The 125,958-nt window shown below is 41.0% G+C and overlaps 2 protein-coding genes across 2 annotated transcripts; both read right to left on the bottom strand.

Moving 5' to 3' along the window:
- Positions 1 to 16,018: 16,018 nt before the first annotated feature.
- On the bottom strand, positions 16,019 to 18,278 carry LOC130492901 (cerberus-like). The gene is made up of 2 exons (XM_056866668.1): positions 17,775 to 18,278; positions 16,019 to 16,373 (listed from the first exon to the last, which is right to left on the bottom strand). The coding sequence occupies exons 1-2, from the start codon at positions 18,261 to 18,263 to the stop codon at positions 16,080 to 16,082; spliced, it is 783 nt and encodes a 260-aa protein (XP_056722646.1). The 5' UTR covers positions 18,264 to 18,278; the 3' UTR covers positions 16,019 to 16,079.
- Positions 18,279 to 23,694: 5,416 nt separating this feature from the next.
- Positions 23,695 to 113,882, bottom strand: LOC130492895 (FRAS1-related extracellular matrix protein 1-like). Its single transcript, XM_056866660.1, has 36 exons — positions 113,652 to 113,882; positions 106,650 to 106,744; positions 104,381 to 104,682; positions 102,105 to 102,289; positions 99,726 to 100,049; positions 97,339 to 97,447; positions 95,407 to 95,538; positions 94,180 to 94,524; positions 93,339 to 93,481; positions 89,174 to 89,370; positions 87,588 to 87,678; positions 83,470 to 83,637; positions 81,622 to 81,830; positions 76,633 to 76,726; positions 76,046 to 76,298; positions 74,485 to 74,670; positions 69,977 to 70,162; positions 66,048 to 66,244; positions 65,287 to 65,512; positions 63,608 to 63,752; positions 61,565 to 61,706; positions 60,820 to 61,015; positions 59,985 to 60,249; positions 55,598 to 56,012; positions 54,873 to 55,074; positions 53,575 to 53,719; positions 48,902 to 49,031; positions 46,890 to 46,962; positions 43,855 to 44,004; positions 40,901 to 41,130; positions 38,300 to 38,347; positions 31,457 to 31,612; positions 30,937 to 31,065; positions 29,880 to 29,995; positions 25,994 to 26,079; positions 23,695 to 23,926 (listed from the first exon to the last, which is right to left on the bottom strand). The coding sequence occupies exons 1-36, from the start codon at positions 113,880 to 113,882 to the stop codon at positions 23,727 to 23,729; spliced, it is 6,501 nt and encodes a 2,166-aa protein (XP_056722638.1). The 3' UTR covers positions 23,695 to 23,726.
- Positions 113,883 to 125,958: the final 12,076 nt, after the last annotated feature.

The following is a 125,958-nucleotide window of genomic DNA, read 5'->3' as shown; positions in this document are numbered from 1 at the left end:
CTCTGAGAGGGGAATGACAGTCCCCAGAGTGGAATTACAGTCTTTGAGACTAGCAGTTCTGTTCTGGGACTGGAATGAAACCGCCCAGGGTAGAATGACAGCCCCTGGGGCTGGCAGTTCTGGAACTGGAATGACAGTCCCCAGAGTGGAAAGATGGGACCCTGGGATTAGGAAAAGTGTTTGGGGACTGGAATGACAGCCCCCAGGGAGGCATGACAGCCAATGGGACTAGCAGAAGTGTTCTGGGATTGGAATGAAAGTCCCCAGAGTGGAATGACAGACCCTGGAACTAGCAGAAATGTTCAGGAACTGGAATAACAGCCCCAAGGTGGAATGACAGGCCCTGGGACTAGCAGAAGTATTCTGGGACTGGAATAAAAGCCCCCAGAGTGGAATGACCAACCCTGGGACTAGCAAAAGTGTTCTCTGACTGGAATGACAGCCCCTGGAGCTAGCAGAGATGTTCGGGGACTTGAATGACAGCCCCTGATATGGACAGAAGTGTTCTGGGACTGGAATGACAACCCCCTGAGTGGCATGACCAACCCTGGGACTAGCAGAAGTGTACTCTGACTGGAATAACAGCCCCAGGTGCGGAATGACAGCCCCTGGGACTAGCAGAGATGTTCTGGGACTGGAATGACAGGCCCTGATACTGACAGAAGCTTTCTGGGACTGGAATGACAGCCCCCAGCGTGGAATGACGGCCCCTGGGACTAGCAGAAGTGTCCTAAGATTGGAAATACAACCCCCAGAGTGGAATGACAGCCCATGGGACTAGCAGACATGTTCTGGGACTGGAAAGACAATCCTCAGACTGGAATGACAGCCCCTGGGACTAGCAGACGTGTTCTGGGACTGGAAAGACACTCCCAAGAGATGAATAACGACCCCTGGGACTGGCAGTTGTGTTCTGGGACTGGAATGACACCCCAAGGTGATAGTTTATTTGCGGCCCTTGGCCAGATAAAACAAGATACATGGACTAAAATGGTCTTACCGACAAAGGTTTACAGTCCGAGTCTTAAGTCACTTAAAAAAATAAAATAAATAACATCCAAGTTACATCTGCCATTTGGACTAAGAGACTACTCTGTGGCAATGAATTTTCATTGCAGCCATACAAAATTTTGCTACCTGAGAGGTGATTGAGGGATTATCTCCTTGTAGGAGCTTTTCTATCTTTTCTCTTTCCCTGTTGGGTCCCATTCTCAGTATGAGGGGCTCAATAAACTTAGAATGGGGTATAGTGTAAAAGTTACAGTTCAGGAGAACATGTTCAGTGGTTTCTAAATCCCCGGATTTGCAGGGGCATAGTCTCTCTGCCCTGGGTATCTTCTTGAATTTCCCCTCTAACATAGCAGAGGGTAAGGCTGCGCATCTAGCCAAGGTAAAAGCCCTCCTATATTTGTTTATCTCAGTATCGGAGATAGGCTGCCGGTGCAAGGATCAATTTGGAGTGGGGGGGAGCCATAAATAGGGGCACTCTTGCTAGATCTACTTGTCGCTCGATATCTTTAACCCTTTGGTTTATAGTTGACTTAGCTTGATCCCACCCTAAGTGAAGTAGTGCTAGGGGGGTAAAACCCAGGTTATTTAGTTTGTCTTCAATGGCTATTATCCACTTTGACCTAAAGGTATCACAAAGAATCAGTGGAAGAAGACCCTTGGAGTTGAAATTAATTTTCAGACACCCCAAGGTGGAATGACAAACCCTGGGACTAGCAGAAGTGGTCTGAGTCTGGATTGACAGCCCCAGAGGTGGAATGTCAGCCCCTGGTACTAGCAGAAGTATTCTGGGACTGGAATGACAGCCCCCGGAGTGGAATGACGGCCTCTGAGACTGGCAATTGTGTTCTGGGATTGGAATGACACCCCCAAGGTGGAATGACAACCCCTAGGACTCTCAGTTTTGTTCTGGGACTGGAATGACAGCCCTTGGGTCTAGCAGAAGTGTTCTGAGACTGGGAAGACAACCGCCAGTGTGGAATGTCAGCCCCTGGGACTGACACTTCTTTTCTGGGACTGGAATGACAGCATCCAGAGTGGAATGACGGCCTCTGAGACTGGCAGTTGTGTTCTGGGACTGGTGGAACAGTTTTGTTTTGCAGGCCCTGCAGAACTCATTTAGGTCCCGCAGGGACCTGATGTTACTTGGTAGACTGTTCCACCAGGCCGGGGCCAGGGCCGAGAGAGCCCTGGCCCTTGTTGAGGGCAGCTGCATACTCCACGGGCTGGGAACCACCCGTAAATTGTTATTTATTGAGTGTAAAGCTCTCTGGGGGATATACCAGGAGAGGCGGTCCCATAGGTACGATGGTCCCAGATCTTGTAAGGCTTTAAAGATCAAAAACAGCACCTTGAATAATGTTGAATAATCTGACAAAATTTTCTCCTAATGGGCTATTAGACCAAACGCATAGTCTTGTATTCTCTGTTCACTAGTCTGGTCTTATTGATATGTCCCCTTATTGTATACTTGCAGACACCATAGTTGTGATCCTCACTGCATCTATTTAAAAAAAAAAAAGGATGAAGGAAACTCCATACTTCAACCACCTCACTTGTGGGCTCAACAGAGTATATGGAGGTATTGGCAGGCTACACTTATGGATCATATTGTAAAATAATGGGGAAAATCTCCCCTTGGTCTGTTGATTTCACAGAGCACTTAAATTGTTTTAAAGGATAACTATTTTGTCATAAGTAATGTTGAATATGTTCTGGTAGGTGACTGACAGTGCAATCCTATGCAGAGTTCCTCCAGTCTAAGCCCATTGATTTCAATAGGCTTACTGAACTATGCATAAAAGCAGTTCAAGAAAGTGAGTTTCAGAGTATTAGGAGTGACATACCCCAAATCAACCAATGTTTGTATCAATCAGTTCACTTTTACAAAGTTTTTCTGACAAAAATACGGGACAGAAGGTCAAGCAAGCACAATTTACTATCACATTGTCCAAGCCCAGTGAATTCCCTTATATGACATATTTTATAGTGAGAATGTTTTAAGTGAATTTCTAGTGAAAGACCATCAGTGATGGCTAATTGCCAAAGGCAGCACAGAATGGACAGCAGCTTCAGTTCTCCCAGCTGGGAATTATGCCTTGAGCACCCATAACTGATGCACATACACAATCTCTTGGCTACCAAAATTCATTCCCCATCTGTCTGAATGGCATGATGCCCACCCTAAATTAGTCTGACTTCTGCCCTACAGCACAGACCCCAAACACTATGAGATGAAATGGACAGTTTAAAGATTAATTATCACATGATTTTATAAGATGTATTTAGTGAAAATTGTATTTACCGAAAAGTTAAGATGGAAATACATGTTTTTATGGAATCAAATCTAGCTCAGTAATAAGCAAGAATGATTTAAAGAGTCATCATGATTGGTGTAGGATGAAAAGTGAATGAGAAACAGGAAACAAAAAACTGGGAATGAACAATTATTTAAACTTGCTTGTATGTTATTGCTTTGGTAATAGCCATTATATGATTCTGAGGTAAATGTTGTACAATGGAATTCATAAGTATATTTACTCAGAAATAAAACTGAGTTTATTTATTTAATTAATTCATTTGTACCCCACCTTTCTCCCCCATGGGACCCAAAGCAGCTTAAATCATTCTCCTCTCCTCCATTTTATCCTCACAACAACCCTGTGAGGTAGTTTAGACTGAGAGAGTGTGACGGGCTCAAAGTTACCTATCAAGCTTCCATGGCATAAATAGGGATTCGAACTCAGGTCTCCCAGATACTAGTCCAACACTCTTAACCACTACATCACACTGGCTCTTCAAGTAAGTTTAGTGGGACTTATTTTCAAGTAGACAACAATGCTAGAAGGACACGTTTTAATGGATGGGTAATTGACTTCAGTGGAGTTAAAAAAGGTGTAACTGCTTAGAATTGCACTGGTTGTTTACTAAAAATTCACAAGTAAAAGTAAGCCAGTTCAGCGTTCTGGTAAGAAAGTGTCTTCTGCTTCATGTCCCCAGAAAGAAGCCATGCCATTTAAGTTAGTTCTACCCATTCTGTGGGAGTATCAGAGAGGGTTTGAAACTGTTCCTAAAATCTTGGGTTTATTGGAAACTTACTAGAAATTTCTTCCCTGAAAGGCACAGAGATGTAAATGTATTCAAGGATCATTCCCAGTCCATATGGAATGAGACACTGGCAAAGCCCAAGAGATCTGGCCAAGGTACAACCTAATTTCAGGATATACTCAAGACTCTTGTGCAAAACCTAAGGCAAACGCATTGATATTCTTCAACAGAAACAACCATGTTAAAAGGGTTCCCTGAAGCTAGAAAGTTTGAGGTTTATTCAGGAAATGTCCAATGCAGTCATAAAAGCAGTCATCTGTACTTCTGTGTGTATAAGTTGGATTTGGAGTCATGCATGTAGCATTTCCCAATAATAGCATAAGAAGACATGAGGTGCAAGGACAGCAAAAATGTCATTGACATGTTGATGTGTAACTGGCTAATATGGATATTATTCCTGGGTGGGCAAACTAAAGCATCCTCAATAGGAAAGAAAAAGTCTCTTAAACTGCAGGAATCCAAAGCAGTGAAGAAAGGGAAACATAAAAAGTCTGTAGCCTTAACTTATGACCATTTATGCAGGGCTGTTTCCCCACGGTCACTCCCACCGACTGCTTTGGGGCTTCCTTTTGATTATGCACGCCTTTCCCGACAGTCAGAGGTCACCTTGCGCTCCTGCATGTTGCCGCGTTTTTTGCCCGCGTTTTCCAGATTTTCACTAAAACAGCATCTGGAAAACGGGCAAAATGTGCGGAAACGCATAGAGTGAGCAAGGCGACCTCTGAAGGTCAGGAAAGGTAAGCATAATCAAAAGGAAGCCCCAAAGCAATTGGCAGGGTGATAGCAAGGGAAACAGCCCGTGTAAATGGCCTATGATAGCCAAGGTGTTGACTGTCTTTAGGATGAACTTCCAAGCACTAGGACAGTGCAGCAAAATCATGTCTTATTGTTGCACACTGCACAGAGTGCCTCTGGATTGGACTACACAAAATAACATGTGCATACTTGTGTAAATGTTTTATGAATGCAGGCTATTCCACTTGTGATAGAGCTCTTGTACATGAATGAAAATTGGTGCACACATGATACCAAAGGATGCTCTTGAAAACTACTTCCAGCAGCAACTGCTTTATTAGGGGAACTAGAACAGAACTGTAGAACTGTGCAACAACCCCTGCTTATATGCCCGCTGGCCCCACGGAGCCCCACCCCCAAGTCCGTGATTGGGTGGCTGCAGCCCCTCGAGCCAATTAGAACACACAAGCGCAGGAACCTGGAAAGGCTCCAAGTTCAACATGATTCCAGCTTCCCGCTGCATACATAATGCATTACAATATTCTTAGCCTTGATGTTACCATGGCATGAATCCAGGTGGCCAGATCAGCTGTATCAAGGTAAGGGGGCATTTTTCAAGCTTGGCTGAGTTGGAAGAACACCTTTTTTGCAACTGCATTAACTTGCTTACCAGGATATACAGGCAGGCAGCACGGCAAACCAGGGCAGGGGGATTAGGGCATGTCATGCTTCCCCCCCCCCCCCATGCAAAAGGCAGCATCTGCTATGTCATCTTCCTTCAATGTGCACTGCAATTACTAACAGAAAGAGTTAAAACCAAATCAGCATACAAAATATTAGAATCTGGTCTTCAATTTTACTGAAAAACATCCAAGTGTGGGGCTGATTTGGACCAGAATTATGACATTAGGGCAGGGGTGGTTGTGTCAGTTCTCTTTCCACCACACCATTTCCCTGGAGAGAAATCACACATCCCTAACCCTGAGAAACCAAAAAAGATGGGTAACCTACTGTTAATATGTAAAGAAAGGGTATTCAAAATGGAATTTTTAATTATATATCTAAAAATTAAAAACAGAATTAAATTAAATGGTTTAGGTAATATATGTATAATGTATAATAAACAATAAGTGTGTTCAGATATGTAAAAATCTTTTGAGAATAAAGAGTAATGTAATTCAAAAAGGCTGAGAATTGATTTGTTATTTTGAATAGTATGCTCCATGTATATTGTTATATTATGTCTGTTTGTGCGCTAAATTAAAATTTAAAACAAAAAATGGTATTCAGAATTTATATTTTTTTAATAAAATCTGCTGCATTTGAATTATGAATTATTCCTTGACTACTTTAACCGTTTGAGTATGAAAGAACAGGAGGTAGAGGCTAGTGAAGAAGAATACTTAGATTTGCTTGATTAAGTACCAGTACAGATTTTTAAATGTGAGAAGAAGATCTCAGGTGTTCTCCCAGGAAGTGGAGGAGATGACAGTTTAGGTAGTTTTGCAAGTATGATGTACCTAGAGGGTGATTTAGATATGCAGAACAGGCTAGTTGGTATTAAAAGATTAGGTTCTGATTGCAGACATGATTAAGTTGCTGGCTATCGGAGTGCTAAGTGTCTGCTCCAGAGCGCTTCATTACCTATGTGAGGAAGGCTGGGTTCTTCTCATTGTCTTTGTAATCAGTTTTACCTTGTAGGCCAGGGGAAATGTAAATTGCCCCTTCTGTCTGACAGCTTCCAGATCTTTACCACAGGTCCCAAAATGGTCTCCCAGAGCCCTGGAAACTTTGGTTCATTTTGAGAAAGCAGTGTCTTGCTCTTTCCGGTTAGCTTTGGTCCCATATCCACTTATGACATACCTGGGTACTGAGACAGATAGGGGGCCTAACAGTAGTGACCTTGACAGACCAACAATTTGACTCAGTATAAGGCAGGCAGTGTCATGTGAGTGTCTTGTGATATGGCTCATAGCGGTGTCACAGGCAGCACCCCATAGATGTCCATGATATTAGCACCATGAGAATCCCTCCCTATCATAGAAGATATATGGCAGTGATGTTGCTGGGGCAACAGTCATAGTTTGCTGGCAGCTGGGTTTAGCAATCTGAGTAAGGAGCAAGTACAATTGCCCCATGAAGGAACCAGCAGCTCAAATGAAATCATCTTGAAATTTAGATGGTTCCTCATCGTGCATAAATACACTTAAGAAGAATTAATATGGGAAAAAGCAATTTTTCCTCTCCAGAACTGGTTTTAGAAAAGAAATAACATTTTTTTCTTAAATTAACTATCTGTAGAGATCTATAGGGAATCACCATTATTTGGGTTTATGCAAAACTCCATGTGAATTGTGTGCAAGGTGTAGCTGCAATGACCATACCAGCAACATTTGCTGCTCTGATCCTTAAATTCAATTATCTCAATGCATCTAAAAAAAAAAATAAACACAAGCCCACCCAAAACCTAATTTCTCTCTGTCTCAGAAAAAACAAACAAACAACCTGGTATCTGAGATTTTTAAATATTGTACAACCATGCAGAATCTTACTTGGAGTTCCCCGATGTCTCTGTTATGTTGTTGTTTATAAATTACCACAGGAACCACCAGCTGTCATCATAAAAATTTTATTGGCACTCTGTAAATATTAAATCAGCATGCTAAAATCATGCCATGTGCAGTAGCAGCTGATGCTCTCTTATGGAGGCAGCCTGCAAAGGAAGGGATTTTGCAATGTAATCTACAAGCACTCTCCTTCCCAAATTTATTTGATTATGCTAATGCAAGTTTCAACCATCCCAATGTACGCATCATCAATAAACCACAACCTCCACTTTACATTGACACACACATGTTTTAATATGCATGCCAATATCACATTGCAAGTGTTGGCATATCTGCATTTCATTGTGAGGATGTGCATTCAGTAAAAATCCTGAACCAGGTCAAGTGACAGCACACACACATATACCCTGCGCAAATGACATGTGATGCAGGCACACCTCAAGGCACTGTAGTGCACACCTGTCTCTTTGAAAAATAGCACTGGCTACAATCTTTAGAGAATATATTTGGAATAAGGACCACTGAAAACAGAGGCCCTTATTTCCAGATCAGATTTCTAGATAAGGAAATTCTGTGGGGGGTTGTCTTCTTTATGTGGAAATCCGTTTATAGTTTAGATCCAAGAGATGGTCACGGTGCGGGGAAACGATATCAGAGCCAGCTGAAGTCATGACAAAGGCAGCTCATGTTAAGGAGATTGCTCATCCGTGTGGGTGACGGAGTCTTCTTCAGAAGGCCCATGAACAGCTGATGGAATCTAACATTCTCTAGACTGGGTGAGCCCCATCTTTTAAAGTGCAGATCAGCACACCAGCTGGTTGGTCAGACCAAGTTGGCTCCAATTACATGACCCCAACCTCAAAAGGGCCCCATCTATGGTGCCCTAACAAAGCCAGTCAAAAAAAAAAAAAAAGTAAGAAAAAGGGGAGAAAGCACAGAGCAAAAGCGAATAGCCGAACCCAAAAATCTGAATACCCATTCAGCATTTTTCTGGAATCGTCTATTCAGCTTCGGCTTTATCCCCAGATTTTGGTATCGGGTAAACCCGAAACCTGAAAATTACCAAAACGGCTAATTTCGGGTTTATTTTCAGTTCGGGTTTATCAATATGCACAACCCTACTGTAAACATACTAAAGACAAGGTCAGCAATCTGTGTCTGGCCTATACCATTTCAGGCTGTGAGGGGGGCATATATGTTGAAAGCTTTTTCATACAAAAGAAATCCATCCTATTAAAAGAGGGGTGGAAGATAGCTAGATTTCATGGAGAAGGGTTTGAAGGGTCTTCTTTACATACTAATGTTTTATGTATTTATTTTTTTAACTTATAACCTGCCCTCCCCAGCCAAGACCAGGCTCAGGGATTTTACAGGGATTTTAAAAAATCTGTTATGGAAGCCTCATACCAACCACTTGCACTCAAATTGGCACACTGTAGACACTGTTTTACCATTTTTGTGAGAACTAGGTCATACAACATGGAGTGACATATGTGAGCGTTTTTGTAATTTTTGTACTCCACCTTGAATCTCAGTGAGAAAGGTGAGTTATAAATAAAGGAAATAAAATTTCTTAACTCTGTGGTCTAGCAGGCATCTATAGGTAAAGGTAGTTCCCTGTGCAAGCACCGGGTCATTACTTTTTTAAAAAATAATTTTTTTATTGTTTTTCCAAAAGTATTAAACACAAAGTTTAACAATTAATATAAACAAACAGTAAAACGTAAAATCCAATAAAAACATTGTTGAAGATATTTATATATAATCAAAAATATGTTGACTTCCTCTACACCTCCCTCCATCTTGTGATAAATTAGTAGTCTCTTTTGCATAAAATTCTAATCCTGATATTGTTACTAATACTTATTAATCTCTTTGGCATTTACATTCTTCAGAGAGAAAAAGATTAATAATTAATACTATCATGAAGGGGGGGAAAGAAAGAAAAGGAAGAAAGTTAGTAAATCTCACTAATAATAAATGGATTAGAACAGTAGGAAACATTTAATTACTTCCATTAAAAATTAATTATTTTGTAAATCCTCCATTTCTCCCAAACACTCACTTAATACAAATTATATTTCTAGTACATTGATATCATATATAATTCTATTTCCATTAAAGCCAAGCCTTTTAACCGGTTCCTTTTTAACCCCTTCCAAAAGAAAAACTAGACTCTTTTAAATCAGTCCCTTTGTCCGGAATTTCCAGCATTTTCTTCTTTTCCTTATTAACACTAAACGTCGAAGAGCATCCTTGGAAGTTGTTGGTAAAGTTTCTTCTGCAGGTGAATGATCTTCATAGTAGATCTGCATTGCAATTTCTTCCATCCCAAAATCAAAGAAAGAGATCTCAGTAGCTCCAGTTTTTCTACCCTTTAAGTCCTCGAAGCTGGTGTTAAAAAGTTCATCAGGCAGATTATAGAGACAGAAGTCAAAGTCACTCACATTCAGATCCGTTGTTGCCAGCTGGACTGTTGCAGTTTGTTTATTGTAGTTCTCCGTTTCCTTTGCAAGATTCTTCTGTTCTTCGTCTCTCTTGTCAACTAGAGAGCGCTCTAGTGTCACCTCTGACTTCATTGTGATGATTTGGGTTTTTATATCTTTAAGACTGTCTAAGATGATATCCAGTTTTTGGTTGATAAATTAATAGTGTTCATCAAAGCAGAAAATTGATCCAGCTGTTTAGTCAGACGTTCCATGGTTGCTGCTTCTGAAAATTCTGTTAAGACTTAGTTGGTAAAGTCCAGACAAATACACCGGTGTTGTAAATAACAAAGAGGTGCTGCAGGAATCAGGGTCGTAAACCTTCCATCTTCCTTTTGTTCAGGGACTTGGGAAGTATTTGCTAGTTACACGATAATGCCACACATCCGATTCAAAGTTCTCTAATACTCTCTCAATGATAGATTGTTTCCGGGAAGGAAGTGGCAGGAAGACTTAATTTAGTTAGAAAGATGACACCTTGGGGTGGAGGTGGGGTTACTCCTCCTCCCTCCTCTTTATACGTCGTAGTTTCTGATTGATAGCTGAAGCGTCTTTCAAAAATCCTAGTTGTTATGTCTTCCCACCGATCAAATTGATAGGATTCCTGCCGGTTTATCTGATCTTTTCTTGTTTTCAAAGAGTCATTTAAACATTGGGTGTGGAGATACGGATTTGAAAGATGTATTTCGCAAAAGATGTATTTAGCAATCTCTCGGAGCTTCCAGATCCAGGTAAAACAAAATTCTTTTCACTTACTCAGATTTTAGGAGATTAGGTATTCTTGCTTCGGTATAATAGTTGCTTAGATGGTAATAGGTAGAGGAGATCCGAGCCTGATTCCAAAGAGACGTTCACAGCTGTGTTATTTCCCTCTATGCCGGCGGGACCACACCCAAAATTCCGAGAGTCTCCCAGAGGCTCTCTCAGAAAAAATGGGGGTCTAACGCTCTTGAAGGCTGCAGGGAAGTTCCTGCTACCCAACTCACTGATTAGAGCCGGGCAGGAGTGCAGTTTGGCACCCCCAGTTCGAACATTTCTTGGTTCCCTCAGGAGCCCCCGAGGGACGTAGTGCTCAGATCAGTGTCTCTAGCGGAAGTCCACAACACCGGGTCATTACTGACCCATGGGGTGATGTCACATCCCAACGTTTACTAGGCAGACTATGTTTACGGGGTGGTTTGCCTTTGCCTTCCCCAGTCTCTACACTTTACCCCCAGCAAGTTGGGTACTAATTTTACCGACCTCGGAAGGATGGCAGGCTGAGTCAACCTTGAGCTGGCTATCTGAAACCAACTTCCATTGGGATCGAACTCAGGTCGTGAGCAGAGCTTTGGACTGCAATACTGCAGCTTCACTCTTCCCCACAGGGCTCTAAGCAGACATCTATACCCTTGGGTTTTCCAGTTCAGTTCAAACACTAGTCATAGAACCTATTAATACAGTGGTTCCCCATCATTTTGGTAAAGTGACCCACAAGTGTAAATTTACTTGTTATGGTGACCCACTTGAGCATGCATAAATCAATCAAATGGCAAGAACCTGGGACCCACTTTCTGGTCAAGACCCACCAGTTGGGAAACACTAGCCTACTATACAAATAAAGGTAAAGGTAATCTACTATGCATGCACTGGGTGATTACTGACCGATGGGGTGATGTCACATTACAGCGTTTACTAAACAGATTATGTTTATAGGGTGGTTTGCCATTGCCTTCTCTAGTCATCTATACTTTACCTCCAGCAAGCTGGGTACTCATTTTACCGACCTCAGAAGGATGGAAGGGTGAGTAAACCTTGAGTTGGCTACCTGAAAACGACTTCCATCGGGATCGAACTCAGGTCGTGAGCAGAGCTTGGACTGCAGTACTTCAACTTACCACTCTGTGACCACTGTGTAAATTCACAGTTGTAACCAAGTTTCATACGTCCAATCATACGACGCAGAAGAAACAGAAGCAAACTAGTTAAACAATCTGTCATAAAAGCCAAAGCCTTCATGCAACAAAACCCCTATAGATTAATCCAAATCATTTAGATAATGGATAAGACCATTTAGATAATAACATATCCTATTACTGTTAGGTGGATCTGCAACTGGTTGTAACTGGTTGACAGATCGCACCCAAAGAGTGCTTGTTAATGGTTCCTCATCCACTTGGAGAGAAGTGACTTGTGGAGTGCCTCAGGGATCTGTCCTGGGTCCTGTGTTGTTCAACATCTTTATAAATAATTTGGATGAAGGAATAGAGGGGATGCTTATTAAATTTGCAGATGATACTAAATTGGGAAGGTTAGCAAATATGGTAGAAGACAGAGCCAGGATACAGGCTGGAGAATTGGGCTAAAACTAATAAAATGCACTTCAACAAAGATAAATGTAAAGTTCTGCATTTAGGTAGTAGAAATCAAATGCATAATTATAGAATGAGGGAGCAGAGGTGTGTGCAAAAAGATCTTGGGGTCTTACTAGACCAAACGCTGAACAGGAGTCAACAGTGTGATGTGATAGCTAAAAAGGCAAATGCAATCTTGGGCTGTATCAACAGAAGTATAGTGTCCAGATCACGTGAAGTGATGGTATCACTTTGCTCTGGTTAGACCTCACCTAGAGTACTGTGTTCAGTTTTGGGCACCACAATTTAAGAAAGATGTAGACAAGCTGGAATGTGTCCAGAGGAGGGCAACAAAGATGGTGAGGGGTCTGGAGACCAAGTCCTATGAAGAAAGGTTGAAGGAGCTGAGTATGTTTAGCCTGAAGATGGGAAGACTGAGAGGGGATATGAGAACCATCTTCAAGTACTTGAAGGGCTGTCATTATAGAGGATGGTGCCGAGTTGTTTTCTGTTGCCCCAGAAGGTCAGATCAGAACCAATGGGTTGAAATTAAATCAAAAGATTGTCGAAGGCTTTCACGGTCAGAGTTCATTGGTTCTCGTAGGTTATCCGGGCTGTGTAACTGTGGTCTTGGTATTTTCTTTCCTGACGTTTCGCCAGCAGCTGTGGCTGGCATCTTCAGAGGAGTAACACTGCAGGACAGTGTCTCTCCAATGTCTGTCCTGCAGTGTTACTCCTCTGAAGATGCCAGCCACAGCTGCTGGCGAAACGTCAGGAAAGAAAATACCAAGACCACGGTTACACAGCCCAGATAACCTACGAGAACCAATAAATTAAAAGAGTTTCCGTCTAGAGGTTGGGAAGAATTTTCTAATAGAGCGGTTCCTCTGTGGAACAGGCTTCCTTGGGAGGTGGTAAGCTCTCCTTCCCTGGAGGTTTTGAAGCAGACGCTAGATGGCCATCTGTCAGCAATGCTGATTCTATGACCTTAGGCAGACCATGAGAGGGTCATCTTCTGGGCATGGTGTAGGGGTCACTAGGGGTGTGTGGGGGAGGTAGTTGTGAATTTCCTGCATTGTGCAGGGGGTTGGTCTAGATGACTCTGGTGGTCCCTTCCAACTCTATGATTCTAAGTGGCCATATTTTAATCAGAATTGAGATTGGGAAGGGCAGCCATGAAGGAGCTAGAAAAGATTTTGAAGTGTAAGGATGTGTCACTGGCCACCAAGACTAGATTAATTCATGCCATCGTATTCCCTATTACTATGCATGGGTGTGAAAGCTGGACAGTGAAGAAAGCTGATAGGAAGAAAATAGATTCCTTTGAAATGTGGTGTTGGAGGAGAGTGTTACGGATACCGTGGACTGCCAAAAAAAACAACAAATCAGTGGGTTATAGATCAAATCAAGCCTGAACTGACCCTAAAAGCTAAAATGACTAAACTGAGGCTATCGTATTTTGGTCACGTCATGAGATGACAAGAGTCACTGGAAAAGACAGTCATGCTAGGAAAAGTTGAGGGCAGCAGGAAAAGAGGAAGACCCAACAAGAGATGGTTTGACTCAATAAAGGAAGCCACAGCCTTCAATTTGCAAGATCTGAGGAAGGCTGTCAAAGACAGGACATTTTGGAGGACTTTCATTCATAGGGTCGCCATGAGTCGGAAGCGACTTGACAGCACTTCACACACACACACATATTTTAATAGGCTAAGAGCCTGATATACTCACTGGAAGTTAAGCTTCCATTTGATCAGAAACTTTGTAAATCTTGCTGACAGATGATGTAATATTATTAGCAGCCTGCTACAGTTAAACTGGCAGGGACTGGATTTTTTCAGCATTAATTGTTTAAAAATCCAGATGTTGAATGTCATTCAAAGAAGGTTGTGCTTACAGGAAAGGGCTGTAGGCGTCCAATCTGTTATTTCAGCTGGTTCCCACCCGTGTCCCCTGGAATCTGGACTAACAACAAGGTGACAGCACTTGGCATATTGTTAGCATACTTTTACTGGTATCTCTGTGAATCTGGTCAGGTATTTAAGGAGTAATCTGATTGTGCATGTGAAAGAAAAAATGCACCCCAGGAGTTGACAATTAACAGCAGTTAAAATAGCTTTAAAGGTAACAGTCTTTACATAAGATACAGTGCAGCAATAACTGAACACTTGTTATTCCCCCCCTCAATTAGGGACATCCCTGAGAAGCCTTGTAAATTAAACTAAAATGAAATAAAAACAAATCAAAATAAATAGGGAACTTTTCAGAAACAACCCCCATTTGGCATTTCCAGTGTTACTGCATTTAAGTCTCTGGGGTCTATATAAGACCCCTATCCTCTGGCTCTACCCCCCTCCCCAGCAATATTCTGTTAGCACCTGGTCACAACTTGCTCTGAATGTGGAAGTTCACTCTAAAAATCAGATCAAATTAACACATCCTTGATATAACAGAATACAGTGTTAATTACATGCAGCTGATCATTGCTGGGTTAATTAAACACTCAGCCCCAAAAGCTAGTGCACTAATCTAATTAACAATTACAGCTGTTGTTTTCTCTTAACACCTCCATTCTAAACAGAGAAAATTCACACATAGGGCCCAATCCAACCAGCTATCCACACAGAGACTATTCCCTTTGATCTGGATGTTTTTTTTTCTATAGGAGGCTAGCAAAATGGCCTGAAGCTGCATTTCTCAGGGATCCAAAGATATAAGGAGAAATAACTTAAGTATTTTTCCTTATTGTAGGTAGTGACAATAAGAGGGTGTCTGTTTGGAAGGGATAGCTATCTTTCCTCTTTCTAAATAGTTGATAGGATGCAATTTGAAAAGGAAAATGCCTTCAAGGACTTTATCATTGAAGAGACATTTCCTTGGATCTGCGGTTTACACAAATGGAGGGGTTTCTGTTGATTCCCCTTCCCACTACAGATCTCATGTGGTGCCCATATAATCATGTGGTGTCCACAAAAACAAGTGGCATGGGGAGGGGGAAATGCTGCTTTAGGTCCTTTGGAGCTGCTTTTGGTCCATCAACTGCTAGCCCTCCAAAATGTACTAGGGAGTAGCTCTAATCGCACCCATCAGGATTTAAGAAAACATGACTGGGATTGGGCTGAATGGCTACATTTCTGTGCCTAGAGTCCTGTTGAACAAAATAGATTTATGTGTACATTTGAGTTGACTTGCAATGATGAAGCACAATTAAGTCATATTAAAATTAAATCCCAATTTAAAGGGAAATTAATAAAAATGGCTAAACAACATGCTTGCCTCACTCCTTTCAATATGACAAAGTCATGTTAACATTTGTTTTATTATAATTAAGGCTGGTCCACCATCAACAGGTCACAATTCTGATTTTCCCCATTATTTAGTAATGTTTTCCTTTAAGATCCAATATTTTGGTAGCACCGTATCACAAAAAGTGAGTGATCAGCTGCTCGTTTGTAAAAAGAAATGTCCAAATACAGGTAAACTGGTGAATGGTTCCTACATCCAGTTGAATTAGCTATGAGTGAAAGTAATGAGTATAAGGCAAAGGATATGTTGCCAATGAACAAATAAACAAAAAGTCCTTGGAATCAAGATGCCTAATTGTTTTTAGTCCAAGGATCATATCTGAGATATATGAAGTGAAGTGTAACAATGAAGACCCACCCAACTTTCTTGGTATAGAAGAGCACATTCAGCAATAGCTATTTTGGGCACTGTCCATTTTGTACAAGAGAAACACACACATCAAGCATCAGACTTTATAAAAACAGAACAAGTAGAACGTGTAATGGATATCTTGTCTCTTCTTGCCAATGTGAAGGATAAAGGTAGCTTTGAAAGGATCAGTTGTGTTTGTATACATTTGCATGCACATCTGAGTGCAGAAATCCTATCTCAGGGTCTTTAATCTTCTGAACCTCACACTTGCATTCTTCTACAATCATAATCACCTTGAACAGAGGAGCAACCCTGGTACAGTTCATCTCCAAATGTCTCATGGAAAACTTGGTTGGCAAGCAGTGGGAACAGAAGGTATAAAGGCGATCTTCAGGACCAGGAACATGAAAGGAACTGCATTTCCCAAAGCATAAGTTGTTCTGCACCACCACCGTCTCACAGTTCTCATACACAATGCTCTAAAAGAAAGCACACTCCTGTTAAAGCACTTACGTAGACATTTTCTTAGAGAACAAATACATACACTCATATATACATAGCTGTAGGTAATAACTTTTCAGGATTAACCAAAATGTTGCTAAGTAGTGGGCAATCTTTCAAGTTCAAAATTAAAGGAGTGAGTGGGGAGAGAAGATGATGTGGGGGCATGACATTGGGGCTCAAGCCTTCAAATCTTATGGTAATTCTTAAGATGGAGTGAAGTTTTGTAGATTTAATTAGGTTAGGCAATGCTAGTGCAAAAGAAGTCTCAGGTTGCACCAAAGGCTACTGGGACAAAGGAGCAAAGGGTGCTTTGCCCTTGAAAACAGAAGAACAGTAGTAATTAATAATTCTGTCTCAATAAAGATGTTAATTTACTTTGGGGGGTTTTAATTGATCAAATGTTTGCTTACCTATAATTTCTCTATAAATGTAAGATTCCCTTTGAAACATGACCATGCTGCTAATCATATGGAACTACTGTACAGAATGATTAACAGCTGAGGTTTTTTTTTTTAAGTATCAGTAATCCTTTAGACCTACCTTATAAGAAAGGCCAGTATTATTACCCCCTTATATAGATGGGGGGGGGATAGTGGTCAGCTTCAGTCTGTCCAGTGACTTTGCAAGTCACACTTCATGTACTTAACCGACTCCTTATTAATCTGTTGTCCTCTTTATATAATATACAATACAGTTTTGGGGGGAAAAGAAAATCCTTTATCTGTTGTATGTTTAGATGTTGTGATTTACTTTTTCTTTTTCAAAAGATTCTAAGCATCTTAGTCATGCTTAGAATCTGATAATATCAACATAATGTATATACTTTATGACAGATAGCTAGGCACATGTTCATATTGTTACCTCAATGTAGGAAACTCTTAACATGTACACAACTTTAGTTGGGTTTTCGCTGTGCAGTGTTTACTCCAGATTCTTGAGCAGAAATTTTTAATGAAACGCTTACCTCTTAAAGCAGCTTCCATCTATGTAAAGGGCAGCATCCATTTTAAGTATTTACATGCCCTCAAGTAATCTTTACCTCAGCAGCAGAAATATAAAAGTTATTGTGATAGAACATTGTTGCCAAAGGCTGCAGGCTCTCTGGCTCCAAGACTTGCAGCACTCCCAAATACATTTTAATTTCGAGCATGGATTTTTAAGCAAGCTGTCAGCAATGCCGTATTCTGACTTCAATGTCCAATCAGTAAAATTGGGGAAATGGAGACTTACCTCACAAGGTTGCTGTTAGGGAGAAATATTTTGAAAATTAAAAGTGCAATTTGAACTTATGAATATCAGCAGTACTTCACAAACATTCCTGATTGTTTAAAAGAAGGTTAGACAAGGGATATAAGTTTAGGTTTAATTTCCTTTACCTGAGAAAATGGCAGAGTGCTGCAAGTCTCCTCGTACATCTCATTGGTCTTGATGGGAAGGACAACTTCTTCAGACCTTGACTTGGTTTTCAACATAAAAAGGTCCCAGAACCTTTTGGCATCTTTCCTGAAGGGTGATTCTGCTTCCCTTTTGCAGTGTGGATGGGAAGATGTTTTTTTTGCATCCTCTGAATGCGGAGACCCACATGTGGGGGCCCAGTTCCCAACATCTTGAGTTGCATCTCTATATGGGGAAACAAATTTGGCCCTTTGGGATTCATCTTGCTCCTTGCTCGTCATCTCTGCCAATGGGTTTGCCCCAAACCAACCACGTTCCGGAACGCCCTCATTATCGGCTAGATCTTCCCTTAGCAAATCTTGAGTCAAAAAGTGTGGAATTGTTTCTCCCCTTTTCTTCTGTAGCTCTTCTGTTTGCTCCCTTGTTCCATGGCATGAAATCAGCAGCATTTGAATCAATAGCAAAAACATTATGCTGGCCTTCTGGGTGGGTACTCCTTTCCCCCTTAATTTCTTGCAGCTTCAGAAATGGTTTGAAAGCAGGCTACTGTATTTATATGAAGTCTACAGTTTTAGAGTCTGAATGGTACTCTCTTAGAGGAAGGTGGTGGGGGACAAAACAGGTGGTGTTCATTAACTGCAGGCTGTGATTATGATAAGAGTATCCTGAGTATCTTAATCTTCCTAACTTGGAGAATGTGTATTCAGAATGCATTATCTAAAGTGGGATCTGTTTTCCCAGGCAGGAGTGATTGTCAGTGTTTGGATAAATTGTTTAGAGGCTGTCTAGGAACTGTGGACATTTCCTAAATGTGTATTAGCGTTCCAATACATTCTCAAGTGGGGCAGCTGTGTTAGTCTATTGCAACCAAAACAGAAAGGTCTCCTGTGACACCTTAAAGGTGAATAGCTTTGTTGAAGTATAATCTTTTGTGGACTAGAGCCCACTTCCTCAGATGATGTGGTGGCTTAATGGAGTAGGCCCTAGCCCAAGAAACCTCATCCTTCAATAAATCCGTTCAAGTCCCACAAGTCTCCCTTTGGCTTCCAGTACAGTCTGTCATATTTAATTCCCCACCTACAGGTAGATGAAGAAGGGAAGCTGGAAGGTCAGCCTAACAAAAGGGAGAGGGGACCGCTTTAAACAAGAATAAACAAAGAGTGTAGGTAGTTTGAGGGAGGAATCTTGTTTTTTTGACAGGTGTTGATCTATTTGTAAAATCTCAATGAGACTGTAGCATATTTAGCTGTTTAGACAGTACTTTATTTCAGATGCATACAATAAGGTAAATACCATAATATTATTTTGTATTTATATAGCTCTGTCAATGTGCCTGGCCCTTCATACTGTACAGCAAGAAAGGTCCCTGTCTTTAAATTTAAGATCTGACAGAAATGAGACAGCCGAGGCAAAGGAAGGAGGTGGATGCAGAGATCAATGTAGGAAGGATATGTATTTAATTGGCAGGTGTGAATGCTCTTAGTCTATTAGAAACAATGAAGAAACCCATGTTTTATTACAGTATAAGCTTTCATGGACATAAAGTATGATTCTCAGTTGTGGACTTGGACGTTTATACAGAGAAAAAATCTTATAAATGAAAAAGCCATAATTAAGAATAGGTGCAACATACAGAAATGACTACAATTTTTAAAAGCCACCCCCCACAACACGCTGTGACAGATTGCAACTTGGTTTCTGTATGTTGCCCAGTGTGGGGCTGTCCAAAAGCATTCTTTCAATAGGACAAGGCTGTGGATTGGAGTGAGTAAACAGGATTCTGGTCAGGAGACAAATTGAAGGGGCAAAACGAAAAACAAACAGAATCCCTGGGAACAGCAAATGGCATCATGAATACACAAACAGCTGTTTACACAGGGAATGCGTAAGTGAATCAAAAAGCAGACTTACTGAAAAGATAATCTTGATTCAGAAGCATGTTCAGAATTTGGTGCCCAGCATGTTATTGGTAATAACATTACATTTTTAGATTGAATTTAAAGTATATTATTTCAGACCAGTAAAATCCTTTCAATTTTCTTTCATTTCAGAATTCTGATCTTTCAGACTGATTGCCCCAAATGGCCTTGGAATGTAAAATAAACTAGTAAAATCTTCCAGAATGTAAAATAAACTAGTAAAATCTTCCAGAGTAACATTCATTTGTTACTGCAAAAACAAAAAAAGAACTCTTGTGGAATCTTAAACGGATTTATTTGTCGGATAAACGTTTGTTGATTAGAGCCCAGTTCGTTAAAAGCAAGCAACTGAGGACATCTCTGTTAACCAGCGCGTCTTTGGCAATGTGAAATGTCAGCTTCCTATGAAGTCTTTAAGTATCCTCTTGCTTCTAAGGAGGAACGAACTGGGAACCAACTTCAGCCTCCTCTTCTAAGGAGACATTTACAGTGAATCCCTTTCAGACCATCTTAGTTAATGTGTCAAATTTCAGCTTTTGAGGTGCCTGGAAATACCTAAACTGCTTCAAGGTACTCTTTAAATCTCATGTTGAGAGACAGTAGTCAATTGACATGTTTTCAGATTCCTCTAGTAATTGGAAATTGCATGAGTATACATTTAAGGGTCATACACTATTAGCAATATCCTTGTGTGTCAGGCTTTCAGGATGAAATCTCCATTAAAAAATAAAATAGTGGATTGTATCCTACCACTCTGCTCAGCTAACTTTCCACAAGCTAGAGTCACCTTCTTCTGGAGGAAGAGTATCTTCTAGTAGATGAAAAGCCTCTTTCACTGGAGGAAGGTTGTTAAGTATGGAGGAAAACTCTGCATGTACCTAAGCAGAGTAGTATGATATAACTTGCCAGGCTTTTTACTCCTTCTTCTATTTACAGCCCCTGTGCCACATTACTTTTTAATCCATGGGAATACCCTAACCCTCAGCAATACTTTTGTGTGGGGGGGGGGGCAAAGAAGGTTGGGAAGAGGTAGGCATCAAGAAGCATTTGTGTTTTGTAGGATCTAGCGCAGTGAATATGTGTGTGGGGTGGGGAGCTTACTTCATTAGCAGATTCCTCTAAGGAGTTTCTGGGACTGTGATCTAGGAGTAGGCAGCATACAGGTATATGGGCAGCAAGCATAGACCTCATAGATCTGAGAACCTGCACTGTTGTTTCTTTTGTAGATGCCCCCAAGTTAAAAATGGGGAGAAACAATTCTTTCTATTCACATTCTCCACCTCATGCATAATTTTATAAATTTCTATCATCCCCCACCCCACCCCTGGTCCCCTTTTCTGTAAACTGAAAAGCATCAGCCGGTTTAATCTTTCCTTATGGCCCCTTTCCCAGCTCTGGAATATTTTTTCTGAGATAGGGTGACCAGAACTGTAAAACAGTGTTCCAGATGTGGCCATGCCATGGATATTTACATTACAGCATGGCCATTTTATTTTCAGTCATTTTCCTAATAATCCCTTATCACAGAATTTGACTTTTTCACCACTGCTATTCACTGAGTTGACATTTTCATCAAACGATCCACTACAAGCCAAGATCTCTTTCCTACTCATTCACTACCAGAACCCTGCTTACCTCTACTTCACTTTCCAGCAAGGAAGCAGCCAATGCCATTGTCATTGTCAATGATATAAGACATATTTCCATGGGTTTCAACATTTTTTGTCTCAAAGAAACATTGACGGGGACTATTAAAGGACAACAAAGATACAGCCTCAATATTTTTTATCATTTGTAATATGCTTTTATTAACAGTACATATTTAGACATTACAGTAGATACAGTACATATAGAATGGTATTTGGAGTACAAATGTTGATTAGCACCAGGTTAATTTAAATAAAGCAAAACCTCGCTATGATAAACATACTATTGTATCTAGAATTCAGTAAAGAATGTATATATAATTTGTAAAAACCCATGCACTTCAAATGCCCCTAAAAGGAAAACATGTGTATAATAGAAGCCTGATTTATTTGTATAATTCTCATCACATATTTATCAATGCCAATGTTAAAAATTAGTTTTCTTCTGAGAAATCATATTTTGTTTCTAATGGACTACTGGAAGTCTTTTGGAGTTGCAGACTAGTGACTATTAAAATGTTGCTGACTTGTTAAGACATTTATAGTGTTTTTCCAATTTTTTAAAACTCCATTGCCCTCCCTTTTCTCCATTTCATCAGGAATTACTATCCTATTTGTGGAAAAGAACAGAATAGTTATGCTTTTCCAAGGTTTCACAATGAGCCCACACAAATTAAGATTTCTCTACTTATTTTACAACACGGGCAGCCCATCCTGAGCTCTGGGGCCAAAAGAGCTCAGGAGGTGCACAAGTGGCTGTGCCGGAGTCTGGCCCGCTTGCTCCAGCACCCAGCTTACTTGCGCCACTGGCCTCCCTGCACTGGCAAGACAGCGCAGACCTGGGACGGCAGCTGAGCCTCCCACTGGCATCACGCCGGTACAGGTCCCCATGCCGTCATCCTGGGGGGCGTTCCCAGGGCATTCTGGGGGTCAGAGCTGCCGGTAGGCAGCTTCCTGACCCCTTTCAGGCTGGGAACATCCCCTTCAGCAACAGTGTTGCTGTGCCAGGTTTTTCCTGGAGCAGCCTTGCTGTTTTCAATGGGGAAAAATGCCCATTTTCGAAATGTAAGCTTCAAAAAGGCTTTTTTAAGCCTTTCGGAGGCCGGGGAATCTCTTTAGAGGTGCCGCAGTTATGCCTCGGCCATGCCATCCCCAGCCACCAAAGGCTCAGGAATGAGCTGTTAGAGAGTTATATTACCTGACCATTTCAAAGGATGATACATATGACCACGAGAAAGCTAACCCTGTGATATTCTGGGTCATCTTTACATGGCTGTACAATTTTTCATCTTTTTAGGCCAAGTATCTGTCCAATATCCATGGGATATGGGATTTGTCATGGGATTTGTATTCAATTCCCACCCACACAGAGATGGTAATTCCCATTGGCTAGATTCGGCTTATTCCTTTCTATGCTGTTGACACTGGCATAGCGAGGAGAAGAAAAATGCAATATGTAAGCTTCAGGAATCAGATTCTCCCGTCACTGTAAAAAAAAAAAATGTATATGCCCAGTTTTACCAGGGAAAAGAAAATTATGGAGAAGGAAAGAGGTACTACCCATGAACAATCCCTGAGGTATAAATGCACAAAACAAGACTTTGGCAAAACGGTGAAAAATAGCACATTTGAATAATTCTGCCAAGATTCTTTAAGACTGAAATCTACTGAAGTTGGTGGACAGGTCAGATAAAAAATGATGTTCAGTGCTTACCATTTGAGCCCTGTCCACATTAATACACTGAACTTTCACTTATTATCAGAATTTAATGTCTAAAAATCCACTATAGTATTATATCACCAGGGCTAACTTTACCACAAGGCTACAAGCACAGCCATTCTAAGTGGCAGTTTCAAAAGAAGGCACAATTTTCCTGCTTTCATCCTCCAGCATTCTAAGCCATTGCAAAGATGTGTGTGTGTGGGGTATCATTTTTACTTTTCACTTCAAGTTCAGAAATGTCTGAGACCGGCACTGTGCATTTTTGTATATACAGGAGGATAACCTGATATAACCTTTTCAAAATTAAGATTCAAACCACTGTCACATTGTAGGAGTAAGATGCCCTGTTCAGGAAAATATGTCCATGCCCACACGGCAGTTCCCCTCAAGGAGTGAATGAGAAAACCCAATGCACTGAATGAGAAAAGAGAGATGAAAGGGTAGCACAAAATCTCATTTCTTCCATCTTTTATGAAACAAAAAAGGTGTCTTGTGACATCTTAAAGACTAACAGATTTTTATAAACCTACTACAATTAGGTTACCTGTCACCTCATTTTGAGCTCTTCTGGCACTCTCAAATAAATATGTTTAAAAATTACTATTCACAAGAAAGGCCAGGTATGTGTTTGAATGTCAGCTTTCTTTACAGTTTTCTGGAGCATATATAGTTGTGTCCTTTGCCCTTTCTGCATTCCTTTCTTTGCCATTTCCCCTGCTGCTGTACTAAAACACAATTCTTTTTTTTCTTTGAAAGATGAGGCAGAACTTTTCTCCAGTTGGTGAAACCGACACTTTCTCCATCATTCCATTCTAACTGGCCTGGATTTCTTCGATCATTCAAGCCTATAATGAATAAAATTATACACATCAGTGGCCATCAAACAGCTGGTCAGTCCAAAACACTGTCTCTCCTAAATATTCTTACCTGTTTCTTCCTACCTTGGTTCTCTACCATGTATTGTTTTTGAGTGATAGTTTTCTTGGATAAATATGTTCTATTCATGGAAGCTTTAATCTGGGAGGTTTCATTGTGAAAACATAAACTCTGTTTTAAAATTAACATCACAGTTACTAAACTGTCTTCAGTACCTGTACCTGTGAATTGTGGCAAATGGCTACAGCATTGACCCTTGGCTGGTGCCATGATCCCACCTGGTTAAGGACTGCTCTTCACAAGATCCAGTATGAAGCTGAGCCATGAGCTCTTTAGGTGGGAGGGGAAAGTTCCTGAATAATAGAATTGGCTGGGAGAGAGGCCAAATCAGAGAAGCGCTTCAAGGGCACAACTGCTAGGCTTGCTGGATCAGGGGAATACTGTAGACATAGTTTATCTTGATTTCAGTAAGGTTTTCGATAAGGCTCCACATAGTATTCTCGTTGACAAATTGGGAAAATGTGGTTTAGATCCTATTACTGTTACGTGGATCTGTAACTAATTGACAGATCTCACCCAAAGAGTGCTTGTTAATGGTTCCTCATCCACTTGAAGAGGAGTGACTAGTGGAGTGCCTCAGAGATCTGTCCTGGGCCCTGTATTATTCATCGTCTTTATAAATGATTTGGATGAAGGAATAGAGGGGATGCTTATTAAATCTGCAGAGGATACTAAATTGGGAGGGGTAGCAAATATGGTAGAAGACAGAGCCAGGATACAGGATGATCTTGACAGGCTGGACAATTGGGCTAAAACTAATAAAATGCACTTCAATAAAGATAACTGTAAAGTTCTGCATTTAGGTAGGAAAAATCAAATGCCTAATTATAGGATGGGGGAGATTTGTCTTAGCAACAGTGTGTGTGAAAAGGATCTTGGGGTTTTAGTAGCCCAAACACTGAACATGAGTCAGCAGTGTGATGCAGTAGCTAAAAAGGCAAATGCAATCTTAGGCTGCATCAACAGACGTATAGTGACTAGATCACGCAAAGTGATGGTATCACTTTACTCTGCTCTGGTTAGACCTCTCCTAGAGTACTGTGTTCAGTTTAGGGCACCACAGTTTAAGAAAGATGTAGACAAGCTGGAACGTGTCCAGAGGAGGGCAACAAAGATGGTGAGGGGTCTGGAGACCAAGTCCTGTGAGGGAAGGTTGAAGGAGCTGGGTATGTTTAGCCTGAAGAGGAGAAGACGGAGAGGTGACATGATAACCATCTTCAAGTACTTGAAGGGCTGTCATATAGAGGAGGGTGCCGAGTTATTTTCTGTTACCCCAGAAGGTCGGACCAGAACAACGGGTTGAAATTAAATCAAAAGAGTTTACATCTAGATGTTAAGAAGAATTATCTAGCAGTTAGAGCGTTTTCTCTGTGGAACAGGCTTCCTCAGGAGGTGGTAAGCTCTCCTTCCCTGGAGGTTTTTAAGAAGAGGTTAGATGGCCATCTGTCAGCAGTGCTGATTCTATTACCTTAAGCGGATGATAAGAGGGAGGGCATCTTGGCCATCTTCTTGGCATGGAGTAAAGGTTCCTGTGTGTGTGTAAGGGAGGTAGTTGTGAATTTTCTGCATTGTGCAGGGGGTTGGACTAGATGACCCTGGTGGTCCCTTCCAGCTCTATGATTCTTCCTGCCAAGGACCTGTGAAACCGGGAATTTTCTTGGAATATGAGCATGGAATATGATCTAAAAGGTTTAGTTATGAACCTCTATAGATAAATATATTTTAAGAAAATAGTACTTGAATATTATCCTTCCTTTTTCTACATCATTTGGTAGAAAATCTTAGGTGCTGTGGAACACAGGCAGGATGGTGCTGCTGCAGTCATCTTGTTTGGGGGCTTCCTAGAGGCACCTGGTTGGCCACTGTGTGAACAGACTGCTGGACTTGATGGGCCTTGGTCTGATCCAGCAGGGATTTTCTTATGTTCTTATGAAATGTAAGAGATAGGCTACGGTGACTCTCTGCTTCATACATACCTATCCAAAAGGGTCTCCTTTCACTGAAGTCCCACAGCCACTGCATATGTAATTTGGAAGCCACACTTGCTAAACTGCCATGGTACCTGGGCTCAATAAATGAAGATTGTAGAGTCAGAAGTAGCATCTATCCCACTGATTAAAGTGCCATATGCACATCATCACCTGGCATGCATGGCTCATGAACAACACATTTTCAAAACTTGGGATCATCAAATCCTCTTTAAAGAAGCTATTTGAAATGCAGCTCTTCATGCCAAAAAGAGACAAGCTGTGATACACAAATTTTGTCTGATGAATATTATACACCAGTATTTATTTATTTATTGGATTTATATCCTGCCCTTTCCCAGCTGAGACCAGGCACAGGGTGTCTTAGAACAATTCAATAAACAACATAATAATATACAAAATAGATAGAGTAAAATATTGTTGAAGGCTTTCACGGTCAGAGTTCATTGGTTCTTGTAGGTTATCCGGGCTGTGTGACCGTGGTCTTGGTATTTTCTTTCCTGACGTTTCGCCAGCAGCTGTGGCAGGCATCTTCAGAGGAGTAACACTGAAGGACAGTGTCTCTCAGTGTCAAGTGTGTAGGAAGAGTAATATATAGTCAGAAAGGGGTTGGGTTTGAGCTGAATCATTGTCCTGCAAAAAGTATCAAAGGTAATGTGCTAATCATTGTCCTGTAAGTATCAAGATAATGTGCTAATGAGGGTGTGGTATGTTAATATGGAACCATTGTATCCTGAAGTGATCTGTTAATGTGTGAAATCCAAAGCTAATCTGCATGGCTATTGTTGACTGTAGTCTTTGTTAGTCTGGCGGTTTTCAGGACAGGAAGCCAAGCCTTATTCATTCTTAAACACTCTTCTTTTCTGTTAAAGTTGTGCTGATGTTTATGAATTTCAATGGCTTCTCTGTGCAATCTGACAAAACAGAGAAGCCATTGAAATTCATAAACATCAGCACAACTTTAACAGAAAAGAAGAGAGTTTAAGAATGAATAAGGCTTGGCTTCCTGTCCTGAAAACCTCCAGACTAACAAAGACTACAGTCAACAATAGCCATGCAGATTAGCTTTGGATTTCACACATTAACAGATCACTTCAGGATACAATGGTTCCATATTAACATACCACACCCTCATTAACACATTATCTTGATACTTACAGGACAATGATTAGCACATTACCTTTGATACTTTTTGCAGGACAATGATTCAGCTCAAACCCAACCCCTTTCTGACTATATATTACTCTTCCTACACACTTGACACTGAGAGACACTGTCCTTCAGTGTTACTCCTCTGAAGATGCCTGCCACAGCTGCTGGCGAAACGTCAGGAAAGAAAATACCAAGATCACGGTCACACAGCCCTGATAACCTACAAGAACTAGATAGAGTAAAAGCACAGAAAATATAAATTGTTGTCAGTATTTAAAATCCCCAAAAGACTAACTAAAAAGATGGCGTCCTAACTATGTTTTACCCCAAATATGATGTTTAAAGCCAATATTAATACAAAAGGGAATCAACTACCCTCTCATGTGTAGTGATGAAATAATGAAGTGGAGACCAAAAGAACAGTGGGTGGGGGGAGTCTGAAGGAAAGCCCAACAAGAGAAAGCCAGCCATTGTATAAACATTGCTGCCCTCAACTGTAAACCTGGAGGAACATCTCTGTCTTGCAGGCTCTGCAGAACTGAGCCATGTCCCACAGGGCTTGAGTCTCACTGGACAGAAAGTTCCACCAGGGAGGGGCCAGTGCTGAAAAGGCCCTGGCCCTGGTTGAAGTCAGCTGGATAGTATGGCTTAGTTCCGTCTAATCCACTTATGCTCAAATATTTACTTGGAAATAAATATTGGTGATTTCAACAAAACCTATAGCCAAGTAATGTATAATTCCAGGCAAATGATACAGAGTAAACTGGGAGAAAGCCAAATTGTTTAATAGCTGAATCAAATGACAACCTAGATATACTAGTTGAGAGAATATGTTAGTTTAGGATGAAATTAACAATAGCCCGTGTCAGTCATAAAGAAAGTGAAAAGACAAACTGGACGAGATGAGATATGTAAATATAAACACTGTCCTTATTTTCTCTAATTAAGCCCCTGCTTCAAAAAATGCCACCTACTCTGTGCAAACTCTGCTAAAGCACAGCACACTGATGTTACAAGGCTGACATCCAATCCTTGTTTCTCAAATTGATTTGACTCAGTGTCAGCATTTACATTAATTTATTAATTGGAATTATGTCTGCTTTTAAGATGTTAATGGGCCATATTCCAAGTTGGAAGTTATTCTCGAATCACCCCAGTGGAGCATAGATCAATGACTGTTAGGATGAATTAGCTAAACAGTACCCTCCTTACTAGCCAACATAGATCAGCAAAGTATCTTCATAATCTGTGTCTATGATTCTTAATTATAATTTGCCTTTGTTTACACTTGTCAACTGCACACAAAGCCAGACGGTCAGCTAAACCTATGCTGGAAGCCCTGAGCACAAGTTACAGTGAACACACATACAATCCATGGACAATGGATACTTGATAGTTCTTTGTATATGCAGTGAGTAATTCTCACGTTACAGTTAATGCATGTACAGCTGAACATGTGATACAAAACCCACATTTATCCAGGTATTGGTCCCTGGTTTCATTCATAAAGTTAATGCGCATTGGCTCTTTTGTACAAACAGATGTACACACGTGCAGACGCGGCATGCATTCACTGTAACATGTGAACCGGGCTTAAGTCATTGCACATTTGGCATTTTATTATATTTTTACTCTGTCCTTGTTCCAAGGAGTTCAAGGCTGTACATATGCCATCCTTCCCCTTATGCCACCCGCCCCCATTTAATTCTCATATCTTTTGCTGGTCAGTGACCATATTAATAAATTATGTTTTGTAATTCTCATTCAGCCTTCTGAGGTAGGTGAGATAGTGAGGTAATAACTGGCCCTAAGTCAATTAGTGAATTTCATGGTTGACGGGGACCCAAACATCAGAAACATTATACATTGTGATACTGCTGGACACTAGCGGAAAGGGAAATAAATGAACTCTAGGACAGCATTGTAGAATGCTGACCTCTAGGACAGAACTCTAGGACAGCATTGGTTGTCCTGCAGTACTTGGGTAAGAAAAAAGAAATGTGAGGAAACAAGAGATTGCTGATTTACAATATGGAAAATGGCTTATCAGAGTCACTAATGTTTATGTGAATTTAACTCTTATCAGTTATTCCCACAGTATAGTTAAAATCACTTTTGCCAAAAAACAGACCACTGATAAAGTGGGCCTGTATTTTTGAAGGAATTACTATTGTTTGGGTTGGTTTTCTTCCATCTACACAAAATCTTAGTCTTCCTTCTCTTTCTCCTCCTTATCCCCACAATCTCCCCTCAATATTTAGAAGAATTCCTGACATTTTCTGTGAACACAGATTATTGCATTTCCATGTTTCAAAAGGATTGTACAGTGCTTACACAAGGGAAAAATTGTGATGATGCAACTGCCCAAACTTGTATACATCAACTTGTATGCATACAATCTAAAATTGTATACATTTTTCACATAGTTCCATATTAATGGAAGCCTGTATAAATTTCTTTATCTGAAATTCTGCTTTTTAAAATGTTTAGCATGCTCCTCAAAGCAACTGGATAAATTAAATGATGGCTGTAGATGGACTATTAATTCAAAAGATACATTTGTGGAGGAATTCCAATTGTGCTAGTGACTTAGGATATCAAGCATATTTGAAAATCTCACATCTCATACCTCACATCCAATTTTAGTTTTATCTTAAATGCAAGGGTTTCATTTCCACACTTATCCACTGGAACGGGTATGTACAAATAGATGACTTCTTACCGTACTTTGCAAGTCCGTGCAGCTTCATTCCATTGGACTTTCTGATCAGTGATTAGGATATAGCACCTTCCATCATGATGGCTCCATCCAGGAGGACAAGTTTTCAAGTTACCATTCTGGAATGAAATAATTTTTGCTCAGAAACATTTCTTCCACTGCATTCACCTTTTGAAAGTGCAGCTTCAGTTTTTATAACGTTTCTCAAGAACTGAAATGGTTAATGGCTTCCACAGGGAAATTGTATACTGTATACTCCTAAAATGTATTTTTGACTGACATTTTAATTTCAGCCACTGAATGTTACTCGACCAAATAGTAACGTATTACATTGTTTATTTGAAATACAGATCTCTCTGTGTGTAAAGTGCTGTCAAGTTGCAGCTGACTTATGGTGACCCCTGGTGGGGGTTTTCAAGGCAAGAAACTAACAGAGGTGGTTTACCACTGCCTTCCTATGCATAACAACCCTGGTGTTGCTTGGTGGTCTCCCATCCAAATACTAACCAGGGCTGACGCTGCTTAGTTTCTGAGATCTGATAACATCAGGCTAGCCTGAGCCATCTGTAGTCTTCAACTATTTCAGACCTTGGACCTAACCTTTAATCCCAACCTGCAAAATGGCTCATACTTCCACTTTTCTATCACATATTGCCATCTTTCTCCTTCTCTTAAAATAAACCCTTGAACCAAAAAGAGAAAATTCTGATTCTGCTGGCATGGCCTGCTTAGATGACAGTGTGTCCCAGCTGTAGGGCATGACCCACTATTTGAAAATCAATGTTATAGATTAGGATATCCAAATGGAGACCTTTGGATTGTATCTGGACCCTACACTGTATCTGAACCCTACCCTATACCTCCATGGTAGAATGAGAAAATGAGGTCTGGGACAATTTCTCATTTTCCAGTAGACATGAAGGGAACTTTGACTCTTGAAAGTTTACACCGTGAAAATCTTGTTGTTCTTTAAGGTGCTACTGGACTCGATTCTAGCTGTTCTACTGCAGACCGACACAGCTATTCTCCAAAACTGTAACCAAGATGAGCAGATTGCTACCTTGCTTGTGGAATTCCAGAAAGTCCAAGAAATACCATCACACTGAAACAACCTCTGAATGTTTTCTTCAAAATGCAAGAGACCCTTTAAATCTGGTGTACAACTCTTTGGAAAGGCGAGTTTTGGGATCTGGAAAGAAAGGAACATTTGTAAACATTAGACAAAAAAAATTCATATTTTTAGTCTCTATATTTAATGTTTATGAACCCCTTTTAGAAAGGATTTACATTGAATTTGTAATAGCAGTGTACTATGTACATAAATAGTTGAGAGGAAATTATGCAGATGGATACCAGCTTAATCTGGAAAATGACATAATCAAATACAGATTTATTTGTCCAAGTGCTGTAGGTTCTCAGGAGTTAAATTGGAAGTAATTTTTAAAAAAACTTTTTGATATTAAGCTAAGCGATTTTTTTAAACAAAAAACATTGTGAGGAAATTGAAGATTGGTATTAAACTTGGCCATAGTATAGCACAAGTGAGAGCACAAGCAAACTGCAATAAAAGAGGTTTATACCTGAATGTTAGAGTCTGCTTGTGGAATTTCTGTTTTTCTTGGGGAAGCCACATTTTTGTTTGGCTCATCTTGGCTTATCAATGATCCAGTTGCCATCTTGTTTTTGTTAGGCGATGGGCTGTCATCTTCTACTCTTAGTACTGCCATCCCATGGTACTTAATGACAAAGAGTAACAAAAAGATAGATGAAGATGAAGGATAACCTTTATCAGTAAATTCAGAAAATCCATTGAAGTCAAGGGTGCAATTTAGAAGGGTGCAATTTAGGGTTGCCAACTCCAGGATGGGAAATTCCTAGGTTCTAAGCTTCCCAAGGAGCATGGTGGACAACAAACTTACTGTACAATAATTTGTCGGGTCCATCGGATCCCCCTTTTTATAAATCAGGACAATTATTACACTACGCCATGCTTCAGGCATGCTTCCTGTCTTATTTATATCTGTAAAGATTGGGGGCAGAAACTGTGCCCACCAATCTGGGTCAGTTTTTAACAATTCTGCTGATATTAGGTCAGGACCAGGTGCTTTCCCCTTTTTTTGTTACTTAATCAAGGTCTTAATTTAACTAACCGTTACCAGGATCCATTCCTTCGTATCTGGAGGTAATTTTGGTGTGCTATCCAGTATATCACAACTTTTTTTTTGTGAAAGTGGTAGCAAAGAAGGCTTCCCAGACAACTGCTGGAATGTGGCAAGGTACAGGAAACCTTATGTCTAATCCTTTTGCTATTAAGGTCCAGAAAAGTTTGTCTTTTTTTGTTTTGTTTTTACAGCCCAGAATAAACATTCCCATTCTTTCTGGGCCTCAAGCTTCTTAATTTTCACTAATTTTTTATGTTCTCTTTTCAGTTTCAAAATTCTTGGCAATACCTCTGTTCTATTTGAGTTTTTAAACTGTGAGGGCTTCTAATTGCCCTTTTAATCAGCATCGTACCAGTTATTTCTACTAGGTATGCCATTTCCTTTGAACTTTTCTCCACCTGCTACCAGCACAGGCTGAAGGAAATCAATTTGTTCAATAAAAAGTTCCATCGGTTCTTGTAGGTTGTCTGGGCTGTGTGACCGTGGTCTTGGTATTTTCTTTCCTGACGTTTCACCAGCAGCTGTGGCAGGCATCTTCAGAGGAGTAACACTGAAGGACAGTGTCTCTCAGTGTCAAGTGTGTAGGAAGAGTAATATATAGTCAGAAGGGGGTTCCTACACACTTGACACTGAGAGACACTGTCCTTCAAGGTTACTCCTCTGAAGATGCCTGTCACAGCTGCTAGCGAAACGTCAGGAAAGAAAATACCAAGACCATGGTCACACAGCCCGGATAACCTACAAGAATCGATGAACTCTGACCGTGAAAGCCTTCGACAAAAAGTTCCATACTTCCCATGTTTTTAATTACTTAGGAGCCTATATGACTAGTTTTTATTGTTCATTTTTGCCTCCACTTCCATAGCTTCACACCACCTTGATGGTCTTAAATTATTATGTGTCTGGGCTAAGGCTGTTTTTGTTACAGAGGGTGCAGTGCAGCAAACATGTAGATGTAGTAATAAATATACTGGATAGTGATCACCACCCAAATATCTCATTACTTCCAAGGTTTCAGCTCTTTTAAAAGATCAACAGAAGCAACAAAACAATCTACTATACTTGCCCCTTTATGATTTATACATGTATAGTCACCTTTTTCATCAAACTAGATACATTCATTGAGTATCACTAGATTGTTCTTTGATAATAAGGATGCAAAATATCTGCCAGCACCATAAATTTTCCTATCTTTAGACCATCTATAATTCACAATTGGGATGTTCTTTATCTGTATTTTGAAACATTTCAAAAAAAGATCCTCATTTGTCTCCCCAACCCTAGCGTTGAAGTCACCAGCCAATAATACTGGGGTCACAGAATGAAGCCTAACCAGGTTCGCTAAATAAGAATCAAACTGGTTGTAGTACCAAGATATCTTAAACTTACAAGCATATGGTGGGAAATAAGTATACACCAAAACTGAAGAAAGTTCCTCAAACTCCATGAGCAATGCCATTGTATACGAAGAGTTATTCGGCAACTCGGTAACCTTTGCTTTGAAGTTGTTAGAAATGAGGCTCATGGATCGTTTGATTATGGGTATGCAAGGAGTCAGAAAATAGGACACAATAAACAGAGTCTTTCCTGTTTCAAATCAAAAAAATTTACTCATCTAAAGGAAAGGTAACTGGGATGAAAAACAATAAATCCTCTCTACATATCTAGTTTCCTATAACTTGCTAGAAATCCTAGCAGGCATCTAAAGCTTAATCCTATTGTTCCATCTCTGCTCCTTAGAGCATGTTGTCAGTGTAAAATCCAAACAGCAAGTGAGTAGAACAACTTTTCCTACACTTTTCCTCTCTTAACACAGGAAGAGGACAATAAAACACAATTGTCCTACGCGACCTGAGACATGTTATCAATGGTGATTAGCTGACCAATTAAATAAAGACACATTGCTGTTACATCATCTTACTGTGTCTGTATAAACAGTCAATCCAAACAATTTAACTCTTTACTGTCTGACAGAAACGAAACTCGCTATCTAATTCCCAACAGAAGTACATTGAGATTAAACAAGTCATCTCTCCAGAGCATCTTCCATTCCTCCCAGTATCAACTGCAGGTAGTGAATATGAAGTAAAGCCAGAAGCATACACTTTAGCCTTTGCTCAAGTTTCCTGGAGCAACACTAGGTGAAATTTGACATCATTCCAGTCATGTTCCAAGACAGTTTACTCAGAGTCAATAATTTTTTTCTTTAAAAGCTATGTCCCAGGCTGCATTATCTAAAAACCTGTAACCGAAAGGGTTTAGGGGCAAAGATGATTTCTCATTACAGGATAGCGTGTTTGGAGACATCTCTACTGGACAGGGTTGTTCATCTAGTTTATGATCAGATTGCATTTTAATATCATATAAGGCAGAAACCAACCGTTTGCAGTTGCTGTAACAAATTATCCTGCTCTTTTACTGGCAGAGCACTAAACGATGCTAATAGGGCCTCTTCTGCACTCTCAAGGCCTCCTGTATGCAATCCTTTATGTACTGGGGTATCCTTTTTTGTCTGTGGGAAAGGAGGAATTAATGGAGCCTCATTTTGGGGTAACACCTCTTTAGAATCCCCAAAACACACTTGTTTATTGTTTATATGTCATTTTCCCTCTTGGGTGCTGGTTCCAGAGATGTAAGATCAATAAGCAATTCTCATTCTTCAATTTTTTGGTTGGGCTTAGGGACATATGTGTCAGGGGATGTGAATATGGATCCAAATTTGATACAAATTTCCTTTTGCTTTTCCATGTTGGATACCCCTCCCTTCCCATCTCTTTGCCCTTAACATCCCATCTCCCTTGATATAACTTCCCATCTCTTTGATCGCATACCATTTGCGTTTTCATTGGCAAAGTAGATAGTACCGCGCTGACTTCGCTTCTATACTGTTAGTTTCCTTATTTTCCTTGTTTCTCTTTGCTAAAAAGTCATCTATATGTTTTGTCAATATATCTAATTTTTCAAAAGTTTTCCATAGAGTATCAGAAATTAGAAGTCTCTGAGTTGCCAGCATCTCCAAATATATTTGTTGTTTTTTCATTCTTTATTTCCCCCCCCCAAAAAAAAGAAGATTGTCTAAAATGGCTATATGAAAAGGAGAACTCAGAAAGGGTTCTGGAAAAATATTCAAAGGGCTTGGGGGAGGGGTCAAATCTCTACTGAAAGACCGGCAAATCTGTTAGAAGTCTCTATAGTGAAAAATTTCTACATTTTACTCTGCTTAGAGGGTGGTAAGTTAACTAGCTAGATAACTGAAATCAATTTAAAAGAGGTATTAACTTCCTCATCTAAAAATTAAATTATAAATTAGTTAATTAATAAATTATTTCCTAATTTTAATTCATTATATTGAAACTCAAATCAATTTACAAAAAGCTGAAATGGTTAAGGCTATCATAAAACAGAATTTATATAAAATAACAGATGTAAGAAAACTCTTTTTCACCTTTGCCCTTAGACACATTTTCAAAATCTTAAGAGTAAAGCCTCAAAAGTCTTAAAAGCCTCAGCCCAAAAAGTCTTGAAAGGGTTATAAGAGTTAAAAGCCTTGTAGACCTTGAAAGAGGCAGATAAGAACAAAACAAAACAAAGAAAACAATAACAGAGCAAAGCAAAACCCCACCTTCTCAAATTAAATATTAAGCAGAACTGACAACAAAATTCTCTCTAGCTCATTTCCTCTGCTCAACCTACTCACCACTCTGCCACACCCTACCAAGAAAGGGAGGAGGGAGATTTCTGCAGTGAATTCTCAGTTAAACATTTAGCTTAGAAGTAAGGAGTACAAGGCAGCACACACTAGGGTTGCCAACCCCCAGGTGGTAAAGGAGTTAAAAGAAACAGCAATGTAGACCACTCTATCTAAATGCTTATATTCAAAAAACACATTTAAAGATTGCATGCAAACCACAAAACGTAAATGTGCACTAATGCAACTCTATACAAATCAATATGAACACTTGAAATAAATCTGCTAGATATTAAAAAGATGGAAAAATGCAGAAAAAGATAAATAACCAGATATGCAAGCAGGATGCAGGCAAGCAGAATGTCTCTCGGAAGGAAAGAATCAGTTCTTGCTGGAGGCAGAGATGGTGTTTAGCTAAGCAGCAAAAGCCGCTAATGAAAGTCCCGTTCCAGAGGATCGCTGCAAGCTGAGGTGCCCAATTCTAGCAAAGATGAATGTTGCTGTGGGAGCTTCAAATCCAAAGACTCAAAGTAACAACAAAATAATTCTTTCAGTCCACTTCACCACTGTAGGTGTCTGAAAATACAGGGAACTAAAGATTCCTGGCGCATGAATTGCAGCCAGAGATCCCAATCCATATGGTTGAAATTGAAAGGACTGAAGGAAGGGATTCCTGGCACATGTGTTGCAGCCAGAGGCCCCAATCCATACAGTTGAAATTGACAAGATTCCGGTATATTTTGTTTCGGTCAGTCTTCTTCTGATAGACATAATTAAAATGATAAATCTATAATAAAAATACAATATAAACTGACAACTATTTTTGTATAGTTATATTTATTAGAAAGGATGTTGTCAGTTTATACTGTATTTTTATTATAGATTTATCATTTAAATTATGTCTATTGGAAGAAGACTGACCGAAAAAAGATATACCGGAATCTTGTCAATTTCAACCAAATGGAATGGGATCTCCGGTTACAATTCATGCGCCAGGAATCCCTTCCTTTAGTCCCCTGAATTTTCAGACACACACAGTGGTGAAGTGGACTGAAAGAATTATTTTATTGTTACTTTGAGTCTTTGGATTTGAAGCTCCCACTGCAACATTAATCTTTGTTAGAATTGGGTACCTTGGCTTACAGTGATCCTCTGGAACGGGACTTTCATTAGCAGCTTTTGCCACTTAGCTAAACACCATCTCTGCCTCCAGCAAGAACTGATTCTTTCCTTCCGAGAGACATTCTGCTTGCCTGCATCCTGCTTGCATATCTGGTTATTTATCTTTTTCTGCATTTTTCCATCTTTTTAATATCTAGCAGATTTATTTTGAGTGTTCATATTGATTTGTAAAGAGTTGCATTAGTGCACATTTACGTTTTGTGGTTTGCATGTAATCTTTAAATGTGTTTTTTGAATATAAGCATTTAGATAGAGTGGTCTACATTGCTGTTTCTTTTTGCTCCTTTTAACCCCCAGGTGATGGCTGGAGTTCTCCTGCTATTACAACTGATCTCCAGCCGATTGGTTTACCTGGAGAAAATGCCACTTTGGAACTTGGACTCTATGGTGTTGGTCCCTCCTCTCTCCAAACCCTGCCCTCCTCTGCCCCCAAAATACGCCTCCCAAAATCTCCAGGTATTTCCCAACCTGGAGCTGGCAACCCTACCCTTCACCCCCGTACACACCAGCTGTGTAGCCGTCACTCAAAAGCAGAAGCCTATCGGCATTTGCCTCAGCATCAAGCTTACTCAAACTTGCTCTGAAAGAATTTTAGGGAGTCATAACAGCAAACTCTCTTAGTAATATGAACACCAGCCAGCTAAATGCTAACAAGCAAAGATAATAGAACTAAAAGTTAATAAAGCTAGAGATAAAGTAAAATAAAACACTATGCAAAGTGCAGCATAGCCACAAAACTGTTCTTAGCTCAACCGGAAGCTCCTCCGATCCAGTTTAATATATGTATCTGCTTTATGTATGCGTCTGTTACATTGTATGTGGTAGGACCCTGTAAAATAATTGGGAGCAGGATGTAAGTGTTTTTGAAGGTATTAAGCGCAATCATAATTATTAATCAGATTGTGTATGTAGTATACATGCATACAGATATGACGCTGCCTTATACTGAATCAACATTGGTCCACAAAGGTTAGTACTGTCTACTTAGATTGGCAGACGCTCTCTGGGATCTCAGAGGGAGGTCTTTCACATCACCTGCTACCTCTTTCCATGAAAGAGGCTGTGGATTGAATCCGGGACCTTCTGCATGCCAAGCAGATGCATGCCAAGCACTGAGCCACCTCCCCTCCTCTATGTAGAGTAAGCAACATGAAGCGATCACATGTTTAATCCTGCCCTTCCAAGGATCTCAGAGCAGCATACGTATTTCTCTCTTCCATTTGTATTCAAAACAACCCTGTGAAGTAGGATAGGCTAAGAGATAATGACTAGTCCAAGGTCACCCATCATGGCTGAGCCAGGATATCTCCCCAGTCCTCATCTGACTCTTATAATTACACTCTTTTCATATACTGGTATATAAATAGAAGATGTATAAATAATGTTCTTACTTTAAAAAAAACACCAGTGCCATTTGTAAATATGGAAGAAGGGTGAACCTGAAAGCCAAAGAAATGAAAGGTTCAATAATGAAAGATACAAATACTGGAAACAAAATACAATTTTATTCTATTTTATTGTATATTTGTGTACTGGGGCAGCAGAGGTAGAAAGCCAATGCTACACCAAGTATTTTTCTATACACATGTGGTTTTTGTTCTTAGGAAACAGAACCCTAGAGTTAGGAAATCTCAACATGTCATACAAGGCAGGCCCATTCTCTCCCCATCTCCTCACAGATCTTTCATATAAACTAGACCAAAAACTGTGTCACAAATAGCACGCACATCTGGAATTATTATCCAGAACAAACATTGCTTATAAGATATACATATATCCAGAGACCTCAAGCAAGTGAGCCAGAACAAACAATAGTACAATGCGGGCAGCAGCCAACCCTATATCAACTCTGTGTGTGTGTGATTTTCCTGACTCCATTAAGTATGAGACAGAAATAACAAAAGAAACTTCATCAATTTATCTGTAATATCCGAAATCACACAAAGGCGTTATTTTCTTATTAATCTAAGTTATCTGAAGACAGATAATAGGTTCTTAAGATGGTTGTATAATAAAGCCCTCATTGCTCATATTGTGCATTTTCATGTCATTCTTGTCTTTGGTAGCCAGGTTTTATAGGGTTTTGTACTACTTCTAAAATCTGTAGTGCTAGGGGAGAGGATGTCACCACTAGGGTTGCCAGCTCTGGGTTGGGAAATACCTGGAGATTTTGGGGGGTGGAGACTGAGTGGGGTGGGGTTTGGGGAGAAGAGGGACTTCAATGCCATACAGTTCAATTGCCAAAGTGCCCATTTTCTCCATGGGAACTGGTTTATATTGTGTGGTGATCAGTTGTAATAGCGGGAGATCTCCAGCCACCTAGTCACCATGTTAACCCTTGGTATGTGGAGTCCCCCAGGGGGTGATGCTCTCCCCAATGTTATTTGACATTTATATGTGCCCCCTTGCCCAGCTAGTCCAGAGTTTCACGTTGGGTTGTCATCAGTATGCGGATTACACCCAGCTGTATCTATTGATGGGTGGGTGGCCAGATGCCACTCCAGATATATTGAATAAGAATTATGACACCTCTGTGCAATATGTTAGATATAACAAAAGCTGACACAGAATGGCAAAATCAGCTATAGTCTCTATATTGTCACCTCTTGTACAACCATACACACATTAAAGAATCTTAACCAAACCTATAGTGTGCTGTCCAAATTCTATACATATCTATAGCAGTAGAATTTAGAGGTGCCCCCCACCAGAACCCCCCCAGGGAGGGCAGTTTGGGCAAGAGCCATGCACAGCCCCTTCAGAGAGGGGAATTTGAGCGAGAGCCATGCACAACCCCCGCAGAGAGCAGAGTTCGAGTGAGAGCCATGCACAGGCCCCCCCAGAGAGGGGAGTTTGAGTGAGAGCCATGCACGGCCCCTCCAGATAGGGGAGTTGGAGGGAGAACCATGCATAGTCCCCACAGAGAGGGGAGTTTGAGTGCAAAAACCACAAAGTCCCAACCCTTGGCACAGACCAGCAGCATGCCGGCCCATGCGAGGCTTACCTGTCAAGTGCGCGCCGGCTGCAAAGTGCGGCTTTTGAAGGGAGTTTGCCGCTTCAAGGCCCCTCCTCCATTGGTGTGCCACCACTTCCTGCCCTGGCCCCATTGGCCGGCCTCTAGTCGGCTTCCAGAGGCACCAGGCGGAGAGGGGCGGTGCTTGGCCGTGGCGGCGAGATGAGGGTCTGGAGCGTTTGCATGGCGGTCTATGGGCTGCACCAGGTTGAGACCTGGTGTAACTTTTCAGCAGCAAAAGGGGGCGTTCCCAGGCCGAATGGCCCTTAGGAGGCCTACTAGCTGCGGGAGTGCCCCTGGAAATGCCCCCGTGGCCACCACTGCCTGCCTTTGCGCCGCTCGGGCACTGGTGCGGCCGTTGCATGGGCACAGACGCACTGCTCCCCTCAGCCATTTACTGCCACCGCCGTAACTGGCTGCACACTGGTGCCCAGGCCATTTGTGCCCGCGTAAGCTCCATTTACGTTGGCGCGAGGCCCCTCGGGCCACCTAAGCAGGATTCTCCGGAAAGGGCTGTTAGTTTATTAATGTTTGGCTGGCACCCACCACTATAATGAAATGATTAAAGGGTGCCACCAGAACTTTTAAATGATGAAAATTTTAACTATGGTTTTGGTTTTAATTGTTATAACATGCTGCGAGCTGCCCCAAGCCTGACTTTGTCAGGGAGTGATGGGATAGAAGTTGAAAAATAAAGAAAAGAGATAAAAGTAAAATCTGCTTAACCAGAGATGAGAGCTAAAGCTTTTCTGCGTTCTCAGTTTCCTTGCTTCTAAGTTTCTGTTTCTAAACCAAGAGCAACAATAACCCTATAATAGCAACTTCAACATTCATAGTCTTGCCTGAATTATTACCTTCTTTCAGAATGCACCTTCATTAAATTATTAAGTCATTTGCATTTCATGCACCATTACGGAGCACCATTACAAAATCATTGGAACAATTTCTTTCTTTCCATTGCTCAGGACACAATCCTTACTGTTTTGCCATTTCCAATGGCCTTTAGCCTGCTCCTTGAAAGATTCTCTGATCTGAATTCTGGTAGCCTGTCCCTTCTCTGCAATACCATCTCTTTGGAAGAGGACAGTGGGATTCCTTCCAAGTGAACAGTGCCATGACTGGAAGATGAAGAGTAGCCTGAGGAGGCTGGAAGCAATGTGCCTTTCATCCGTAAGTTTTGGCTGGAGGAATGGAATGAACTGCATTGCCCTGAAAAGCAAACAAGATGGCAGATGGTCAGTCCTTTTTATATAAAGAGATCACTGGACACATTGATGTGGCTAATGAAACAGCTTGTTGTTAGAAGTAGGGTCAATTTTTTATGAAGCTGATCTGTTCTTTTTCCTTTTCAACTAGGTTTTTACTTAGCTCGCCAAATGTGGCACATGGAAAGTGTAACTTCACAAGTTTTAAAAAGCCTGCTTCCTAAAAATCAAACATACTGATGGGCCATCACACACACTCACCTGGCTAATGACTGTTCATGGTTGAGGGGATGGTTTCCCATTTTACCACCATGCCCTGCATAGCACATAAGGCACTGTATGAGACAAGCATGTGTGCCCAGCTTGGACGTTAATCTCTCCCTTAAATTAAGAGGGGAAGATCACAGGAATGAAGCATGTGCACATGAGGTACACCCAGCACATCTAATGCCTTCTATTCATGATGGGGAGGAGAGCAGTGTGACATGCTTGCTTCCCCATACATGATGATCTTCAGCTGGCTGAAAGTATGAACTGGCCCCCAAATACAGCTGGTAACAGATCGCTGTGGTTTTGTCATGTAATAAGACAGTGCTTATGTATTGTGTAGATTTATGCCTTAACTGCTTTTCTTCTTTTATTACAATGTTCTTCAAACTTTGATTTAAAAAAAAACGCACACAACCACTCCATACTTACTGAGTTTCCTTCCTTCCTTCCTTAATTTTATTGTGATCATAAATCAGCAATAACATAATCAACAGTCAGCAACACGTGACTTTCTTATGTCTGCTTAACAGTCAGCAGGAATGTTTGCCTGCCTCCTACATCCTAAAGGCTGTTATGATCTTAATATAAGAAATAACTTTTTAAAAAATCCAAAGACTGTACAAAATTTTAAAATACAAGAACCAAGGAGACCCCATGTGAGGGCAATCTGGCTGCCACATCTGTTACCCCAATTGAATGCCAGGATTGATTTGGCTGATACTGGCTAGGTGGGTGTCTCCTTCATCCCTCACCACTGCTCTATGAGTGTCCCTCCTGAAGTTGTGCACTGGTGGAAGAGTATTCCATCCTTCGGCCAAAGGTAGAGATCCTCTTATACCCTTCACCCAACCTTTCTTGCTGATTGGGTTTTATACTCCTCTGTATGTCTTCAGCCACATAGGAACATAGGAATACCCAAGCTGTATCCAGTAGAGACTTTTTGAGTTTATGTCTATGTATCAGACCAGAATTCTCAATAATTATATTTCTTGAAGGTAACAAAATTCTCATTGTCATAGAAAGCCACAACAACGGATCATAAATTGACATGATATTCTAATTCAGATTAAAATGTGTTGTTGTGGGATGTGTATGTAAAATGCTGTTAAGTTGCAGCCATCTTATGGCAACCCTGTAGTGTTTGTAAGGCAAGAGACCAACAGAGGTGGTTTGCCATTTCCCTCCTCTGCACAACAATCCTGGCATTCCTTGATGGTCTCCCATCAATTACTAATCAGGGCTGACCCTGCTTAGTTTCTGAGATCTGGCAAGATCAGGCTAGCCTGAGCCACCAGGTCAGGGCTTGTTGTGGGATTGTGTAGATTAATCCATAGCCTTAGATGTGATATCAATTTTTACAAATAATATAATAAGAACCAGACTTTATCTCGGGCTATCTGTCTCTGAAAAGAAGGCCTATACCAATGGAACTCTAGCAAAGGCATGATCTAAAATCCTGCATGCATTGGGGGGTTATCTGTTGTTTTCAATAAAGGGAACTGTTCCAGAAGGAGAATGATATGCAGAACATTCGTTTGTTCATGGAAGAGAACAGGGAAAACTTTGTGGACAAAGTTATATATATGTTTCACAGTTCTTGAATTGTACCGTTATAGTCTTGTGTTAGCAAGAGAGCCGGATTGCCCAAAGTAGTCATCTTAGTGGTGTAATGGTTAAGAACGGTGGACTCTAATCTGGAGAACCAGGTTCAGTTCCTCACTCCTCCACATTAAGCTTGCTGGGTGACCTTGGGCCAGTCACAGTTCTCTCAGAACTCTCTCAGCCCACATGAAGGCAGGCAATGGCAAACCACCTCCAAATGTCTCTTGCCTTGAAAACCCTATTGGGTCACCATAAATCAACTGAGACTTGATGGCACTTTCCACCACCACCACACATGGATCTCCCTTACTAGGTTACAGTGCAAGTGTTCCAAGATGAATTTGTTTGACAAATCAATTGACTGAGCCCCAGAACCTTTTTATAAAACAACTTAAATAAGAAATATTAATGTTATTAGTATTAGTATTATTATTACTCATAATGGTATTGCAGTAATTAATTTTTTCTTCTGAAAACTCTATCTGGGAGCATAGAAGTAGTTATACAGTCAACAGGAAGGCGGGGGGAAGCAATACTAATCCATCAACGGGTCCTTTTTTTGAAAGCAACACTGTGAGCCAAAAATCAAAATAATCAAATAGGAAAAAAGCCTTTGGGGAGTTTTTGTTTGCTTGTGTACTCATTGCTTCCTTCAAGCTGTGTTTCGTAAGCAAAAGAAAAATATAGAATGCCAGAGGAGAAAAGGTCTGAAACCATCAAGACTATTTTATTTAAAAATGAAATTAAGCATTTTGATTTGAAGGTAAGTGTTAGCAACAACATTTGTGTGTTGAAAAATAAGAGCTTCTCAGCCAAGACTGCTCCAGAGTTTATTATGAAGATCAAAAGAGAATACCTCCTTTTGAGTCCAAAATTTTCACTCGAGCTTTTGTCCTGGTGCCAAGAACAGCATTCACAGGGGAGATCAGAACCACTTCAAAGACTTCATCGTCTTCCTCTAATCCATCATAGGTAATTGCTATATTCCACATCTTGGTTGACATTCCTACCAGAAGTAAACATTTTAATTACACTTTAATTGCTTTTTCAATCAACCTAGGTGTCGAAAAAATATATTAATTAACATGTCTACAGCTACAACAGAGTGGCTTGTATATACCATTGTGCTCCTACCCGCTGATTGGCCTCCTGTGGTTTTCCCAGATAACACTAACTAGAGACTAAATTTGTTCCTGAGCAATGATGATTCCATTCACACAGCAACAAAGACCAGTTTTCTAGAAGGGAAAATAATAGTGTGCAAAGCAGAGGAAGGGTAGGGGTAACTCTTCATGGAAATTTAGAAAATAAATGGTGCATTATTTATTCTAAAATCTTAATGCCATGATTTTTGAAATATTGCTGTTGCCAATCATAAATGACATCTTAGTTCTATTTGCAAAATCCAGCTGTCAAGTACCTTGATGTAAAACCAATATGTTTCCACCACAAGCATAGTATAATCTATTAGTATCTTATTAGTATCTTATTTATTAGTAACTGCTGCGCAAGTCCATACCTAAAAAAAATTATATTGAGGAACACTGAGATGAGGAAGAGTTGCCATAGAAATTAAAATGAATGTGGAGGTTATTTTTGGGCAAAACATCCAAGGCATTTTAAGAGAGGCAAAAATAACTCAGGGGGTGGGATGAGGAAGCATCTTCTGAATAACCCCCAAGTTTATTTGTTAAATTTACAATATTTTTATACTGTTTTTTTGTTGTTGCTGCTGAAAGGCTCTCAACATGGTTTATAAATTAAAAGCAAAACCGTTTACTTTTATTGCGTTGACTCAAAATCACAGCAAACAGACAAGCAAAACCAATAACATTTAAACACTGACGCCAAATCAATAAAGCACTACAACTAATTGAATCAACATCTAAAACATCTCATAAGTCAGCAGCAGCATAAAACAATCAGGCTCTAAAAGATTAAATTCCAGCTCCAAAAGCCTGGCAGTATAATCAAAGTATTCACCCGCCTCTTAAAGAATGGAGAAAGATGGGCCTCTGGGGGAAACAAAGGAAGTTGCCTGCGAGTTTCACCTAAAGCAAAATTTCATGTTCCTGTTTGAGTGGAAGATCAAAGGCATTTTAGCAGAAGTCAAGGCAGCGTACACAGGCTTCCCAGACACCCATCCATGCACTGATCTGACCAAGGCTTGCGTAGCTTCAACAAGGTGGCTGTATCATGTGCCTTCAGACCAAGGTAATTTAAATGCTGGTTTCATATAATAATACTTCAGAACTGCATCTGGACCTTGATAATGAAATGAGATGTCATTTCGATTGGCAATGGTAGTAACACCATGATGGAGTCTCTAGAATTAATATTTCAAGACATTTTCCCCACTCTAGGAACAAAAGTCCTGCTTTTGGTATTATGTAAGCCATAACTTGCTGCTGAAAACCAGTTGGGCTCACCATGTGGATTGGCTATACCATATGGAACATCTTCTTGCCAGTTCCAGCACTACAGGAAGGTGCTAAACTGGCACAGATTTTCCATGTCAGAGAGCAGTGGTGTATCGCTTATGTATGTTAATGCAGTCATGCCTCTCTCCAGCAACAGAAAAGTGAATTTTGGCAGCAACCATGATTCCTGCATAAGGGTGGTCTGTAGCTCAGTGACAAAGAACAAGGTTTTGCACACAGAAGGTTCCTGGTTCAATTACTGGGATTTCCAATTAAAGGATCTTAGGCAGCAGAAAGGATCTTTATGCTCCTGAGATTCTGGAAAGCTGCTATCAATCAAAGAAAGAACAACCAATGGTGTGCCTTTGTGTAAGGCAACTTCATATCCTCAATTAGGGTTGCAATGTGCCCTTGGGGGCAGGATATCTCCTTTTCCCAGTGGGCATTTCCTGCTGGCACTCCAGTGGCTGGCAAGAGAGGTTTTCTTTTAATGCTGTCAATCCTCTCCAGGAATTTCTGGAAACTCTGTGGTTGTACCACAGGATTCCTGGCAATTTCTTGACAGGCATGATGGAGTTTTCCCCAGAAGTGCACAATGCAGCCTTGTTATCACATTCACAGGCAATCACAGAAAGGGAAAGGGGTAGATATAGGGATGTTTTTCCACTTATGTATTGTTATGTATGCAGCGGGAAGCTGAAACTCTGTTGAGCTTGGAGCCTCTCCAGGCTCCTGAGCTTGTGTGTTTGTATTGGCTGTAAGGGTTGAAGCCGCCCAATCATGGACTTGGGGTGGTGGTGGTGGCCCTGAGCGGCCGAGTGGGCATATAAGCAGGAGTTCGTTACACAGTTCTCCAGTTCAAGTTCTGTTCTCTTCCTGTACTCTAATAAAGCAGTTGCTGTTGGAACTCCATCTCCGGTCTCGTGCCTCGCCCACACATAATATGTATCTTCCATGAAAAGTTTTTAGCCTATTATCTAGGCAGAATGGGACAGGCTGAAGTAAACCTGTGCTGTAACTACATATGCTACCACTTTCTACTTCCTTCAAGCAAATGATTCATTTTCAAAGGTTAGCACAATGGTTAGCACATGTGCTGACAGCAGCACACCAGATCACCTTGCTTGGCAACTAGGGCCAGATCTCTACTCAAGTAACCAAGGCACTGGCAGCCCTGCTAGTGTCAGCAGCATGGAAGAAGGCAGCAGTCATGGCTTTATGCCCATCATGCTCTCCCAGACTTGCACAGTCACCAGCCAAATCCAAGGCAAATCCTGGAGACGCTGGCAGCACCACTGTGGCTTGGCTTGCTCCAAGCCCATTTGGACAAGTACAACCCTTCTCTCACCCCTGCAGTCAATTTTGTTTACTGGCATGCCATCATCTTCACAGGTAGAGGTTGGTTTTTCCTTGGCACTTGAACCAAAAATGTTTCCTGCCCTTGGGTTGGAAGCTTTGAGCCACATCTTACCTGGATCAAACTGAATAAGTTTGGAAGGTGCTATTGTAAAATCCTTTCCTGATAAAGCCGTCACTTCAGTGACCTAAAAGAAAATATGGTGAGAAAAATCTTTGAAGGCAAGCAGGAATCCAAGTTTGTGCAGAATGAGGGGGAGGCTAAGGTCTGGATGGGTCTCATGGATCCTAGGACACCCTGTTTTTTTTGAGCTTGCAATCTTCCAAGTGGAGATAAGGATCAGAGAGTGTCCTAGCCTTAGAAATATGCATAAGAAGAACTGGCATAAATGTGCAAAAGCACCACAGAAGGCCATTGAGAATGTAATAAAAATTTCTAGCAAATCTGATTTACTATTGACAAAATCTACAGACATATTCATAGCAAATGCCAGAGCTGCTCCATCAGAGAAGGAGGTAGAGTGATCTCAGGTATGGTTTCCCCAGTAGAAATCACCTCCAAATGGGAATAGGAAAAAAGGCTTCCCCCCACCCTTTCTCAACTGTAGCTAACAGCAGCTGGATGGAGGACTGGGAGAAGACTTTAATCAGAAAAAAACAGGCAGGCAGGGCAGAGAGAGTTGAATCCCTTCTCCAGTACCACAGCCCAGCACCAGATTATTCACTGTCTCTCTCCACACAGCTGCTTCTTAAATGTCAATGAAAACATGGAACATGGAGTCATGTATCTTCCATATACTGTGTAGTTTGGCTGTAAGAAACTACAGTTTGTTTTTATTAATACACCACGTAGCCGGAGTGTAAAACTCTTAGCAATTTTCAAACAGTAGGCCACAAAAGACATTCTACTGGGTCACCAGAATACTGCCAGAAATAGGCATATAATTTGTGACACAAGGATTATAAATTATAAATCATCAGCATCAGTATTCATTTCCTCATGGACCACATGTATATACATCTAATCAGGTCACAGAGTAGTTTTGCAAATCAGTGATGGGTGTGGACACAAGTGACACATCATCTGTGAGATCTGGATGTGTCAATGATCCTATTTAATTAACTGCAATGACATAATTCTCCAATGCAAACCAGGGGTGGGGTTTCTTGTGTACATTTCTGACAGGTATCAACAATGCCTGTGGAATGCTATTGCCATCATTGTGTGTGTGTGTGTGTGTTGTGCTGTCAATTTGCTTCTGACTCATGGCAACTCTATGAATCAATGTCCTCCAAAACGTCCTACATGTAGAAAATGTATGTGAATATGAGGTGGGGAAGGAAAAGAAATCCCATTTTGTAAATATTAAGAACCATTTTTTTAAATCTTGGGTCTAAAGTTACTGCTGGATGTCAGGAAAGAAAAAATGCATCAGTTGGGTTATGGAATGAAACCACATTTTTAAAAAGCCAGGGAACAAATCTTTTAAAACTCATAAAGTAATTTGCTCTTGTAGTTGTGGGCTGAGGCCCGCAGTAAGATTGCATCCTAGCCTATAGTAGGTAACAGCAACACCATCACCACCATTTTAAAAGAAACTGACAGGGGCAAGATGTCATGGAGCAGAGGCCTCCTGTACTTAGGGCTGCCAGACAACAACTGGCACCTGGCAGGAGATGAGGGATGCCAGCGGGGGGCGCTATGTGACATTATTTCCAGGGAAAACAAGTAATGTCATGTCACTCTAGGAATTTCTGGAAATTCCATGTTTTTACCACAGAGTTTCTAGCAATTCCTAGAGCAATGTGATGTCACTTCCAGGTCTACCCTAGAAGTGATGTCACATTGCATGTGACACCAGCGATTTTTAAATTATTCTTCATCTGCTGTCCAAAGAAGTGGCAGCAGGATGAGCAGGTGCTGGCAGGAGGTCTCCACCATAGTGATCTGGCAACCCTGACTTTTAATAGTCTGCAGAATTGGGAATTTTCTCTCCCTTGTGCGGAAAGTCTTACCTACCAAAATTCCCTCTTCTGTGCTGCTATTAAAAGTACAGAAGCCCTATCTTTCCTTTTATCTGATCTCTCTGGAGATAAACCAAGTATTATTCCTTAAGAAATGATTACCTTCACTGCAACAAAGGCAGAATCTGTGATGTGCCCCAAACGGGTGACTTTCAAAGGCAGAGTCCCCACATTTTCACATACTTCATAACAATCTTGTTGCATTTCAATTTTAGACCACTTTAGCTCCAGACTGTGAGGGAGGAGAAAGAAGAAGAAACGAAATCACATTGGGGGTGGGGGAAATCTCCATAGCAATTTTAGAAACCCTAGCTGACTGAGGATTTGAGGCAAGTGTAATTTCTTTCCTCTGTATTATCTTCCTACCAATGTGTAATTGTGTTAAGTTGCCTACCAATAAGAAGAGAGACATAAGTACGGCTTAATTTGAGCTAAGCCTTACTGGAACTAAAAATTGAATGTTTCCCCCAAAAGTTTAGTCTGACAGCCTGCTCCCTGGCATCTGAGATTAGAGGTTATTCAAGGAATATACATATGTGGAACTAGATTACTCCATGTGTTTTGGGGCATAAACATGAGATGGCACATTATATCTGTACTCCAATTAATTATTACTGACTACCTATACATTTCTGTGCAAAATTCAAGACCTTGGTTTTGATGTTTGAAGTTCTAAATTGCTTGTGTCCAATACATCTGAGGGAATACCTTTTCCTCTATGAATCTGCCCATTCTTTAAGATCTGCTAGAAGGACACTGCACAAAATGCCATCTTTGGTGGTTGGAAGACTGGCATCCACGAGGAGCAGGACCTTTCCCGAGTTTGTGAAACTCCGCCCCCTTCAGGGTATCCATGTCCCACTCACTTAAGATATTTCTGAGACAAGGGGCGAAAACGCATTGTCGCTTTAGCCTCCTTTATTCCATTTCAGCCAGGATTCAGCCAGGATCGAACGCATACGTTTCACCAAACGTGTGTTAGATCCTGGCTAAATCCTGGCTGAAACAGGGAATAAAAGAGGCTAAAGCAACCATGTGTTTTTGCCCATTGACAAATTGTTTCTTTTCCTCCCCAAGAGACCAGTGTGTTTTGACTCAGCCTATGCCAATTAGCCTCCCCCCGCCTCAAGTATTTAACATCTGCTTTAAAAAAAAGATCTGATTTGCCCTAGGTTTTAATATTTTCACTGTGCTGTTCTTATTAAGACTTGGTTTTTTTTATTTGGAAGGCTTTTCTCATCTCAGGCAGCCTATGTGAAACTTAGCAGAAATGAGGGAGACCTTTGCCATAGACCTATGTGGCCCAATGACTACCTGTGCTTCCCTCAGCATCTGGCTGCTCAGCAGATAAGGGAGATTAAGGTCATTAATGCATGGCAAGCTTTGCAATTTTTTGTCCCTCCCCTCTCGCGCACCTCTCGATTACACATTTAAAAAATTGAACGCATGGTCGAGAAGGCGCAGCTCCACCTGACTGGGGTTGCTGAACAGAGAGGGGGGAGGAGGAGGAGGGAGAGAGAGGCACGGGCTCCGGCACTCTTCCCTGTCGATGGAGGTGGTGGCAGTGAGTTGCCGAGTGGAGGGGGGAAGAGGAGTGCGAGGGGGAGGTGGGTGGAGAGAGAGGTGCGGGCTCCGCACTCTTCCTCTGCTGCCGCCTCTCTCCCTCTAGGCCCCTTCACCCTCTTGCCTTCTCCTCCTCCCGCAGTGCTGGGTGCTTCAGTGGAGGAAGGAAGGAAGGTGAGTCGAATCCAAGCATGCACATGCAGCAGAGTTGTAAACTGCTTTCTGTTCCCTTTGGGGAGAAAAATCAGAGTATAAACCAAGAATAAACTTTATCTTTATTTACCCAAATGTTATACCATATTCAAAGCAGTATACTATATAAAGCAAGATGCTAAAAACATTTTAAACATCATAAACATTTTTATTATTCATTACATTTGTATTCTGGTTTTGTTTTCCATTAGTGAAAAGAAGGTATATGGAAGGGACTTTTAGGCCATTAATGCATGGCTGTTTTGTCGTGCAAGTCTTTCACAATTGTAGCTAATCGCGGGAGTCTCCACACGTGGCCGCCTCCCTCCCGTGGGATCAACCCACCTTCCACCGAAACTTAACAGGGTTTTCCTAACCCTGCCTTTTCACAATTAACTGTGATTGGCCCAAGGTTACCCATCAGGCTTCATGTGGAGGAGCAGGGAATCAAACCCAGTTCTCCAGATTAGAGTCCACCGCTCTTAACCACCACACCACATTGACTCTCTTATACTGTGCCATCTGAATATTAAATGTGTCCATATATTTCATATTGTGTGTGTGTGTAAAGTGCCGTCAAGTCGCAGCCGACTTATGGCGACCTCTTTTGGGGTTTTCATGGCAAGAGACTAACAGAGGTGGTTTGCCAGTGCCTTCCTCTGCACAGCAACCCTGGTATTCCTTGGTGGTCTCCCATCCAAATACTAACCAGGGCTGACCCTGCTTAGCTTCTGAGATCTGATGAGATCAGGCTAGCCTGGGCCATTCAGGTCAGGGCATATTTCATATTAGTATATTATAAAACAGACACTTCTGGGAAAGTTTTTTTTGGGGGGGAAATAGTTGGCATATATTTTTTCTCACAATAATGTCAATTTTGGCCAAATGTTAATAGACAAGCTATACTACTGAAAGCCTTCCTTACAGAACAAGGTGTTGGGCCCTGAATGCATAGATTTCCCATTAAATGATGTTTCCTAAGCTCACCAAAACCACTTTCCACTATACAGTACTTGGACTTGCAGTTTGTGATCACCTAAATAAAGAGAAAGCTTATAGATGGCTCTTGCTAAAATACTGGTTGCATAGTGTTGTGGTGGGGGGGGGGAAAGAGGTCTTGGCTTTGATGGCACCTTTTATTGCTGATGTTAAAAAACGTCCCTGAAAATTAACTCTTATATCTACTGAACAGACAACGATGCCAATCCAGAGCTAGAGTGACCTCTAGCTGCAGATATGTGCATGTAAAGGTACCTTCTCCATTCACAATTCAGCTGCAGAATACCTTAGCATTTAATTTACAGTACCACTTTTCCTATATAGACCCATGCTGTGCCCATGCTATTAATCATAATCACTTCTCACGTTATTTCTACAGTGTTCCATAGTGGGTAAAATACTTGACATGGCTTATCCTGTTCTATACAGCCTGTCTGAGTCACCCATAGCACTGTGGAGAGGGTGCATCTAGGAAAAGAATATAAATCTTCTGGTTTTTGAAGGAACACATCTTATGCAAAAGGGGACTCATCTGTTTCACAATCAGCCAGCGCAAAGCTATGCAACCTGCAGGCATATGCACATAACAGTGGGAAGTACTAGGGCTAAAGTCTGCCTGGAAGCCAAATCCTCTGATTTAGAAATCCTCCTTCTGAATCTCAGTAGTTTGGGTGATGAGAGAAAACCAACTAGAGCATGCTCAAGAACATTATTTTCATGACTACTTCAACAGTTCTTGAACTGATTTCCAGTAATGAAAGTAGGTTTTGAGGTTCAAACATGTTAATGGATACAATCATTATTTCTTGAAAGCTTTTGTAGTTTTAAAAGAAACAAAACAGTTAAATCTGATTGCCTTTCTCAGACCAAGTCCTTTTGTTTTGTATGAGAATGTAAATTTTCAGAACTAAAGAGCTGTGTAATTCAAAAGTTTGCATGTTCTTGTAAAATAGAACTTGCTCTAATCAAACATAACCCATTATCTTATCCTCTGTTTTATAGGACATAACTAAAAGTGATGCTAAGAGTCAGGCTACATGGGATGCACAGTCATGTAAAAGTTTTCCACAATCTTTTTTTTAAAACACAAAGTAGCTACAGGAAGTTGCATTTTGGAGCAGATGGTTATGGAGGATAGGGGAAGAGCCTGTGGAGTAATTTTCCTATCAAAACTGTCCTCCAAACGGTCCCCCCAACTATTCGTCTTCTAGGGGGGAAGACAGAGCTGGCATATTATAGTCTCACAATGACATATTACCTCTGGCCTGATCTCACAAAGCCAGGTTCTCTCTGCCTCAGCACTTCCACTGCAATATGGGGAAAATAACATTGCCCTTCCATAAAGATTATAGCAAGATCATATAGTGCTGTTGCTGGCTACAGAGAATAAAGAATTTTTAAAAAATAAGTTATAGCAACAGTGAAGACAAGTTGTCCAGGCCTCTTTCCTTCAGTCCTGCTTAAGGTTGCCAACCTCCAGGTACTAGCTGGAGATCTCCTGCTATTACAACTGATCTCCAGTCAATAGAGATCAGTTCACCTGGAGAAAATGGCCCCTTTGGCAATTTGGCTCTAAGGCATTTGAGTCACTCCCCTCCCCAAACCCCACCCTCCTCAGGCTGTACCCCAAAAACCTCCCACCAGTTGCGAAGAGGGACCTGGCAACCCTAGTCCTGCCACAACTTCTTTTTAAAACTCTCTAGGCAGCAACAGCATCATATCTGTCCAGTACATTCACTGAATTGGATCCAGCAAAGGATTTCCATAGGTGTGTGTGGAAAGGTGATTTCTCCCCACCTGCTGCAGACCATTGATTTGCCCCAGGCTGTTTTTAGGGGTCCCCCCCTACCCTCCAGCAGCAGTATTTCGGGCTGCAGCAGGAAGGGGTAGGGAAGAAGCTCACACCACACTAATGGAAATCCCACATTCCAGTGGAAATTTCCAGAGGATCCAAGCCAGTGAGTGGGATGACTTAAGACAGAAAGCAAAACTGAAAATGTTTAGGGAAAGAAGGCATTTACATTTGAGGTGCTGCAAGCATTCCATCAGGATTAGTAACTTGAATCTCCAGGTCATCAGAGTTCCCCTTCCTGTATGGGTCAATGATATAAAGTATGGCTTTGCTTCTTAAATCCTTTTGACTGAATTCTTCCTGAATAAATCCACCTGAAAAAACAAGGGAAATATGAAAACAACAAAACATCATACAGTTGGCTGCATGCAGATGTAACAAGCAGCAAGGGTTTGTTTTTTTACAGCAACGAGTCAAGGAAATCCTTTGGCTCATGCATTCTCTTTCGCTCACTCTTGTGGGCTTGGAAATCGAGAACATCCACATTTCCAACAGAGCAGAATTTGTCATGATATCTGAACCAGATGAAATGACAGACTGGGGTTTGCTGTCTAACATACAAACCAGCATTCCAGAACAGGGTTAAACATAATTTTCAAATCCTAATTATAGGCAAGAAAACAAACTGCAGTTAGTTGTTGCATCTATTTTGGACTTCACAAGAATTTGTGGCTTGTTTTGGAACCAGGAAATCTTCATGCAAGGAGATAACCACAAGCTTGACGATTTTCAAGGCTCACTCTCATGATGATAAACCATGGTTTGTCTTTACATTGGAACAGAGCCAGTTAGTAGCAATATTAGCTTTCTTCAAGTTCTTTGTAAGAAAACTCATAAGAAATGTTGAGGGATGTGCTGTTCCCAAGAAACCAATAAAACCAAACACCCTGGGCTGAAATTCGAGGACTAAAGTTTGAACAGGCTTTCACCCAGGCTGAGTTTGGGTGTTGTTTTATGCCCTGTACCAGTATATAGATCACTCAGATACGGCCCAGAGAAACAATTCCACACACCTTTCCTACTAGCGTTTTATCCCTAAGTAATATACCACTAAAATCTATTAGTACTGTTTTGAAAAAAGAAAGAAAGGCATTTTAAGGTGCGTACACTGAAAATAAGTTTTGTTCTTCAGGAAATGTTTGTTCAGGGTATAAGCTTTTGAGATTCAAAGCTCTCTTCGTCAGATACACTTATATCTTGTCTCTAAGGTGCTACAGGACTTGAATCTTACTGTTAAGAAAGCTTTCTCTGAGATCATGGAAGAGAATGAGATGTTTTATTCTTTCAATCACTGGTTTGTACTTGGAATCTACACATCTCTGCAGAATTCTAACTGTATATTTCCTGACAAAGCTTTGAAGAAAACTTTTCTTGCTCTGTTACAAGTCTACTTTAAAAGGAAACTGTAATGTTATTCAATAGGATATGTCTTGAACTATATTAAAAGGAGATGAACTGACACAATACCTGCTGTTATATTTTGCAAGTAGCCATATTGAGGTCCTCGTAAAATTTTAAAAATAATCTGGTCATCATCGACACCACAATTCGATACCTTTAGTGACCTGGTTGTAATATAAATGCCGTAGTTGCCATTCTTCAGAAGTTCCACATCTGAAGCACTATGAAGGTGGACAATTCCTGGTGATGCTTTTACTGCACCATCCACCTGAAACAAAATTAAACATAACTGTTAGTGGTCCAGTCCTAAACTTTGATCAATATGAGAGGACAAATTCAGCATATCCCTCTTTCTTTGGCCTAAATAGCACAAGCTCTATTTGTGGAAACAAACAGTTGTAATTTTTCAGTCAAAACAAGGGATCTGAAGGGCACTGATATGATTAACCTAATCCTACACTTCCTGGAAAATTGAAACTTGGCACACATACAATCTAAGGTGACCTGATTACTAGAAAAGTTTGAAAGAGGGATGTCTCCCCCTCAAATGAAGATAAAAAATGTACCCCAAAATGAGTGAGGTACTTCCAACCAAAAGATATTTGGTATAAAAATAGTCCCAGAGATTCTGATCGCTAGGAAAAAAATATGACAGTTGGCCCTTTAACAGACAAAACTCAAAATATAAAGATTTATATTGTGAGGAAGTTTTTCACAAGCAGTCAGGTATTTATGTTTATAGAATGCAAGATGAATACATTAACTTGTGTATGTGTGTGTGTGGAACTTGCCTGAATGATGAACGCCAAAGGCTCTGCTTGCACCTTGCCATTTACAATGAAGCCTTCGTTCACTCCATCTGTTGCCACAAATGTAAATCTGTCGATTTGAGAATCCCCTCCTCCATGTCTATAAGCAATGTTCAGATTGTCCACATCTTGCTGGCTGAAGCTTTGCTGCCACAGCCCAGACTCTCTGTTGTACAGTTGTCCGTATTGTGGGAGTTGTGCTAGGAGAAAGGAAAGGTTTTGTGGCGCTGTATCTGGGTCTGAAAGCTGTAGAACATCTGGAGAAAGGAATGCCATACCACCTTCAAGCAATCGTAACCCCTCGTTCTTGATCACTGTGGGAAACGCCTGGTCTACTGTTTCCAGAATAATGTCAAACTTTCCATGTTTAATTCTTAGCCCGTTGCTGATGACAAATCTGGCAAAAAGAGGCAAGGCAGCCTTCAGCATGTGTTCCTGTTTCACCATCTACTGAAATGAAATATAACAAACACCTTTACTAAGGGGCTTGCTTCTCAGTAACTTCGAGATACACCTCAAGACCATGATAAAATGGTTCTTGTGAAGCACAAACTCAGACACAACATTCCAAAGATTTATGAACCAAACTAACTCTGTAAGTTAATTGCAAGTTGTCGGAATGACTATTAGGATGTGTAGAGACTATACCACGGTTTTTAGTATTCTGGGTTGTTTCTTTTTAGCAGTCCAAATTAAATTGTTACAGAAATATTAGAAATTTGACATAGGCCATGGATTGCACATGAAATTACATACCATGCTGCTGCTTTCACAGAACTGGTAGTAATTTTCCACAAATAAACTTAAATACTAAGAACTGGTTCACACAGCAGCAGCCTCTATGTTATCATTTGGGGCATGCATGCACATCATTGAATGGAAGGCATATGATATGAATCACAAGTACACACATACTGATGCATACAATTGCTATGATTATTGTGACTGGGGGGGATATATTTTGGCCCCTAAATGATTCTCCAGCTGAGGTTCTCTAGCTGAGGTCTTTCTCTCTCTTGCTACCTGAGTTTCTTTTAATTGGGTGTGTTCTACTGAGCTTTGACCCTATTTCATTAAAAATAAAATAGTCAATGTCTGGATCATGTGCTTTGCCATAGTTCACAGGATTAATGATACAACTAAGACTCTGGAAGTCATCGAAGCTTTGGTATGACTGAGTCTCAGTACCGTCTTTTAATTAATGACATTCAGAAGTACAATCTGTGCCCTTCAGGTCAAAGAAACTACTGCGATCCAGGCTAGAGCCCTGAAAATTCTCTCTTCCACTGATGATTAGGAGTTGACCAACTTGCATGCAGGCGTTATGCCATCAGACAGATGGGAATGTGAGTAGGCAGGCCAACACACTTTATAAAAAGAAGGAATACATTTACTGAAAGGCACTGTCCCCCGCTGGGAACACTGCAGCAGCTGTCTGCACTGACCGAACACTTGTGCCAATGGAGTCATAGATGTCCTGTCATTCGTTTAGTTATATCAGATCTTTAGCTAGAATAACAGAAAATTTAGAAATATATACCGCCAAAGGAACATTTATATATCCTCCTGAAGGGTTTCCTAGTTGCAGCCGCTTTTCTTTGTTCCACACAAGCAAATAAAAGAGACTTTTGTTCCACTCACTTGTATGGAGTGAAGGGAAAGGGCTGATTTTGGGGGGAAGTGGGGGCAAATTATCATGTGTAATTTGGACCATGCTTTCTCAAAGAGTCTGTGGGTGAGTCTTCCCCCCCGAACATTTTTTCTAGTTAGTATAGTGCTACTGGAATTCTGGTACCCCTGACAGTACCTTAAGACTCATAAGAGACTTAAGGCTGGCCATAGTGAACAGTATAAATATATTAGCATTGCTAACAACAGACTTCTGCTTTGCAAAGGTCCAAAGAGATCATAGACCAAAACTGTAATAAGTAAAGAGATTTAGCAAACAGTAACACTGATGAGGATAGATGCTTGTGCCATAAATTTCAAAGGAAGGCTAATAATTGCCATGCAAATGGTGTGCATAGCTAGGCTCTCCCAGACAACAGAGTTGTTTGTTTCAAGGAAATACCATCATCCTCTCCTCCAGCATTCTGTTTATTTCACACTGAGTCCTGCTCCATGTTTCCCCCAGGAATAGGAAGCAGCCAAAATTCTCATCACTCTGATAAAATGTGTGTGTGTGTGTGGGGGGGGGGATAACTCCGAAGCTTAGTTCGGAGGTCAAGTCACATGGTTTGATTTCACCATTACCAAGGTTTTCTTGCTTTCTGCAGTTCCATGGCGATAGAGCTGGCTGCAGGACCTACCATCTGTCATGGCATTTAAAAAATAAAAATGGAATCCAAGATAGAGCCAGCTCATTACAAAACTGAGCCAGCGTGTCAAAATGGAGGACATTAGCATGTTCTTTTAGCATCCTGCTGCCAGCATCTGATGTCAGATTGCTAATCACTTGAAGTCGTCTGTCCAAAACAAGCACTGCCAAATCCTTCATCCAGGCCGGCAGCAACAAACAATGCCGAGAGGTTTATGAGGGAATAAAGTGCCTTAACGGACGGTAAAAATCTGATCATTTAAAAAAAAAAACCCATTTAATTAAATGTCAACAGACATTGGTGTTTTATTTTTAATAATCTGCCAAAGTATTTATATCTCAGTATATAACCAAATTCTTTGCCAAATCCTAACAGCCAGGAACATCATTTACTGTGATTAAAACAGACATGCATATCTTCCTTTCATCTGTCAAAATGTGCCTGGCCTAGGTTTATACCCTGGGCATTTTCATTTGCAGGATTGTACCAGTTTAACTACAGTTGTCTGTGTGACATGTACAAGTTCTTCTACTAGGTTAGTTAAACTGGAACAAAAGCCCTGGTATCTATTCTGAAAGTGGCTTTAACTGTTTTCCCTTTAATTCTTCCACTTCCTCAAAGCTTCAAATGGTTTACTTAACTGAAAAACAATAAATTACAGATAAAGAGTGTAAACTGATAAATCACCGTCAATAGACAATATTTTGTTTTAGTAATTTCTCAACATGCTTTTAAACCAAATAATGATTGAACTAAGCCAAATGTAAAAGTATTACATGTCATTAGAATATATGAATTGAAAACTGATTTCATGCCATGGAAGGTTGCTGGGTGACCTTGGGCCCAGTCGTACACTCTACTTAACATGGCTGTTGCAAGAATAAAATGAAGATGGGGAGACACTTTGGGTCCCCCACTGAGGAGAAAAGTAGGGCATAAATGAAGTAAGAAAGTAAATGAACAAACAAATGCAGACTTCACAAAAGCAAACTGCTGTCTCATAGAAGGGGCAAAGACTCCAGAGGACAAAACTAAACCTAATGGGTAGAGTAGGGAGTATTTAGTTGAAGAGTGGTTGGAATGGAAATCTCTGGCTCCTTCCAATTTTATGATTCTGAGCCTAATTCAAAATATGGTGTTGACTTTTAAAGTTCCATATGGTTTGGGAAAGGGGTATTTCAGGGCCCATCTCCACCTGCATTGCACATTGATATCTTCAGTGTGCCCTGCTTCATGTGCTGCTTCATGTGCTGCTGCCACCTGAGGTGCAGCAAGTAGCAAATGAGACAGATCCTTTTAAAAAGTGGCACTCCAACTTTAGACCTCAGTACCCCGGGAGCTACAGCTAAATTCTTCTTTATTTTCAGATACCTGTCAAAAATGCAGTATTTTAGAATGTGTTTTGTGTGGATAATTGACTATTATCTCATTTTGGTATGCCTCAAAACAGCTTTACTTTTGTTATTCCAATTTTTGTTGCTATGTGATTTTTGTTGCCATCTTCTGAACATGGAGTAGGGGTTGCTGGAGGTGTGTGTGGGGAAGGTAGTTGTGAATTTCCTGCATTGTGCAGGGGGTTGGTCTAGATAACCGTAGTGGTCCCTTCCAATTCGATGATTCTATGATTTGGTGTTTTACTGAATATTGATATTTATTGCTTATTTTACACTGCTGTTAACTGCATTGCAATGACGTTATCTCTCTTCCCTTTTAACATATAAATCTAATGCCTCTGTGTCTGACATAATGCCTTTTTTATTAAGTGACAGGGATCCCAAGGCTACATTGTCAGTGGCAAGATTTATTTCAGTCCTTATAGCCCTCAAACAGATTTACGCTGCTCAAGATCAATGGATCAAGGAGCTTCTAAGGGATAAATGTTAACTGCATTGAAAAGCAGAGTATAACAAATTTAAATAAATGGCAGGGAACCAGCATTTCTATCTTACATCAAACAATGATATCATTGTACTTACTGATGGTTGCCCCTGTTATCCAGCCAGTTTTGCTAATAAATACATCCGATATGTAATAGATTCTTCAGAACTTACCTGAAGGTATCACTTGGAGCAACTGCCTTGCTATTATGGACATAGCAGACTGCATGGCTTGCGACCTCCATTTGGCTGAAACTTGTAATAGGAACTCCAGGATAGCGGACATACTCAATCTGTCCATACTGTGGTGGAGATGTTATCACATACAGCAGCTCCTCTGGTTTCTCAGTACCATCAACTGCATGGAGGACATCAGTGTTCAAGAGGCCTCTGTCACCTTTCAACACAGTCAGGGGTCTTATAAAAACTGCAGTGTTTTCTACAGGATCCATGAAACATGAAGAAAAGATTAATTTGTTTAGGAAAAGGGCATAACAACAAAGGCAGGAAATGTTCCATATATGTGGTAAAAATAGGGTTGCCAACCTCCTGGTACTAGCTGGAGATCTCCTGCTATTACAACTGATTCCCAGCCGATAGAGATCAGTTCACCTGGAGAAAGTGGCTGCTTTGACAATTGGACTCTATGGCATCTCCCCAAACCCTGCCCTCCTCAGGCTCCACAACTAAAACCTCCTGCCAGTGGCAAAGAGGGACCTGGCAACCCTAGATAAATACCAATATGACACAAGCAAGCCTTTAATCATTTATACTGAATAGAAAGTTGTCCCCACCACAACCAATTCAATCCCTGTGCATGTGTGAAGCTAGTAAAATCCTACTTAAACTTGATTTATACTACTAGTGGTCATGTACACAACCACATTGAGGCAGGTTAGGAGGAGCTGGACAGTACTTGTGGTGAACCATGCATAAATGGCCAACGTGAACTAATGTTTAGAAACAATAAAAGAAGTGTAGTCTATGTGAGAATCAGAAATAGAATTACCTTTTTCCATGTTTTTAGTAGTAATAAAGAAAACTATGGCTGGGGATCTGTTGTCTCCATCCCACAAATGAAACACAAAACTGTCATGCTGTTTTGAGCCAATTACTCCAGTGTGCACATATCTCACAGAGTTCACGTCAATGTCCTCCTGGGTACACTGCATTCCATTTTGGAGGGTCACCCAGTCATGACCTACCTAGAAAGAAAAACTGATGCTAAAATAAATAACATCTAGTTTATTAACTAGATTTTCTACAAATTATTCCTCTGGCAGGTGATCAAACTTTTATCTTTCTATTCATTTTTATTTTGCCCTTCTTCCAAGCAGTTTAGGGTGGATGTCAAAAATTTTGTTGCATCTGCTGTTAGGGATGGGGCTTGAGAAGCTCTGGTTATTAGCCACTGTAGCTTAGGATAACCATTTTTTTGGGGGGGTGGGGGGAGTAAGTATGATGCATATTACACACATTGAATAAAAGGAAAATACAGTAGGATACCTCCAGGATCATGCACACTTTCTGTGAACAACTTCCCCTGAAGGAACCCTCCTGGCAGCAGTTTCTCTAATGAGAATGGGGCATCAACGCTTGATTATTCTGAGGACCAAGATGAAAATTATCTTTGTCTTAGCAGTGCATTTCAAGCTACACATATATATTTAGGAAAGAGCAGGATTAAAGTCACTCTCATTCTAACACGAGAGCAATTTGGGTTTTGCCATTGTTGTTGAAATATAAAGACTAACCTTGAGCTGAAGATGTCCATTTTCTGGGATTCTTTCAAATAAATAGTAAATTTGGTCCCTAGGGGTGTCTTTATCTACAGCTGACAGAACAGCATTAGAAATAATTTGGGCTTCTCCCATATTCACCTCTATTTCACCCTTCCTGAAACAAACAAACAAAAGACTCCTCATGTATTGCTTTGTTTTAAAAGAGGGGGGGGGGAATTCTGGCAGGAATAAGAATTGCTCAAAGAAAACACCCCCCTTCACCTACAAGCTTCAAATGCAAGACTTGGTTATGGTAATGGTGTTGAACAGTGACGTTTGCAACAAGATGAACTCAGATTTCCACACTATCAAGTGTAGTGTAATTACAATTGTTTCTACGTGCAGTTATAATAGGGGTTCCAGATTATATCAGCACTGTTCTGCCATTTTTTGTTGGAATAGATGGCCTTTGCTGTGTCACTTAACATCAGATCCAAAAGGGGGTCTGACCAGAGTTAGATGGGTAGAGAGGACAGGGGGCAAAAGGGCCATCTTAGGTCTATCTCTCCCTCTTTCTTCTGCTTTGATGTTGTAGACTGATATTCTCAGGGAAACTTTCACTTTCCCCTCTCTCTCTCCTTTGCTTTCTTCCAAGCAAGACGCTAGAAGCCGTCCCCCCCCCCCCAACAACAACAATGGGAGGGAAAGAATTGCCCTTTTATGAAAGTTAGAATAGCTTAGTGGACTTGTTTGTCCTTTCCTATCAGTGATGTATTTCACCAATTAATGAGTTATTAGTTTGATTAGAACAAAAGCCTGATGTTTCTTTTGTTGCCGAGAGCACACACACGTGTGATCATTTTTAAAGGAGTAATTTCTGCTGCGCACATTTGCCTTTGTGCACTCTGCTACTTAATAGGAATATCAGGATCAAGATATTCCAACATTTTTTTCATGTTATGGTTCCATTAATGCTGTTCCCTGTTTTTTTAAACAAAAAAAAAGCCGTTTCGCAGCTTTTTTTTGTTTAATGGGGCCTTTCGCCCCATTGAAAACAGTGAGGCCGCGCCTGCTAAAAAGCAGGCGCAGCAACACTGTTCCTGGCGCCGGCGTAAAGGGGCGAACAGGGACAGGAAGCCACCGAACAACGGCTCCTCCCTTCGCCCCGCCCCAGGAATGCCCTGGGAATGCCCCCCACGCCAGCACAGCAATTCTATGCCATGGCCTGCGCCACGGAGAGGCTGCACCAGCAGAGGGGCAAGGGGTGGCTCCACACCGCTTGGGCACCGGCGGAACTGCCCTCGCCGCCAGCATAAGTGTGTCGTGATGCGTGATTACATGCACTTACCCTGGCAGCGAGGTCACGCCTCCTCCTAAAAGGACTCCCCCCCCCTCAGGAATGCACGGTAAGACAGGTGTGCTTGCACTAAATTTATTTCATTCTTTAATGCCCCTAGTAGTTGTTGACAGTCTCACGAACTACAGTTGAAGTTTCACATTGGATAGGACAGACCAAATTCCTAGGAAAGCTCAGTCTAGTGTCTGCTTGTTTCTTATCCCTACTTTCTCTTTCTGTCACTACCTCTTTTTTCATTCTATCAGAGACTTCTTTTCCATACCCTCTCCATACCATGTTCTGCAAAGACTGTTTGGTGCAAAGTACAGGATTCTGAGATTCTTCCTTACAGCTAATGGCACTATATTGTGAGGTTTAGACCCAAAAGGCAGAATGACCACCAAAGGGTGTGCAAAGATTATGACTGCTTTGAAATAATCTTTCAACAGAAATCCAGAAAGAACTTGTTGCATTTAAATATAATATTTATGCATGTAGACCATACTTATCACACATTACTGTTCATATTTATCTCCATTTCAGATTTGGCTGCTTTCTCCCTTGTTCTACATAGTGGAATGTCCTTCACTGAGGACTGCTTCTGTGGAACACTGTTGGCATTAGCCTGGGGTTATTTACAGGAGATGAGCTCTATTAATTACTAATTTGCTGTTTTGATCACTGCTGAATCATTTTATCAGGACACATTGACCAATTTGGAATAGGAACATGTGGCTTACTTGCTCAGCATTGGTTTCTCGTCATTAACTGGAATGACCTCTACTGAAATGGTTTTTGACACTTTATGTTTCCCATCTGATAGCTGTATTGCAAAGCCATCAGCTAGGCTGTCAGAGTCATCATGCATATACATCAGCTTCATTCCTAGGAGGTAGAGAGAAGAGATGATAGGAAAAAAGAAAGAGAGAGAAAAAAATAAATGAGCTTTCCTCAAAAGCTCTTTCACATCATTCCCCTGTTTCCATCCACCACCCCACATTCCCTGCTCCAGCATGTCTATTGGTCACAGCCAGCTTGTTTCAGATTACATGGGACAAGTTTTGAACACAACAGCTGTTCATTAATCTATCAGAACACCATGGACTCTCAAACACTGGCAAGGCCGATTTTCTAGGTATTCTGCCTTACTTCAAGAAGAGAAATAATTTGACTCACTCTGTGTAATCCACCTTGGGTCCAAGTGAGAAAGGAAGACTATAAATAATATAAATAAATAAATAAATAAAATACATTTTCTCAGCCCACTAAAACTGAACCCATGAAGCTGCCTAATACCAAGTCAGACCATTTGTCTATCAAGCTCAATAATGTCTGTTTTGACTGGCAGCAGCTCTCCAGGGTCTCAGCCAGAGGTCTTCCATATCACCTACAACTTGATCATTCTTTTTTAACTGGGAATGCCCAGCAAGTTGGGATACTTGCAAGTTGAGTTCCAAAAACAATCGCTCTGGTAGCTCTAGCCAATGAAGGCTAAAGTACTGGATTTAGACTGAAACTCCAAAACCCAAAGAACACTGCAAAATAGAATTAATAAGGTTTATTAAAAAGAAATGTGCAGGAATATACAAATATAAGAGCAGTGCACAGCAAGGAGAAAATGATAAAATCTAAATAGCTAATCTACAAGTTTTGGTTCTCTAATTCAGATGATACCTGCTCTTCTGGCCTTGAAATTACTATGCCCCAATGATCTTATTTGCACATGTGTCTGACTCCCATCTCTTATATCTCTCTCTCTGAAGTCTGCAAAATTATTAAGTACGGTACCCAGAGAGAGGTTGTCTATGATTTTAGCCCCAATGCTTGAACCAACATTTCTGAAAAGCAAAAATACTGCTAGGCAAAGTCTGTTTCTTGACACCTTCCCCACTACTGTCCCCCCACCTCTGTACATGCCCTGTACATGCTCTGTACAACTCAGTTACATTTCTGGGAATCTGAAAATGGATCTTCAGCATCACATGAACACATGAAGTTGCCTTATACTGAATCAGACCCTTGGTCCATCGAAATAAGTATTATCTACTCAGAACAACAGCGGCTCCCCAGAGTCTCAGCTAGAGGTATTTCACATCACCTACTTGCCTGATTCCTTTAACTGGAGATGCCGGGGATTAAACCTGGGACCTTCTGCATATCAAGCAGATGCTCTACCCCAACATGCATCATGCACTTAGTGAGTCATATTTGGTTAAGTGCAAGCTGTTAGGTATATTCAGACAGAAATGCTGGAGTCATTTCTATATGTAAAAAGAGATCTAATTTTCTGTTCTGAGACCTTGTTTAAAGATAGCCTTTAGATCAGGTGAATAAATAAGAGATTGATATTTCTTATTGTTTCACTATATCCAACAGTACCAATTCAAAAGAACAGAAATAGAAGAGGTAAAGCATTTACCGTTTTTTAGAAGCTCCATGGAAAAACTATGCACAGGAAGTTCATGATGCTGGTGACTGTTGATTGCCATTTTATAAAGGATGACATCATTACCATACAATCCATTAACAAGGAACCCATGTTGAGGCTGCTGGAGAACAGTAAACATCAGGGAGTCTTGAGGTATATCCAGATCAACTGCATTAATTATAGATGGATCCAGTTCTTTCATCTGGCCCTCTTGCACCTTAAAAGTGAAAGTCAAAATCACAGTTCTGCTGAAAATAACCTGTGCAAGATGATGGTTTGAGTGCTGAAATAGGACTGGAAGATCATATATTCAAAATACAATATATATACAATATACATATACTATATATACACACAAACACACAATATACATATACTATCTATCTATCCACACACAAAAATATATACAACTGACAGATACTGGAGCCAATTTTGAAGGGGAAAAGCAAGAAAATAAAGATCATATGAACATAACAAATTGCCTTATGCTGAGCCAGATCATTGGTTCATCTAATTCAGTCTTGCCTAATCTTATTGACAGCAGCTCTCCAAAGTAACAGGCAAAGAAAGGTCTATCCCAACATCTTTTATCTGAGATCCTTTATTGGGGGATGACAGGTATCTTTTAGCTGGAGATGACAGCCACAGCTGAAGATGAGAGTCTTCCCTTTCAAGACAGGTATCTTCTTTCTTGCACACCACCATGCAAAGGAAAAAGGCTAATATTTGGGATGCTGTGTTTTTATCCTTACCGTAATATTCCTTGCTATGAATTCTGGGACTTCATCATTTGTAGGGTTGATTAAGACATAAAATGGTGACTCCTTTGAGTGATGTTTCCCATCAGTGGCATAAAGCATAAATTGGTCTTTGGTTATTTCTATTCTCCTATGCCTGGTCTGGACATAGTTTATGTAGAGGGCCTTCACATTTTTCAGCTGAAATGAGCCTAAATATTTGAAAGAAATTACAAATTAACTGAAACACATGCTCAACTTTGTGAACCCAAGGCCCCTCCTGAGACCCATGTCTTTTTGCATCCCAAGTCCCTCTGGCCTTCAAGACCCAGGGGTGCAGATGAATCTATCCATTTTGATAGTGAGACAGGGTCTTTCGATTAAGGCAGGGGTCGGCAAACCGCGGCTCATGAGCCGCATGCGGCTCTTTGGCCCATTGAGTGCGGCTCTCCTAACTTGGTTCGGAGCCCCTGCTCTTGTGCCCGCTTGCGCTGGCAGCCAGGCTGCGGAGCCGGCGCGCCTGAGAGAGCGAGAGCGAGAGAGCAGGCGAGCGAGCGCACTGTCTCTCCCCCCCTCCCGTGGAGAATGGACGGGTCTCCCTTTCCCTTGCCCTCAATGGTTGGGAGGCTCGGCGGTTCCTGGCCTGCCCCGCCCGCCTATGAGCTGTTGGGCGGGCTTCCTTTGGCGGCGCGTCCCCGGCAGCAGCACTGGGCCGCAGCGCCCCGTCTTCTGCGGCGCCGACTCCGTTCCCCCATCGTTTTCTAGGCCTGCGGGTCCCTGGAGGGAAGAGGCACACTTTGGAGCCAGCAGGGGCTTGTCTGGTAAGTGGAGGGTGGCTTTCTTGGCGGTAGACCTGGACTCCCAAGGAGGGGGAAAAGTCCCCCTTCAGAGGCCAGGTCTACCAATTGGCTTCTATGGGCCTCTGGAGGCCAGGTCTACTGCCAAGAAAGCCAATGGGTAGACCTGGACTCCCAATGGGATTCAGCCGGAGGCCAGGTCTACCAATAGGCTTTTATGGCGGTAGACCAGGACTCCAGATGAGGACTCCAGACGGGGAGGGGGAAATGGCAGGGACTTACAATTTAATTTTTTTCAATAAATAAGATCACTATTAAGTATGATATCAAGTTTTATTCAGTGTACCTATAGTTTAATTAAGACTTAAAACTTTAACTAAAGTTTATTAAGTTAATAAACAGTGTACCTACCTATATAGTTTAAGTTTAAGAAATTTGGCTCTCAAAAGAAATCTCAATCGTTGTACTGTTGATATTTGGCTCTTTTGACTAATGAGTTTGCCGACCCCTGGATTAAGGCATATATTTTCCAGGCACTTTAAAAGGATGCAGCTTGGTTGCCTGAGAACTCCAAGGGCATACTAATTAAGGATTTTTGTGTGGCCCTCTGAAGCACCTCACAACCCAGCCATGAATAATGACACAAGTTTTCAGGATAATAACAGAGGCTCCTTCACAATGTAGATTTCTCTGGTAATTTAATCAAAAGCCCAGGAAGTGCTACCAAGTGTTTGCTTGGCCATTGTCAACAAGTCTGATTCATGCCTGCCTCCCAAGTTGATTCAATCACCTTTCATGGGACAGAACTCCCCCCACCCATTACATCACCTAGGTACTCTTCTCCGATACCCCTGTACAGTTGAAAATTTAAACTGTTCTATGGCAGCTCAGATCCTGACCCTCACCAATGACCCTTTCATCATAGATCTTAATATTGCACTAATCACACTGCAACCTAAATTTCACCAGTGAGCAGCTGGATCCTAAAGCCATCCTGGATCCTAGTTCTGCACCAAATTCAGCTCCCCCTATTTGTGATCAGGTAAATCCAGGTGCAAAAGAATGGACCATCAGCCCTCCATTTCTCATAGCTGGTTCTGCTGCCAAACTTTCTTCTGAACTTTCTTCTTCTGAAATCACTGGATCTCCTTGTCAAGACAGGCAGGGTACGCTTTTCCTCTCTCCTGTTCTGCTTCCTTGCCTGATTTAAACTTCCATGTCTTCCTATACTCTTGCCCATTTCTTAGCTTTTTCCTCCCTCAACACTGACCAGCCTTATAGCAAACCAGTTCTCCCTCATAGTACCCTCACCTGGTTAGGGAGGGACTCTTTACCTCTTTTCCAAAAATCTTTCCTCATTTATCCCACCTCATCTCTTGGTCCTTTCTTGGGCAATCCATCATCTTTGTCATTGTAAACAGAGTTACACCCTTCTGATCCCATTGACTTGAATGGACTTAGAAATACTCCCAGCAAGGAACATATTTTATTGGATTTCCCCCCACCCTTTCCCAACTGAGCAATGTCAGTAACTAAAATACAATATATCATGATAATACAATGAACTATAATTAAAAATTATGAGATTATCCTAAAATTTTAGCAGAATGAAAACAGGAAAGTCCAAATGGCACCTTTATGTTAGTACTGGTGGCAGAACAGCCAGGTGAGAAGGCGATAAGGCAGAAGTAAGGATGGAGCAGAGAGGCCATCCATGATGGAACTGTCATTCCCTTCAACTGTAGGCCCTGCAGAATTAAGCTAAGTCCCACAGGGGCCAGGTCTCATTTGACAGAGTGTTTCACCAGGCTGGAGCCAGAGCTGAAAAAGCTCTGGCCCTGGTTGAGGACAGCTGGATACTTCTCGGGCCAGAGACCACCAAGGAGTTGTTACTGGATGAGCGTAATGCTCTTTTAGGGGTGTATCAGGAGAGGCAGTCCAGTAGGTATGATGGTCCCAGTCCGTTTAGGACTTTGAAGGTCAATACCAAGACCTTAAACCTAATTCAGTACCCAACCTGGAGCCAGTGCAGCTGGTGGAGCAAAAGTTGAATATGTGCTCTCCATGGGGACTTTGTAAGGACCCTCGCTGCTGCATTCTGGACCAGCTGAAGATTCCAGAGCTACATTCTGGCTACATTTGTGACCTGTACCTCCCTTGAAAGGGAGACATCCAGCATCACACCCAGGTGCTTAACAGTCAGCGCAGGTGTTAATTGCAGCCCATCAAGAGTTGGGAGCCAGTGCCCCATCTCCGGCCCTCCCCCATTCAGCCACAGAACCTCCATCTTCGATGGGTTTACTTTCTGCTGGCTTTGTTTCAACCATTTCACCACAGCCTCCAGACATCTGGCCAAAGTATCTGGAATGGCATCTGGCCAGCTGTCCATCAGCAGATATAGCTGGGTGTCATCCACATACTGATGACAACCCAGCCCAAAACTCCGGACTAGCTGGGCAAGGGGGCGCATATAGATGTTAAATAGTATTGGGGAGAGAATTGCCCCCTGAGGCACCCCACACATCAAAGGGTGTCGTGGTGAAACCTTTTCTCTAGTGCCCTATATACATCAACCAGCCAAAAAATCTCTTTATCTTCTCTACATTCTTCCTGTTCCAGTCCAAATGCTTCACAGCTGGTTCCCTAGGTTACCAGTTACCTAGAGCTCAGTTAAGGGCTAGGGCAGTTTTTAGTCCAACTATTACTGAAGAACAAGCCAACCAAATATTCATGGATACGTGATAGGAAAGATAAACTGGGACAGATGTAAATGCCCAAAAAACTGCCTGAAGTAGAGGCTCAACTACCCTAGGTGGAAGTTGCCGTCAAGTCATAGATGACTTATGGCAACCCTGTAAGTTTTTCAAGGCAAGACATGTTCAGAGGTGGTTTTGCTATTGCCTGCCTCTGCATGGCCTGAGAGGGTTCTGAGAGAACCATTACTGGTCCATGGTCACCCAGCAAGCTTCATGTGGAGGAATGGGGAATCGAACTTGGTTCTCCTGATTTGAGTCCACTGCTCTTAAACATTATACCACGCTGGCTCTCTAGGCATGCTTACACGGGTATAAAGACATATGGAGGGACAGAGAAGGTGGCAGTGGTCCAGGATCTAAAGACATTGTGTTTTTCATAATCCACACATACCTATACCTATTCCCATGTTGCTTTTCTCAAAGCCTGGGGAAGGTAATATATTTTCGATGTACCCAAATTGAGGAGGAGAAGCTAAAACAAACTGTAAGTCATCTGCATTGGTGTCAGGATCGGTGGCATACAAATGGTTAATTGTAATGGCAGCTGAGGATCCCTCATCCACAATAAACATGGCACCTGCATACAAACAGTATAATGATCAGTATTGTTACTCATGTAGCTTGATTTGCTAACAGATTTCAAGTTAAAGAAATGCAGCTATACCTGATGGCAGAAGCCATTGTTCAAACACATGATACAGATGTTTTCCCTGGCATACCAATGACTCTTTTCACCAAGTATATGAGGAGAAAACACTTGAAAAACAGTTTCACTGATATGCTATTAAGTGTGGTTTATGTGCTGCTCAAGATCAGTTGTTACCTCTGTTTGTCACATCATTAATTGCCTGAGAGCTGTTACGAATTGCTCATAATGAGCCATTTTTCATGCATCGGTGCTTAATTTCCCTACTGGGAAAATACTTCATTTCCAGAACATTGCTTAGGTGATAGACTGCAAATCACAAAGTTATTCATATATACATCGTTGAAAAGTGGTGAACACACACATACACAATACTTGCAAATAGCTCTACTATCGATAATGCGATTCAGTTATAAAGAAACATTTATTGTGCCTTTATAAAGGTGATCTGAAGCCTGGACAAGGCAGTTCTAGAATGTAATTTCTCAGGTCTTTGGTTGTGATTTTTTAATCCTTGGAAATCCCGTTCATATATTGCCTTCCAAACTATTTAAGATAAATGAATATGCACAATTTGGCACTGTCATGGATTAAAAACTTAATTCCAAATATTGTTTGATTCCCTATTACTCTAAAATCCCTGCTTTTAAATTTAGGATATAGTAGATATTGAGTATAAATCTCCTTCTGTTCCTAGTTCAATACTGACTTGCACATGAACATAATAAAACAATACACACAATAATAAACACAATAATAAAAATAGAAATTCAGATTATTAGAGCTTTACAGCCCAGTCCTAAGGGGGGTTAGTGCCACGGCCTCCAGGAGTGGCACAGCCGTACCGAAGCCACAGAGGACTCCCGGCTGTAAAACAAAAATCAAAAGAAAAGAAAAATATAACTTACCTGAAAATCCCCCATTGAAATCAATGGGGCTATGCCACCAAAAAAAGTAGGCATAGCCATGCCACTGTGAGAAGGGGCATTCCCGGGGAAGAACGGGTTAGGAAGCTGCCTAAAGGCAGCTCCATTCCCAGGAATGACCCGGGAATGCCTTCCAGGAAGCCGGTGCAGGGACTTGCTCCACTGGAATGCTGCCAGGAGGCAGCACCAGCTCCCAAGCCCTGCACTGCTGCATCATGTTTCGGTGCCAGTGTGGATGCCTTATCCCAGGTTAAATGAGCACTTATGCCGCCACAGGGTCTTGCTGGCTCCTAAGGAGCTTTGCCCCCTCTTTAGGATTGCTGCCTTCGTCTGCCTTTGCAACTCTTTGAAGTTAATCATGTATATTGGTCTCTACATCTTTATGCTACAGAGCTGGCCAGGGTTGGAGCTAGCAAACCAGCATTTTCATGGGCAGAAATCCTTGTCTGCAAAAAAGCTGCACTGGATCCAACCTCCATACCTTGCAACAGAGGTGTGGGAGGCCATACCACCCTGGTAAAACCTGGATAAAGGGATCATATAGGCATGGCAAATTAGTTAGCTCCATTCCTTGCCCCAACTATAGATGCTGATGAGGAAGAAACTGAAAGTTTTCATACAAATGTTCAGGAAGAAATTGATCACACACCTAAACAAGATATGCTGATAATCATAGGTGACTGGAACGCAAAAGTAGGAAACAAAGCAGAATCAAATGCTGTTGGCAGATTTGGGCTAGGAGCATGGAATGAAGCAGCAGAATGAATTCTGTGAAGACAACAATTTGTTAATTGCAAACCCATGTTTCAGGCAACCAAATAGACGATTGGATACATGGACATCACCAGACAGCCAGTACAGAAATCAAATAGATTACATATTTGGAAGCAGAAGATAGAGCTCTCGGCAAAAACAAGACCAGGAGCAACTGTGGTACATACCATGAATTGTTAATATCGAAAATCAAGATAAAGTTTAAGAAAAAACCAGGACATTTGTAGCACCAAAATACAATCTAAGCAATATTCCTGAAAGTTTAAAGACCATGTAAAGAACAGATTTGCATTACTCAGTTCAAGTTAATGTAAGCCACAAAAACTATGGGTGGAAACTAGAGATATTATCAAGGAAGAATGTGCAGAGACTAATCCTGTAGCCAAAAGAAATGAAAACCCTCAATGGATGTCTGAGGAAACTCTTAAAATTGCCAAAGATAGACGAGAAGCAAAAGTAGAAGGTAACAGAAACAGAATCAAAAGTATAAATGCAACTTTCCAGCGACTCGCACGTAGAGACAAATAGAACTATTATAATAACCAGTGTAAAGAAATAGAAGAGAACAACAAAAAAGGAAGAACAAGAGATCTGTTCCACAAGATCCAAGAAATGAAAGAGAAATTCCTTACAAGAAGAATCTTTTGAAGAAGAACCTATAGTTTTAGAAAGTGAAGTGAAACCTGCACTGAGAGCAATTGGGAGAAACAAATCACCAGGAGCAGAAGGGATATCAATAGAGCTATCCCAAGCCCCAGAAACGGAGTCCATCAAAGTCTTGACAAGAATATGCCAACAGATATGAAAAACAAAACAATGGCCCACAGACTGGTAACAATCCATTTACATTCCAATTCCCAAGAAAGGAGATGTCAAAGATTGCAGCAACTATCAGACCATCGCATTAGTTTCTCACACAAGTAAAGTGTTGCTCAAAAATCTTACAGCAAAGGCTGTTACCATATATGGAATGAGAAATGGCTGATGTTCAAGCTGGTTTCAGAAAAGGAAGAGGCACCAGAGATGATATTGCAAATATACGTTGGTTACTAGAGCATACGAGAGAATTTCAGAAGAAAATCAGCTTGCGTTTCATAGATTACTGCAAAGCTTTTGACTGTGTGGATCATGAAAAGCTATGGCTGGTTTTAAAGGAAATGGGTGTGCCGTTACATCTGATCGGTTTGATGTGCAACCGGTACTCTGGACAAGAGGCCACAGTTAGAACAAAATATGGAGAAACAGAATGGTTTCCAATTGACAAAGGTGTTAGACACAGATGTATTTTATCTCCCTATTTCTTCAATCTATATGCAGAACATATAATTAGAAAAACTGGATTAGATTTAGATGAAGGTGGAGTGAAAATTGGAGGGAGGAACATTAACAATTTGAGATATGCCGATGATACTTCATTACTGGCAGAAAATAGTGAAGACTTGAAACAACTACTGCTGAAAGTTAAAAGAGAAAGTGCCAAAGCAGGACTACAGCTGAACATCAAGAAGACCAAAGTAATGACTACAGGAGAATTACACAACTTTAAGGGTGACAATGAGGAAATTGAAATTGTTGAAGACTTTCTATTCCTTGGCTCCATCATCAACCAAAAGCCAAGAAATCAGAAGGAGATTGAGACTGGGAAGGGCAGCCATGAAGGAGCTAGAAAAGATTCTGAAGTGTAAGGATGTGTCACTGGCCACCAGGATTAAGTTAATTCATGCCATTGTATTCCCTATTACTCTGTATGGGTGTGAAAGCTGGACAGTGAAGAAAGCTGATAGGAAGAAAGTAGATTCCTTTGAAATGTAGTGTTAGAGGAGAGTGTTACGGATACCGTGGACTGCCAAAAAACAAATCAGTGTGTTATAGATCAAATCAAGCCTGAACTGACCCTAGAAGCTAAAATGACTAAACTGAGGCTGTCGTACTTTGGTCACATTATGAGAAGACAAGAGTCACTGGAAAAGACAGTCATGCTAGAAAACATTGAGGTCAGCAGGAAAAGAGGAAGACCCAACAAGAGATGGATTGACTCAATAAAGGAAGCCACAGCCCTCAATTTGCAAGATCTGAGCAAGGCTGTCAAAGATAGGACATTTTGGAGGACATTGATTCATAGGGTCACCATGAGTCAGAAGCGACTTGACGGCACTTAACACACACACATTCCTTGTTAAAACAGTCTTCATGGTGGGTCGCAGTATTTGCATGAAAAGAGGCCATGTCACTCATTCATATAATAGCTCCATCCAGATTTTACTATACTGATATAAGGCCAGACCACGAGAGAATATAATACAAGTCATAGAAACAGAGCGCAATGACAATGTATGAAGTGGATATGGTAGTAGTAATCACCTAGCTAGTTTGCAACTTTACTGCACTACCACTCAGTCCTCTGTCAGTTTTGCAGACACACCGTAACTGTAATCTAAATTGCAAGTGAGTAATGAAGCAATCACATGACTATTTAACCATTTGCTGAACTTAGCATAGACCCAATCTACATTCTCAACATGACAACTGAACATATATAACTTTTTTTGTTACCAGTAGCAATGGATGGTGGCTGGTTATCCACTGGAAATATTGTGATGTTTATGTCATATAGTGGAAAGGATTTATGCAATGGCACAGGAGGTCCATCGTAACAACAGACAACATCTTGGCCAGTTTCACCATCAGACACAATGAAGGTAAGGATATCAAATAAAGGAGTCAAGCCAATCTCTCCATCTGGAAAAAGAACTCAAGATAAAGCACAAAGTTCTGCAATAAAAAATAAACTCCTATAACATGTATTAAAATATGGAGATGCCAAATATTTTGAGCAATCATCATGAGATCATAAGAAAGAAGAAAGAAATTGAATATCTAAAATAGTTCCATAATATTAGATTATTCCTTGGTGGAAAGTATCATCAAGTTGCAGCCAATTTATGGCAAACCCAAAGGGTTTTCAAGGATAGAGATGAAAACAGACAGTTTTGCCTATTGCCTGCCTCTGCATAAATACCCTGGACTTCCTTGGTGGTCTCTCATCCAAATATTAACCAGGGCCAACCCTACTTAGCAGCCAAGATCTGATGAGACCAAGCTAGCCTAGGCCATCCAGGTCAGGGCAGATTATGTCATATAAAGAGCAATTGCAAGGATAGCAACATGACCATACACATGTCTATACTTCATCAGCAAATAGTATCAAACACTAAGAAAAATACAATTATCCAATTCAGTGCTATAAAATTGTACCTTCCACTCAAGGAATCAACCATACACAGGAATTATTAATCCTAAACTAATGACAATGATCAATATTCTCCATAAGAACCATGTTAAAAACAAATGAGTATAATCCAGCCAGACATAAGGACCTTGAAGCCTCATTGATTTAGATGGCAGCATAAAGGCCATATTTAACATGTAACCCTAAACAGAATATACCTTTCTAAACTTCATTGAAAGCAAAGGGTATACCTGTATTTAAGGAACTGCACTGTACACCTCTCCTGTTGCAATAGATGGAAAGCATTAGCATATTCTAGTTAGTTACCAGAAAACTAGCAGACAAAACATTTAGAGTTGTGACCTTCCCTGTGAATTTAAATTAGCCCTAAATTTAACTGAGTCTATCCCTTTAGGCTAGATTGCGCAGTGAACTATCACAATGATAATTCCCTGGGGTTCTGCATGTTTCCAAAATGAATTGTGATTGAATTCAGTCTAAATAATGCTGGTACAAAGGTGTCCCATGAATATGAGCAATCTTTTTGAATTATATGCTTGCTTGCCACAAGGAATGCTGACATAGACAAATGGCCTTGATGTGGAGGGGCAGCCATAACACTTAACATGGACTGCAGATGTTGCACAGCAGAGGTACACAAAGCCATTTCTACAATTATAAGAAATTACTTAGTGGGTAGAGTCAGGAATGGATAGTGTACTAACTTTAGATAGTTAGTACACTATCTAAAGGCCTTTTTAAACATCATGTAGCCAAACCCTTGGCCATATCCTATATTGTTTAATACATGGCTCTAAGCAGTTACAATGAAATTGTGAACTGTAGTGGCATAACAGCGAAGATTTGCATGAATATGAGTCTCACTAGTATGTTCGTATGCTACTACTCCAGAAATAACATCTGTTTGGTGAAAACGATCCACTGTAAGTCCATTTTTCTTCACAACTCCGTGTTTAGGATGCCGAGCAAGCATGAACATCAGTTGCATGTCATCACTATCTATATCAGTGGCATGGAGGGATTCTGAGGTGAAGAACACTGCCCCGCCCTCTGAACATTGCATGAAAGGAATGAGGTCTGCATTCATGACAGGAGGTTCATCATTTACAGGCATAACCTGGAAAATATGCATAAACATTATATATTATAATCACATTCAATTGAAGCAAAGAGTAAATTGCAGCAGCAGAAGGGAAAAATGAAATGTATATCTGGTGTGAAAGAGAAACCATAGAGAGAAAATGTATTATCTTGTGCAGTCTGGAATCTCTGTAGAAATTGCAATTTGAATAATAATCATGCTCATAACATGACCACCATGAGAAAAATCCCTGGTGTAGAAGCAGCCAATATTCGTTACACAACAGAGTCCAGTTTTTTAAAGAATTGCAAAGCCATTCAAAATTGTTATTTTCCAGATGGACCCCCATCCTGATGTGCTTTGTACTGACCTCAATATGAAGGACAAACTCAAAGGAATTGACACCATCTGTAGCTGCAAGCAGGATATCATCCTGTGGAATCTCAGAGCCATTGTGACGATATCTGTGGGAATAAAGATTTGAATATCTGTATTACTATTACTGCAAGTGATTACAATGTACTAAGTGCTATATAGATCAGCAAATTCACAACCCCTGCACAGACAGTTAACAGAGAGTAGAAATATCAGATGGGCAATCATGGATGAGGAATTAGACAGAGTTAGAGTTTAGGGGTAGAAAGGTAGAGATAGGTATCGTTCATGCATAGACAGTATAAAAAAAACAACAGGATTTGATTAGGCCAACCAGGAGCAGGGTACAAAAAGAGAATACTACAAAGGCAAAGAAAGATCCCTGATGGACCACAATAAGAGAGAAGGAAATCAGGAAAAATAACTTCCCCTGTGGAATGGCTTAATAAGTCATTAGACAGATAGGAAGTGAACCAGTTGAGGTCAGAGTTGTGGAAACAAAGGGTGTGAAAAGAGAAGCAGGAAAGATGGACCAATTGAATTAAAGAGCAAAGAAGGGGCTGAGGACACAGGAGCAATCTCTGGGTTTGGCAGTGAGGAGGCTGTCCCTAATTTTGGTGATGGCTGTTTCAGTGGTGTGTTTAGGGGGAAAGCCAGACCATACAGAGTCAAGAGAAGAAATGGAAGAGACAAAGTCAAGACAGTCAATATTTTCTCATAAACATAGAGCTCAATTATGCTACCAGCATTTCATGTCATTTATCTATTTGTCAATCCTATTTTTATTTTCCCCTTCTTTCCAGGAGGTCAATGCAACATACACTTTTCTCCCATTCTCCATGTTATTCTCACTGTAAGTTCATGAAGTAGGTTAGTGGGAAGCAAGTAATTTACCCAAAATTACCCAGTGAGCTTCAAGGCTGAACAGAGATTTAAATATTGGTCCTCAGTCTCCGTCTCACACTCTCACCGCTATCACCACTGTATGGCAGAGTTACTAGACTCTACCAATTCAAATTGCAGATGGCAAATCTAAAAGTTGAATGCTATCCCGCATTCTAAAACATACATTATTTACACATGGATGTTTTTAGGGCTGTTGATTCGGTTCGGCCCGAACTGAAAATCAGCCGAATTTCCCCTGATTCGGTGGTTTTTAGTTCGGGAGGAACCGAACTCAAAACTGGCGGGCAACCGGGGGGGCCGAATTCAGCGAGTTCGGGAGTTCGTGAATAAATTCGGCAAATTCGGGGCCGTCAGTAAGCAGCATAACCGTCAGTAAGCAGCATTCTCCTCCCCCGGCCAATCGGTGGCCAAGCTGGTTCTTCTTCTAGCCAATCAGTCAGGATTGAGTACTGGAGGAATCAGCTGAGATGCGGCCCGGCCAGGGAGAGGGAGAGAGAGAGCGAAATCCTCGTGTGTGTGTGGGGGGGGTGCTTGTGCACATTCGCTCCTTTCTGTGGCTGCAGGGGGCGTATTTTTTGGGGTACAGACACAAAACTTTCACTGGAGCTTCAGATGAAGCTTCTTAAGATACCCCCCAAGTTTTGTAAACATTGGGTCAGGGGGTCCCGAGATATGGGCTCCCCCCTTTTTCTTTCCATGGCTGCAGGGGGCGCATTTTTGGGGGTACAGACCCCAAACTTTGAGCAGAGTTTCAGACCAGTGTTCTTAAGATACCCCCAAGTTTTGTAAACATTGGGTCAGGGGGTCTCGAGATATGGGCTCTCCCCCTTTTCCCTCCCCCCTTTTTCCATTTATGTGGCTGCAGGGGGCGCTTTTTTGGGGATATAGCCCCCAAACTTTTAGCATAGCTTCAGACAATTATTCTTAAGATACTACCCAAGTTTTGTAAAGATGGGTTCAGTGGGGGCAGAAATATCGCCTCCCCCCTTTTCTCTTTCCATGGCTGAAGGGGGCGCATTTTTGGGGGTGCAGATCCCAAACTTTGAGCGGAGTTTCAGACCAGTGTTCTTAAGATACCCCCCAAGTTTTGTGAACATTGGGTCAGGGGGTCCCGAGATATGGGCTTTCCCCTTTCCCTTTTCCCCTTTTCCCTATTGGGATGAATGGATCAGCCGATCCTGTGCATCTTCTCCAGAGCAAAACGTCCTGTGCCTAATTGGAATCATCTTGGATTACAAGTCCTCTTCAGCCCCTCTTGATGGAACAGAAGACAGCCACAGTAAGACCCCTTTGGGGGCTTTAATCTATAATTTTTCTCCTGTGTATGTGTGTGTGTGTGGGGGAAAGCAGAGTCTGTGTGTGTGGGGGGAGGGAGCAGTTTCTGTGGGTGGGGGGGAAGCCAAAGGGAGCTTTCGTCGGTTCTGCCTGGGGTGTGTGTTCCCCCTCGAGTCTCTCGCTCCCTGGTTTGAGGGGGGAGGTTTCAGTTGTGTGTTGCAAAGGTGTTGTTTAACAAGGTTGTGTTGTTTTGCAGTTGTTTTGCAGTTGCTTTGCAAATTTCTCAGCTGTTGTCGGGGCTGGGAGTTTTGTGCGTGGGCGGCAAGCTCTGCTGAGAGATGCACATTAAGGGTGAGGGGGACCCCTTTCAGGGCCCATATCTCAGCCCCCCCTGACCCAATCTTTACGAAACTTGGGGAGTCTTTCAATAAACGTCCTTTAAAGCTCTGCCGAAAGTTTGGGACCTCTAACCCCAAAAATGCCCCCCCAGAGCCGCGGAAAGGCACGATTGTGTTTTTAATGGCTTTATTCGGTCGAATTTTTTTCCAAACTTTGAATTCCCGCCGAATTGAACGGATCCGAAGTGGGGGAGTTCGGACTTCGGCATATCCCGAATCTAAACGGGCTGAATTCGGCCGAATCCGAACTATACCGATTTTTTTTTAATTCAACAGCCCTAGATGTTTTACTCCACCTGTAGCAGCACTGTATTTGGCAGCAACCACATGATCTTGTCTTCCATTCTATTTTGCTGCCATCTTTCTCAAGCCTAGCTTAGTATGATCTTTTTGAAAAAATCATAGTCAAAGAACCTTCAGATGTCATGTGGATTGTAAGATTTACAGTGTTTAGGTCCCATTTACATTGACACCATTTGTCTTAGCCTCTGCAGCTACCACTCCCCCCTCCCATACTTACTGGAAGGCTTTTTCATGCTTTAAAAATTGTGAAATTGCTACAGCAGTCTGGTATCACAATCTAACAGTTCTCAGCTTTTATTTTTAAAAAGTATGTAGCCCTTTTGTTGAAGGGTTGGAAGGGGAAAGGAGCAAGCTACACATTTCCAGTTATATTTCTGCAACAAAAATGGCTGGAGTCTTACTTTTTGGAATAAAAGAAAGCTGGGAACTAACTGATCATGCCAATAGAATGCTATAACAAGGCAGTAATCTAGCAACCCCTCCCCTTTAAAGCCATTTGGCAAAGAGGGGAAATAGTAGCCTCTGGGGAGGGGGGGCTAAGGATGTGAACTGCAGAGTGGATGATTTGTTGCCACTGCAAATGCCATTGCATCTACAGCACCAATGAGTGATACACAGAGAATCATCTGTAGGTGAAAATAGCCTTACAAATAAGCCAAATTAGTATACTAGATATAATGTTCTATATGAACCTTCTCCCTAACATGCCAGTTTTATATGTACAGTATTGTTTTTAATGTGTAGGAGAATTCTAATATTTAACATCCCTCTTCAGTAGTAGAACTGCCACTGCCCACCAAAAACTACATCCTTTTGCCCAGTCATGTGCTTCTGCTCTCAACAATTGTTGAATGCATTCATTTTTACTTTAATGGTATTGTTCACATGGCCAATTCGGCCCTGAACAATGTCACACTGAGATCAAAATAAGAAAAAAGAAAAAGTAATTATCTAACTATCCCATAAAGAAATTAATATTTTTAATCTTAATTGTCTGGGGAAGAAATTTGGCAACTGCCAATGTAATTTTAAAATCCACCCCTGCTAAAATAACCCTCAAATTATCCAATTTGGAGACCGATTCCTGGATAAAAGGCTTTATCCATCTGTCTCTAGCCTCGCTGAGCAAGTCACAGCTAAACAAAGTGTGCTGAAGAGTATTTGGCCAGAACCACATTGACATACTCTCTCGCAAAACGGTACCCTATTTAAATGACCTATTAACTCCCCTGATGGAATGGCATTCAGTCTAGCCAACATAAATAATCGTCCATATCGAGGGATTATCAAAAAATCAAAATACATTGGGAGGGATTGTGGCAAGTTTAGACCTAGGTATAGAGGTGAGAACACTCTACGTGCTCTAATTTTAGTACTTCCAGAATCCAGTTTTTGCAAGCAGCTCAAGATGGAGGAAAGAGCTGCTGATGACCCGTGTTCTTTTAGGTCAGAAAGAGAGATTCCTAAAGACTGGATATGACATTTGACCAGTTTACCCCATGGGGTTTGATAGGAGTCATCTTGGAGAAGATGTAAATATCCATTCAACTCTGTGGAGAAATTAATCTTAACCCAGAATCTAAAGGTCGCGGCCCAAATCCGAGCTTAAGGGAGCGAAGGCCCAGTTCAGCACACAATGATATCCCAGCAACACAGCTAGGAACACCAGTAATTTTACAAAGAAAATAATTCAGAAGGGACTTGATAGATTCTCCACAGGCTTTGGCCCAGATAGGCACACCATATAGAAACTGTGATCCCACTTTACTGTTAAAAACAGTAATGGCAGCAGGAATGTATTGACCACCTTTAGAATAAAAAAATTGGTGATGAACTGCATCACTTTAGACTTACTATAATATATAGTCAAGCCCTCTGAGCAGCAGTATTCTGCAAAAGCACTCAGAAGGTGACGTAGACCCACTGGAGATCTAGAGAGTAGCAGTGCATCGTCGGCATACAGTAGGAGTGAAATAGGAATTTGCGCCAATATAGGGGATGAAACTGTTGGTTATTTAATCTGGAGGCCATGTCATGAATGCATTCATTCAACAATTCTACATTCTACAACAAGAACAAAGGCAGCGTTTTTCTCCTCTAACCTGACTTTGAACATGTGCAAATCTTCCCAAGTCAGCCTGTCCTCTTGAGTCATAGGGATCCCATCCAGCTCAACTGTCCCATGGAGAGGTGGTCTTAACAGCAGGATGCAAATGTTTTCCAGTTTTGTGTCCTCATCTGAAACCAAAATGTGGCCCTCTGTAATAACACACAAACCGCCTTCCTCTACTTTCAGGTTCCTTGTAAACACCTGAACAGATGAAAATGAGACAGCAGTTCCAGCTTTCTGTCAGAAGACATTTTGTCAAAAATTTCAATTCAAAGCATTGAACAAAGCTCACAAGTGCAAATTCTACATGTAGTTAGCTGTTTCAGGACTGCCCCATTGCAAATGTATATCTCTGAATTAAATGTATCATGAATTAAATGTTCCTTTGAATTAAAAAAAAGGCAGTCATCATTCTAAAATATGAGTTAACAGAAAAGTGCACTTTAATGGAATTTGAATATCTGACACTTTTTAGAAATCTGCTAATATTTAGCTGCATTTGTAATGCCCAGATATAAGGACTGGTTTAGAACACTATGTATTCATATGCACACACATGGAAGCTTTGGGAAGTTGGCATCCGGGAGCCATGAACCAACAAATCATGGTCTCTGTGTCTGGTACCGCCTCGCACCAGCAGAGAGCTCTGGGTTATGTTCATCTTCAGGAATGTGGTTTCTGCTTACCAAGCTCACAAGATCAGGCACTCACTAAGTTACGTCTTCAGCCAATGTCTATAGGTTGTGCTGGTTGGAGTGGGGTGGACACTTAATGTGCATTGGTGCTTTTGTGTATCAATCTGCTTGTCAGCAGCCATGGGCTTGCCCCATGCGAATGCATAAATGATACTGACTTTCCTTTGTTTCTCTGGTGAGTAACTCTGCATCTTATTTGTGGTATTTCACCCCAGGGTCTCTGTTTAGCTAAATAAAGAGACACTGTCCCTCAGTGTTACTCCTCTGAAGATGCCTGCCACAGCTGCTGGCAAAACGTCAGGAAATAAAATACCAAGACCATGGTCACACAGCCCGGATAACCTACAAGAACCAATAAATAAAGAACTGTTCCTTTAACCTCCTCCTGGTTGTCTTCATTGGACTCTATAAGACTACTAGGCATTTCACATTTAATAGTAGAGTTTAGAATAATTGGTAGGGCCAAAGATCATTTAGTTAGTTTCTGTACTGACTGCCTAAAGTATCGATTTGCATAGACTTTTAAAATCTTCATGCATGCATTTATAAAAATTTATGACATACCATTAAAAGAGAGATTTGGATTATATACTTTTTCACTTTAAAAATTCAGTACTATTTTGCGTCACATGATATCTTTTGATATAATACCCTTTATGTTAGTACAGTTACCTTTGTATTATTTGAAAATAAAATTAATTTTAAAAACTTGCCATCCTTCCTAATGCAGACTGTGTCTAACAACACAGAGGAAAATCCCCAGGATTAAATGGGGGGGGGACTTTCTGCCTCCAACAAGCTACAACTGGAAGTATATAACATAAACACAGGCTTCCCAACCCAGAAGCATTACGGCATCCCAGGAAGCGTTCCCGGGGTGTTCCGGCGCCAAGCTGGGGGAGGAGCCACTGTTAGGCGGCCTCCTGAGCCCTTTCGGGCAGGGAACACTTTTTTTTTTTTTTGCAAGATACACCACCTTTTTAGGTGGCCATCTCCCATGCAACCCTATGAAGGATTGCACAGATTTGTCAACAGTAACAAGAATTTAAAATCTGGGATAGATTCCTTCTCTCACTGATGCTCAACCCTGGCTGATGCCTAATCCCTTGTTTTTCCCTCTGATGCTGTTAGTATTATAATCATACCTGCGGAGTTTGATTGTCCACTGGGAGAATGGTAATGTTAAAAGAGATGCCAGACAAAGTTCCACCATGTTGATTGCTGATGGAAAATATGAACTGGATATACTGAGGCTCAGAACCAATATCCTGCAAAGGGGGCATATAGCCAACTTTCATATGGTTTATAGCATGCTGTGGACACAAAGAAAAAACAAACAAAATAAATAATATAAAATAATACATTTTCTAAAGAAAAAATCCCATCATGTCTTATATTATAGTTATAAACTTCAAGCACAAATTGGAATAGCTGAACCGCTAACAAAATATATTCTGATCTATGTCTTCATATTTGCTCAAAGAAGCAATGAGTCATTACAAAAGGCAGGAGCCCAGTATTTTCCCATATACTACAAAAACAAATTTTGAGTTGTTCTTGTGCTGTTTATTTATTTAAAAAAATATTTCTATGCTTCCTTCCCCACCAACTGTGTGACCACATGTGACTTCAGTGCAATTTGGATTAGAGAAAAAGCAAACTTTCAATTTGATTGCGGACTGTGCAAGAGGAGGGATTTGTGATAGTGTTTTGCTTCTCGTGGTTTTGGTTTCATCAAAGATATGCTCTACCTAAAACTCATTCCTAGCTCTTTATCTGTCCTTAGTGACACAGAATTATACAATTTCAGACATGATTTAGCTGGAGGAGTTGCAGGAACATTCAAAATAGAGCATGTGTACCCTTGAGAACAAAGGAAATGTGCATGAGTAGGGTTGCCAATCTCCAGGATGGCATCTATTAAAAGACATCCCAGGCTGCGATTCCCCTCCAATATTTGGTTTAAGAAACTCTAAATCTATTAGGAAATATTTGATAAAATCTGACATTTTAGGGTCCTAAACAATTAACCACAAGAGGTCATTATAAATGTGGACATTGTTCATTTTGTACCTATAGCCTTCCTGTAAAAGAAGTAAGCACTACATCTTGCAATTTTAAATACACGCTTAGGCACTTTAGCAATTGCAGATCGCATCATGTGGTTTACGCCATATGTTGCAGTTGCGGTCTTTTGTACATTGGAAGTACCATTCGACCAGTAAGATTACGCATAGGGGAACACCGTTCCTGCATTAGGGTGCGGACGAAAGATTCTCCCCTAGTAGAACACTATACACAAAAGTCCCATAGCGAAGATGATATATCCTTTTTTGTATTCTGGCTAGATAAACCATGCCCATATCAAATCCAGAATGTCCAAAAAATAATGCTTCAAAGTGAAATTTATTTATTTAAGACTTTAGCTCCCCATGGACTTAACACAGAATTTGATCTGTCCTGTTTTGTATAACTTTGTTTAAAACATTTAAAATATATAAAAGGCTGAAAGTGGTCAGTTCCCCTTTAAGACGCGGAGGAAGTTCTATAGCCAACCTGCCTAACAGCAGCGGATAGCTATTAAGGACAGGCTAACCTCAGAGAGAGCATAGCTACTTTTTGGAACCCTTGGGGTCTAAACCAGTTGATAGAAGGTATGCTTTAATTTGAAATGAATTATGCAAATAATAGTGACTATATCCCATTCTAAATTATATATGAAATATTATTGGAATGTATTTATATTTATAGAGAAGCAGATATCTTCTGATGTTGTCAATGACACCCCAATTCTACTCTATGCTGATGATGCAGTTCTCCTGTCCCATACAAAAATTGGTTTGAAAAGATCTTTACAAACCTTCTCTGAGTACTGCTCTAGGGAAGATCTTAAAATAAACCATCATAAATCTAAGATTATGATCTTCACTAAGAGGAGAAAAATGCCTCTCTTTCGCTGGGTATTAGACGGCTTTGAGGTTGACCAAGTCAAGGAGTTTGTTTACCTTGGCATTCTTTTTTCCCATAACCTAAATTGGAATGCCCATCAAAAAGCAGTGACCAACAAAATTAAACCTGGAGTTGGTGCTATTGTCAACTTTTTCCACACCAAAGGTGGCAAATATATTCCAGGGGCTATTCAGGTTTTTAATCTAAAAATTACCCCAATTATTCTCTTTGGTGTTGCCATCTGGATAACAGTTGTCAATGAATCTATAGATCATCCGTTGCTTCAGTTCTTATGAAAACTCCTAAATGCCCCTAAATGAAAACTCCTAAATGTGTTGCTGGCGTTACTCTTCGTTCCGAGTTTGGCCAAATGTCACTCAAAGCTAGGGCATGGTTGGCCACCTTTAAACTACATCTTAAACTGTGCTTTAGCACTGAGGGGTTCCTATTTTCTCTGAAGCACGACCCTTTTAAATCCTCAGGGCAAAAAATCTTAGATGAGAAACTGTCATTGTTGGGCTTCTCGCAGGATATGTTATTAGATCTTGGAAAAACTGAAGCTTTCACAAAATTAAAAAGCGCATTAAAGAGCTTGATTATAACAGCACTACTTTTCGTGCTTGCCGTGTTTGTTCATCCCAGTTCTTTGGAATACCACCACCACGTGGTTTGCCTGCTTATACATATTATTTGACAACTCCTCGTCTTTCTAGAGCTTTTTGTTTAGCTAGATTGAATGCTAACTTCTCTATGGTTATGCAGGGCAGAATTTTGAATATACCATATTCAGACAGGACCTGTCCTTGCTCTTCTGGCTCTATCGATTCACTAGTTCATGCCCTTTTGGAATGCCGCTTTTACGAGGAACTTCGATCACATTATATTTCCCCCCTTTTAACTTACAAATCTAATACCTCTATGTCTGACATAATGCCTTTTTTACTAAGCGATAGGGATCCCAAGGCTACATTGTCAGTGGCAAGATTTGTTTCAGTCCTTATATCCCTCAAACACTAGTTATATGCTGCTCAAGGACAATGGATCAAGGAGCTTCTAAGGGATAAAAGGAAAGGATATTGTCAATGCTACCGGGTTACAAGCTGATGAAAGCTAATTGAAACGTGTTTTATCCGGAAAGCAAGTTCTTGTAACATCTTGTAACATTTGGCCACAGTTGGATTCCTTTGTGAAAATTGATTTTAAGGCTAAAAACTTGGTATGAATATTCATAATGTAATTATTTCTTCTGTGCATCATAACCGTTTCCAGTTAGACTATTTTCTTGTTTCAGCTTTGCTGATACCCAAATTGTGTGTGTAAAGTGCCTTCAAGTCGCAGTCGACTTATGGCGACCCCTTTTGGAGTTTTCATGGCAAGAGACTAACAGAGGTGGTTTGCCAGTGCCTTCCTCTGCACAGCAACCCTGCTATTCCTTGGTTGTCTCCCATCCAAATACTAACCACCCTGCAAGAGGGATTCTGGTGTTTAAGACTCCAGTTGGAGTACTACGTATCTGCCAATTTGGAGTACTACGTATCTCACATGAACACATGAACACATGAAGCTGCCTTATACTGAATCAGACCCTTGGTCCATCAAAGTCAGTATTGTCTACTCAGACTGGCAGCAGCTCTCCAGGGTCTCAGGCTGAGGTCTTTCACATCACCTACTTGCCTAGTCCCTTTAACTGGAGATGCCAGGGATTGAACCAGGGACCTTCTGCATGCCAAGCAGATGCTATACCTCTGAAACCATTTGAAACTTAATGTGATTATGGATATGTGAAGTGAACATTCCTAACAGTATTTGTTTTCTTATGTAATTGATATAAGCTTTATTATTTGTGAAATGTACTACTATTAAGGCACCCTATTGGGTCTAAGTTGATTTTTTTCATAATAGCGATATTATTACTAAGAGCAAGAGTGCTGCTCCTTAGGATTGAACCTCCAGGTACTAGCTGGAGATCTCCTGTTATTACAACTGATCTCCAGCTGATAGAGATGAGTTCACCTGGAGAAAATGGCCGCTTTGGCAATTGGACTCTATAGCATTGAAATCCCTCCCCTTCCCAAACCCCGCCCTCTTCAGGGTCCGCCCCAAAAACTTCCCACTGGTGGTGAAGAGGGACTTGGCAACCCTACCCTGGTGGCAGGACATCTGGCCTTCAGGTAGGTTTTAAACCTGTTGCAACTCTTTCTTATAAATGAAGAATCAGATAAACATGAATAGCTCTTGAAAAAGAGAAATGGGTGATATTTGGGACCCATTGGGTCGGACAAAATGACAAGCAAGAGGCTACCAAATAACAAACCTGAGTGAATGACTTCAGTGCTGGAGCAGCAGGATCCTTGTTCAGCTTAGGAATGCTGTCTATCATAAATAACTTCCCGGCGTCAGCATGGCTGCACAGAATGGTATTGTCACATTGATATGCAAGTTTATATAACTTTTTAAAAATGACAAATTTAAATCCCAAAATAGATTTTCCCCACCAGTAACTGGAAAGAGAGGTTACTTTTTTCCCATACCACTGTGTTTCAAACATCCTTATAACTGACAATTAAAATCAATATTCTAAATACAATTAGGATGTGTGTTATCTGGCTATTGTTTTGCTTAATTTTACCTAATAACCAAATGTATGTGAAACCACACAGTCAAAAACCAGAACTGTAAGACTTAGAGTGCACGCCAGGCGCCTGGATTGTGATTGTGACTATCAAGTATGAGCACCAACACAAGTCTACTCAGGTACACTGATTGTACGTAGAGGTAAGTTTGGGACTATGCTCACTAGCTCTGCCTATGTTCTTTAAGCATAACTTTTGGGAAAGGTTCCTCGTTATAAAGTATACTGTAAAAAGCAGTCTCATATCATATGTACAGAATTTGTGGTTTCTACTATCCCTTTACCTTCTGACTAATTACTGCCACTTATGCAACTCACCATATTAGCCTAGGTACATTAACTATCTTAATGGCAGTAAATAGCAGACCACAGAGCTGGCAGCGGCAAGTCAATACGTAGGCAATGAGCAGCCTTCCAGCCTCTCAAGAGCTCCTTCAAAAATATGAATTCCCCATCTGAGAAATCCCAAAATAAATACTATTCTCAATCCTTCTGGGCAGCACCTTGAAAATGCACTCTGTCATAGTTGGACAGGCCATTTAACTTACAGGGACAGTTCCTGATGAGCCACTGGCAGCTAGGAGCAAGCCCCTCCATGCCCCATGAGCAGTGCCAGATTTACGTATAAGCTAAACGAGCTATAGCTTAGGGCCCCACGCTCTTGGGGCCCCCCAAAAAATGTAAACGAAAAAAACGATGAACATTTCCAAAATATAAGATAAAAAACAAATAAAATAAAACCTACATACAACAACAGTGTTTGCATTATTAAGTTTGTTATGAATAAAAAATTATTTTAAATTAGAGCTTAATAATTATTTCACTATTAATATACTTCTTAATTGTATTTCAGTTCAACAATTACTTTGATAAAATACATATTTTGTTATGTGCAAATGGTTTTAGATACCTATTAGGTCCATAAATTACCATATAGCATATATTCGACACAAAAAACAGTGACAATTTGTTGTTGACAAAGGACAGCTGGACATATAAAGGGCCCCATTACCTTCAATAGCTTAGGGCCTCATCAAACCTAAATCCGGCCCTGCCCATGAGCTCTGCCAGTAGTTCAGGAGCCACTCAGTTCAGTAAGCTGGCAGATGTGCAGGAGGAGGTAAACGGTGAGCTGACCAGGTCTGAGCTGAATGGCTCCTGCAGCTCAAGCCTGTAGTGCCACAGGAACAATTCAGCCTGGCTTGCTCCTGGGCCCTTTGAACTTTCTACTCCCGTATTGTAAAATGTGTAAATGTCCTCAGACTCACTGGTGCGTGGACAGAATGAATTGGAGAGACATTATGGTGTAAACGAGTTCCCTTTCTTGGGCTTCCATGTCAATATAGTTGAGATGTTTCTTTGTTAGATGAGCAATCTCCGTTTCCTTGACAGAAAGATGGCGGTTCACTCCTGAAGCTTCTTTAGGAAGCTGATCATCCACAGGGATTATGTGCACTATTACCACCTAGAGTAAGGATTTAGAAAAACCATCACATACTGAATCAATCCTCAGAAATACTGCAGCTAAAAAATCAATTGTGTTTATGATTGGTCGTTATAATCTGTCAGATAGTAGGTTTGAAGCAGGTGTGATACCACTCCTTGAGGGTGATGGTGGTGGTGAGAAACCAGCCAAGGGTAGATTAAACAGCCTATCACAAGTACCCTTATAGCTTTGTATGTTTTTAGAAAAGAGATTTTATAGTTTAAATGCTATTTGGGAATTGTTTGTGACAAGAATATTTGTTCATGTCTGGAATATTATATATAAGGATTCTATTCAAACAAACCAATTTTCTTAAATACTGCCAAGGACAGGTCAAAGATTCAGGAAGCCCAAAGTAAGTTCTTGTAACTGGATAGTTTTCATATATAACCCAAATTAAGTTAGACTTTTAGTTTAATTCAAGTGATTGGCTGTATTTCTCTTGAACATTGATTTTAAGGCTAGAAACTTGGTATGAATATTCATAATGTAATTATTTCTTCTGTGCATCATAACCGTTTCCAGTTAGACTATTTTCTTGTTTCAGCTTTGCTGATACCCAAATTGTGTGTGTAAAGTGCCTTCAAGTCGCAGCCGACTTATGGCGACCCCTTTTGGGGTTTTCATGGCAAGAGACTAACAGAGGTGGTTTGCCAGTGCCTTCCTCTGCACAGCAACCCTGCTATTCCTTGGTGGTCTCCCATCCAAATACTAACCAGGGCTGACCCTGCTTAGCTTCTGAGATCTGACGAGATCAGGCAAGCCTGGGCCATCCAGGTCAGGGCGATACCCAAATTACTGTGTGTGATACAGATGTTATTGTTATCTCTGACCACATCCCCATATCATTAGTGCTTCGATTTCCAGACTGGGTTAAACTTCCTGGTTTATGGTGTTTTAATGTTTCTCTTCTTAATGATGAGTCTTCTAAAAATCAAATGATGATTGAGTTATCAGAATATTTTAATATTAACCAAGGAATAGCTCATACTATAGAATGGGATACTTATAAAGCTTTTATTAGAGGGAGAATAATTAAATATGCTTCTCATAAGAAGTGTAGAGGAATGAAAGAAGTAACTTTGAAAGATAGATTGAAATATCTGTTAAGTCAATATGCTGTATCTCCCACACCAGATCGTTATTGGGAACGGCCAAAAATTAAATATGAACTAAATAGTATACAATCAGCAAAATAAAGCAAAATAAGCTTTAACTTGTCTGTGACAGTCATAATGGGAAAGTGGTGGGAAACCACGTAAAATATTAGCATATAATTTAATATAGCAAAAGAATAACAACTATATTCCTTTCATCAAAGGTGAGAATACAATATATACTGCCTCTACTGAAATAAATTCACAGTTTTATAACTTTTATTCTGAATTGTACAGTAAAGGAAAAGTATTTTCAGGAAAAGATTTGAAACTTTTTTATCTCATCTTGATCTTCAAAGTTTAGGTGTTATTCAGCAACAGATTCTGACTGAACCTTTGCACATGGATGAAATAAAGGCAGTGATATTGAATATGAATAATGGCAAATCTCCAGGACCAGATGGGCTGCCGATTGAATGGTATAAACCCTTTTCAGTTTTCTGAATTCCAAAACTTTACCAATTGTATAACAAGATTTTTGAGTCTGGCTCATTGCTAATGTTGTTATATGATGCCTATGATACTGTGATCCCAAAAACCTGTCAAAGACCATGCTTAGTGTGGAAATGTTTGACCTGTTCTGTGATGAATGTAGATGCTAAGCTATTAACTGCTATTCTTGCTAACAGACTTCAAAAGGTTGTTACAACTTCCATTCCTGCACTGTTGAATATAATTAATACCTTTGGAGACTTGACTGGATGTTTGATTAATTGGACAAAATCTGAGTCGATGCATCTGGTGGCATCAACCAAGTGTATTTGCCTATAGACATTTTGGTGGTGCCCAGATGTTATTACTTATCTTGGAATACTGATTCCTAGAGATATTATACATATATTACCGTATATACTCGCGTATAAGCCGAGTTTTTCAGCCCAAAAAAAGGGCTGAAAAAGCCGGCCTCGGCCTATACGCGGGTCAATAAGGTAGGGGAGAGAGGGAGGAGGGAGGAGGGAGGGGGGAACTTACCACCACCACCGCCATCACCACCATCGCTGCCGGGCGCACCCGGCTCCCCTTGGCCAGGGGCGCCCTGGAGGGGCCTCCTGTGGCCGAGGGAAGGCCGTGCCTCCGCCGCCGCCGGGTGCACCCGGCTCCCCTTGGCCAGGAGAGCCCTGGAGGGGCCTCCTGTGGCTGAGGGAAGGCCGTGCCTCCGCCGCCGCCGGGCGCACCCGGCTCCCCTTGGCCAGGAGCGCCCGCCGCCACAGCCTTCGCAGGGCCTGGAGCGGCCTAGGAGCGGCCTGCGGGGCCTCCTGGGCCGCGGTGGGGGCCCCCCGCCGCCGCCTGCCTGCGCACCTGGAAAAGGTAAGCCTGCGGGGGGGAGGGGTTATAAGCCGACCCTCGGCTTATACGCGGGTGCCTAATTTTCCCTCATTTTTGGGGAGAAATTAGGCACCTCGGCTTTTACGGGGGTCGGCTTATACACGGGTATATACTGTATGCTAAATTTTAACAAGTTATTTGCTGATATGCCCTGACCTGGATGGCCCAGGCTAGCCTGACTTCGTCAGATCTCAGAAGCTAAGCAGGGTCAGCCCTGGTTAGTATTTGGATGGGAGATCACCAAGAAATACCAGGGTTGCAGTGCAGAGGAAGGCACTGGCAAACCACCTCTGTTAGTCTCTTGCCATGAAAACCCCCAAAAGGGGTCGCTGTAAGTCGGCTGCGACTTGACGGCACTTTACACACACACAATTGCTGATATATCATTGGACTTGGACAGATAGGCAACTTTAAACTTGTCTTTATGGGGCAAAGTAAATCCACTGAAAATGAATATTACACCTCAGGATATTAATATTTTACGTGTAATTATTTACTATATGCTTTGCTGATATATTCATAAAATTAATACTTTGTTTCAGAAATTTATATGGGATTGCTTACCACCTTGGATTTCTTTAAAGAGGATGCAGCTTCCATTCAATGATGGAGGATTTGGTTACCCTGATCTTGGTTTATATCATCAGGCATACTTGTTAATTTATTACGTGTCTCAGAGTTCCCTTTGCTCCTGGAAACTCTAATTGAATCAATGCAAAAAATGGGTAGCACAATCCAAGGTGGGGGGTAGTTGTGGCGCGGCCAGGGACGGCACAACCGTGGTGCAGCCGGGCTGCCTCCTGAGTGGTTTGCTGCGCCAAGTGCAGCAAGCCACACAGGAAAATTCCTGTATACAGTTCCATGGGGCCACACCACCATTTTTGTTGGCATAAGTGCATGCTGGCAAAAGGGGGCATTCCCAGGTTGAAAGGGCTCAGGGAGCTGACTAAAGCCAGCCCTGCCCCCGGGAACACCCCCTTTGGCACCAGCACAAGTCCTTGTGCCAGAGGAACACTGCTGCAGCAGCTGCGCCAGCATCCATGCATATGGTCTTATTTTTAGAAACTTATGTGTAGATCTGCTACCACTGTTGCTATATTTGTGTCTCTATGTATACCTTTTTCAGTTTAAAAAAAAATTAGTTGCTGAATTTTAAAAAAAAATTTCCTTTTTTAAAAAAGATGTTTTTAATTATGTATTTCAGTTCAAAAATGGGCCAAATCAATCCTCCTGTTAGAACAAAGAAATTCCTGTGAATTCAGATTCTGTTCTGTTTCAGTTCTGCTAATGGTAGAACCTTCTTTTAACACAGAGAGCTTCGCTTTTATGGAGGAGATGCACTCCTCTGACACAAGGCTCCCTGTATTGGAGGAAAGCTCCACTTGTTAGTAGGACAGAAACTTCAGATCCAACCTATTGTGTTTTGCCACTCTCTTATGACATTACAATCCTATGATGACATACCTGAATTTCTGAAAAATTAGGAGGATCATGACTATCACACAAAACCAATTCAATTAAATCTTCAAATATGTCTCCTCCTAAATTATGGTAATAAATTATCCCATTAAACAGATCCTTCTGAAGAAATTTAGTGACTGGGTAACCTGTTGAATCACAAAGAGAAAAAAGTATATTCAGTCCTGTTATAAGTGCAGATAACAATTATATCTCTATTTTCAAGAAACCAACAATTTCAATAGCGTTCTCAGAGATCTTCCTTTGAACCCTTCAATATGGGAGAGAGGCATCCTATATGCTTATCTTGCAGTTCTGCAACTAGGCCATCTTTTGTACTGTCAAGTTGTTCCTGAAGATGAGTTAGGTTACTTCAACTTTAGAAGATTTGTTCATGTGGTTCTGCTGAAGATAAGTTGGTTTCACTTCACTCAAGTGACTCAATGTGCAGCTCAAGAATCAAACCACTTGTCTTCTTAGTGGAAGCCATACGACCAGTGCAATTTTGGAATCAAGCCTTGTATGTGAATTTTAGTGTTTTTATGACTAAACTTTAAACAGGCATAACCTGAAACTTCTCTAACTGTTGGGAATCCATTTCAGAGTATATTTGATAATAAAAACTGCAATATATTTAGTGAGGCTCACTCGAACTAAAAGAGAAGGAATGACACCGAAATTAATACATTGTGGACAACAGTGATATTCAACACTAGTGCAAAATGGGAATGAATCTGCAAAATGACATGCCAACACACACACACACACACACACACACACAAAGCATAACATCAAAATATTATAACAAACACATAATCCTCCTCCACTAGAGGATATATAACATTACCAATATGGTCTGGTCCAGGTTTCTTAATGACTTCTCCTGCCTGTGATGTTTTGGTGATATTAAAGAGTATGTAGTCATCACTAGAATCCATGTCAGTAGCTAGAAGCATTGATCTTTGGATCAGGATTGTTTGACCTTCATATACTTTTATTTCAGTGTTGCTGATGAGAAATGGGGGACTATCATCTTTAGGTAAGATGTTGATTGGAAACCTATGACGACTGCTGTGTCGACCATCAAAGATTCGAAAGACAATACAGTCCTTCGTGGAATCACTGTTATCATGGTGGTAACGAACAACTCCAGCCTTAAGGTCTGAGACTGTGAGCATGAATCCTTTTCCTCCTGTTAGACAATACAAGGGATACAATTCATAACTGGTATATACTTGAGGCAAATCACTACCACTTTATAATGGATGAAGGATGAAAATTAGAAACAGATGTCAGATGAGTGAAGTTTGTAATACTCTATAGACATAAGTGGTGCCCAAATTCACTTACAAGGTCATCAACTGCTTCTCTCCAAGTTCTCTGTAAACTGCAAAGAACTTAGGGAAGAGGAGGGATTGCTCTTGTTCTTCACACTGGTTCAACAAAAAGCAGACGCAATAACCTCTCACAAAGTAAATGAAGAGGCCCCCCCAGCCCATTATATGTTTCATGGGGGAAGACAGAATTGGTGGTAATTATAAAATCACCTAACTACAAACAAACAAACATTTGGGGATTCCTAATGAACATGCAATAAAAATAAGGGCTCATATCCTGTGAAGTATCCACAGAGCACCAACCTTCCCACATACCTCTCTGCTCCTGCTAATCTCTCCTGACCCCCAGAAGGATTTCTGTGGTTGTTGGAGAAATAGCCTCACAAGTTGGGAGACTGCAGAGAGGAAAGGAAATGGAATGAAAAGACCCTTCTTCACTCATATCAGCACAGCTCCACTGAAAGAAGAGAGACAATAGGGGGTGACTTCACCCTCTTTCCCCTCCTCACTGCAGCCCCCTGACCCACACGGCTATTTCTCCATATTTATGTATATTTCTCACAAATGCTGTGTATTCCTTCATATTAAGCTGGTAAAAAGCCTGCTAGAACCTCAGCATACTCCTGAGGTACTCACATCAGGGCAAGCGTAAACATGAATCAGGCCCAGAATCTTATTCTGATAGTATAAGGCTAGATACTAATATCTACATAAAGACATTAACCATGTCATGATACCTCTTAGTGTGAGCTGTCCATGCTGTAAACCATCAACAATGACTAAGCGAACACCATCTATATCATCGTTGTCTACTATCTGAAATTGTTCCCAGGTTATTGGTCGAGACTGCCCTTCCAGGAGATCAAGACCTATAAAACAGAGTGGAATGTTTCAAGAGGGGTGGAGGACTATATGGCCAATCCAGAACAACTGAAGCAAGTTCAGTACCATTCAAATCATTGAGAATTATGACAATGACTTTATTAGGATGTGAATTCATTATATGTTTTAAGCGAAATTTTTAAAACTACCACCTCTTGCTTGAAATCCCTGTACAAGTGTAAAATATATTATATTATACACAAATTAATTTTCATCCATTTATGTCTTTGCAAGTGATTCTTTGAAATAAAATATTAATAATTTCAAGAAGCTGCACTGCAGGTAATAGCCTTCAGATCTCATTTCCTCAAAGCTTTCTTCCCCAGTTCACCAAAGCAGACTTTTCATGCATCCAATGCTGATGTATGCTCTCATTGTGAATCTTATTTAGATCTCCTTGGAGAAAAACACATAGTAGAAAACTACACATAGTCAGGAGGTTACAGATTTTTAACATATGGGGTTCAACATAGTTAAACCTAGAGGGACAAACTTAGGGACAATTTGCACAGCCACCTTTTTTTACTGAATGGTTGGATACTGTGACCCCCTCATTTACGAGAAATGGCTATCATAGGTCAGCTACTATGGGCAGAACTTTCATCAGATAAAAAACAGTACTCATTCATGATGATGACTCTGTTATTTAGACTGTGAGCTCCTTTGGTGCAGAGACCTGTATCTTCTTCACCAAGAGGGCTATTTTCTTCTACATGCTCGATAATTCTCTATTTGATAAAGGTTTTCACGAATGGACGTAGAACTAGGCCTGTAATTCCCAAGATTCTTCCCTAGGCCTACTGCTGCTTCCAGTGTTTGGAGGGCACTGGGCACACATTACCCAGGGCTCCCCTTCTGTCCACCACCAGGTCCCCTCACATTTCTCTTTCCACCTACCCACCAGCACAAACCCTCCACCTGACTGTATCCTTCTCCCATTCACAAGCCCCCCTACTGCCTGTGCTCACAGTTGCCTGACCACATTCATGCCCTTCACCCAAAAAGACTGGCTGGGGCATGCAGCTGGTATTCCTGCTACCATGGCTACCAGGAACACTGCCGTTGTACACTGCCCACATATACTTCCCCATCAATGCTGGGAAGCTGGAAACATGGGTGGTGCGATGCTTGCAAGTGAATGGGCAAGGAAGGGCATATAGACAGGTGATAGGGAAGGTTCATGGCTGGAGGGGGGATCAGTGAAAGCGGGACCCACCAGAGTCTCCTGGGCCCTGGCAGCTGCCCCATCTCAGGGTATGCTGCCATCTTCTTCTGCATCTTTATGTTTTATACGTTAGTTTATAGTCACTTTATATCTATAAAGAATAGAAGCTAAACTGCTGGAGGAAATTGCTATCTCTGGAACGGCATCCTCTCTTAAACCAGGGTCCCCCAATGTAGTGCCTGTGGGCACCATGTTGTCCATCAGCACCTTTCCTGGTGCCTTCCAAGTGTTTTTAGAAAGTGGGTGGGGTGGGGCCAGGTGGGGCTTTTGCTCAGCAATGCTTCTGGTTGGCCATTGGAGATTTGATTGGTTATGCAGATTTTTTTAAAATGTTGCTTCGGCAGCAGCTGCCACCACAGCACAAGGATCTTAACTGTGTGACTGAATGTAAGCTGTGGCAGCTGTTTTATGGCTGGCACCACTTGTGGTGGCAGCTTTTTTGTGCCAGTCGTTTTGTTGCTGCACCCATTGTGGTATGTCAGAATTCCAAAGGTGCTTGCAGGCTCAAAAAGATTGGGGACTCCTGTTTTAAACAGATACCCATCATGAAATGAATTCTCACCTGTATTCCATGAAACCCGAGGAGCATTTGTATGTGTTGTTCTAACAGAGATATGAACAGTAATTGGTGAACTCTTTTCAAAGTAGAAATCAAGAACTTCAAATTCCACCTGTTGTACAAAAATAGACATACCGTTTACAACATACTGTTTATGAAAAATACCACAAGAGGGAGCACTAACTATACTTATCTAGATATGCTGAAGACAGAAAAGTTTCTTTCCTTAATTTGTGAAAATCTGAAAGAAATTAGGCCAATATAAAAAGTAACACCTTGGCAAGTGGTAGAGATGTATAAAAAAAGTCTTGCAACATATGGGGGGGAATGAAGAAAGAAAAACAAGAAAACTATTTTAATGTATGTTTTCCTTGTTGCTGCTGAAATACACAAGCCACAGTCCCACTGAATTAAACAGAGGGTCTTCAACTTAACCTGAATTCACAGACCTCTGTTTTCCTAACAAAGCCAGAAGGGCATTTACACTAGCCAGAAGCCATACCTTACCCTCTGCTGTACTGGAGGGGACATATAAGAAAACACCCTATGAACAGAGACTATGTCCTTGTTTACAAAGAGAGATCGAATCAACTGAGCCCATATTGCTGGAGTGTGCTTTATACAACAAAATCTGCAGTGAAACTATTGGGCCATAGTTGGAAAGATTCCCAGGGAGATCTAATAAAATCAAAATAGAATATCTCCTATCGGATAAAAATCATCAAACGACAAGAAGGGTTGCCAGGTTTTGTGCCCAGATCTATAACCTCAAAACCATTAAGAAGTGTTCTTATATTAAAGAGTGGTACAGATTTTAAATCCTTGGGGTGATTTTATTTTTAGTATTCGTTAAGGAATGATAATATGTTAATTACGTTACATTTATTTGTATTCATGGTTGATATGTACCATGATTATTTTTAATAATGTTCCCATTTTTTGTATTTTTGCTGTATTTACTGGTTCTGGACCATAATAAATACCTTTGCCCTCCATTTCCTACCCATTGAATTTGTGATCAGCCTGGTTTCATCTCTTACAATGAGAACAGAAATCCCTTCTTCTAAGGGCCAAACTAGACATCCTCATGGTGTCCTCATGGTGTCCATAAGGATGACATTCCCATTTTAAAGTGCTATTAAAATGGCACGAGGGAAGTCTTGATTGGGCCCACACTGTGGCACTCTTATTTCCTTCTCCCATTCCTTTTGAAGTGCCAAAACAGCTGGGGAGGGTGGGGGGACAAGAGTGCCACACTTTAAAATGGGGACAGCAGACTTATGGCAGCCCTGAAGATGCAGTCAAGTCTAGTTTGGCCCTAAGAAGCAACAAAACAGTGTTCTTGTAACTCTCTTCTGATTTTATTATGTGTGTGTGTAAAGTGCCATCAAGTCGCAGCCGACTTATGGCGACCTCTTTTGGGGTTTTCATGGCAAGAGACTAACAGAGGTGATTTGCCAGTGCCTTCCTCTGCACAGCAACCCTGGTATTCCTTGGTGGTCTCCCATCCAAATACTAACCAGGGCTGACCCTGCTTAGCTTCTGAGATCTGACAAGATCAGGCTAGCCTGGGCCATCCAGGTCAGGGCTCTGATTTTATTACAACAAGCCTAAGTTCCCTCATCTTCTGATTTTCTCCCAGCTTCCAAACTGAACAGGCTAAAGGACTGTGTTTAAACATATTGCTAGCAAAGATGGTACAAGCTGACCAGAAGTGTCCTAGCTGCCACAGGGCTCCTTTTACCCAGAAAAAGTAGCTTCTGGATGCTATTGTATTTCGAACATCCAGGACAAATATTTTCTTCAACCAGCCAATAAATATGTTCTGGGAGGGGGGCAGTGAAATTATAGCCTTGTGCTGATGTGAAATGAGAGTATTAAGGAAGAATCAAAATCTCACCAGCCAGTCTCATTTGCCACCCATTCACTTGACCTTCTGAACACATATTATATGCTGTTTGCACAAATGATTCTCTGCAGCAGGATTCAGAGAGTCCACATGTATTAACTCTGTTCAAAAGGTTGGATGAATACATGGAGGGGAAAAGAAGGGGCTGTGGCTCCTCAGAGAGAAGCTGAGGCTCAGTGGTAGAGCAGCTGCTTGGCATGCAGGAGGCCATGGCATCTCCAGTTGTGTTTTTTTAATGGACGGGATAGAAGGTGATGTGAAAGACCTGTGCCTGCAACCCCAGAGAGATGCTGCTAGTCAGAGTAGTCTATACTGAATTTGATAGACCAGTGCTCTGACTGACTATAGGGCAGCTTCATGAGTTCAAAAAGGTCTGATCCTTCCATATGTTCATCATACATAATATGCCCGCACAGGGCTTATGAAGCTTTCAAATGCATAGGAAGAGATAAGGCAACATCATCAACCTTATTTCAATTACCTCATAATTTTTCCTCTCTGTATGGCTGCTATTTGAAGGCTGATATGCTATAAGCATATCATTGAGGCTGTTCCACATGAAGGATGAGATAGGCTTTGTGTGGTCTTGCAGATGAGTGATGAAACCCTCTTGGGGTGGCTTGGTAATATTGAACACCAGAAGAGATTTGGGTGTTTCACTGTCTTCAGCATCCAATATGGCCGTAGACAAAGGGCTCAGAATGAACTGGTCTGCTTCCAGGGTGAACAGAGCCATGAAGGCAGCTTGGGGAGCCTGGTTAGAAATTGCCCCTTTGATCTGAACTGGAAGCCAAGAATGTTCAGTCTACCGAAGAAGAAACAACAAATTAACATGTGACAAAAGTGGATCCTTAACTATAGCTGAATCCCTTTCTGATAGCAGAAATCCTATGCCTGCTTTACTCTGAAGTAAATCTTACTGAGTGTCTAGAGAGTTTTCTCCCAGGAAAGATCACATTCTATTGATTACAAGGCTGATTTTGATACAAGCTTTCTTCATGACTAGTCTTTTCAAATAATTCCTTTGTAGAAAATACAGCAGGAAAACATTGCCTTCCAACTAGTCACATAAATATTTTTCAAGAAAGTTGTATGACTTGGATTTAGGGTTACTAATCTCCAGATATGACCTTGAGTTTTCCAGGAATTACAACTGCCCCCCAGACTGCAGAGATCTGTTCCCCTGGAGGAAATGGCTGCTTTGGAGGGCACACTCTATGGAATTATTCCTAGCTGAGGTCCCTCCCCTCCCCAAACCCTGCCCTCCCCAGGATCCACCCCATAATTTTCAGCAATTTCACAACCTGGAGTTGGCAACCCTGCCAGTGGGACAACAGATCACTCCTTAACCACTCATGAATTACCAGGAAGAACATATTGCCCAGCCATATATTCTGACCTGCCAGATTTCTTTTTTCTCAACAAAGAGCACAGATAGGATGTTGACCAAATCTTTGGTGGGATGCCTTAGTACTGGCTGCTGCTACTATTATTACTATTATGATGATGATGCTTTATATCCCTCCCTATCCCAGCCATGGTCAGGGTCAGGGCGGGACACATCAATACATACCATAAAATGATAAAATATTCAGTTCAAACAGTATTAATTAAAACCATCAATTCAGTTAAAATCATAGAATCATAGAATCACAGAGTTGGAAGGGACCACCAGGGTCATCTAGTCCAACCTCCTGCACAATGCAGGAAATTCACAATGCAGGAATGCAGGAAATACCTCCCCCCCACACCCCCAGTGACCCCTACTCCATGCCCAGAAGATGGCCAAGGTGCCCTCCCTCTCATGAACTGCCTAAGGTCATAGAATCAGCATTGCTGACAGATTACCATCTAGCCACTGCTTAAAAACCTCCAGGGAAGGAGCACGTACCACCTCCTGAGGAAGTCTGTTCCACTGAGGAAGCGCTCTAACTGTTAGAAAATTCTTCCTAATGTCTAGACGGAAACTCTTTTGATTTAATCTCAACCGTTGGTTCTGATCCGATCTTCTGGGGCAACAGAAAACAACTTGGCACCATCCTCTATATGACAGCCCTTCAAGTACTTGAAGATGGCTATCACATCCCCTCTCAGTCTTCTCCTCTTCAGGCCAAACATACCCAGCTCCTTCAACCTTTCCTCATAGGACTTGGTCTCCAGACCCCTCACCATCTTTGTTGCCCTCTTGTTTAACATCTACAGGAATGACTTCAACCCTAAATACAGAGAACAATCGATTCACCCAACATACTAGCTAAGGTGGACATTTAGCTATTAAATAGTGATATTTGATCTCTTAGTTTCCATGCTGGCTTCTGTTGCCCCATCTCTAAAATTGTAGTAATAGTGTACCCAGAAGTAACATAGAATCATGAGGAGAATGTGTTTTAGAACAGAACCAGAATAAAACCAGAGTCAGAAATTTTGTATCCAAAATGACCTAGAACCCTGAAATAGTGTACACTAATCTCCCCACCCTTGTGGAGTTCCTACATAGCTTGGCTGTCATAATAACTTCCAATAGTACCTATGCTATAAGAAATATCAGTAGTCAGTATCTTTCTATACTTCTGTCTCACACACAGTAGATGCTGTGATTGATTTATTTTAAAAAATGTGTAATCTGCCTTTCCATCGAAGCTAGAGTCCCCACTAAAATATAACTGTGGAAACTGGGGAGAACACATGCCATGGGAGTCAATGGTCTGAACCTTTGTGGACACCATTTCATATAACCTGAGGAGAGACATCAGGGACTGTTTGAGGGGTGGGCACAGGAGATGATATGTGGCTCGGGTTTTATGCTGCCTACTACTAGGCTATTCAGAACCATGTATGTTCAATCATGTAAGACCTATACCTTGTACACAGTCTTGCTTCGGATGTCGGTGAGGTCCAGCCTGACAGGAATGTAATCAATGTTGGGCGAAGGAGGGTCCAGGTGCTGATATCTAAGGCCCATTAAGAGAAAATCCTCACAGGTCACTCTGATGTTCTGAATGATCTTCAGACCTGAAATGCAGCTCCCGCTCTGACACCTGGGTTCTAACAGTTCAATGGAACTTACAGTGAATTATGCAACAGAAACTTTCAGAAAAGGTGCACACAGTTACGGTTAGTTAAAAGCAACTCTCAATTGAAACACAAGCAAAAGTAATTTGCTGCTTTTCCTTTACTCTGACCTACCTCTCAACATTCAACAGTGACCCTTCCGATAATAATAAATTCAAGCAAGAACCGTCTGCTCAGGAGGTCTCACACAACTCCTTAATTTGCCAGAAATAGATTCTGAGGTGGGAACACTGCCCTGACTGAGGAGGGAAAGGATGCATTTCCAGACTGTGGTTGCAGTCCAGGCTGTCATGCGGAGAGTCTAATTTTTCTTTTAATCCAAAAGGGGGGTTTGAGGAAATAAGTAAACCTCCTGTGTAAAAGTCAGTAGGAAATATATTTTAACAAACAACAGTATCACAAAGTAAATATAGTGTCTAAAACACCCCTTGTGTCAGAATAAAAGGTGTAAACACGTGTAGTTTATGGATACTGCGTGCAGGACTTATTGAGACTAGAAGGTCCTATATATATATATAAAGTCGTTGATGAAACAAGTTTGGTCTTCTCTTTTATTCTGACACAAGGAATGTTTTATACATTACTCTCGTTACTCTTGTTATACATTACTCTTGTGATGCTCTTGTTTGTTTGTTAAAATGTATAATATTTTTTTAAAAGGAGATTTATTTATATCAATTTTTCTGTAACCTTTTTTGGCCTCTTTTTTTTTTAGTTTGAATGGGTTGCAGGTGAATTCCACCCTTTCCTTTTTTTTCTGTCAAAGACTTTGAATCAACCTCCAAAGTCTCTTCACTCCTCTAGAGATCTCTACTGAATGAGACAACAAACATGACCTAAAACTATTCTGTAGAACCAATGCGAACAACTGTAATCATTCCTTTTTGTATACTTCACAGTCTGCTGAAACTAGGGTTACCAGTTTTCTCCTGGGGGATGGGACATCTTCTGCCCCAGCTCCTGCTGCCTACTGCTGCTCAGCTGGGTGGTGGCAGGAAATGCCTGGGCAAAATGTGTGGGATGCAATTGGCATCCCTGGAGTGAGGCTATTGTTTCAGGTGGGACTTGGAAGTGATATCATAGAGTGTTAGGCAACTGATAGAGTGCCCCCCAGTGTGATGACATCACTTCTGACATGACCTGTCATATTGTCATTGTACCGGGGCCGCTGATCACCCTCTCTCCAGTAGAAGTCCCCACTTACCCCATTGCCTGGCAACCATAGCTAAAGTGGATATACCTTGGCACACCCAACATATATAAAGAGTTACTGGGATGCTGGCCTCCATTACTGCTTTTATCTACAGAATTTTGAAATAGAACTATGAAAGCTGCTACAGACCATGATACTTCAAATACTATGTGATGTTGAACATTAGTACTATCCATTATATTACAATGATGACTATAATTATTATTCTTGTTAAAAATAAAAAGCCAGGCATCTGTGGGATACAGGGGGTCAGCAATTGCTTTGTCCTCCCTGTCCACCTTCACGGTTTCAGCCAAGACCCCAGGGTTGGCAAAGGCCTCAGATGGAGAGAGGGGAATGGTTAATTGAACATTGGTCTCCCTACTTCTCACTTTCCGAGTCTCTTTTCCACAGCCTGGAGAAGACCTGGCGGCTCCTCGCTGCCTTGCCATTTGGCCTCTTATATGGGGAAGGCAAATAATGGTGTGCATGCTCAACTGTCTTCCCTGACATTACACATCTGTTCCCCATTTGCCCGGTCAGTCTGGCTCAGCTATAGCTCCTGCCAGCACCTCTTAAATGTGATACTCAGTGAAGTATAGGAGCTATGAATTGCCTGGCCTGGTGATGCCAGCCCAAAGGTTGAGGACTGGGTCATGGAAACCTGCTTTGGCCTAGGTAAGTCTGGGAGAAGATCAGGTCACAGGCAGTGTCTAAAGTGTATGTAGTACACCAGCTAATTTTCCTGGGACATGTCCCAGTATATTCCAGGAACAGCTGGTACCACCTGAATCTCAAACAGTAATGAGTCCAAATACCCTCTACCCTAGATGGAAATAGCAATAAATAATCAGAAACAAAATGTGCCATACTGGATGTGGGGAAGAAGTTTTGAGGATGGTCCCCATGAGGCCCTTCTTCTTTAGCTTCTTCAGTAACCAACTGACCATGGGCTGGTAGAAAGGTCTCTAAAGAGATCAGGCTTATAGTGCACTCCACATTTATCTTTCTGTTATAGTTTAAAGTAATTATGTTCTTGTTAATGACATTAGACAGGCCACGAAACTCAGGGACCTCCAGGGCATTGGGGGTCATTTTGATAATATTACAGTCTGGTTCAAGTAACTGAATATGAAGGGTGAATGTCTCTGTGAACGTTTCCATTTCTGTAAATCTGCAAAGGAAAAATAAAAATGTACTTTAGGAAGCAATGGCAACACATCCACATGCATGTCACAGTCTACAAAATTTTATGAAAATGTTTTTTTTTTCAGTTGATCTGATCATAGGAATAAATATAAAATATCTGAAAAGGCCTTGTTTGGTGATGAAATGACAATGAATACACCATAATGGATTTCCCAAGCTGCAATATTTCTAGAACAAAGTGGCTGTTATATTACCAAATGGTCTCAATATTGAAAGAACAATTAAAAAAAGAAGGTGGACTTTTGAGAGAAAAGACACATTTTGAATGTTTAATAATGGGAGATTCAGGTCGCCTGTTAGGGAAAAGCTATAAAGTGTTGCTACAGTATGAAACTGAAACAGAACAAGTAAAAGACTGTATGACAAAATGGATGATTTTGGAGTAGATATAGATATGACTCAGTGGGAAAACATACGCTTAAAATAAATTACGTTTACAAAATGTCAAATGCTTAGAGAAAACTGGTATAAAATGTATTTTGGATGGTATACATAACGCCTAAAGATACTACAAAGGCCAGTAAGGGATTTGATGGAAAGTGTTGGAAATGTCAAAGCATAGATGCAACATTCTATCATATGTCTCGCAAAAAAGCAAAAAAATGATACATGATGAAATGCAAAGAATATTGAAAATCAGAATTGTCCTAGATTTAAAAAGTGTGTTGTTAAATATTTTGCCAGACAATATGCCAAAAATATATAATGAATTATTTAAATATAAGTTGACAGCGGCAAGAGTGGAGTATGCAAGAAAATGGAAAGCAGAAGATTACCCAGATGTAACTGAATGGACAAATAAAGAAGCAGAATATGTAACTATGGCTAAGTTAATGTCTTTAGTAAATAATAGATCAACATCTGATTTTTATGAAAAATTGAAAGTATATCTTGCGTACATAGGTGTTAACTGATAAAAATAATAGAACGTAAAAATGTAAGTAAGAAATACGCCATTGAAGATATAACAGAAGTTACAGAATAAGTTCCATTATAATGGAATAATCTGATGTGTATGTTTATATGTTTGTATGTCTTTATGTAATATTTGTTTGGGGGGGGAAGTATGAACAATGTCATAAAAGCTAGGAAGCTTTGTAGTGTTTTTATTTTTATTTCTTTTAAAATCTTTACATGTACTTAATGCAGTATACAAAGAACACACTAGCTGGTCCTGCCAATGGGCTGGTTTTTAAAAGAGGTTTTTTTTAGTTAGTTGCTTGTCAGGAAACCACCAGTTTCTATTACTGGATAGTGCCATGAATTGTGATTCTGTTCCGCAAACCATGGGCCTAGATTCATGAACCTAGTGCCTTAGCCCTGTTCAGATGCTACATTTATGCATTCTGGGAGCCTGGTAACTGCAGATATCTGAGTATACTGTCCATGATATTCCCAAGATGTGTGGCTGCCATGTAGTCTGAACACACATATACTGTATGCATGTACAGCTTTGGGGTGTACAAACCAGAATCCTGGAAAATCCACTAGTCAACTTGTCAATACCAAAGCTGTACATGTATTTTTTAAAAACGTGCACTGCCACTATACATATTGAGAGGCTCTGTACATGTTTAGAAAACTCCTGGTACACATGGATGTAACATCTGAAAAGGGCTCTTGAGAGATCCATTCTTGGAATGATAGTTGCCATCAATTACAGTAAAGATCACTGGCAGAAAAAAAATTGTTGGTGGACCAAGGAGAAGAATGAAACATTATGTGCATGGTAACATACATCTTGTATAACAGCAAATGGGCACCCTGGATTTATTTTTCATCATTGTGGCAGAAGAAGAAAGTACTAGGATGTATATGAGCATACAGGTAGAAAACATTCTAATTTCTGTTTTCTGTTAGCAAATGTTGGAAATGAGTTTGCTGTTCCTAAGGAATACTCCTTTACAAAAGCAAAACCCAAGTATGGCTTACCTGTATAACCTCAGCATGACCCAGTCTTCATCGAGAATTGGGCAGCCATTATGAGTGTACTTGACTTCATTGGGAAGAAAATGGCAATCAAATACCTGTTAAAGATAAGCTTAATTATAAAGAACACAGGTTAAGCTTAATTATAAAGAACACAGGTATGTCCTAGAGGATGTTACATTTTCAGGTGATTTTTGGTTTGCCTTGAGAGATGTGTCATAAAGCAGGAGTGATATTCATTCCCAAGCACAAAGAACTAGTGATACAGGAATAATTGTTCACAAAGAGGGAAATAATATTTAAAAACTATTTTAATGTTTCCTTTGTAAAGTTCTAATAAAAACATGATTAGCATGATCCTTGCGGGATTCTGGACCCGTGCTGCTGTTCCATCACAGAGGATTTCTCAGTCAGTAATTTCTATTCCATGGTCAGATTATGCTAACATAGCAGCAGGCAAGTGCTTACTCAAACTTTAGGAACGTCCAATAGCATCATATTATAGATCTGCTAATAACCAGCTAGCCAATGTGCAGTAATAGTGCTTAAAGTCTAGGGAGATCCAGGTTCCTACCACCACTCAGCCATGAAGCTAACTGGTTGATCTTGGGTCAGCAAGCCTAAAATACCTCATAGAGCTACTGTGAAGATAAAATAGAGAAGAACTATGTATAAGCTTTTTGGAGGGATAAAAAAGATAAAGCCCAACATTGCTCCTGAATCTGCTGCTGAAAATCCTAATAATTGTCAGACATTAGGCTTAAAATGATTCTTGTTTCAATTTGTTTTTAATGTGAATGTAAGAACAAACTTGGACAAAATTTGCATTTGCATTATGGATGTCCATCTTACACTATGTGTTTCTGTTCACAGAGCAGTAATACGTAAATCACTGTTCGTTTGATACCATTGCATGGTTTCCCAAGTCTGTCACCTCAAGTGGGTACACTCCTTCTGCCTAATGGTAGGCACATTGTTGTCTGGATTAACAACCATCATAGTATTTTTACGCATGAAATTAGGAAGTCTATTTGAGCCTAGCCTCATATTTTTAGTCTTGTACAGAAATGTTGCTAATGTGGGCGAGAATCTGAAAGAAACTGAACTAGGGCTGCCAACCTCCAGGTGTGGTTGGAGTTCTCCCATAATTACAACTAATCTCCAGATGACAGAGATCAGTTCCCTGGAGAAAATGGCAACTTTGGAGGCAGAAGTCCCTCCTCGGTGCTGCTCCCAAATCTCCAGGAATTTCCCAAGCAAGAACTGGCAACCCTAAACTGAACCTCCATCTCTTAGGATTCAGTTTTTAAAAAGCCAAATTAAGCCTCATGTGTGAAAATTACTTCAGATATTAAGAGGCTCAAAGGCAATTTAAGTCACATTTGAAATTGCTCTTAGCGTTGAAAAATCATCTTCTCCCATGGCAGGAAGAGACAATGCTATCCATCAGAAAATAGTGCTGATAATATCCAGAAACTGTATTTTTCCATCATTAGTTCCTTTTAATTGATAACGAGGGAGATAAATAATGATTTTTTTCTTCAGCAGGACTCTCACCATAAGCAGAAAGCCATTATAAAACAGACACAATCTGCTTTGTTAAAAAGAAACATCTGTTTTATGCTTCCTAATATGTTTTCCTTTCATAAGAAGAGGCAGCCATAATTGTCCACAAATTTAGCAAGTAAAACAAAGGGGAGCTAAATCTTTTCCTAATTACTGTCTAGCTTTGCTTTGATTTCCACTTCAACTACTTTTCAATTACAGTTTGTAATTAAATTGTCACACATTCCTAGCACATTACTCATTTTAATGACAGCAAACTAGATCACAGGACAAGCCTTTCCTTAATGCAGCCTTTGCAGTGGTGAAAAGGGGGGGGGGTCCTTTAGCAACACAAGGGCAGGTTTTGATTATCTTTGTTCAGGGATTGTTTTATTGAATTTCACTAAAAACTCTTGTTGCCTGATCCAAATCCTTTCCAATTTGGGGATGAAGTTCACCCCACTACCATATACAGAGACTTACTTACTTACCTACTTAAGAGAGAAAGAAAGAAGAAGAAAGAAAGAAAGAAAGAAAGAAAGAAAGAAAGAAAGAAAGAAAGAAAGAAAGAAAGAAAGAAAGAAAGAAAGAAAGAAAGAAAGAAAGAAAGAAAGAAAGAAAGAAAGAAAGAAAGAAAGAAAGAAAGCAAGCTGGGAATTCAGAGAACCTGCTAAACCTATCATTGCTATACTACAACTGTATGCTTACAATATAACAATATTTAGTGCCTTTAAAAAAAAACAGAGCCATGATATTGATATAAGCACGCACAAAAATAAAAAGATGCCACTGATGATAACAACACCCTCCCTTGAAAATCCTGATTGTTTAAGGCAGATGAAGAAGAAAATACACACTCTACAACTGTGAAAATGCAGAGGGAGGGAAGATGGTTATTTATTTATTTATTTTATTCAGTCTTATATCCTGCCCTCCTTGGCAAAGATCAGTGTTTTTGAAAGAACAGTGTCCAAACTAATTCCAATATTTGTGGAATGACTCCTAAGAAAATCTGCAGAGTGCAGAAAAGCCCTAGTTCTTATTAAAAAATTCAAAACAGATTCTAGATCTAACTGTTTTAAACAAATTAAATAAACGTACACAAATACATGAAGCTGATTTATTCTGAGTCAGGACATCAAGATTAGTGTTGTCTACTCTATCAAGATTAGTGTTGTCTACTCTAACCTGCAGCCACTCTCCAAGGTCTCAGTCAGAATTCCTCCATAACCTCTACTACCTGATGGTTTTAACCAGGTAAGCCTCAAACTAGGTTTTTAAACTAAATCATACATAGTCTGCAAATACAGACAGAATTATGCAAAAATTCATGATAATGTTTTGGAGCAGCCTAAACTTGCATACATTTCACAAGGTCAGTACGGAATGGCCCCTGGAAGGCCATTCTACAGAGATGGAACAACTGAAAGGCCATTTGCTAAGCTAGGGCAGTTAGAAAAGCCTTGAGGATGGAATCGCAGACAAAAATCTTCGGGCTGACATGGTGCATTATACCACTAGAGGTGGTTCTTCAGATATAAGGGTCCCAGATTATGCGGAGGTTTAAAGGACCACCAGTTTCAATTGAAACCCAAAGCTAACTGGGTGCCAGTACAGGTATAGCAAGGTCACAAAGAGAGAGTCTAAGCAAATGGGCAGCCACAGTTTGCACAAGTTTCCAAATTGTCTTCTAGGTCAGTCCCATATATAGTAACCCATCTTTCAGCAGTGTAGTTTTGTGTGGCCAGATTAGCAGAGTCTACAAAGGATGATAATTTCCTAACCAGACATAGTTTTGAAACAGGCACTTTTTGTTCCGTTGCCTGATCTTCATTTTTTTTTGGGGGGGGGGTGTCTGAAAGCACCCTCATGCTTTACGTGGTCAGACAATTTCACCCCATCTAAAATGGGAATCAACTTTACCCAAAACGTCAGCTCTGCTGGCCAGCATCACCTCTGTCTTGCCTGGATTCAGTTTCAGCCTGTTCTCTCCCATCCATTTGACCACTGCACTGAGGCACCAGTTGAGAACAGAAACAGCAGCATTTGGGTGCTCAGTCAAAGAAATATAGAGGTGAGAGTTATCAGTTTGTTGATGACACCCAACCGAAAGCTCTGGATGATCTAATTTAGCAGCCTTTCATAGATACTAAAACAACATGGTTGTTTTGTTGGGGGAATGTATGGAGCCCCGGGGCACATTATACTCTAGAAATCCCCCTACAATGTGGGTATCTGTATGATTTTCTCCAACAAGGAAAATACTAACATTTTAGATAGGGAAAATGGTGTTGGGAGGGGGAGCTTAAAGCTTATTGGTATCAGGCTGTGGCATGCCTGATATTCAGAGAGGAAAATACAGGGTTCCACATGCATTAGTTACTCCTGCTTTTATTGGGAGTTGATCCACAAACATTGGAATTGACTTGAACATAGTTCTTCCACACGTCTGCCCTTCCTGTGCATTTTTACGATTGTGGAGTCAGTTTATTTTCTTCCACACATGGCTTAAGTAATGACTTAAATAATGAGGATTTCTAAGGGAGGGTGCTGTCATTATTGGTGGCATCAGAGGATCCCGTTTTTTGTTTTTTTTTAAACAGACCTAAATGTTAGTTTAAGTAGGTTCTCTGAATTCCCAGCTTTAATTTAACAAAAAGTCTCTAGCCCTTTCCCTTGTGGAGATCTCCCTTTTCCATTATATCTCCATGAAGGAAAAGGACAGAGACTTACTTTTAAAAAATGAAAGCTGGAAATTCAGAGAAACTCAAACTATCATTACAATGCTACAGCATTATATTGATATTTTAGGGCCATTTTTAAAATTGAAATCACTGTCTTGGGGGAGCTAGGGAGTGGTTTAACAATGATGATGGTCCAATCATTAAAAAGTAGGCTGGAAGTTGGTGGGGGTCAGCAGGACAAAGAAAACTAATAGAAACATTACACACTAGGAAAAAGCCAACTCAAAATCAACTTCCAGAAAAACATTGGGGTAAAAGTGGTATCTGATGGGGGGGGAGGGGAAAAATCCAAAGTGAAAAATAAAGGTACAAAAATGCATGTGGAAATCAGGGGATAAACCAAAGCTGTATGGAGCCAGAACCAATGAAAAAACCCACATGGAGAAGTTTACTGGGAAACCTGTTTCACTATGATATTCATATCATTTTGCTTTACTATAGACAGAGGAAACGAAAAAGGGGCATGACACAGGGCTGCTGTTTTCAGTGGTAGCTGTGTAGTTCTAGTATCCATATTGATCAAGCTTTGTTTTCTTTTATTGGTTTCCCTCAAATAAACACAGATGGAAAAGTTTACTAGACAAATCAGGAGAGGAAAGGCGATATGGGGAATATGTTGTATTGTTGCTAGAGTGGAAAGAAACAAAACCCTCTTTTGTATGTTTACCATCTGTTAGCAATTCTTGGGAGCTCAGCAAATAACATGGTATGTAGTAGGTTTGCATTTAGTAACACCAATATTACAGAGGGAATAATTAAGAGGAACTCTGACATACAGTAAAGTATTGCTGTACATTGCCCTGGAGACATTGGTTATCTTCAGTGTATATAAACAAACAGCTGCTATACTTCATGGCAGCTCTTAACTTAAAACCTCCCACAGATTTGAAGGCCATTTATGCAGGGGAAATTTGTGCTGGGTTTGCTGCTCAGCGGACGCACATTTTTCTGATCTGAATTCTCAAAACTGTATTCATGGAGGCTTGTTGCCCCAAAGATCTTCCAGGAGTACCGTGCATTCAATCATCCATCCCCAGCAAAATACTGAGCTTTGGAATCCCTCCCCTCTGACAATGCTGCTTTGTTATTGGCTGTAGTGTATTCTTTGAAATATGCCACCAGACCCGCCAGCTTTGCAGCAGGATTCTTGCATTTGTAATTAACCACATGGTCATTTTACAGCCAAAGCAGAGGCAGGTCTGGAAACCCACACACACACACACACACACCAAATTGTTTCAAGTTTATAAGAACAGAAAAACACTGGCAGGTTCATTTCCATTGCATCTTTCCATTGGTAATCACTCACAAATAGAAAAAAGAGTTCCATGCCTTTAAGAGGATGCTTGTGTGTATATGTGAGGAGGAAATCTTCCCAGCTGTGTTCACTCCCGATATCAGGGATTCATTTTACCAAACAAAGCAGAGAATCACACGCAGGATACAAGCCTGTTATTTTTTTTGTCTGCCATATTTATTTTAGCCATAAAATGATGCATCTATAAATAGAAATTAAGACAAGAGAAGCCAAGGGGAAAACCCAGTGCTCCTCCCTCCCTGTTATATCGGTGGTTAATTGCCTGAATTGGTGGGGGGGGGACGCTGTGTCTTTCCCTCGGCTGCTGTTGTCGTCATTTCTATTTAAAGATTAATTATTTTGTTGCTAAAATAAATATGGCAGACAAAAAAAATTAACAGGCTTGTGTCCTGCGTATGATTCTCTGCTACTTGGCTCAGTTAAAAAAAGTACCCTGAGATCAGGAGTGAACACAGCTGGGCAGATTCCCACCCCCCCCCCACACACACACACGCATGCATCCTATTTAAGGCATGAAACCCTTTTTTTCCTGCTTGCGAGTGATTGCTAACAAAAATAAGGCAAGGGTGGGTAGAGGGGAATGGGGGGGGCATGGAGCATCATTTTACAGCCAAAGCAGAGAAGGAACCCACTCCCCACCAATTTGTTTCTGACCATCTCAAAGTAGGGGTCTAGCACCAGTAAACTTTAAAGAACTCTGGTTGTTGAAATGGACCAGAAAGGTCACATATGAGGTGTGTGTGTGGGGGGGGGGGGAATACCTGACTCCATTCCCAAGATCTTAAAACATGCTACCAAAAATCACCAAAATGGCCTCAAGGGGGAGAGGGTTTGAAGGGGGAGGGACAAGTGGGAATGGGCATGAGGAAAGAAACCCTAAGTTAACACTATTCACAGGAATTGCCTCGATCAGCTTTGCTTTGGGATCGAGGCAAAATTTAAATTCGTGATAAAATAGGTTCCTGAAACCATGGGACAACTGCGAGGCAACTGCAAAGTGACTTCTGAAGGTCGAAAAAATCATGAATAACTCAAAAAAAGCCTCGAAGCAGTCCCATGGGGATCATGAGGCTGATAACGAAGCATAAATGATCAAAGAGTTTGAGGGCAAAGTGCAATTTCTTTCAGCCATTCAATCAAAGTAAACAAAGAGAGATCAGTCAGCTTTGCTTTTAGTGTTTATTCATTGTTTTAGTTTGGAGGACAGGATTCACAAGCAGTTTTTCACATTTAATTAACTATCAAGCTTCATTCACAAAGGAAGCTAATACTGTTGTTGGTAACTGCCACTTTACCTCTTCAAATGGTTGTTCCTACCCATAAATCCTTACTCCTCTGTCTCATGCACATGCAAAGATCGACACAATTACCATGTAATGAAATTTTCATTCTACATACCTGTGGAGTTAGTTTCCCAACTCTCTGGGTTATTGGCTCATTCATCACAACTTCTATTTTGCAGGCATCGTTCTTGCTGGGAATGGAAAACTGCAGGTCTTCTTGAGACAGGAAAACAGACTGACCCTTCATCACTTTCACCCCATGGTTGACATTGACAAAGGAGGAGAAGATGCCTCTCAGATTAAGTGCAAAGAGCAAAAGGAGCCAGCTGTTTTCCAAAACCTTCATAGTGTTAGCCACAATGAAAAACCCTTACAAAGGAGGTGTTGTCTCAGTCTTTCCAGAGAAGCTTCACCATATAATCAAGTGCACCAGACTAGATGTGTTCTATTAAGGATATGTCCTTCATAATGAAATCTGGACAAGGCGGCCTTTCAGAGTGCCTTCAGGATAATCAGGTCATGAATGAACTCCAGCATTAAGAATAACAAGCACGTCTGTTAAAATCTGAGAAGAGAGGGAGAAAGAATTTTTTTTAAAAAAAGGTAAAGCACCATCATCACAAACAACATTCTCATAGTCGTATTTCAGATCAGTTAGGCTGACCAGAGGCTGCCCTGGATAGCCCAGGATAGCCTACTCTTGTCAGTTCTCAGAAACTAAGAAGGGTCAGCCCTAGTTGGGATTTGGATGGGAAATCACCAAGGGTCCCAACACAGAGGCTGGCAATGCTAAACTACCTCTGAATGGCTCTAGCCTTGAAAACCCCACAGGATCACCATAAGTCAGCTGGAAAAATAAAAATAAAAAAAGGCTGGCGAGACATAGCAAGTCTAAGGGATATAGATCTTATGCAGATTGTTGAAGCTTTTTCCCTAGAATGCTCAGCACACAGTGTTAGAATGCGACATCTCAGAGGTGTTTTGCATGTTACAGGAAGCAGGAACAGTCCAAATTTTTTGGTGAAGAAAATCTGACAGGCACCCTTCATCCCTCAGATCACACACTCATATACTTACTCACACACAGTGGCAAAAATACAATAACCTATATAACTGACAATTTTCTGCCTGTTAATTTTTTCTCTGAGGCAGGTTACTTCATTCTGCCTAATGATACGGCGGACCCTGAAAGGAAGTAATGAGAGAGATGGTTACTGATTCACACTTCCTCTTGGTTTCCAAGAATCTGTATGGCACATTGTCCTGAAAACTCCTGGTGTAATGAATTTAATCCATTTGCAGTGCTGCAGTAATCCATTAGTGGGTTTCAACACATTATTTAGGAATTACTGTTTTTCTTGAATCATATAGTGGAAGGGAGCCCAAACGCCACCATGCCAACTTCGTACACAAGCCCACAGAATTGCAAGCCTCACCAAAATATTTTATTCATCTGTTTATTCATGCATGGCACTCCAACACCCAAGGTAAAGGTAAATTATTTTCCTCTTTATAAAAGCCCCCCTGCATGGTTGCACAATCTAACACAACCTCCTAATTAATAGCAGGATTAGTTACCCACTACAGCTGGACATCTGGCAATAACTAAGAGAGTAGCAGATGTTAATGTTGGGAAGAAGCAAAGCTGGGGTACTGAATACTTGAGCTTAATACTTGAGTTTGGGACACAAAGAGCATATTTGGCTAACAGCATCCGCAGTAACAACTTCAGCCATGTTCCAAAAGCAATATGACTACCAGTGGAACTACTGATTAATTAAATGTATTGACAATTTCAATGTCTAAAGAAAGAAACTGTATTTATTCATTTTAAATATTGGTATGCTTGCTGCTTTTTCAGAGATCTGCCTAAGACAGCACAGAAAATAAAAACAAAATCATTAAAATTAACAACCATTAAAAATTTAGCAGGCTACAACTACATAAAACCCCACAAGCACACATGTTATAAAGGAAGCCTAATGTCTCATTCTCTCCCACTCCATAATTTGTAGTACAATTTACCACATGTCCTGATGTCACTGAGCATTTCCCCATGAGTCATTGATGTAGGCCCTGACCTGGATGGCCCAGGCTATCCTGATCGCGTCAGATCTCAGAAGCTAGGCAGGGTTGGACCTGGTTAGTACTTGGATCGGAGACCACCAAGGAATACCAGGGTTACTATGCAGAGGAAGGGAATGGTAAACCACCTGGTGTGGAGAGCCAGCGTGGTGTAGTGGTTAAGAGTGATGGACTCTAATCTGGAGGACTGGGTTTGATTCCCCACTCCTCGACATGAGCAGTGGACTCTAATCTGGTGAACCAGGTTTGTTTCCTCACTCCTCCACATGCAGCCTGCTTAGGTGACCTTGGGCTATTCACAGTTCTCTCAGAACTCTCTCAGCCTCACCTACCTCGCAAGGTGCCTGTTGTGGGGAGGGGAAGGTGATTGTAAGCTGCTTTGAGACTCCTTAAAGGTAGCAAAAAGCAGGGTATAAAAACCAACTATTCTTCTTCTTTTCTGTTAGTCTCCTGCCTTGAAAACCCTACTGGGTCCCCATAAGTCGACTGCGACTTGACAGCACTTTACACATATACAATAGTGTGGCATGGTGGGGAAATGGGGGATGCATATGTGAAGGAAAAGCACCCTGCTTTCCTTCTCTGAAACACTGGTTCAGGCTTCAGGCCTGGTATTCTCTGATATTAACCTTTGGAGCATTAAACATTGAGGGGCCTGGAATAACAAGCCGGCTTCTCACAAATCACAGTGGAATGTACTTTCGTTTTAAGAAGTACTCCTTAAAGGTCTCAAGGTTGGAGATAAACAGCTGCCCTGATTTTACAGCCATCGGGGGGCAGCACCAACGATTTATCTCCTTGACAACGAATGGGCCCATTAAGCGTTATCTCTCAGTTTGAGTCTTCCCAGGTGTCCCGCATAACTGCAGAATGCGGGTCAGCGGTAACACTCGTGACTGAGAGATGACCTGACAAATTAATTCAGGGCTGATTGGGATTCTCGCCATTTTATTGGCTAAGATGGCCATAGGCCGCTAAGATGGAGGGAATAAAATGAGCCCTGTTTGGACTTAGAAGTATGGAGGCTTTTGGGATGCGCGGGCGCATCCTGGAGTCTTTCATCACCATTTGCTTTGTCCCATAGAACGAATCTATGCTTGACTGAGGAGACCAGCATGCTGACACCCAGATGCTAACTCGTGGACTGTGGTAACTCTTTTGCATCTCCAAAAGCTTTGCCAATTTGCCTGATTGCCTAAACCTAAGCCAATTGCCTTTCTGATGAAATGTGTAGTTAGATTATTGAAGCTTTCTTGTTTTATATGCTAACCTGCCTCACGTTTGTCTTTCTGTAACGAGCACAAACTTTTGAATAAACTTCTAGTTTATTATATTTGCTGTGTCTAGTGGTTTCTGTGGTTTTCCCAAGCCTGAATCCTAGTGCCTAGACTGGCTTTGCCCATGCTATCTTTTGTGTAAACTTTTTGGACAGTGTGAACCACTCTGACCAAGTCTCAGCTTGGCAGAGAGACTCACCCTGTATTTGGAGCTTGGTAAGGGTTGCTCTGAGCCCTTTGCCTGGAGGCTCAACCTTTTGATTCAGAGCTGGTGGCAGCGACCCGTTCAGCTCAAGGCGGAAGCCTGGAGTTGAACGTTTTGTTTTGTAGAGTACCCCAAACCTAAACAAAGGGAGCCCAGCTGGTGGAGACCGGTTGGCGCTCTCTCTTTGACAGCATAGTGTAATGATTTTAGAAAAAGAGGTCCATTACATCACACATCACAAAGGTGAATGGGGAACCTGCATGACAGTTTCCCCCTTTTATATTCTGTAATCAGTAAGCTACCCACAGCAGCTCTAGTAATAAATCATTGCCCAGCCCAAAATTACCTGTATCCTAAAACTTGAAGAGACAGAGTAGAGACCATTCAAATAAGCATGTAGCATGACGTGATTACCATGACAATGAATGGATGAACAGAGTGTCTGAGCTGATTCTACAGCAAAGCGTTGTTTGGGATGACACTGAGTCCTATGAAAAATTATATTTGTGGCATTTTATCTATCATGGCATACATCCAGACAAGCAGTTCACCACTGGACATTCTGATATTAAAGTGATGAACAATCTGTCAGAGAAATTACAAGCAACCATGATGAGGAAATCATACTTCCTGTATTAAAATCCAGGTTGTAAAAGGACAAAACATTCAAGCATCTTTGTGGTTTTAGTCACAATGACTGGAATGAGGAGACCATTTCCCAAGAATCCTTACAAATCACCCACTCAGCTAACTGAAATAAATACCCTTTGAAAGCCTTGGGGTGTCTTTAATTATAAAATAGTGAGCAAGCCACAATGTTTGATCCCACACTAAAGTTTTATATGCAGTTAAACCAATACCTCTTTTCTCTTTAAGACATACTTCACACAGCCTTCTAATCACGCATAGGTTGGCAGTTTGCATTGTACAAGCCTTGTTTAATTTCCTATTTACAATTCCTACTTAATGCTTAAAATAATGATTAAAGTACAGTTCTGAATGGAAAGTATGGCGTTTTAGAAAGCATATTCTCTAATCGAAGAAAAACAAAAAGAAGAAAATATTCTTGTGGGTAAGCAAAAAAGAGAGTAAAAAAATCAAACAGGCTTTAATTGTTTTTGTGGGTAACCATCCTAGGTCTAATTAGTTAAATGGTACAATATTTGTTTCAAGAGGTCTACTTTTCTAAAAACAAATATATATGCTCTCAGACATTGGCTTAGATCCACTTGGGTATTTCAGCAGGCCAAAGGGTATCTTGTCTTCCCCCTCTTGCAGCAGCCCCAAATGCACCCTCAATCCTGTTCCTGGGGTTCCTTATCCCCCAAGAATATAAGATTTTAGAGGCCTTTCACATTAACATTGGAGTAGGGACGAAGAAAGTTGTGCTCTATGAGTGGAAATCCTTCTGCCCATGGAAAACTCTTGTGAATCTAAGCCATTAATCACCTTTACATGTTAAAGAAGTATAACTGAAAGATGAATGATCCAATCTCATCTCCTTTTGAATACCAGTGCTGGAAGGCAACATTTGGGGATGGTTTTGGCTTCTGTGCCCTGTTCCTTGGCCCTTCAGGGCAATTGGTTGGCTGTGTGTGAAACAGGATGCTAAGTTAAATCCAGCAGGGCTCTTCTTATGCAGGTAATAGTTATGAATCAGTGCTTAATGGAACTGTATTACACCACCCTGAATTCTAAGGCAAAAGAATGACATAAAGTAATAAAATTAAACCATAATACAGCAATTTATTGTAAGGTACAGACAAAGACCTGGATGGCCCAGGCTAGCCCAATCTCATCAGCTCCCGGAAGCTAAGCAGCATCAGCCCTGATTAGTACTCAGATTGAAAACCATCAAGGAAGTCCAGGGTTGCTATACAGAGGCAGGCAATGACAATCCACCTCTGTTCATCTCTTGCCTTGAAAACCCTACAAGGTCGCCATAAGCCAGCTGCAACTTGATGGCACTTTCCATAGGGTTGCCAGATCTGGGTTGGAAAATACCTGGAGAATTTGGGGGTGGAGCCTGGGGAGTGTGGGGTTTGGGGAGGGGAGGGACCTCATCAGGGTATAATGCCATAGAGTCCACCCTTCAAAGCAGCAAGAGGAACTGATCTTGGTCATCTGGAGATCAATTGTAATAGTGGGAGATCTCCAGGTGCCACCTGGAGGTTGACAACCCTTAACTTTCCACTACCATGGAGAGGAAGCACATGTGTTCATTGGTGGTCTTCATACTTACAAAAGAACTGTAATTGGCTGACTGGATCACAGGATATACCAACCTGGTCATAAGGGATGTACAAGGGTACATGAGTCTTGTGAGGACAGTGTTCCCTCCAGCCTGCTTGGCACAAAGCAACCCAAAAAGCAACCCTAGCCTGAAAGGGGTGTTTTTACTGGGGAGAGCTTTTTCAGATACATATGTCAAGTACAGAAAAGTCTGGGGCTCAATGAGATCATTACAAAAATTCTTTTTAAAAAAAGTTTGCAAAGTTATCTAAAGAACAAACGAAGTACAGCTGAGTATAAAAAGACAGCATTCAGAAGAACTATCCACTTCACAAGCTTAAAATCTAAACACACAGCCCCATGATGGAAAAGGAGAGATAGTGGAGGGAGAAAAGCATTAAAAGTCTAAAAACTAAGGAAAACCATTTTGAATAAGCCCAGAATAACAAGCTCCCAGTTTAAAAAAACATGCAAAATTCAGAGCCTCGTGGGCAGTTTAGTTCTCAAAAAGGTTCTCCATGATGTTGCACTGGCTGTTCACATAGGGTTGCCAGTTTTTAAACTGGGCCTCTAGCTTTACTAACAGTTTGATCTGCAGCAAACAACAGGTGATGTCATTTACTTCCACACTATGAAAATCTTCCACTACTCATGTTCACACATTAAGCCTCTGTATAAATCTTTAGATTTGTTGGCAGCCCTATACATATATACCCTCCATGCTGCAGTGTCTTTGGGGAAAAAGCACAGACTCCTTAGATCTGCATAGATGTTGCATGATTACACTTCCAGAAAGAAATGAAGTCCTGACTCTGAACAGTGTATATATTTATACTGATTCAGTTTGTGCGCATGTGTAAATGAGCATGCATGCATGTAAGTGGGGGTGTTGAAGAGAAGGAGCAGTTGGATCCTTCAGCTGTTTTTTCTACCTTTACAAAGAACAGTGAAGAGATGTTGTAGAAGCAGGTGCTTATTACAAAGTTCCTTTGTTTAGCTCTTCGTCCAGCATGTTCTGACCTTGTTCATTTCCCAAACAGAGAGAAATTTGCTAGCCAGCCAAGGAAGTCAGACTTTCTCTCTGGCCAGAAGCAACCTGAAACCTGATTCTGCTCAGCCTGCCAGGAATTCCACCAGACTCTGGAACAACGAGAGCATATTAAGATCATAAAGCCTTGAGAAATCTGTTTTTTTCCCCTATTCTTTGTAACATCTGGCCTGCCTGATGAAGAGTTCAGGGGATCTCAAAAGCTTGCATATGGTTCTGTGTCATTGGGCTGATCCTAATAACGGATTGTGGACTTGGATTTTTGGATCTCTCTGTCCCGTCTGATTACATTCACTAATGACTTTCTCTGTGTTGACATCAGGCCTCACATTATTAATCCTGCCCAGAGCAGATTCCCTTCTAAAACCAAATGCAAAAGCACTCCACAATGTAGACTAATTTTTTTTTTTTACCCCTTCAGTATGTGGATAAAAGACAAAAGATTTCTGTCTTTCCCAAAACAATTAGAGCTGCATTGGGATAAATGCATGAAGAAAACTTAGGTTTACTTATTCCCCATTGAAACCATGGACCTGTTTGTAGGGATTTTATGAGGGAGCTTTGACTTGTGGTTTATGGCAGGATTGGTGAGATTCACTGATATCCATGACATGGACAGCAATTTGTTGACTTTTGAGAAAATAACAACAACGACTGCCCCAGATAGAATCCCATTGTTTCAGTATTTTCAGCTGAGACATGGTATTCAATGTATACTCGGGTTGCCAACCTCCAGGTGGTGGCTGGAGATCTCCTGGGATTACAACTGATCTCCAAGCAATAGAGATCAGTTCACCTGGAAGTTCACTCTGTGACATTATAACCCTTGACCATGAATAACAGAAAAAGTGCCCACTCACTCCGCCAGTATGTTCCCCACTTAAAATGAATCTGCTAACACAGCCTGGGAAGATGCAGCAATACGTCCCCATACTCGAAGAGCCCCTTCAACGGAGGGCATTTATGTTAGCTTTACTCAATTCCTTTCCATCTAAGGTTCTATACGGAAGATTCACCAAAATTCCCTTTAACAAGAGACTTTGTCCGTGCGAATGAGCCAGCCAGATGCCCTACAACACATTATCTTAGAGCGCTTTCTGCATGATGAACCCCACAAAAAAGTTTATACTACCTTTAATCAGCAAACTGATTGCCCCTTACAGAACAAACATATGCCAATTTTTGCTGAATGATTCTGAGACTGATGTTACGGTGAAGGTGGCGGAGTTTTGGGTGGAAGCGGTTAAGGTTAAGACTAAACCTAATTTTAATTTGATATGTAACATATAGTCTGTCTGTCTGTTTGTTTCATTTAACTTACCCATTATTTAATGTATGCTTTTATGTCCTGCCCAGCCATTTGTAAACATATTCAGCAGTGACTGGACAAACTACATTTCATATGGTGCTGTTTCATTAAGAACGCTGGATAGTGCATATTGGTATTAATAAGCAATTGACTGCTGATCAAATCTTGATATATATCTTAGTCCTTGATTACACAGTTCAGGTGGCATCAAAAGCAACCTACAGGAACAAGGCAGGGTTTAACAGGGTTTCTTCTATCAGGAACCCAGTCATTCAGTGAGCTGTGTTCCATACAACACTGGTGTCTTGACCAAGGCATAATGTTCTACAGCTTGTGGTAAGAACTAAGGCACTATATAAATACATGTTTGTACAAAACAATCCTGATCTAGATACTTATCACCGCATACAGGGAACAGAGCTTAGCTTATAGTTATATCTTAAACAAATTCAGGTAAATTGTGGGTACTGGAGAACAGTGACAGAAAGCTTTGAATCTGAAAGGGACAGAAGACTATGCTTAGAGTAGTGCTCTAGGATTAGAACATAAACATAAGAACACAAGAACATAAGAAAAGCCATGCTGGATCAGACCAAGGCCCATCAAGTCCAGCAGTCTGTTCATACAGTGGCCAACCAGGTGCCTCTAGGAAGCCCCAAACAAGACGACTGCAGCAGCACCATCCTGCCTGTGTTCCACAGCACCTAATATATTCAGCATGCTCCACTGATCATGGAGAATAGGTAGGCATCATGACTAGTATCCATTTTAACTAGTAACCATGAATACCCCTTTCCTCCATGAACATGTCCACTCCCCTCTTAAAGCCTTCCAAGTTGGCAGCCATCACCACATCCTGAGGCAGGGAGTTCCACAATTTATGTATTGTGTGAAGAAATACTTCCTTTTGTCAGTTTTGAATCTCTCACCCTCCAGCTTCAGCAGATTACCCTGTGTTCTAGTATTATGAGAGGGAGAAAAGCTTCTTCCTGTCCACTCTCTCCAAACCATGCATAATTTTATAGACCTCTATCATGTCTCCCCTTAACCGCCTTCTTTCCAAGCTAAACAGCCCTAAGTGTTGTAACCGCTCCTCATAGGACAGTTGCTCTAATCCCCTAATCATTTTGGTTGCTTTTTTTGCATCTTCTCAAGCTCTGCAATATCCTTTTTTAGGTGTGGTGACCAGAACTGAACACAGTATTCCAAGTGTGGTCTCACCATAGATTTGTACAAGTATGATAGCAGCAGTTTTATTCTCTATTCCTCGTCTAATTATGGCCAGCATGGAATTTGCCATTTTTACAACAGCCGCACACTGGGTTGACATCTTCATTGAGTGATCCACTACCACCCCAAGATCCCTTTCTTGGTCTGTTGCTGCCAGCACAGATCCCATCAGTGTACAGTATATGTGAAGTTGGGATTTTTTTGCCCCAATATGCATCACTTTACACTTGCTCACATTGAATCTCATTTGCCATGTTAATGCCCACTCCTCCAGTTTTGAGAGATCCTTTTGGAGCTCTTCACAGTCCAATTTTTTTAACCACCCTAAATAATTTGGTGTCATCTGCAAACTTGGCTACTTCGTTGTTCAACCCCAACTCGAGGTCATTGAGGAACAGGTTGAAAAGCACCGATCCCAACACAGATCCCTGAGGGACCCCACTGCTCACATCCCTCCATTGTGAGAACTGACCATTTATTCCTACTCTCCGCTTCCTATTTTTCAGCCAGCTCTCAATCCATAAGAGGACTTGTCCTCTTATCCCGTGACTATGAAGTTTGCTTAGCAGTCTTTGGTGGGGGACTTTGTCAAAAGCCTTTTGGAAATCCAAATACACAATATCCACAGGCTCATTCCTGTCCACATGCTTACTGACACTTTCAAAAACTGTAATAGGTTTGTGAGACAGGACCTACCTTTACAGAAGCCTTGTTGGGTTTTGCTCACCAGGCCTTGCCCTTCTATATGCTTTACAATTCTATCTTTAATAATGCTTTCCATCAATTTACCTGGAACAGACGTTAAGCTAACTGGCCCATAATTTCCTGGGTCCTCCTTGGAACCTTTTTTAAAAATGGGTGTTACATTGGCCATTCTCCAGTCCTCTGGTACAGAGGCTGATCGAGGGGACATATTACATATCTTTGTTAGGAGTTCAGCAATTTCCCATTTGAGTTCTTGAAGAACTCTAGGATGAATCTTAGTCCCTATGACTTGTTAGTTTGCAGTTTGTCTAGACAGTCTAGGACTTCCTGCCTTGTTACCACTATTTGTCCCAGTTCCTCATTCTCCCCTCCCCAAAACCTCTGTTCAGGAGAAGGAATCTGCCCTATATCTTCAACAGTGAAGACTGATGAGAAGAATTCATTTAGTTTTTCAGCAATCGCTTTATCCTCCCCTAGTGTTCCTTTACTCCCATTGTCATCCAATGGTCCAACCGCTTCCCTAGCTGGTTTCCTACTCCTAATGTACTTAAAGAATTTCTTATTGTTTGTTTTGATGTGTTTAGCAATATGTCCCTCAAAATCTTTTTTTGCATCTCTAATTGTTTGCTTGCATTTTTTTTTGTGCAAGTTTGTGTTTGCTTTTGTTTGCCTCATTTGGGCAAGCCTTCCAGTTTCTGAAGGAAGCTGACAACCAACAGGAGGCTCAAGGGGATGGGAAAATTCAAATTGCCATCACTCCAACAGCTCAATAGCACTTCCAGTGTGTATGTCGAAGTGATGCAATTGCATTTGGGTCATACTCTAGGGTTCCACTAAAATGCTATGGTTTTACCATAGAGTTTCAGTGCAATCCTAGAGTGTTGCCTAGTGTGATGACATCACTTCTGGGTTTGCATTGTTATGCCATAGCAGTGACTGTTATTTTCCATGCATTTCCCCCTACCACCCTACTAAGCAGTGGCAGGGGTCACAGGATGCCACCACGTTTCCTGTTATAATGGGACAGGATGGGGGCTTGCGACATTGGTGAGGTCACCACTTCACTTCTGGTTTAAACCAGTATTCCTAGAACTACAGTTTTTTCTGGTTTTTCCCAGAAGTGATGTAGCAACATTGCTTTCCCCCACTCCCACCTCCACTCCAAGCAGCTGTGGGAAAAGAGGGCTGCCAGGAGGAGAGCTTCTACCATAGCAGGAGGCCCAGCAGCTCTGTTTCTAGCAGTCAGCTATTCATGTTGTCCAAGATGGAGTAGGGTTCAAGATGAAACCTGACACTTAAGCCAACATGCCAAATTTGCCAGTGTAGCAGGTTGCCCACACAAGCCAGCACTTATTTTATGGGCCTCAGCCACAAAAATCAGTTTTGCCTAACCAATTAGTTTTTGCATTTCTGTTCTTTCAAAAGTTGAAGAACTTAAAACAGAAGAATAAATCAAGGCACCAGTTCATACCTTACACAGGAAACAATAGATTAAACAAGGGCTTGTACAATTCACACACTGTGACATATATAAACCCCAGATGGTCCCTGCAAGCCACAAATCTCACTACTCGATACTTGGTCCTGTTGCTTCATTGCTTCCTGCAGCACATCAAGGAAGCATTCTAATTTCTTCTTTCCAAAGTAAGGAATTGAAATATTTTAGAAAGACTTCCTTGAATTTTAAACCCTAATGACACATAGTAGAAGGAAGAACTATAACTCAGTACTTATCTATCCAAACATTTTTATCCTCCCTTCCCTCCAAGAAGCTCAGGTCAGCATTCATGGTCCTGTCCTCTATCTTCACAACTAACCTGTGAGGCAGGTTGTTTGCAGAGTGAGTGAGTGAAATACTAGCCCAACATCACCAATGAACTTCAAGGCTGAGAGGAGTATTGAACCTATACCTTAGTCTGACACTCCAACCAATACACCATATTGGCTATCAGCATTAGCTGACAGTAATCAGTATTTATTCTGAATGGGAAAGATGTTTACAACCCATGGTGGTGAACCTGTACACAAACAGGCTGCTGAAATCCCATTAAGGCCAACAAGCAGCCTGCATCCAGGACTGTAGCCCGCACTTTGTTTTAATGGCCAGTAGAACTTCGGCCAAGGAGATTGGGCATAGTAAACCCACTTCATGTTATCCAATTTTCTTTTAAATGTCCCATTTCTGTTTAATAAACTTTGTGGTATTGCTTCCAGAACTGGCTGCAAATGTTAGAAAAAACAATCTTTTTGTTTATACAAACACTTTATCTCCCCCCCCCAAAGTATTTTTTATTAAGTTTTATCCATTTTTCCTCTTTCCATGGGGAGTGC

This window comes from Euleptes europaea, unplaced genomic scaffold, assembly GCF_029931775.1.
Source record: "Euleptes europaea isolate rEulEur1 unplaced genomic scaffold, rEulEur1.hap1 H_1, whole genome shotgun sequence".
In the NCBI taxonomy this organism is placed as follows: Eukaryota; Metazoa; Chordata; class Lepidosauria; order Squamata; family Sphaerodactylidae; genus Euleptes; species Euleptes europaea.
The sequence above is the reverse complement of the archived record's forward strand: the minus strand, read 5'-3'. Positions and strand labels throughout refer to the sequence as shown.

Excerpts from the sequence above, each read along its gene's own strand:
- LOC130492901 (XM_056866668.1), bottom strand. The coding sequence starts at position 18,263 with ATGTTTTTGCTATTGATTCAAATGCTGCTGATTTCATGCCATGGAACA. Across the intron at positions 16,374-17,774 it reads GCACTCTGCCATTTTCTCAG|AGCATTGTGTATGAGAACTG; the intron begins GTAAAGGAAATT and ends GCTTTCTTTTAG.
- LOC130492895 (XM_056866660.1), bottom strand. The coding sequence starts at position 113,882 with ATGAAGGTTTTGGAAAACAGCTGGCTCCTTTTGCTCTTTGCACTTAAT. Across the intron at positions 102,290-104,380 it reads AAACTTCTTCCCCACATCCA|AACCCAGGTGTCAGAGCGGG; the intron begins GTATGGCACATT and ends TTGAACTGTTAG. Across the intron at positions 87,679-89,173 it reads TTCATTCTGTCCACGCACCA|CCATGCTGACGCCGGGAAGT; the intron begins GTGAGTCTGAGG and ends CATTCTGTGCAG.